Source organism: Orbicella franksi, chromosome 11 (assembly GCF_964199315.1).
Source record: "Orbicella franksi chromosome 11, jaOrbFran1.1, whole genome shotgun sequence".
Lineage (NCBI taxonomy): Eukaryota > Metazoa > Cnidaria > Anthozoa > Scleractinia > Merulinidae > Orbicella > Orbicella franksi.
The window spans coordinates 10,425,504-10,569,682 of NC_138155.1; the positions used below are offsets into that span (position 1 = coordinate 10,425,504).

At 38.6% G+C, this 144,179-nt stretch overlaps 6 protein-coding genes, 3 long non-coding RNA genes and 1 pseudogene across 10 annotated transcripts in view; 8 read left to right on the forward strand and 2 right to left on the reverse strand.

The window, feature by feature from the left end:
* The first annotated feature begins 20,247 nt into the window (after positions 1-20,247).
* On the forward strand, positions 20,248-21,744 carry LOC145503391 (uncharacterized). Its single transcript, XM_081482850.1, has one exon. The coding sequence runs from the start codon at positions 20,722-20,724 to the stop codon at positions 21,673-21,675; it is 954 nt and encodes a 317-aa protein (XP_081338976.1). The 5' UTR covers positions 20,248-20,721; the 3' UTR covers positions 21,676-21,744.
* Positions 21,745-21,780: 36 nt separating this feature from the next.
* LOC145502085 (N-lysine methyltransferase KMT5A-like) lies at positions 21,781-23,989 on the reverse strand. Its single transcript, XM_081481367.1, has 3 exons — positions 23,853-23,989; positions 23,556-23,758; positions 21,781-22,015 (listed from the first exon to the last, which is right to left on the reverse strand). Exons 1-3 carry the CDS (start codon positions 23,910-23,912, stop codon positions 21,781-21,783), a joined length of 498 nt encoding a protein of 165 aa, XP_081337493.1. The 5' UTR covers positions 23,913-23,989.
* A 16,436-nt stretch (positions 23,990-40,425) lies between these two features.
* LOC145502731 (uncharacterized) lies at positions 40,426-42,665 on the forward strand. Its single transcript, XM_081482089.1, has one exon. The coding sequence runs from the start codon at positions 41,889-41,891 to the stop codon at positions 42,618-42,620; it is 732 nt and encodes a 243-aa protein (XP_081338215.1). The 5' UTR covers positions 40,426-41,888; the 3' UTR covers positions 42,621-42,665.
* A 12,847-nt stretch (positions 42,666-55,512) lies between these two features.
* On the forward strand, positions 55,513-62,175 carry LOC145502086 (uncharacterized). Its single transcript, XM_081481369.1, has 2 exons — positions 55,513-56,429; positions 61,180-62,175. The coding sequence occupies exons 1-2, from the start codon at positions 56,148-56,150 to the stop codon at positions 62,173-62,175; spliced, it is 1,278 nt and encodes a 425-aa protein (XP_081337495.1). The 5' UTR covers positions 55,513-56,147.
* Positions 62,176-70,148: 7,973 nt separating this feature from the next.
* Positions 70,149-71,802, forward strand: LOC145460473 (uncharacterized). The gene is made up of 3 exons (XR_014039854.1): positions 70,149-70,261; positions 70,444-70,801; positions 71,489-71,802. It is a non-coding gene; the product is annotated as an uncharacterized LOC145460473 (long non-coding RNA).
* A 13,596-nt stretch (positions 71,803-85,398) lies between these two features.
* On the reverse strand, positions 85,399-89,793 carry LOC145460376 (uncharacterized). The gene is made up of 3 exons (XR_014039838.1): positions 89,285-89,793; positions 88,783-88,905; positions 85,399-85,625 (listed from the first exon to the last, which is right to left on the reverse strand). It is a non-coding gene; the product is annotated as an uncharacterized LOC145460376 (long non-coding RNA).
* An 8,453-nt stretch (positions 89,794-98,246) lies between these two features.
* Positions 98,247-104,953, forward strand: LOC145502471 (uncharacterized). 2 transcript variants are annotated; one of them, XR_014051329.1, is made up of 3 exons: positions 98,247-99,776; positions 100,043-100,124; positions 102,641-104,953. It is a non-coding gene; the product is annotated as an uncharacterized LOC145502471 (long non-coding RNA). The 2 variants fall into 2 exon arrangements; XR_014051328.1 differs by lacking the exon at positions 100,043-100,124.
* Positions 104,954-115,421: 10,468 nt separating this feature from the next.
* On the forward strand, positions 115,422-134,302 carry LOC145502087 (uncharacterized). The gene is made up of 12 exons (XM_081481370.1): positions 115,422-115,500; positions 116,421-116,546; positions 117,148-117,255; positions 118,084-118,194; positions 118,914-119,051; positions 120,132-120,239; positions 122,205-122,336; positions 123,364-123,471; positions 125,123-125,254; positions 126,361-126,468; positions 131,427-131,537; positions 132,830-134,302. The coding sequence occupies exons 1-12, from the start codon at positions 115,422-115,424 to the stop codon at positions 132,976-132,978; spliced, it is 1,410 nt and encodes a 469-aa protein (XP_081337496.1). The 3' UTR covers positions 132,979-134,302.
* Positions 134,303-136,449: 2,147 nt separating this feature from the next.
* LOC145502384 (uncharacterized) lies at positions 136,450-139,986 on the forward strand (annotated as a pseudogene).
* Positions 139,987-140,599: 613 nt separating this feature from the next.
* LOC145502371 (zonadhesin-like) overlaps positions 140,600-144,179 on the forward strand; it is a 31,786-nt gene continuing 28,206 nt past the window's right edge. The window contains exons 1-3 of the mRNA XM_081481685.1: positions 140,600-140,899; positions 142,685-142,792; positions 143,617-143,727. Of these exons, the coding sequence (XP_081337811.1) occupies positions 142,765-142,792; positions 143,617-143,727 (139 nt within the window). The 5' untranslated portion in view covers positions 140,600-140,899; positions 142,685-142,764. The remainder of the gene's footprint in view (positions 140,900-142,684; positions 142,793-143,616; positions 143,728-144,179) is intronic.

Here is a 144,179-nt window from a genome sequence, read left to right on the forward strand (position 1 = left end):
GGATGAAAGCGAAGGGTTACAAGCAAAAAATCAAATCAAAATTAGGCATTGGTATGCACCGTGAAATAAATGCAATTCTACAGTCGTGTGGATGACGGTAATGTTTTTACTAGAAAAAGAATACTGAGGCCTCCTCCACATTACGCCGGAGGAATTTGGAAACGCGGCTTTTTTTTTTCTATCGTTAGGCCTACCGTCCACACCTATCCGTCACGAGAACGGAGCTTTTCGAAACGCTCTGCGAACCGGAGGAATTTGAGAACGGCTTTGGGTTGTGTTTTAGTGTAAACGGGAAACATTTTGAAAACAGAGCTTCTCGAAAACGATGACGTCACGATAACCATGTGATTTCCCTGAAGGAGATTTTTCAAACACAAAGCCAAAATGACTAGTGATTGTTGCGTTTTTATATTCCTCCGGCTTAGCGTGGACGGAAAACATTTGAAGCATTTTCAGAGAGAAAACATCGTTTTCAAATTTTTCAGCCAAGGGTGAACGGGGCCTCGGACACTGCAATTTGTAAATGTATGCACTGTTGAATAAATACGATTATTAAAAATAGGTCCGCAAAGCGTACTTGTTTGGGTTTAGATTTACTTCAGTTGGAGTGCTAGTTTTAAACGTCAGTATTCGGGAGTTAAAGTATCACAAGTGAATGCGCCATCACTAGAAAGATACAGGTATAAATTTAAATAAATAAGGCAATATAGATTATTAGGTATTAACATAGGTGAGTCGTTATTAATTTTATTGAAGACTGTTTACAGATATTAAATTAACTTGTGCGTGTACTGTCAAGAGGGTTTGCTGGAATATCTAAGCCAGTTACACAACAAAGTCAGCGACTGAGAATTCAACAGTTGGTCACAAATAGACACCTTGTCAATAGTGTCGATTCCACTGAAGTTCTGTGTAGGTTCTTTTGTTGATTGTCAACAATGCAAAACAAGGTAAAATGGTACTGTAAATGCAGTAAAAATAATATATATATATATATATATATATATATAACATATTTTTCATACAGTTTGCAGGCTTCTTATGATACATGTAGATCCTTGTAATGTTCAAAGTATACGTTGATGATTGATTAGTAGTTTCCATAATAGTTTCTGGATAGAAGAGTGCATCCATGTCTGTTTCTGGATTCAATATTAATCTTCAAGTGGCTGTTAGCATACAGTTGTATAAAGAGTTGTTTGATAGAGTTTCCAACTACTCACATGAGAAGTATACAGTACAGGTTTGTCAGCTGGAACTTGATAAAAAGTCAAATGCTACCTGACAAACATCAAAATTATGTCTAACGGAGTGTTCCACATTGCTCAGTGTGCTTCACTCTGGTTTATTACATGTAGGTTATTATGCTCAGATGACCTGGTACTGATGTCTCTCGTTGTAGGTGCTCTAATTTTTTATTTTGTCAAATACAATACTACTTTGATCAGTTGGAACTATTTTAAAATACAAAAGATAATAACATATTTTTTATCATGCTATTCACAGTGGGAAGTTAATTAATTACATGTTATTTGAAGAACACAATGCAACTGTTGTCAGCTTTTTCAGGATAATTTCTTGTACACACATTCATTCACTGTAATCACATTCCTGTTCGTTTTGAACTTTTTGCATATTAGCTCGACAATCACAAATCAAGACATGTGCAGTACACCTTTCATTTTGAAGGACCAGTCCATGTTTATGAGCAAGACAATAATAGGTTTTAAGTCCTTCAATACTGACCAAAGTGTATCTCCCAAATGAAAGGGGTATCCCATGCAAATCCTCGAAGTTGAATTAAAAATATGTCAAAGCTTTGCTCTGACTCCTTTAAAACTGTAACAAACAGCAATTGTAGTATCAATGATGTAATACATCAAGCACGAAAGACTGTGTTTAACCACATTTCCAAATATGAAGAAAAGTGTTTAAAATTAAACACACAGCGGAGAATTTTTTACAAAATTTGAGGTGTTGAAATGTGACGCATATGGAATGTGGTCTTCTGTGTTTGATACACTATACATACAAGTACACCTATCTTCTCAATTAAAATTGAAACTATGGAGAAAAAGGCGAATTAAAATGACAACATCTATGCCAATTACGATCAGATATCCAAACACTATCACAGTTATGATTTACATTGTTTAAACTTGATGAGTTATTGATGAGTTTGAGAAAATTATTTGAAAATACTTCTGCAAGTGAATTTTTAGGAGACATATATTTGGCATTGCTTGATGTCAAGAGAAAAAATAATGAACATTATATTGCATTACGTTGCATTGAATGTACATTCTGGCAAAAACCGAGACTATTCCTGGAATATTAGTTAACAAAATGTAACAGTTAACGGCAAATACTTATTTTTTTTTGTACAGAATTGATATCTCGTAGAACTGTATGGGTTAAATCCAATATGCATATTCTGAGTGTTTTCTATTTGATTGTAAGTTTTAACAATAATCAAATGAAAATAATTTTCAACACACTGCTTACCAAAGTTCACCAAAGTGTGCTTCTGTCAGTTCCTTGACTTGCGGCCAGCAGACACAGTAGTTGTTGGATTAGTGTTATTAAATACTGCACGGCCTGGAGAGTTCTCCTTATCATTAACTTCGGTAGGTATATTTTGCAGGTTGTAGGTTGCAGGTTGCAGGTTGAAATGTAATTATAACTGGAAAACCGCTGGCACCAAAAATAATTAATAACCTATTTACTCGTCAGGGGTTCTTACATAAAGTAATTGGCGTCTTTCACATAGTGAGATACGAAGAACTTCACCCTTCGGTAAGTATATTCCGTCTTTTGTCATCGTTTTCATTGTTTAGCTCCATAAATGTGACCCTATGTAATTATTTTTAAGAGTGTCTGCTTGTAAAAATCAGACAAATTGCTAATTTCGCGGCAAGGGTCGAAAATTCGATTTCGCTCATATTTCTATGGTAGACAGGCTAGGGCATGACAAAAACTACTGGATAGTTGTTTTTGGCAAAATAAATTTTGATTTCAAAGAAATATGCAAATTACCAAATTCCGTCAAAATCGTCATTTGACGCACCATTTTATTAAACAAGTTTTAGAGCCTCGCATGCAAAACCACATCATTCCTCCGTCTTTAAAACACTCAAATATTTTTGTGTAATGTTTAATTGTGTACTGGGTTGATTTTCGGGAATGTCGCGGTTTTTGTTGGGTTCAAAATAATTAAATTTCGAAGACATGTATTTCATTCACTTAAAAGTATTTCGTAAAAATAATTGATTTTCACCATGTGCGGAAGCTTCAAATGGATTGAGCTTCTGGTGGTTGAATCGCAGAAGGATGATCTACAGATTCCTGTAAAAGTTTCTTTGGGCAAATGATTGTGAGCGACGCGAGAACTTTTCAAAGTACATTAAAAATGCAGACATTTGACCATCCGTCGTCAAATTTCAATTTTGCGGGTTAGACATATATTTTAGCACGCGCCACATGTCTTGAGCTATATTAAGTTGAAATAGACACATAGCTGATAATTTCGAAATGTTCTAACCTTATTTGCTGTAAAAGGCAGGTCCAAACGCCGATTTGACGTGTTTCTGTCACCATTCGTCGCACATAAAACAGAAGTTTGCTTTTGTTTACACAACGTCCGATGTACATCACCAACTGTCAACTTATTTAATGGTGGAATAGCATGAATCGATGACCCTCTTTCGACACATATGCGTCTAAGTCAAAAACGGCTAAGTGATTTGTAGATAGTTGCTTGCTTTGCACTACACCAAAATATTACATTTCATCATCCTTTGATCTACTGCTGCTTGAATTCTTGCTTGCAGCAATGCTTGCATCGATTTCTTGTTTGTTCGTCACGCAATGCTCTCATCCTATTTTAGGGGGGTTGGGGTAAGACAATTTCTATCCTCATACGTAAGGCTCCTTAAGGCTTGGCACCACAGGGAGCACACAATCTTGTTGAGTAGGAAGAGATTAAATTAAGCAATGAAAAGAATGAATAGTTAACCATTGCCCGTGTTGTCATCTTTTACCAGACAACCGCTACCTACACGCCCTGCGAAAATACTGTAACGCTAAACTCGTACCTAGGTCTTTTCGCGCTGTGCAATTATTTTTGGTTTACATATAATACAGTGGGCTACCCTCGGGGATGTGGAAGGTGGCCGCTTAATAGAGGTTGGTGTACCTTGAATATTTTAATTTGGTAATTTGCATATTTCTTTGAAATAAAAGGATATTTTGCCAAAAAAACTATCCAGTAGTTTTTGTCATGCCATGGCCTATCTACCATAGGAATATAAGTGAAATCGAATTTTCGACCCTTGCCGAGTTATTTTCCATATTTAGGGACAGGGACTCTTAATTGCTTTTCTCAGGAGCCATAATCGGGACGGAGACCGTAAGTCTTGGGATCCGCGCGCGCACCTATGACATGGGACAACTTTTCATTTTAGAACAAATTGCACCATCCTGACGTCATATATCCGCGCGGATCCACGCACATGTCGGGGGCTCTCGCGTGGATGTTGTCACGTCGCGTGATCAAATGGTGAGAGTTGCGAGATTCTCTTGCAGATTTTTTCACAGCGATGGCAGGGAATAAGGCAGGGAATAAGAACCAGGGCTCTTATATGTAGTTTCATGCTATGAGCTGATGGAAAATGTGAGTTTTTCAGGGTCGAAAACATGACTTCGATTTCGTGCTGTGAATGAATGCTCGCGCTAGTTGTACGCGTAAGCTTTTGCGCTTGTTCTATAAAGAAAAGTTATGTAAGAAACTCTTCACTCTCGAGTTAATTTGTGAGTTTCCCAAACAATGCTGAATCACAACCAAACCCTATTTTGATAGTTTCTTATTGTTTCTGTTTGTTTGGCGAGTTTGCAAAAGTTTTTGAAAGGAAAGTCTGACGGGTACAAGTAGCTCATTTGCATAGTGCAGCGCGTGCACTTTCAAGTCCGAGTCGTTATTTTCAATTGTTAACAAATCTTGACAAAGATTTTTTTCCTTGTCTTTTGTGCCGAGGTACTGCAAGATTTTTCACCGACGCTAAAAGACTACTAACATCATGTGTGTTTCTTTAACATAGTGAAATTTTACACTGCGAAAATGAAATAGACAAGTAGTTTCGACAACTCAACCAACAAAATCGAAATCTTTCTTCGAGTGCCGTGACTATTCGAGTTGATTAAAGAAAGCTGATTATTTCTGCTGTATTCACATATTTTCAGATAAGCTTTGAATATGTCCTTAAACATTTATCAACCTTAAACATATTTAAAAACTAGAGATACATGATTTCGATGTACGTTTTCACACGGAAGTGGGGAAGTCCAATTTGTCATGTCAGTTTTACTGACTGTGCAAAACACGCATGGGCGGGCGCTCTTATTCATCGACAACAGTCAATTTATTGGATTTTTACACAAGCAAAACTGAGAAGCACCTACAGACATAAACTTTATTGCCACTTATTAGGCCTTGATAAAACATCAAGCGTTGCCTACAATTCAGGCGAAACTGAAACTTGCAATTATTATTTTCTTTTACTGTTCGGTCGAGATAGACTCTGGTGAAATCCTCGCAAGCGTGTGGCAAGAGGAGGGAAACTGTGAAGTCCTGAAACGCTGCTATATCCAGATATATCCAACCAGCTGTTAATCTTCAACATATGTGAAACCTAGAGTGGAGTAATGTGGAGCTCTTGTAAAAGAAGCTGTGGAACACAGCTTAGTCAGTGATATATATCATAAAGCGGTACATAACTAAATTTGACACTGTCTTACTTCACTCAAACTGGAGCAGCTTATGACGAAAATACTGAAGCAAAATTCCAACAGACATGGAAGTATTGAGTTGTGGGCCAAAAGCATCAAACATTTCGGGAATTTCGGACGTCATTTCCCCGCGCTACATCCGCAAAAATCCTCGCAGCATGTACGCGCGTGTTCCGCACGGGATGGCGCAATTTGTTCTAAAAATAGAAAAGTCGTCCCATATCATAGGGCCAGCCCCAATACTAGAAATGGCGCGCGCTTACGGTCTCCGTCCCCGATTATGGCTCCTGCTTTTGTCTATTCAGCGATGGATGTTCAGGAAACAGAGGTTATCGATTCGATCCGCTATAAGTACTGGTCGATCGACAAGCTGAGACATGTGAAATCTCTTCAAAGCCATCTGGATGGCCGCTCCACAGATGTTTCCATCGATTCCAGATTTGGCATGTTCCCTCAACAACTGAAGATCGCCATCACAAATGAAGCAAATAAATAAAGAAATGAAATAATATAAGATTTTAACAGACGGAATATACTAGCACAAGCTCAGTGTCCTTTTATTTTGGCACTCACAGGGAGGAAACCAAATTCAGCAGATATTTCAGATGATATTTCACATGTTTCTTCAAAAACAATAATTCATTGCAGGCTTACAATTATAGGAATATACTCTCCTCCCATCGCTTCAGCCAGTTTGGCCTTTAGGTGGAAGCCATCTTACTGAGCGATTGTAAACAGTGTCATATAACAGTCACGGTAATTCTACTGCCTGTGCGTTTCTTTCAAGTGCCAGCGGTTTTTTAGTTATTACTAAATTTCGACCTGCAACCTGCAACCTGCAACCTGCAACCTACAACCTGCAAAATATACCTGCGGCATCACAAGCAATGGGATGTAGACAAATTGTAGCTCATCATATCTGTACTTGTCCCCGTTGAACATGTGATAAGGTATCCTTCGCTTCCTTGACCGGTATTGTTCAATTGATGTCCCCATGCTCCCAGTTAATAGTGTCATGTAGTTAACAAACAGCTCCAATACATGTAAGTTGAGCAGTTTGACTGCATTCACAGTTGCTCAATATGACTGCACAGTACAAGTATATGTATACGATTTACGTGATAACAGTAGAGTCCAATAACTGACACTCGTTTAGGTAAAGAGGGTGAATGCTTGCGAAAGCGAATAATTCTCCCATGCAATCCACACTGAAGACGAACCGAGCCTGGATAAGTTAATCGTTTGCGTGAGCAAAACAAATCTTGTATCGCCGAATAAATCTTCTGACGAAGATCTAAGTGAAATAACAAAAAGCACACAGTTTCCGAGAGCAGTGCGGAAAGAAAGATAATATATAACAAAACGAGGCAAAGCAATTAGAAATGGAAAACAACTTACACTGTACCTTGAAAACTGCAACCAACTCGCGACGGTAAGCTGTGCAAAAATATTACATGCACTCAAAACAGCTCAGCAATGGCCGCCGTATCGAACTCTCTCTTCATATAAGCCTACTCAATTCCTCCCAGAAGACTTCGCGATACGCGACAGTAGACAACTAAATGTAGCAAGGTGGAGGCTAAAGCTGCCACAAAAGCTGAATCATTGGATAATCCTTAGCCATCATGGGTTATGAGCCATTATACGATGCTCTCCAATATGGTAAACGTACGAGTGATTTCTTGGGGCGTTTTTACTTTTATTTTATTTTATTTTATTTTATTTTATTTCAGTCTTCTTTGTTTTTGGAGCGTTTTATTAAAACATTTATTCAACTCCCACTTGTTGGATGTAAGATAACCATAACTAACTCGGCGCTACGCGCCTTGTTGGCTATCTGCCATCTGATATCCAACGTGTGCTCGTGGAAATTCTACATCAACGTGACTGCATGTAATGTAGCTGCTGGAATTAAAATACCAAACGTCTTTCAGTCTTTCCTTCTTGAAGAAAAACCATACCTTAGATAGCCGCGGCATATTTATCATGTTTATTATCTGATTGCCATTCCTCGTTGGGTTGGTTCGCTAAATCCTCTATTTACAAACAATTTTAAGATGGCGTAGTTTATTAATTTACCTGCTTTCAGGCATGTAGGTTCACCAGCTCTTCCGAAATATCCAGGGTTACATTTGCAAGTTACCCGAGATGTTCCCGGTTGATTCAAACAATGTGAGTTCTTATACTTGCCCTTGTATTTCGCATGTCCACAAACGTCAGTTTTGCACCTTAACCACTCTGCCAAGAGATGAATCAGCACTTACTAAACTGTAAACCTAAGGCAATCAACATTTCATGATCTTAATAGAGAGCCCTTAAGCGATGACAACAGCGACCCCGAGGACAACAACTAGTAAAAACAATATTTTATACTTTATCTTAGAATTTCACAGTTGTCTAGATCTGTTCAGTCCGCCTATTGGTCCCAGAACTATTGGTCTCAGAACTCAGAAATATGTAACGCCAGCAATCAATTCCACATGAAAATACGACAAATTAGCCGCCGTCGTTCGTGTCCTCCAAAAGGCAGAGAACCAAATCATTTCAGGTTGTTGCTGTGAAAAGGACGACAAGAAATATTAAAAGATTTTTAACGCACGTGCCCAGCCATTGTTCTACTCATTAAGCTTTTTCCGACGATTGCTTTTTGTTCTACACTGAGAATTGGTCCATATTTATTTTACACGGAGAAATTTGTTACTCAATTCAAAACAACAGAAAAAAATGATAGGTCACCATACTCGTTTGCGAGAAAATGACGATTTACCGCTATGGCAAGGTCCAGCTGTAAAGAAAAAGTCACCATTTTTTTTAATGCGCGCGCTAATCACGCGTGAAATTATGCGCAGTAGGGATGCGCAATGCAATACTGGAGAATAACCTTAAGGTTTCTCCATAGTGTAATCATTTATGGCGTTGCGCGCGCATGTGTTACGTTTTGAATGATGTTTTTGCATTCGCTTTCACACCTAGCCCTATCAAACTTATTACATATAATAAGCAATGATTAAATAGTATTTTGCTATCATGTCTGTTAAAATTTTGGGATTTAGTCTTGAATTATAAATGCCCAAACAAATGTGTTTTTTACTGTTTTTATGGCTTTATTTGTGATTTTCATGAATTTCCTTCGGTGAAATTTTCCAAAATTTTTACATCACATCGCTTCCAGTGGGATACGAATTTTAAACACGAAAAAAGTAGGGTTTGTAGAGGCAGTTTTTTCGATATTTTCGAATTCATGTCTTTTACCGCTGCAAAAAATCTGGTCTTATAGATTTACCTGAGAAACGAGCTCCGACTAACATAAAATATTCACTACCAATCTGCCAAATTTAACGGAATTTCACCGAAGGAAACGCAAGAAAATTCGCTGTCAGTTTTGCCTTTTGTGCTCATGTTGACGTAATAAAATATCGAAAAACACTGACGTTTTCCTTTGAGCGCGCGCAGATTACTTCCTCAGCGCTCGTGCCATCGTAAAACTATAGGGAGCCGCCTTAAGGTCATCTGCAAACGCTAACACAGTCCATGTCACTCTTTCTCGGTTTCTGTCACTGTCGCTGTCGCTGTGATGGTTGTTGCCCTGTCGCTGTTGCCGTCACTGCCCGCTTTCAACGTCAATGTCACATGCATTCACTGTCTGTGACACTGTCTCTGTTGCTGTCACACTTGAAAGTCGAAAGCTATTCGCAATTTGCCTTTATTTTCTATGAAAACGCTTAGTAATTGGTCAATTTAAAAACTCTCGCTATCTTCTCTACCAATCAGAAATAAAACGAAACTCTCAGACTATAACCTCCCGCGTTTCGCCGGTCCCGGCTACAGGTAATTGATTGACTTTTGATTGGTTCGGCCCTCTAATGAAGACAACTTCAACTCGGTATTGTTGAGTTAAGATTTACAGAATAAAATGAATTGTCAAAAAGTTGAAAAGCATTGATTGGTCACGTTCTTCAAAACACAACACTGCTTATTACTTTGTTAGAGAAGTTTTTGTTCTTACTCTCACACTTAAGTTTCCCATCTCCATAATCCCAATAGTCTGCACAATGACACTCTCCCCGGAGGCACTTGGCCTTCCCTTTCATACACTCATTGTCACGGTAACATTCCCATGCCATAGCTGAAAAACAAGAATTAAAAAGTATGTTTAACGTAGACCAAGAAATAAAGAAAGGAGCTCGATGGAAGCCGTTCTAAGTATTTTGCATTTCTTACTCTTTTTATAGATAGAAAAATTTTACAGCCAGACTTTAATGTAATGAGGCAAAAATTTATATAAATCAAGTTATTAGTTTTACGAGGAAACGACCATTTAACTGTTTCTCAAGCTTACTCAGGTCACGAAGAAAACGTCACCACGTTTAAATGCACGTGCGCTTTGAACTCCGCGCGCTTTTAACTTTTTTAACGGTTTTAACGGTTTTAACGGTTTTAACGGTGGGCATGAAATTTCCTTAACTGTATCTGTTTCCTAAATTGAATATGTATTTACTCTAATCAAATGTACGTGCGTTTGCAGTTAAAGCGTTTTTCTTCTTTGCATAAGACTTAACGTATTGTAAAAATATTTAACTGAAGGATTTCACACTAAAAAAATGTCAACAATACTTACGATATGATATTAACGTGTACTTGCAGTGAAGACCGCAAATAAAGAAACCGATAACCAGGCAAATTAGGAGCTGTCTTTTGATAGTTCCCATTTTCAGCGAACCTTTTTCGTTCTTCAGCGAGATTTTTAAGCCTGCTTTTTTTAAAGCGTGCTAGCGCTCCGAATCAGCTGCGCAATTAACTTGCAAACTTCACAATGAATTACTTACGTCATGGTGATTAATTAACGCTTATTGGCCTACATCAAGCGCTTAATCTATAGTTTCCAAGCCTCCCCATCCAAACCATTGACAAAGAGGCATGGAGAGCGAGAGATCTAGGGAGGCGGAAAATTAAGTTAAAGCCCACTGGCATTGTTAAGAAATATTGTTAAAAGCCGCGCTTAGGAATTACATAAGGATATGTGAGACCGTAGAAAACATCCATGAAGTCATCGGTGATCCTTGTAAGAAAAAATACGACAAATAGAGTTCCTCTTCCTGTCCGATCATCAAAGCTAATACTGGACGCATGACCAAGTTATAAAATCTCGGTATTGCGGGGTCTCATTTTCTGTCCTTTTCTTGTACTTTTTCATTTTCCCTGCCAATATCAGTGATTTCCTCCCCTTACATATACTTTCTGACGGCTTCTACGTCCTCGGCTTAGCCTATTCATTGCTCCATGTGACAAGTTTGGACGCTCCATCGATATAGGGCTGCCGGTATAATAAAGAATTTGCTCATGCTTAGCGTGCTCTCCAAACTTACCAAGTGCGTCCATAACTCGATATACGCACAGCTAAAGGCATGAACCATTTTTTTTTTTTTATGACATGGCGACAAAAACTTGGGCGCTAAAACAAGTTTATTTGTGATTGACTAAAAAGTTCTCACAATACACAGTGAAGGAAAACAAGGTCATTAAGATCCTAAGACGCCACAATGAATTAGTTGGGAGACGGTTGAAGGAAACCGCTTAACCTGGTTTCTAAAATTGTCAATGAAAAATTTCGCTTCTTCGAATTAATTATAGTGAAAATGTAGGCGAACAAAGTCAAAAATGCTCAACGAAAATGTAGACAAACAAAGTCAAAATACTCAAGTCTAAGGACGCTTGCGCGAAAATTTTCCAGTCGATGGATTTTCTTTAAATTTTTACTGCAGTCAGATAATAACTTACTTGTGTCAGAAATGTAAAAAAAAAAATTGGAGGTCACCGACTTCGTTTCAGAGATAAACTATGTGGAAAAATACCCTGATTTTGAAAAATTGGCGCGGGTAAATCAGCATGGCCTACAGGGGTTTATTGTTAAAAATATCGAAGGATAATCGACGGAGGCAAACGATCTTAGTCATATTTTGTAGAAGTAGGTCTTTTGCGTAAATAATTCCAAATGTTATCAAGGTTTTCACAAAACTTAACCCTTCAAGAGGAATGTGCAACCGTCGCACAGATAAACGAAGAGCTCAAAAGAACAGAATTCGATGGTGCATTTTGCCAAAAATTCAAACTGCTAATCGATAGATTTTCGTCATTTTTTCGCTAAACGTAGAAAATCGGTAGACAAAATGATCTTTCAAAGGAAAAATAGGGATCACTGAACGTTCAAGATAGTTAAATCCAGGCAAAGCTATAGCAATGGCCATCTGCCCTATCGTTGTTCATTTTATTACTTAGCGCGCGCTCTCATGCATGACGTGGCGCGAAAATTTGCGTGCGCTTTAAGGATGCGCAGAAACAATTAGCGCGAACGTCCTTTAATAGACATCTAAGCTTGGCAAAAGTCAAAGGCTCTAAGTAAAGTTTGGATTGTTCAGATAAATATTCACATTGCCGAAACAAAAGGAACTTGCACTAAACTCAAAGGAAATTTTGCAGCTAAATTGAAACTGCACACGTCATCTTATGTACGCACGGTTTGTTCAGGATGGCTCCATAGGAATTAGATAGGAATAGCGCGCGCGATATGTTATAATGATTTTTCTTTCATGAGACCTAAAACTGATCTTCAGTAAGGTAATTACGATCGTAATTTTAGTGGGCTTCAAAATTTGTTTTTTCTTTATTTTTTTTATTTTTTTATTTTTTTAATCTTCTGAGAGATAGTAGAAATATAATACTGTGTTTAGCGTGGAATCATTACACCACAAAGACAGCACCGCGAATCGTCTGATACGTATAGTTAAGCCCTGTTCAGCGGGGTTTGCACTTGGTTGTGTTACCAAACACGAATACCCAGTGTTGGAATAATTCCTTTTCTTTTTTATTTTGGTTTTTTCATCCCCATCCAAGGTGATATTATTCACTACAGAACTCAGAACTCTGTCTAAAGTTTTTCTTCTTAATTTCATCTTTTAATTTTCATATTTATTTATTTTTTTATTTATTTGCATTTGTCCATATTTATTTACAGTATCGTATAAATTATAGGGAAACGGATTGTTCGAATTCTTCTCAATTCTCCTGTCTGTCTCTCGCCTAAAAAATTATAATCTAGGCTTTTATCATTAAAAAATTTCATACAACCTAACAACCTGACAACTTAACCAGAAAGGGACTAAAATAAAACATACCACTTCTAGCCTAGATATCAGTTTTAATTTTTTTCTTTGACGATGATTTTTCCTCAATTGTTTGGTGATCTTCGTTGTAGGTGGGTGACGAGGCAAAGATGCCAAGAAATCGACTCGCAGATGGTCACAGGCCAGAGGAGGGAAAAGTAATGGGAGACAAAAGGGAACTGGACAACATCGCAGCTCCTGAAGGCTCTTGGGAATAACGTGGCGACTGAAAATCAAAGAAAGGAGAACATAGTTTATAGATATCAAGTTAATGCATTTTAGCTCAAATAATTTTTCGTTATACACTTTCTTAGCGTTATTAAAAGTATGGACGTTACTACAAGCCTTAATTTAGGGCCATGTTGGTGAATAGAGATTCAAATATTTTAGATGTGAAGTGCATATCATCTCAGTTGGAAAGTAAATAAAAGTAATTACCAGTGTTGCTTTCACTTTGCCTTAGCGTGGTTTATTTAAATGGCTATGGCTTTTTTAACTAGCTCCCCGCCTGAGTGAAGGTGGGGAAACGAGAGAACGAGAGAGTCTGAATTCTCTCTCTCTCTCTCTCTCTCTCTCTCTCTCTCTTTCTCTCTCTCTCGCCTCTCTCGCCACGCCAAGAAATGTCTCGGTTATGCGAGCCAAATTGTTCATATGAAGAAAAGTTGTACCCCCTGCCAGGGTTACCCTACCTGCCGAGGTGAGAACAACTCGCCCACCCGAGTTGTCTTGCCCCCCGACGGGCTCGCGATCTTCTTGTAAACGGTTGGTTAAATTTTGCAAAGAAATAAGTAAAAAGTTACCTCGACCAGGCTAACTTGGGGGTGGGGGAGAGGGAGAATAGGAGGGTTGTCTCAGGTAACCGAGACCATATAAATGGCGCCTTTTAAAGGCGCGTAAAGTTAAAGTGTAACACCGCCGTTTAGCTCCGTAAACCTGCCGTGAAGCCCCCATTAAGGTGCCTTTTACGCTGAAGCATTTAAAGTTCTCTAAAGTCCAAGTGTGTGCAATAGCATGTTTTAAATTGAAGTTGGGTTGGAAGGTATGCAACAAACGACATCGCTGCATTGATCGACACTGCACTAAGCTGTCTTCTTGTAAACTTTCCGTACACCCGAACAACAACAAAACTAGAATTGTTACTGCACATGCAGGCGTTCCAAGCTCACGTCTCGGGAAAAGAGAAAAATTAATTATTGGACACGTACATATTTATTTATGAAGGTCCATGAAAGCGTCACGCGCTGTGTGAGTCTAAGGCGGAAAAAGCCCTGGTGACTGAGTTTGAATTGACGCGGTGTTAGGTTAGGCAAGGAACCGTCGAGAATGAACGAAAGATCTTCGATTCAGAGCGTTAATTATTCCGAAATATGAACAGTATATTTGTACGATTAGCACAACTAAGTCTGCCCTTGTACGTTCTCTCTGTGGGCGCGATCCATTCAACCAAAATTTCCGAGCTGATGTTTGAAAATTTCTCGGTGTCAAATGGATTGTGACGGGTTCGACCGGTCTCATTCCATTCCACTCACAAAACGAGTTTCGCGCCTGTTGGGTCACTGTTTGCTAAGGCAGTATGGCATAAACGCAATAATGTGTAAATTTTAATGTCTGTTTAATTAATTCATTTCAATTAATCAATTAGCCTTGTGGAAGGGAGGCTGGGTTGGGTAGCTATAGGCACCCATGTGCATTACGCAAAATGTGTTATATTTACGTTGGTTTCATTGACAACATGGCAAAAATATATATGTGGTTTTGCAAATCGTATGCTATCCTTGTGATGCTCTTCTCTGCAGAACAAAAGCAATTTGCTCCAAACGCAAGCGCAGATAAGTTAGCGTCAAAGTCGACTATATGTTAAGTGAAGGATACATTTCATACAGGACTACCCACGAACGTGGAGTGCTTTTCCTTGTGGTAGAACATAACATGTGAGACGCATGCGTTCTAGCATTGCTGGTGTGATAAACTCCGTTCTCGAGTTCAGATGCACGCTTCCTTTATTATTTTTTGTCATTAACAATTATTTGCCAAAGGCGAAGTGAACATTGGCGAATATTCACCAATGTTCAGTATAATTTTCAGAGGTGAATATCAGGGACTACAAAATAACAGACTGAAAAATAAAAAACACGGACGCAATTGTTCGTGTCCATACACGTATGCAGTTGTAGTTTTAATAATAATAAGCTTTTATGTACATCCATTGTCAATCAATTTACTCATTGAGTTCGGCAGTAAAACAAACGAGCGAAACACAACGAAAAATAAATTCATCCGGTACCTTTGTTTTACCGTTGCTGACTTCATTCACAGTTGTCATCATCGTCTAAAAATGAGTAGCTTTACTTTGAAGAAAACTAAATTTCGGTCAATCGATCTGACCTGCTGGCGATCAACGTAACCACTGCGTTTACGATTCTTAAAAGCCTTGAATACGAGTTCTTGAAAAGATTTTTGGTCCAAGGGCGACAGCAGTCGTTTTGAAAATTCTCCATCCTTTCAATTATCCTAGACTTAGCGTGATGTCTTTCGAAAAAATGAAAACTTCATTCAGCAACTGTCCGCCATATTTACGTGGGATATAATTTCGGTTTAGCAAAGTCTCTTCCTTCGATACTTCTTGTTGAAACGCTCCTCAGTTGTATTACTTGATAGAATTGTGCATTAGTTTGACGGGGTTTCATTGCTAACTCCAAAGCTGGCAACAGAATAAGAATGCACTATTCCGTGACTCGACGTGGCTAGTTGACAATTAGATTAGGTCTTGTTTATCGGTGAAATGAAAGTTTGCCTTTTGAATAAAACAAAATCGTAAGGTTCCTCTTCGACTTTTCAGCAGATATGTTCCGGCTTTTAAGTTAGAAGTTTGCTTCATGACGCCTCATCTTACACTTAACTAAAATTCACATTGAAGCACGGTATCTTTTGATCCTTCTACTGGAAGTCACCGTTTGGAAAACCATATTATTCTGCCTATATATATATATATATATATATATATATATATATATATATATATATATATATATATATATATGTCTGGATTTATGAAAACGGTGTTAAAGACTCAATCAGGTGTTTTTTGATTTTTTTTTTTTTTTTTTTTTCATTTCTTTGTTTTTGTTTTCTGCTTTCGCTATGACAGCAGCTTGTAAATCTTACCTAGCATGAAATGTAGGAACTCCTTGCCGCATGTTTCATTTATTTAGGTATTTTTTTCATTATTCATCGACCCTCCCCCCCCCCCCCCCCCTTTTTCAATTTGCGTTAAGTTTAGCCCAGGCTACACTCGTCTGAATTCAGTTCGCGCGGTGACTCTGACAAGGAGCGACCGATTAGCGTTCTGTATTTGCTGTCTAAAGGAAGTCTGCCCGAGGACATCATTAAGTCCAATGAAGGCCCAAGTCTAACGATTTGCTAGTAAGCGTCGTCCATTATCGTACCTGAGGCGGGCCTGAGGACATGTGTAAACTGTACGGGTCACATTTAGTCCCGTAACAGAAGGCCGTTTGCCCTGTGGCGATAATGTTGTGCTTGCTTTAGACAGCAAAAATCTTTCGCCACATCAATTTAGGGCTTAGACGTGCAATGGACTGGACATTTCTAGCTGCTGTTGGCGTCATTTGCTTTGAACTTTGATGTAGCTAAAGACTTAGAAAAAAAATCTGTTGAAATCTGGATGTGCCATTCCGCGCTCGACAAAATTGAAGTACATCCGGGACATTGCTATTTGCGAGCAAAACATGGCCACGAGGAGAGAGAAGAACATGAGTTCAAGCGCTGATCGTGAGTAGAATTTCCTTGTTTTATCAATTTTAGGCGTTCTCGGCTTAGCTAAGTATCAGAACTGTCTGTGATTCGCTAGCGCGGAAGAAATTTATTTGCGTGGCTTCCGGGCGATAATTGACGTAACGACAACATGTTGAGTGTTCGCTTACTGCTAACTATGGCCTAGTTTGTCTGAAGTTCAATCGATTCTCGATGTAGGAAGCTCTTGTTCACTCCATTTAGGACGATGCAGGCCTTTAGAAAGCGATAGATTAGCTCTCCGCCGCGGTTTTGATATCTGTACGTTCGTGTTGATTTAGACTCCAATTTCATGTTAAAAGCACTCTTAATTAAATTGGACAATTCATGATTCAACGAAAAGACGGTGAATTTAGTCTTCCTGGCTTCAAAAGGCATACAGGAGAGTTATTTGCTGTTATTTGAGCTACGATAAGCCTCGTGGAAAGCTAGCTCTAGGACAGAATTGTAGCAAGTTAGATTATCAGTGACAAGTCAAATTCTATGGCTATGTTTTTGCGAATCCGGTCAGATATTGAAATGAAATGTCACGTAACGGCTACTTTTTGGCTGAAATATAGAGGTAAATAACCGATTCCACTGCTTACCATGCTCTTGTTAGCGTGACTGGCTAATTTAACCCACAGTAAAGACATAGTGAGGTCATTTAGGTGAAATCGCAGAGGTTAAGCCTGTCTAAATTAGTGCCGCGACGAACCAAATGATCAATTTAAGCTCTAATTTAGTTTTGTTTGGCTCGTTCGACTCATTTTGCAGCGACTTTAAAGGCTTGTATAGGCATGGTATGGACTCTATTAAGAGTACACGAGGTAGATAGCACTCTCGGTGCGACATGGCCATATTTATGTACATTTTCTAACCGTTTTTTCAAAAACATGCCCGCTATTTTGGTGCAAAGTCTTTAACACGGTTTTCATAAATTCAGACATATATATATATATATATGTATGTATATATATGTATATATATATATGTCTGAATTTATGAAAACCGTGTCAAATTTGGGGCAAAACTTTCGCGCCTGCCTGCCGGCAATAGCCGGCAGGGAGGCCTTTGCGGTGCTTGAAAAGCCAGGGGGGCTTCCGTCAAGCAGGGTGGGGGAAGATAGCCCTGGGACCTGGCTACCCGCTGATACCAAGCGGGGCTGCCAGGAGCTAACCCCAGGAGGGTGGGGTGGGTCACAGAGAGAGGCACATTCCTCAGTTAAAACTGCTCATTTTCTTTGCAGGACAGCCTTGGCCGGCAATGCCCTGCAGTCTTAGGGGCTGGCAGCCTGCCAGTCAGGCACAAGCAAGTGGACTTTGATCGTAGACGTTGAAGTTCTATTTGTATTTTTTAAAAAATACTTATCACTAAAGACATGTTGTTGTGTGGAAGGCACTTTTTCCTGCAACAACTGAGGTTGTAGGTGTTGGATCTAGGTTTTAGAATACAATGGCCTTTCTTGTTCTCTTTAGTTCTATAGGAAATGTATTGCTTATTTATTGCTTACTCTTAGATGTCTTGAGTCTTAGGTAAAGAGGAAGATCTTGACATTTGCATTTTTCCGCGAATAATTTAATGTTGGATCCTACGTAATTAACTCGGTATACAATCATACAATGATCAACTAAGGCGGCTTATATTAAGGAATCTCTTATTCTGTGTTAAGCTTTCCTCAAATTCATTGGATTGACTTGTTCAATGTAATGTAATTTGGAATTTGTCTGAAAGATTAAAGATTAAAGATTAAATTCGCGCTTGACATTGCCTCTTTATGGATCAATCCTAAATATATACTAAAAAAAATTAGCATTACACGGTGTCTCGTACTACTCTTTATAACACCGAGGAATAGAAAAATATTTAATAGTTTGAAGCATTTTTCCACAACTTTGCACTGAAGCACATGTACATTCGCTGATCCGTACATAACCAGCCTCCTAACATATGTACATCTTATTTAGTGAGCCCTTTTATTGTGTAGCATCGCTTTATAAATTTAATTCTACCCTTAGAGCTCGAAATAAAAGGCATGAGTACGTTGCAGGTCAAAGGAGATAGAAATATTTCCAAAGAGCGAAAATCTGGAAAAAACCGTGTTCAAATTAACCGGTGCTAAACGCCTAAAAGATAATAGGCAAACCCAACGAAATTGATCAGAGTTCGAAATAACGGAGAGAAGTTTCTTTCTTCGAGTTAGCCTAGTAGGGATTAAGTTAAATTTGCAACTTACACTACCCGCGTTGATCAGAAGTTCCAGGTGCAATCTGCCTTGATACTTCACTGAGAGATGGATTTGAGAATGGATGTCACGATGTTTTTTTTTTTTCGCCTTTCGCGACTTCTTCGCGAAGAAATAGTTCAATTCCGCTAAAGTCGTTTGGATTGGTCACATTCCATTGCAGCTCTGCAGCATCTAACGGGGTGGGGGTTTTCCAGCTGCTCGTATATTTTCTTACGATAAAGCGGTGTTTTTAGCAAAGTTTTGAATTGGCGATTATCAGTATCTTTTAGTCACCGTTAGGAAAGGCAGGGAGTTTATCTTTTTTATATAACAAAGGGCTTGTAAGTGGTTTTACTTTATTTAGGTGGGGCAGTAAAAACTTAGAATTTCAAAAGGTACCACCGTGTGCATTTATATTACAAGCTAACATTTTCCGATAAAATCATTCCTTCATATGTCCCATCTAAATTTCGTTTTTCGGCCTTTTACCTGGTGCCGCGAGTTAACTTTTATGTAATGCGTTAACTTGTACCCGGCCAACAGCATTGTTTTGGCTAGCACGCCTTCAAAACGTTCCGCGACAGTATGTTCTTTTCATCCTTAGTTAGCACGTACAATCTTTTTTAAAAGAATATTGTTTTTAGGCCCAGGCTGAGTATTCTTATCAGTTTTCTGCTTATTCTAGGCTGAAAAAATTCTTGTGAATATTCCTAGATTAGATAAAGGAATACAAAGTCGACTTTGCCGATAAAACTTCAAATTTTAGCTGATCTAATCTTTTCCCCTCTTCCAAGAGAATTCAGCATTAGGTTGATATACTATTCCATTTAAAAATTATCAGTACTGAAGTAAGAAGATAGTATATTTCGGGATGGTATCTTTAACCCCCAGGAAACGTATTTGTGCTTGTAGTATTCACAACGAAATGGCAAGGTGCCTGCCGGTTACACTCTTTCTCTTTAGAATATTGAGGCTGAACTTTGCGAAATTTTAAGAATATTTTAAGCATGAACCCGAGGCTGCGATTTTGAAGCATGGCTCTGTTCTGTCATACACTATAATGTCTATATTCTAAGAATATTCACAATAATATTTTCAGCCTACAATCGGCAGAAAGACAAAAACATTCAGCCAGGAAAAAAAAAACAATATCCTTATAAAAAAGGAGTGTAATGTCCCGTGTTTAATGCCCGTTTTATCTATATCTCGGCCAACCTAAAGCCTTCATTTTCCTCCGAAAGGTTTGCTTGTTTATTTCCAACTTAACGTTTCTTACAACTGTGAAGTTCAAGAATGGCTTACAAAATCAGTATGCGTGTTTGCACAGGTCGAGCAATCTTTATTTGTTTTTGTTGAGGTTTGAATCCCTCGATACGGGGTTTCGCTGTATTTAAAATTGAAAGAGTTTTATATTAGTCAATTGTTTCTTTATCTCATGAGCTCACTTGTTTTGTTTATCTTACCAGCCAAGCTAAGTATCCACTCCGCACTATATAAATTGTAAGAAAGAATCGACGTCTCCGGAAAGAGATCATTCAATTGCATAAACGTGACCCATTGACCTTCCAAGTGTCAACACTCTGATAGGTCCTTATAGACGTCACCCAGAATCAGTACGTGTCTTAGTGAAGCAACTCCCAACAACTTCCAACGTAGATTAAGTAAAACGCTTTACGGCGAAGAATCGTGAACTTTCTCCGTTAAAAATGCAAATCACGTAGTCGAACGAATAAACAGATACATAAACGCACTCTAAAAGCAATGACAATTCACAAACTTAAAAATATGTTCCCAAAAGCACTCGTCTTGCAACTTGATTATCACAAGACTTTGCCCTGTCCAAAGATCTCAGCACAAGATAGCCACTATTCGAGGAAAATAAGAACCAATCTTCTCGGAATATACTGTGCAAATGAAGAAACTATTCACTGCTTCCTCTACGATGACAGTGTTGGTGGAGCAGGACCGAACGAGGTAATATCTTTGTTGAACAATCTACTCGAAAAAATGGAAACAAAATATGGCAGATTTGATCAGCTAACAATCTGGTGTGATAACTCTCCGGGCCAATTTAAAGAATGCTTCTTGTTTTTTTACCTCGATTACCTGGTGAAAAAGGGACAGTTTCTGAGAATAGACCTCAAGTTTCTTTTAGAGGGACATTCCTACTCGATATGCGACAGGCGTTTTGGCTGTATTCAGAAGTTTTTTGACACAGTAGAGAGGGTTGAGTTACCACAAGAATGGGCAACTTTGCTGAAGAACAGTCCTTTAAAAAATATCGAGGTACACTGGGCAACTTTAAACATGATCAAGGACTATAAATCCTGGCTTAGGATGCAGTATATATCCAGGTGTGAGGGTCTAGATAAGGAGAAATTTGAAGTCAGAAGGTTAGCGTGGCTAAATTTTGGTTATGGAGAAGTCGCAGATTTCGAGGGGAAATTGGAACTTGTACATCATCCTGAGACTGTGCTTATACGGTTTAATATTGACACTAAAGAGAAGCCAAGAATGGTTTCGTTCTACAAAAAAAAGCAAATGACAGAATTGAATTCCGATTTACTCGTACCTGCAAGACATGAACAGAGGCCTGTAAATAATCAAGTGAAAAAAGACTGTTTAAAGTTAGCGCGAAAATATTTATCTGAACGCGCACAAGCTTTTTATGCCTCACTAGCTTGTGAAGAAGACTCCTCAGATGATGAAAGTTAATAACTTTTATTATACTTTTTCTACCGAGGATGTTCACTTTATCCACAAACTTGAATAAATACACAATACTTTTTTATACATGTATTTGTGCCATTAGAACTGAAGTTACTGGCCATGGGGAAGGGTCTGGCTGTTGGAATACAACGCCCACTCTTTGTCATTGTAGTCCCATAGTAGCTCTACTGTTTCTGGGATGTCATGCAGGGCGACAAGAAAAACCCTTGGATTTCTTGAGTTTTTGTTGGCGATGAAGGGCCTTACATTAGCGTTGTTCCTCGAGTGATTCAATGTTGCACCCCACGGTAATTCGCCCCTCACATTGCCTCTATATGGATCAATCCTAAATATAAATACAAAAAAGAGAACATTACACAGTGTTTCGCACTACTCTTTATAAAATGAGGAACAGAAAAACATTTCATTGTTTGATGCAGGTTTCAACAACATAGCACTGAAGTACATGTACATACGTATATCCGTACCCAGCAAGCCTCCCAACAGATATGCATCTTATTCAGTGAGTCCTTTTTAGAGGGTAGTATCGCTTTATAAATTTATGTTTACGAGACTTGTGGCTCTTTTGGCGAACACTTAGCACGAAGGGCAAGCAAAGATGCAAATTGCGAGTTAAACGTACCAAGTGCTAGCGTTTTCAAGTGCCACTTGATTCATGGCACTCTAGAACAAGGAAATGTATCGCTTATGTCGGGAAGCGCTGTGAAATGTCACTCGTGCTTCATCAGTTAATGTTGCGTCGTGTTAAAACAAAATCCGCAGAATTTCATCAAGTAGCAGGAACGTACTATCGCAAACTTTGATTCAAATTAATTTCATTTTAAGCAGGAGCGTATAAGAAGGAAAGTTTCTTCAATTTTATATTGAAAATTCGACCATCGCACTGAGATATGATACTGCGAACTAACATAGCAGTGCGTGATGAAGTAGAAACAGTTTACGGTATCTGACTAGCTTTCCTGACGAATCACTGTAACACGGTCTACGCATGAAGAGCCCATATGGCAGCAACATAGATTTAAGCTAGAACGAAGAATTGTGTCTCATATTTTGAGTACTTTTTTAACGAATTTCCGTCTTTTATTTCGTAAAAAGATCTCATTCCTACCAACTTCTTATAACGCTTTTTTCTCCCGGAAAGTAACGATCCCTCGAAAGTAACCACAGCCCGAAAGTAAGAAGCTCCAAAGACTGCTAATTCCGAAAGTAACGTCGATCGTTACTTTCGGAAGTTTACGGTATCATACTAAATACTACAATGCTTCGTAAAAGATTTATGCAACGTTTTCTTTCCTTAAACGATGACTTCGCACCGTTTTACGCGCACGGTTAAGGGCTACAAAAATCCGTTTAATTGTTCTCCCACAATACAAATTGAACAATGTGAGATGTCTGAACTTCTTTTACGCGTTACTCGTACAACTGCTTCTAATGAGTACAGCTGGACAACAATAAGAACACCTAGAAATGAGGACGTGATTGGTGAGCAAAAACGGAAAAACAACTCCTTATTAGCTTGCATCTTGAGTCCTCATTTACAGTGTGTCATGTAAATGCTGTACGTAGACTTTGAAATTGCTTTTGTATCATAAGCTCTGTCACCAATCTTGTAGTTTTCTGTTCAAAGTGGTCTATTTAAGAGCTAACCTACTATATATCTTATTATCTTGATTATAAAAAAAGCGTCTCTGTTTATCCCACGGGCCACTGAATAAATTGATATGTTCAAATTTCATTTCATTTCATTTCTAAACCAAACTACGTTAATTTTCCAATTTACCCCTGAATTTTCAATATAGTATACATAGCAAATTATAAAACAAATCTCAAAACACGCTTATGTACACACTTATAATAGCACTCACGCAATCTGGCGACCCGCACTCTCGAAAACCATGAGGGCGCAAACTTTCCCTTCCTCTCGGTAGATCTCCTCACGCCTCTTAGCTTCTTCCAAAGTCAGCACTTCTCCTTCATATTCACATAGGACCTCGCACTTTTTAATGTCCCGCGAGGCGAAGGCGCATTTTCCCGCTTTTCTTACCGGGTCACTCGGCACATCGTGGAGCTTTAGAAATAAACATAATGTTCAGCATTCCGGCGACAAGTTAAATGTCCAGAAAGATAACACGAGATAGCTGATATTATGCATAACTGCTTACCTCAATTGGTGGAGCAGGTTTGGGGTTGAGGGACATATAATGCTGAACTCTCTCAGCCATTATACGCCCCCCAAATTCAACGGCTGGCTCTCTCTTTGGACGCTGTAGGGCTATCCCCGTATACCCTCGAATGTTTCCACCAGCTTGGGTAGTTCATGCTATTGGCCATAGCCTCTGTTGTCCATATACAAGAACCGCTTTCTTAAATTGTTGATAAACACAAGGTAAAAAACATACAATGTTTAAATGCTGATAATGGTTCGTTCAATTTACATACATTTTTTCTCGATTACTATCATTCTTAACGACTTAGGAAACTGAGTTAAAATCGGGCCTACAATTACACAGGGCGGACATATATCTTTAACTGTTGAACTACTTGTACAAAGAACGAAGTAGGTAATCCGTAAAGATCAGCTACAGTTGGACTCTGCTACTTCGAACTCTCTGATGAAAAGAAACCCTCATCGTTTAGCTTATCTCTAGTTTAAAAGTCATAGCTCCTAGTATCAATAATATGTAAATAATAACCAGTCAAAAATAGTTCGTAACGCTTGTAATAAACATTTTCGTAAATCTTTCTCTAAGTAGTTGGATAGTAAGCTTATTGTATATTAATGGTATAATTAACAATTAGACCCGGAGCCTGCAAGGGCTACGGGTCAATAGCCCATGAGGCGAAGCCGAATGGGCTATTAACCCGTGGCCCTTGAGGGCGAAGGGTCTAATTGTTTTAGTATCACCCAACTAGTCGGACAGAAAAGGCAACAATAAAGTTAGCAAATGCAGGTTGAAGAAATATTTGTTTGGGAATAAAACGAAAGAAAGCGTCATGCTCGATTGCGCCAATTTCGCTACTCGAGGACTATTACTAATAGTCCTCTACTAGCGTAGCCAATTAAAATGAAGGATTTGCATTAGTCCACTAGTTGGGTGATACTAATATAAAATAGATCGATGTGCGGGTTCATGCTGTTATTATATTTACGTTTCTAACTCAATTATTTTTAATTATAAAGTGTAGATGAAAGACAACTCATTTGACTTTTTGAAGCGCTTAATTGGCGTTAGCTAACCATCTGCAATAGCAGCTCGTTTTGTGTGCGATATCGCAGCGTGTTCAAATGGAGAGAGGATTATTATTGGAGCATGTACACACAACTTATAAACAAGAAAAGGTGATATCATGGTGAAATGAAGACCGAATCGTACCGAAAATAGTTACAACTTTAGGCTCGACAAAAATAAGGCCACCATAAATCGTCTGTGTAAACGGGCTTTAAATGAGCCTAAAGTTGAGGAGGTAATTGATAATTGGTAATTCTTTATTTATCGTGACAACTCCGCTTAGCTAAAAAGCTACTTTGCAGGAAGAACATTAAGGTAAAAGATTAAAGTACGATCACATTAGTTTCTCAACGGTGATCTGATATATGTCTCAATGTTGATATAGTTTTCAATTGTATCATTGTAGTTGGAAATAAAAGGGATTGGTACGTCGTAGGTCATGGGACACAAAAATCAATTCCAAAGAGCGGAAAGTTTGAAATAACCGAGTTCGAATTAACCGTTGCTAAATGCCTAAAATAACACCGGGGCACACCTAAGGGAAACAGATTAGAGTTCGAAAAAACGGGGAGTACAGTTTTTTTTTCGGGTTAGCCTAGTAGGGATTAAGTTAAATTTGTAGGGTCCAACGGTAGTCACAATAGTTTAATGTAATCGGGTTCCAAGAATTTTAATACTTACCCTGTAAAAACTTCCCTTTTTCATGAGATCCTGAGTTTGCCCGCGCGTACTGTCCTCTTCTGTCCACAATGAGACGACCCTGCAATATTCCTTAAAAATTTCTTCAGAAGAAACAAAACTTGTCTCTTCTGCCAAAGCAACAGATTTAAGGATAAACTCTTGTAAAAACGGACATTTTGCTGCTCGTTTGTGCTTAAGCATAACTCTTCTAACATTCGCAAATTTGGGCGGCATCTTTGCAGTGCTCCTACAGGTGTTTGTGAGCTGACGATCAAAGCGTTTTATTTATAGGTACTGAGATTTACCCATAAAAATCGTAGGAAACAACTGGTGCTGGCTGATTAGCCAATCAGAAACGCGAATCAGAAATTTCACTAGTGAAGAAAAATCAGCAACTGAACCGGAGCAATGAATTTTCACTAGTGATACTAGTAAAGATGCATACATGCCGTTGGTCTATCGTAGAGTGTTGTTTAGCCCAGAAAACAATAATTGCTATTTACAAAACTAAACAACAAATCAAATTGCTGGAAAGCTACTCGAGGAAAACGATTTAATGCTTCGAGGACGGTAGAAGATTTCTGTATGGGATGAGGCCGGGGTGGGGGTAGCGGAGGGGGGTTGTTTGCGCAACCTTGGCCAAAGTGGACGAAGCAATCAAAATGTACTTATTGATTGTCTGAGGCGTTTATTTAGGATAGTAGCAACTTTATGGACCTATGAAACATTCAGTGAAAACATTGACCTGTAAGCTTCCTTTTTTTTTTATTTATTTTCCTGTTCGGTGTTTACCATACAAAGTAACATCGGAACTCGTGCAAAAAAGAATTCAAAGGCGACGCGTCAGGAGACATATCTAGCAAAACCCGTGAGAGCGCTCTCCGCTATTGTCACCTTCTAAAAGCAACTCAATTGGATCATTTCTAATTTTGAATTTCTTGTTCAGCTTTGATGGAACCACCGACGTTTTCAAGTCGTTTTGTTTACTTTTTAATCTTGAAATATCCAAGTACCGATGAAATAAACAAATTACCAACGCAGCTGTTTCTAAATTGCTGTGAAGTTGCACACGGAAAGTCTCTATAAACATAAAAAGGAGAGCATTTATCATTGGAATGTTCGTTACAATTCTTAAGTTTGATTCCTGTAAACTGGAGGTATATTTCGTGACAAGGTCAATCAGTTGCCACCGCCTCGTATTTCGTTGACGGCCCGTCAGGATTTTTCAGCTGAATTAATCTTATCAGGCTTCATCATAATTCGAACTCCGTCAGCAAATAAACGTGTCTACACACTTAGCCTAGTAAGTGTATAACAGCGAGGGTACTTGTAAAACAGCGAAGTACATGCGTATAGATAATTTGTCTGTGTAAATATTCCGCGAGGTTGAAGATATTAAGACCCGGTAAAGGTACCGACTTAGTGATGTCAGTCGAATGAGGGTCCTGTTAAATTTCTCAACTTCAGAAAGATTGTATCTATATTTAACACATTTTGGGATTTGGGTTTGAAGTTGAATCCATCAGTCTCTAATGATCAAGCTACAATAAATCAAAAACAGGAACAAGAAGTCCATTTCAATATAATTTTTATTTATTAAATGGCCTGTTGAACTTTTGTAGCGAGAATAGTTACATCGTATTTTAAGGAAGCGAATCTAGCCTCGCTTTCTCTTAAGTGAGACTGGCGTTGAGTTCTCAGCCGACAAATTTCATCTTCGGACCTGTGCCGCCCAGTTTTCCTCAATTGTTCCTTCAATTTATTGGAATTATTGTCGCAAGTTTGACAGGTATCTTGTCTCGCTTTTCTAAAACTAAGCATTTCCTTCAATTCACTGTTAAATATGTTTCTAAATGACGAAAAACTTAAAACTGGACCTTTATTGTTTCTTCTTAAACTGGTTGTCTTTAAATCTGGGTTTTCCTTGAGGAACTCAGACCACATTTGACGCATGGACACTTTTGAGTCAAAATACTTCTTAGCATTAGTTCGTGACTTCCGGTAATGGGATTCGCTTGCCTCGTATGAGCAAATAAAGTTTATCACCATGTTTTTCACGAGGGGCAAAAATTTTCTTGGCGTTCTCTGGCCCCTCTGGTCGGGTTCTACGGAAGGATTATCCAGATGAATTTTTTTCAGCAACACTTGTATCTTGCTTGATGACAATCCATAGCATTTTCTAAATGCGGTCCGACATACCTTTCCCAGTGGTGGTATGGTATAATTTACCCTCCGTTTTCCTCCTACGGTTACTCTTATTTCCATGAGCTTGGAAAAGAGGTAATTCTGTTCATTGTATGACTTTCGATAAACCGTGTTTCTTTGACCTCGTATAATAATTCTTGTTTAGAATGGACCTCTCCTCAAAAGGCAACCACTGTGATAGCAGGTCAAAAGTAGCCGATTTATATCTCTGAAAGCAGCATTTTTTCGTCTCAATATCGTTCGCCTATCCTTTGCCACGTAAGTCTTCTGGAGCTTGTGGCTGGTAACCAATTTCCTCCTTCCCTTTTCGACTGAACTCGCGATTGGATCACCATGGACAAAATACTGCCACGGCCTTGCGGAATCGAATTTGTATACAAGGTTGTTTAGGTCTTTTCCATCGCCATGGAGAGCGCCTGTTAGAATCGAGGGATTGTTGGCAGTCGTCATATTGTGAACGCAGTTTTGGCGAGCTTTCTGAAACGTAAAAAGCCGGCGTTTTTATTCTATGGCCTGACGTGACCGAACGAATGTACGAGCATTGTCCAGTTTGTTTACAAGCCTGACACGTCGACTGGCTGTCAAAGATTGCGAAATAGAACAGTCTGGAATCAGCCGTCAGCGAACACGCCCACCTATTTAACTCAGGCGAACATGTCCCTTATTTTCATCGCAAATATTCTGGAAAATATTACTTCCTTAAATTAAACCAAAACCATGTTTTGAAAAACAAATCTCCAACGAACTCGAAGGCAGAGGTATAATAATTAAACATTATACGAGGCTTGAATTACTTTCGCAGCCTCTGGGGTGGACCACAGCCTGCTGTGAATATTTTTTTTCTTCTGTCGCCGATTTGCAGGAGATAAGTTTGAAATACACTACAAAGTGGTACACCGCATTAATTATTAAATACTTCCCTCAACGGACATTTAATAAAGTTCTTTATTATATGGATGAACATGAACTAGTCCGCAATGAAAAACAAAAACTTCGTGAGCAGTCGATCTGCAGTCCATATTTTGTAATGTGGACCGCTGAGAAGGACCGCCCACGAACCAATTACGGCAAATTGCGTTTTCAATTCATTCCGCAAAATAAAGAGTTTTTTTTTAAGAAGAAATCTTGTTACCTTCATACCACAAAAGCGACGCGAGAAACGTAAATAAATGTTTACCTTTCACGCGCTCGTTACCGGGAATGCCTATTCGGAGACGCATACTTGGAGAGGCGCATCAATTTATCAGTCCGATATTACATAGAAGCAAATCAGATAAGTAGACTGTTCAACAGCCTCTCTATTTACGCACGCGAAAGAAAACGCGAGCGCGAAATAAAAAGCGAGATCCCTTTGTTCAAGTCGATTTTATGCGCGAGTTCGACGATAGGCTCGATTACCAGCCGCTGTTCGGGAAAGGAGCCTAGTTCGACGATCGAATAAAAAAACGTGAAAATAGAGGGCCGTGAACAGTCTAAGATAAATAGAAAACTTTTATATAGCAGTCTTATACACCGAAATCCAAAGTGCTTAACACCCAAGAAATTTATCAAAACCATCTCCATAGAGATAAACTATTTTGAGTGTTGTTTCTGACTATAGTTTGCCTGTGACTTTTCGCTCATACGCGGGAAAGACCGCGCGCAGGACTGGAAATTGGCGAACATGATAACTTCTGATTGTAAGCTCGTGGCGGTCAAATTAAATCGTGCTATGAAATGATATTTTTCGATGGTTTCACAAAGGTAACCACCTGAACGACGGCCATAATTCCATTCTATAAAGCTACACGGAATAGACTGACTTCAGGCGTGGTTATAAGCTCCCGTTTTAGCTCTGCTGGGATACCTGGACTGAGCGGTAAGTTTGCTTGCAATCTGATAATCTTTAGCTTATCTGAGTTATCGGCTTATGTTTTAGCAAAGAACTGGGTAAAAGCCTGGCGAAATTTCCTCCACTACTGAGTAATATACATCCTGGGATATAATTTTCAGTCTAAATGTGTTAAATGCAAGGCGAACCGAAGTGGAAAAACCGCGAATCTTTACTACCGAAGCCCGAAGCCTGCAAAATTGTTGTCAAATCAGTCAGAGCTGTCGCCAATGAAATACTTCTTTAACCACGTTCTTTGTCTGAAGTTACAGAAAGCAGGAATGGCCATCATCCGATTGTAGCTGTTGTTGAGAATGACAAATGTCAAAAAGTGAGTTTGAGCGTTGAATAGTAGTGACACATGCTAAGTTGTTACCGTTGAAACCAATTATTCGTAAGGGTACAGTTGAACCTTTATTTTCGAATATAGTTTCCTGTATGTTCGCTATAAAGCTAAGTTGTGAAAAACGGCCTTCGTAGCTTTCCTCGGCATAATGCTCAGTTAGGCTGACATATTATTATGATTTTAAAAGATAAAATAAGTTGTCACTACAGCTGATTTATGTGAGTTTCAATCCTTCGTCAGCTAAGAATGAACAGAATGAAGTCGTGAAATATTGGCCAAGCTTATTTTGGCCCGTCTATTTTCTACACGTTTATCACTAGAAATAAATCGATAAATGTATACCCTCTTGATTTAAAAGACCCCTTAATTAAGCAATCTCCCGTTCGTTTTGCTATTGAGTGACCCGGCCTAGTAATTGGGCAACTATAATAAGCTAAGTTTAAATTTAAGCTTAAATACGGGTTATTCAACGATCACGGACGTTACATTTGCACGAATATGGCAAGAGAAAAAGCATTAAAAAAGATACAAAAAAAATCATTCCCTCTGACTTAAATTCTTTATGACAGATAGAGAAGAGTTGCATGTTTAGTTGAGAACCCGTCAAATTGACTCTTTTCCAAAAAAAAATATATTGAAGCTTAAATAAATGGAGCTTTCATGGACGTTTAACAGCTGAGTCAACCAAGTTCTCAAGTGCAAATCTTAAACCGTAATTTCCTGTGAATTGTGAAAACATAAAAACCATTGATATTGTTTGTTTAGGTACAAGGTAACACTTAAATTATGTACTGATAAATATTTCTTTCAATTGGTGCTTTTTATTTGATAATAAAACATTGTCATGGACGTCACATTCCAGATCATGGACTTAATACAGTGTTTCAAAAAGAAAATGAAATTAATGATGTTGAAAATATAATTTACCTGTTCCTTCTTGACTTTTCCCACATTTATTAGAAAACTGGCCAAATGAAGCAAATATCAATCGGTTCAAGCAGCTTGTAAAGACATACAATGTTATGTTTAGCTTTTTATTGATATCTGGTTAGCTATTTTATTTGAAATTGTACCATGTTTTGTACTTTTTAGCAATCATTGCATGGTACATCTACGTCTTTAAAGATTAATTTTAGTTTCATTTTTACGATGTAAACCATACTTAAAAATTTCATGGAAAGCTGCACTATTAAATTTTTTTAATATTAGGGCCTGTTTACAAGGAGAGAGGGTTACCTTAGAAGGCTTGTTACCCTAGCACTCACACATTTCCTTTTTTTTTCTTCATGTTTACAAGGCAGCTAGGGTAAACCCAGTAGGTGGGTTACCCTATCTACGTGCTAGGGTTACCCTGGCAGGCGGGTTAATTTTTTCCCTCTGTAAACACTCCAGGTAGGGTTAACCCGCCTACCCCGATTAACTTTCTAATTGTTTCCAGACCCTTTGAATATAACCGTGCATTAAGTTCTCCCCGGTTGTAGGGTTACCCAACCTGTAAAATTTTGCTTGTAAACCCGGGCTATCTTTTGCCTTGCAGTTAGGTTTAACCCGCTCGCTAGGGTAACTCTCCCTCCTTGTAAACAGGCCCTTATTATTATTATTATTATTATTATTGTTATTATTATTACTATTATTATTATTATTATTAGAAAAGGTTTTTCTAAAAAACTGCATTGTTTCAAGCTCTTTTTGAACATAGCTAATTTGATCTAGAATGGATAATAAGTTACTAGGTCTTTTGTTGAGAGTATGTTTGCATGGTTTCAGACTAATAACCTTTGTTCAGTTCCAAATTCTTAAACTTAAGAGACAAACACAAGTCTTATATTCAATGACATTAAATTTTAATCACAGAGCTATAATGACCATTTGTTGTGTTCACTTCAAAAGAGGAAAAAAACTTACGCTAATTACTGTGATGATCAATCATGTCTTCATACTTTGACATTTTGTTGACTATTACATGTATATTATTGTGTTGTTGCTATTATTATTATTATTATTATTATTAATTCAACGGTAATTGCTCGAGTTCTAAGTCCTAATTTTTTGTTGAACAAAAAACTAACTTTTAGAACCAAGCTTTTTGGGCAATTATTACGAAGCCTCTTGCATTTACTGTTGTTCATGATATATTACATCCATGAATGTAACATTCATGACAAATTTAACGGCAAGTTTTTTGAGTGACCTTTTGGAACTGATAAGTTTTGTTGCCACAGATGTATGTTACTTGGTCAAGTAATAAAAAAAAACATCTAGTATGTTATTTTTATATCGGACTTAGATACAAGCCATGAGAAAAAACAAATTGCTCTAAATTACAGGGAATACTTTACTTGACATCCATGACAAAATTTTTGGCAGTTACACATTTCTTTAAGAATAGGTAAGATGAAAATACTTTGGTTCTAACCTGGACATTTAATATTACATTTAATGTGTACTAAACTCAGTTGTTTGACTTATGGTTAAAAGATTATTGCATCCATAATGCCAAAATACAAGGAGTCTATTAGTAGTCCCTTAGTTTGGGGAGGCCCCCCCCCCCCCCCAACCCCTCAGTAATGCATGATGATTTTTAAAACAGCAGTCCTTGTGCATTTTGGCTATGGACTTAAAATCCTAGAATAAGGTATTTTTAAAATGGTCCTTTCCTTTATTCTCATGTGGAATGGGCCATACATACAAGAAACTTTAATAGAAGCAGCAAAAAGAAACAAAATAAAGTTGAGTGTAAAAGAAAACTGAGAAACACTCATCCTTTGTATTTCAAGTTCAAAACACACAAAATTTGTTAATTTTATAATGATAACATTAATTTCCAGCTAAGAAAATACATTGTGTTGCACTGTGCACCTGTTCATTAAAACTGCTCATTTTCTTTCCAGGACAGCCTTGGCCGGCAATGCCCTGCAGTCTTAGGGGCTGGCAGCCAGCCAGCCAGACACAAGCAAGGTGGGTGAGTAGGCTGTGTGTTGACAGAGTGCCTGTGGTTGATCGAGTGAAAAAGCCTGTGTATTTTCTTGGAAAAGTGTCAGGGTGGTTGTGTTGAAATTAGCACGGTTTTCATAAATCCAGACATATATATATATATATATATATATATATATATATATATATATATATATATATATATATTTCACGTTTATATTCCATTTACCTCCAGCAGTGAGTTAAAAAATACACATCTTTAGGCGAATAAAAAGCTCTGTAATTATAAGATGTGATATTTTACTATCTCTTTACGGATGCGAAAACGTTTTGGGACCTTCGAGAAACTGAACCCTGGTGCATTATACTGTAACATAGTGACCTTTAACACTTTAATATGCTCTGGCAGCTTTATGGCATAAACTCAACCACTTCAAACATTATTTTTAATGCTTCGAAATATCACCTACCTGTGTTAGTGAAATAGCGTTAAATTTAAATATCTTAGATTATTAGATTGACACTTATTGTTTGATACAGCAGCTCTAAGGTTTCATCATAGAAAGGAAAGGCTATGTTTACATACATGTAGTACCAGAACAATAATTTATTAACTTATGTTGCGTGATGGGAACTATGGTACTAGATAGGCCTTTCCATTTCAACAGACCCCTATAAATTGTGGGTTTTTTTTGGTTTTTTTTTACATTTTATCACAAAAACAGCAAGTAAAATTTTACATCTTCACCAGTCTGAATACTGTTTACAGTAAATGTTTGTACTGTTTGGATTCCATACATTTTTGGGAAAAAAGAGGAAACTGTGACTTTATAAACATAGCCTAAAAGATGTCTGAAGCCTTAGTTTATGTTATGCAATATAGTATGCCTTTGGCATCAAGGTTTTATGGTGAGTTTAAAATGTCAATCTCTATCTTGTGGTAAACGTTTTTTTTTTTTTTCTATTTTCTGTTATTTCAAAATAACAATTCACCCTATGAAAAACGTTGATCAATACTTCACACATACATTGTACTAATTTTTATAATCAAGTAAAGGTAAAGCCTGTATAGGAGCCACGTGGCCTAACAGCCTGGGGCTTATCCTGCTTTCTGTCGCATGAAGTGACTAGGAGTATTTCTACTCCCCCCTGGATGAGATGCTAGTCCATCGCAGGATTACCCCAACATTAAATTCGCCATTTATACACCTGGGTGGAGAGGCACTGTCAGAGTGTCATGCCCAGGAACACAAGAGAATGCTCTGGTTAATTTAATTTAGTAATACGCATAAATTGCAAAATTTTTACTAGCTGTAGCTGACATCAGTATAGTTCTTAATCATTTTATCATTTACAAATTGGATAGAGCTGAACTTGACATGGTTTCGCACAATCTAAAAAAGGTCTTAAACTTTAGTCTTCTTGAAAAGTGCTTGAATTCAGTCAAAGGAGCTCAGTCATGGTATTTTGAAATTTTTTGGCCATGCACAAAATTACATTTAAGTCATCTTGTTATGGATAGAAAGAAAAAGAAACATGTTTTATTTGTTACAATATACATTGTAAACCTTATTCATGACTTATAAAAACTATTTGAATTTTACCGAGTTTTTACTTATTGCAAGAAATTTCTTATTCTGTATTTGTATATTTTCTACTATTATCATTAAGATCCACAGATTTGATTACAGTATAACAGTACATTCCATGCATTTTTCTTCAAGTCATTTATCGATAAGGGTTTCTGCCTTCGTTTTTTGATGTACATGCTATTTACAGGCTCCTTTTTCAATTTCCATGTTATTTACAGGCTCCCTTTTTTGATTTCCATGTTATTCTCAGGCTCTCTTTTTCCATTTTCATATTATTTACAAGCTCCCTTTCTCAATTTACATGTTATTTGCAGGTTCCCTTTTTCAATTTACATGTTCTTTACAGGCTACCTTTTCCCATTTTCATATTATTTACAGGTTCCCTTTTTCAATTTACATGTTATTTACACGCTTCCTTTTTGGATTTCCATGTTATTTACAGGTTCCCTCTTTGATTTACATGCTATTTAAAGTATTTTGGCAACCTCTCTGTATTAAATTTACAAAAAAAAGTTATTTCACAAGAAATTTACAGGCTATTTAAAGCATTTGCAGGAACAGTTTACATGTCATTTACATGATCTTAGCCCTTTGCTTTAAAAAATTTACAGTGTTTTCTCCATCATTTACATGTTTGACTTGAAAATTTACATGTTGTTTGGAGCCTCAAAAACATGTAAAAGAGAAAAATCATGTAAATTATTCTTTACGGTCTCTTTTGGATTATTTACATGTTAATTACATGTTATTTACATACTCTGTAAATTTTCAACTTTTCCCGTGGATCTCTCTGTTTTTAGATACAGATTAATTAAAAATGGCTTTGCGGGCCCGAAAAAAGATTCCAGGACTTTCGAGAAACGGGACGTCTGCAAATTATGTGAAAATTTTTTTAGTTCTCCCAACTCAAATTTTTGTTGTAATACTCTATTCTGACACTGGATTACTAAGAACTAAGAAGAGTCACAAAATTTTTTCATGTCTGATTTTCTTTTTTTTTTTCTTTATTTAGGTAAAGGTCTCCGAGGAGGCTCCGCCCAGGTCAGCGGCTACCTAACCACCTTTTTTCTTGGTGTGCTTGGGAGCCTGGCCCTCACAGCATAAATGGGACTTCCTGGCTGCTTGCTTAGCTGTTGCTAACTGGAATCTTTTGAATTTTTATTAATTGAAATAATATCTGTAAACTTCCCACAAGTTAAAGTCTTTACACGCTTAATTCGATGATTTATGAGCTGGACTTCACTAATTCAATTAAAACCTGTTTTGATTTCATAAAAGACTTGTAAGGCCCACTAATTTCGGCAATACTGGTTAAGCTCAAAACAGGAAAAACACTATTTATTTTTAAGACAAAACATCTACATATCGAAGAGAAGACTTGTATATGACAAATTTCTCAAGTCTCTGTTTGGCTCATGAACGCTATGGAAATATTTTACATTGCTATGCTGTTTGTTTACAAATATTTTCATGGCTGTGTACAAATATTTTCATTGGATGAGTTTGGTTTCCGAGCTTCTAACCAAAGGAAACGTCTGTTTTAAACTAGCATTTCGTTTTTTAAAGTGTATTTATGCAATTAAAAGTCTCTCTTCGAAAGTTTGGGTCTGCAGATGTGTTTCGCACCAGTCCGCAAAACGAAAAGTTGTAAGACTGTAACGAGTTTCTAAAGCCAGTGTTGTGGTGCGTCGGCGTGCAAGTTAAACACTAAGCTGATTAAGCTTAAGTGGTAAAGATCGTAAAGTAACCACGGTAACGTGTTTCTGAAGCCGACTTTTCGAGAGTTAGCCATTTGTCACAGGAAATCAGCCACGTTTCCAGGCTCTCTCTCCTGTGCCTCACTTGTCGTTATAAGAGGTAGAGGAGAGAAAGCCTGGGAACTAGGATAACCCTTTCAAGCCAAAAGGTACACTAGGAAAATGTCGTTTTTAAGCCTTAAATCAGTTTTTTAGCTGCCATGACGCTAAATAGGCCTTAATTTTACTGAAAAAGCTATTTTTTCCCGAACGGAGAGATTTCCCAAGATTAGGGCCAAATATGTAGAATATTTCAATTTGGTGCATGCGCATCAGCCAAAATTTGGACTTTTTTGCGATTGCCTGTTCCGAAATTTTTTCTGACCTTTTTCCTTTCCTTTTTCTTGGCCCTTTCACTCTCGCTACCCTTTCCGTCTCACATTCTTTCGGGCTGTCCTAAAAAGTTGGGTGTTAATTATGGGCAAAGCCTGGAAATGGGACCTTGATCAATTATAGGTATAATTATAGGCACCAAAACCGATAACGTTGTTTTTCAATTTGCTACGTCAAAATGTCATCGATTTCAAAAAACGACTGTTGCGCCGGTAGATCTATCCTAGCTTTACCATTTGCTTATCAAGGATATCTGGTGACATTTAAATTGATGACGTCAATGGCAGTACAAGGAGCACGACCATTAAGTGGCAATATATGGCTACTTGGGCGTCAAAGGGTTAAAAGAAGCAGGATTACGTCACATGCTCAAGATTTTGAGCATGCGACGTATTCATTAAGATATGTACTCAACGTTTTGGTCGCGGTTAAAAGGTATGACTCGAAAGGACCTCACTAAATATTCAAAACAATGACGTCAGACGATGCGTCCCGAAGAGAGTGGTTTTTTTGAGGGAAGAAACCACCACTGATTTGACAACTAATTACCAATGATGGGTAAAGCTGATGAAGGTTGGTAGATAACAGAACGACAAATTTACAAATATTAGCCAGCTTTATCAAGATGAACCCGTGAGATAGCCCCTTTAAACTTAAGTGAACTTTAGTTCACCTCTCGTACGATGTAGGTCGGTAAACTTGTGTAACTGGTAACACACAATGAAAAAAGGCCTCAGTTATTTTTTGTCCCTGAAAAAGAGGCGTTTGTTAACATGAATAAATAACTTCACCGCAAAGATCAAGTCAAAAGGAATCGCTGTGTGGAGTTTTAAAGCTACATTCCTTTCCAGGTACTAGAGTAAATTACAGGGACATGTATTATCTAAAAATCGTAAAAATAAGGCTAGACAGGCCGTGGTGATTTTTTCCATACAAATCTTGTAAATTTAGATAACTCACAGCTTTACCATCTTTAAACACGTACCGAAATGTTTCAGTGTATATATGTTATTTGCCAGCTGGGAGGTCCGTATGGTGAAAAACTGTGACCGAGGCAGCATTTTGAAGCCCGAGGTCACAGTTTTTCACCATACGAACCGACCACAAGCCGGCAAATAACATGTTTATTTTTTTTTCCTGCAGTAAATTGGTTTTACAGATTACAAATGTGTTTGTTTACGCGACTCTTGTCATTGAATCGGGATGCGGGCGGTCTACTAACGATTTGTAAAAAATCTCGACAACAAGCGAGTAATTCAGATAGTAGACAAAGAAAGATTTATTAAAAAACAGATTTTTTTCGAACTACTTTGTATTAGTTGCATTTATTTCACCAGTTAAGTTCTCCAAAATTGCTTTTCCGGTGTGAAATTCCGTGCAAAGTTTGAAGTTTTACTACAGAAACAATTTCTGTCAGTCGTTGCTTTTGAAATCACTTCGTCACTTTTCTACCGTAAATAGAATAGCAGAAAGCGAGGAAATTCGTTAAGTGTTTTCCACAGCAATTCTTCTAATTACAGCAACGATCAGAGAGGTAAACTCGACTGAAATTGAGTCAAATTTTACGGCGAGAGAAACAAAGGATTACGCACCATTACAGCGCCAAGCTACAAACAATTAAGCAGACTCTCACAACTTCAAAACACTCAATTGAATTTACAGTGACTTTCCTTGCCATTTTAAAGTGAACAGAGATAAACTGGCGTTGACTAATCGTCTATGGATGTGCAAAAAAGGCAAAAGATTGACGATTACCGCTAACTTTTAGGAGCGAGATTTAGGCAGCGGGAAAAAATCCGGCCCCTGGGCCGTATCGTAAAAAGCTGGACCGGTCACGTGCGTATGGTTAGCCAATCAAATTCGAGGATTTAGGATTCCGGCCCGCTCAGATGCTTGAGAAAAAATAAAGTGTGTTATGCCACTTCCTTTTGATGTTACCCGGTGAGTGCTTGTAGAAACTTGACCAGATAACAGAAGTCAATGGCAGCCATTTTTGCATAAGGTTCGTAGGGATCCTTTATCACGTGAAGGCAATCACAATTTGTTTGTACTTTTTTTCTTTCTGTGTAAAGATCTCAGAAAACACGGAGAAAAGAAGAAAAAGGGCCTCTGAGCAACTCAGGGATGACATTACAAATGGAAAGGCAAGGGGAGAAAACCTCATTGAAAAAATCAAAGTTTGGCGAGCTGAAAACAAGGGTGATTTTCGAATTTCGTTCCTATGTTGACCCAGAATTCAAGGATGCCGCTGCGGACAGTGAAGACAGTGTTGAAGAGGGCGAACTTGAAGAGGACGATCTGGAGGAAATGATAGTGGACGATGGTACCTCGAATAAAGCCTGCTATTCGTCCACAAGACGAGCTGGCAACGACGTCTCCTTAACAGATATGGGAATGAGCTCTCCCTTTTACATGCCACCTATAGGACAACAAAATATTCTTTGCCCCTCTATTCCCCTGTTTTAAAGACGAATATGGAATACAAAGTCGTAGTTTCGTTTGTAACACAATCGGAGACCACTAATGCTGTTAAAGAGGATTTGTCTGTCATTAAGAAGTGGAATCCTGATTGGGCTCCAAAACACTTCATGGTTGATTATGCTGAAGAAGAGATTTCGGCAGTGGAAGATCTTTTCCCAGGTACCTTTGACATGAGAGGAAATTGGTAATATCGTGGGTTTTTTGTTTGATTGTTTTGTTCTTGTTGTTTGTCGAAATATACTTTAGGAACATTCCCGGTCATAAAATAGCTTAGGAACAGCACATACAGAAGAAAAACAGTTCAGCGCATGCCCGCAATTGCAATAATGTGTAGATCGACGTGTTGATCGAGACTGCCTTATATTTGACAATAAAACTAATTCTCTTTTATTAGAATGTCTAGTCTACATATGTGACTTTCATAGAAAGCAAGCGTAGGAGCGTTGGCTGTCAAAAATCAGCAACGGAATGAGCCATTTAAAGACGAAAGCCCTAGCTGCAATGAGAAGGATTGCCCGAGCAAGCACAGTTGAGGTGGTCGAGGAGAAGGTGCAGCTACGTAAAGACGACGAAGAACTTTGGGGACAGTCTCTCTTTAGAAAAAGGTTTGAAAAAACTAGGCTGAGACAATATTAGGCCCATTTAAGTCCATTTTCCGTTGTAAAATACAATTTTTCCCCACTGTTTGTTAGTGTAAGTTTACCTCTGGCGACTTGAATTCATTGTTTCATTTTTAAGGGTATATCTCTTGAACATTTTCCAGATTCAAGACAAGTCGGAAAACGGAATTTATTCAAAGTGATATGTATAACTACCGGGTAATGTTAGTTCTGAAAAGAACTGTCGTTGGTGACTTATGTCTCGACATACTAAGCGGAAGTCTTTTTCAGAGTCAAGCGACTCACTTGACTCTGAAGATGATAACAGTTCCTTTCCGGACAAACCATCGCCTGGATGATCACCCTAGATGAACTACTGATACTCCTGGGTTCAAACTGTTTCCTATGAAATGGACTACCTAGTAAGGCATGCGCTAAAATAAGAACTACATGCCTGTGGCGTTTTGTTTCTCATCACATTCTACGCGTAATCCGCTACAACAAAACTACAGCACGTTTATACTCATTCTTTTTGTTTCTGTTTTTCAGCGCATGGTTTGGGCATACCGCAAAGACAGAATACTTCTCAATGTCAACACCAACAATGGCTCCGAACGCCAAAACTTGGGTTTTAAATCAGACTGATTTGGTGGGAAGACAGAACTCTTCCTTGAGTACCATGTTAAGCATTCTGATATAGGAGTTTCTCCCAGAAAGCTGCGACAGGCAATACGCTAGTTAAAGGTCATAATATCAGTCTGTAATATCACGTCGTTTAAGTTGCTTGTGTCCATACGCCTGTAAGTAAGAATCCCGGCCCACAATTTTTTTTTTCGAAATTGCCTCTTCTGTTTTGTTCACTGGGTCATTCCAGAGATCAAACCACCTCTTATTTTCCCTCCCACGGTAACAAAAAAAAGTGATGGGAAATTAGCGTTTTAACCATTGACGGGCCGTACAAGAGCTTTGAAAAAGAAGTTCTGTTCAGCAACGGTCTGAGGGTAATCACCTCCAGCAGTTTTCAGCTTTTAGGCGCATATATCAAAAACATTAGTACAAGTGGCATCAGTAATAACTGATAGAAACGAATAATAAATTGATTAGCCAGTGACCTGTCATTGATTTATTGATTGATTGATTATCAATTAGTTAATGATTACTCATTTATGTGTCGGCTGGGTTAAATAAATTTACCTCGAGTTTCAGAAAAAAATTCGTTTCTGTAGTTTTACTCGCAACAGATATGTCGAAAACAATGTTAGACTTCCAGTCAGTACCGCCAGTAAAATACTGATGTGCCTCATTATCTCCACGACCGTCCTTCCTCGCTTATCAATAACTACTTGGATAGGCTGTCTTCAGCTGTCGAGATAGGGCAAGAATGCATTCAAGTGAGAGATGAAGAACGAGGCACATTTAAAGTTAGAAGCTTGGATCCCAACACCCAGGGTTGCTGGTATTGCTTGTCGTTTGGTGACGATGAAAGAATGCCACATTGTGAATGCGTTGATTGGGAGAAGCACCGCCTTCCTTGAAAGCTTTTCTCAGCTGTGTTTAGGTATTTCAAAGGTTGGGGATTTGACAAATTCCCTGCGCATTGCAGAGAATCTCCTTTGTTAACTTTGGAACATGTTGTCGTGTTTCGTAAAGAGCCAATTGCTAAAATTGATGAGGGAGAGGAAACGGAAGATGCGATACCGGAAAACAAGGTTCATGGCTCAAATGTGATTTTCGATGAAGAGCCTTCAAAACTTCCCGATAAACTGAAATCACGTAAAACGTGGAACACAAAGTGCAAAGAAGCCATAAAGGAAGTCATATCATTAACTCACATCAGTGTGGATGACACTGAAAGCTTGAAGGAATTGTGCAGCCTTGTACATGATTGTATTAATATCTTGAGCAATGCTGCCCAGAAGGAAGAAGGCCTGGTCTTAGAAAAGCCGCCAACTAAGGGTACTTCCAAGTCAAGTACATCCAAGTCAAGTACATCCGAGTCGAGTACATCGAAGTCGAGTACATCAAAGTCGAGTATACTTCCAAGTCAGGAAGTTCAAGTAGCTTTAAGGAGATCCCAACAGCGAAAAGCCGAAACCCGTTGTCTGGACGGCATGGTGAAAGGGCCGACATAATGAAAAGAAAGTTTAAAGTTAATGTTGATGCGACAGCAGGACAACCCGTCCCTAAGCGTGGCAAAAAGGGTGTGAGTGAATGTGTTATTGAAAGTGAAACTGTATCAATGGATTTAGATTACAAAGCTGATCCAGTTACATCTGATCCTAACCCTGTACCAAATTCAACTACTCCCACTGGGGTACTGGAAGCTGAATGCACTACATGTACTAAACCTAATGTTAACCCTGGCGTTCAAGCTGCTCCAAAACCGCAGAGCCAACCTACAGGAGACCCCGACACCCACTGCACTGCAGTATTACCAGCCACTCGCACTGCAGTACCACCAGCTACTCCCACTGTAGTACCACGAGCTGCTCCCACTGCAGTACCACCAGCTACTCCCACTTCAGTACCACCAGTTACTCCCACTGCAGTACCACCAGCTACTCCCACCGCAGCACCAACCGCTACTCCCACTTCAGCACCACCAGCTACTCCCACTGCAGTAGCACCAGCAACGCCCACTTCAGTACCACTAGCTGCTCCAAGCTCTGTCCCTTCCAGCACAGCCAGTCCTATTATTATAGACGATAATTCTCCTGATCCTCGTTCATGGGTCAAAATTGAAAACTGCAGTCCTGATGATCCTGATAATAAACTTCTTCTCTACCCTGAAAGCAAAGCAAGCATCGTAAAAGAGAACTACTGGCTTACTGATTCAGAAATCCATGTAGGGCACTGCTTCTAAAGAGAGATTGTCCTTACGTAGATGGCCGTCATGATCCAGCAATAAGAGGTTCAGTTGTTGTGCCTTAACATCAGAGTTCGTACAGATTCTGAACACAGTGTCTGACTTGGTGTGCCTTAGTACAATTGCAACAACACCTGGCACTGGAACAGTCAAAATCTTTGGTAGCATGTATCAAAAGTCCAATTCAATTCCAGTAGGACACGCTTGTCGTATGCTGATATATCCCGTTTCTACAGTCAATTTCGTTAAAGACAAGGTCCAGAGACAAGTGGGTGCCAATGACTGTGGCTCATTTTCACTGGCCTTTGCAACTGATCATGGTTTGGACCCTGTCCATCTAAGGTATGATCAAGGATCTATGCGCCAACACTATGTTAACTACCTAGAAAATGGAGCGATGGTGCCATTTCCCAGAACAACACGAAGGGTACCTTTTCATTTGAGCTGCAACAAATCTGCTGTTATTTGTTGTTATTTACTTCAAAATCCCTCCCAGACATCCCCCTCCCCTATGCATTTGACATTTAAATTTTCAGTTTATCAAATGCCCCTGCCCCGCACCTTGGACATACTTGGAATAAAAATGACTGTGAGCAGAAGCATATCACCTAGAAGCGTTTGACTTCCCTTATCTGTTTTAAACTATGCTGCCGATTATTCCCGACCAATGAAAATCACTCTTCTAATTTTTGCCCATATAAGGAAATTCTGCATAGCGCGCTCTTCGCGAACTCCTCGCGTGAATCTCTTGCAAAACAAACCTGTTCAAAATGGCGTCTAAAGCGAAGAAGCTCTCGGTTATGAACATAAGGAAGATTTGTGCCTCGGGAAAAGAATTGAGAGAGGAAGTTGTATTTGAAAGAGTTTCTGGCGAGTTGGCAGAAACCTTCAAGGTTTATCTGGACTCTCGTGCCAGCGAGTTTGAATCGATAAAACATTGTAGCAGTCTGGTTTTAGTAATAAAAAGGTCAAGTGAGAGGTTTTTTGATTTATTCAGTGAAAAGGTGAAGTTCTCCCGGGACAAATACGCGGTGCTTCAGGTTAGGTGGTACGAGTATGTTAGGGAGTTATTAAGCAGCGAGGAAGTTAGGAAGATAGTTGAAGACAGTGGCAAAGATGGTGATATTGTACGGTCGATTGTTTCGTGTTATCTGGAAAGTTTGTGGAATGTTAATTTGCAGTATGTCATGGGAGTTCAGGGAAATGGGAAAGCAAAAATGTCCGAGGTTAGGCAGTATCCATGTAGGTCAGAAGATAAGGTTTCGCTGTTAAAGCTTGGATCTGCTGCGGCTGTGAGTCTTCGAAAACGGCTTCGCAAAGTCCTCAGTACAATGAGTAGTCGAAAGTCCACCCAATCTGTCAGGAACATCCTTGTCAAGCAGATTGCAGCCATCGATGTTATGGAGGACAAGAAGAAAGAAAGTTTGCCCGGGTTCATTAAAAGTTTGGATGAAGGGAACTTGTTTGTTTTAAAGTTTGAATGTATTCCCTTTCTCGAGTCATTCTCGAAAGTTTTTTCAGACGTGGTAAACCATGAGGGCTACAACTTGCTTGGTAACAAGCTCTTCAAGGTCAGTATCAAACCTTTCGTTTATCAGATCTACATCATTTTCTAGCTTTGTAGTCGTACGGTTTACTTGATGCACTTACCTGTTCAGAGATGTTTCTTAATTATCAAATACTTCTGTTTCAAGTTTGCAATTGTACCCAGGGCTACAGCTGATCCATGGTTTTGGTTTTGTTTTGAAATAGTTATTCTGTTATCAACATCTAATAGGCTGGCAAAGAGACCATCAGGATTGTGTTGAGGAAAGTTATAACCAAATCATAATGAATGAATTGCGTTTTGGTCTGTGTGGGTAATTTACATTGTGTAAATTAGGTAAGGCAGAAACAAATGTCGCTGCAGTAGCAATTCAATGTCCTGAGAGTGAATTCTTTAATCTGAAAAGCAATTTGACCTTTGCTTTGTGACTTCAAAAATAAAAGTAGTCCTGGAAATGACTGAGGTTTTATTTCATTTGTAAGTATTTTTATAATCTATGCACTTTCTTGGGGGACTGGAAACTTCATCAGGGTTTTGCTCAAACACTGGGAGTGGAGTCGAGAACAGAAACCTCAAAAAGGGGAACCAAGAGAGAAGTGGTCACAAGAAAGCTTATTAAAGACCAGAATGTCAGAAGATGCAGATATATTTTGTACTTTTTAAATTTTATTCATCTTAATGTTAATGGTACTTGTCTATTGCAGGTTGCAGAGCAACATGTCAAAAATCACAATCACACTAAGAGAGCCTTTTTAACTGTCCTGAAGGAGCTCGACATTGAGTTAACACCCAGCACAAGATGTGATTTTTATAGCAGGTTCCTAAGAAAAATTTACAATATCAGGTGTAATGAATTCATTCGAGCACAGAAGTGCCTTGAAGAACACCATTGTCAACAAACACAAGATCGACAAGTAATGCTAAGGGAAAAACTCAAGGTCCAGTTAAAAAAATAAGACCTTATGTACAATATTATATGTTATTATTGCTGTTACTATTATTATCACCATCATCATCATTATCATTATTTTTATTAAATGCCCATCTGGCTTGGGACTCATCAGTGGCTCAAATTGTCCCACATGATAAAGAAGAACTTATTTAAACGGTGAATGCACATTATAATGCACAAAAACTTACATCAACTCCATCCTCAAGCACACTGATTGGGTTTCAAATTTCTCTTCTGCCTTAAAACTGTTAATGACAGGTATTTTTAGCTATAGCAAACTGATTCTCATGTTTGCAGAGTTGCCACAGGTCAGGAAATGGTCAGGGGAAAAAATGTTCAAGGTCAGGGAAAAGTCAGGAAATTTTATTTTGAGTCAGGGAAAATTGATATTTTGAAGAAAAGTCGGGAAAATTGAAATAATTTAACATGGCTGATGTACCATTGAAGGATGGAAGAAACATTTTGGGTCACTGTGTTCTGAACGATACTTTCACAACATGAGGAAGGACATCCACTGGTGTAGAACTATGCATCGTGGTGTTCCAAAATATTGAACTGCTGCAATCAGCCACTTGTAGAGACCAGACAGTTAATTTAAATTTGAATTTCTCAACGTCTGCATCTCTTGAGAGGGAGTTCTTTTACATAGAGGGGTGTCCTCCTGTAAACAAACTTTCCTCTCCAACCGTGAATTTGTCGTTTAAGCTTCAATGTTGCGAGAGCCGGGGCATAGTTAACTGAAGTTAGGTGACCATTCATGCTAAACTTTAGCTGGCTAAAGATGGTTTCCAGAGCACTGCCATTTAAGCGTAGAGGCCAAATGTAGTATCCTGGAAATGTTTGAAGGAAGGACTGACAAAATTCTGTAAACCCATAGTACATCAGTCTAGTGAGATCCCATGTCTAAAAGGCAAATAACTTTGATGAGCTATGATTAGATATTAGAAGATTGTACTTGCGATCTTCAATTATTGATGCTATGTTGATCACTAATTAAAAAACTGTGCATTGCTTGTGCTGGCAATGAAAACATATCAATAGTGACACTGATCACAGCTCTACATAATCCTTGCAGGTTACACACACACTTACGCTAAGAGTTAAATCTCTATTATTGATCATCAGAGAAAAATTGACTTGTTGACAACAACTGTAAGAAATATAAAAAAGTGAGAGGAATTTGCATGTTGAAACTGGGACTTAACAGGTTAACACTTACCTGCCAAGCAAGAAATCCCTTTTGGGTGGTAGAGGTCAAGTTAGGTTCTGAAATAAATAAAAACTAATTAACTGAGTAAAGGGAGTAAGTAAGCCTAGTGTTGACAGAAGGTTGATATTTTAATTTAGAAGCTTCTGGTTAATTTAATTGTAAGAAGTCAGAGTGCAGAAATTATGTAAACAATTTATTTTGAATTAAATTACGGCATGCCCTCAAAAAACACTTCACAGAATTAGGTGGAGGGACAAAAGTGGTGTCTTTCAGTCGCCTGCCCCCTCCCCCCTTCTTCAAAAACTTGATAGATAGATAAAAAACCACTTACCAGTTGCCTATTTTATTAACAGGTGAGGCATCTTCTAGTTCAGATTATTATTTTCGAAAAATCCTCACCTTGCTCCCAAGCATAATCAGCCCAGCCGACAAAGAAGGAAAAACCATTGAACATGTTGTGTAACACAGGGCTGTGTTCATCTGCAATCTTCTCATGGCTCAATATTCCTCTTTCAAACAGATCACGGCAACTGTCTAGATACTCTATAGTTTTACAGACATTCTCTTTATCTGGTGGGTTTCCCTCCACGTACTCAGACAGTTCAGCAATAACTTGGTTTTACTGCATAAAGAAATATCCAGTGGAAAAATCTGTGAATATAACAAAATTCCCTAAATGGGAGGGAATCAGTTTTGGTTTTTTTTTTTGCCTCATTAGTAAACATATGATTTAGCACACATGACAAAGGTAGCTACAAATATATCGGATGAAAGAGCTAAAAATTTAAGTGCTTGGTGGACTCAGACCATCTCACAACAATTGTATCACCGGGACCATAACCACACATATGGAACCCATTCTTGTTGTCCTTCACATGCAGAGTTAGCTTCCACATTGCAGATTAGTAGAAATGTAAGAAGATAGCAATTAATTTACAATTCAATGTTAATATCGAAATATATGTTTTCATATGTAATTTAATTTTCCCTTCCTGTAAGGAAAGTTGTGCATATAATTACAGGGAGGACTCGTTCATTTTAAAGTGTATGGTTTGTGTTTGTGGGGTGAAAATGCTACTACTTTTGTTTATATGAAGAGCCCTCATTGGAAAATCATGAAAATGCACAAAGCAATAAAGTCCAGTGTTTGTGGTTTGAGTGTCCCTAAAGCACTTAGTACCTGCATGATTTTAGCTGGTTTTACATTAAGCCTTGTCCAACAGTCTCTGAAGATATGCCGATAGCACAGTTGGGGTACCCTTCTCATTCTTCCACACCTGGCACGATTCATCTCTCTTTTCCACAAGTCCTTCAAAACTTGCCAACCAAAGTGATCTCCATATAGATCAAAATCTTTTGCCTGTTTACCATTGACTTGGCGAGAGGAATGGAGAGCAGCAATAAGGCTCTTCAACTTTAATAAAATTCAAATGATTCATACATATACATTAGTAATTTAGTCTTCACTTGAGAACCCTGTAATCATTAAAAAGAATCTATAAATATGATTTATTATGAACCAAGCAACATGAATGGTAGTCTGCCACTAATCCATTGATAACTTAAAACTTCCAAAAAATTAGACATGCATAATTTCCCGCACGTGCAGTGTATACAAATAGGCCCGAAAATTTCTTATTGACCTGCAATGCATACATGTATGTGAAGAAAAAGAGATTTCAAAAAAAAAGATTAGAACAAAAATTAAATATTTACTGTCTACAAGAGGTCAGAATTAAGAACATGCATATCTAAACTTAAACTGCATGCATGCATGCAAGATAAAATAAACATTTAGGACAATGGTGATTAACACATGAAACTAAACCTGATGTGAAGGGCATGGAATGAAAAACATTTTCGCATTGGTCCAGGGATTCATCATCCATGGCTTGACATGGTGTGGTTCATCAACATCAGGGTCATCATTGATGCCATATGCCCCACTTCGCAGGGTTGTGAGATACTTCACTGCCTTTAAATTGGCACTGGCACCATCACAGACTACTACCATGGTTTTAAACCCGTGGATATGGAAAGCATGGATGCTGGCCATCAGGCATGATATTATAAATTTGCTTTCCATTCCCTTCTGGCTGCTGTAGTAAGGTCCAATGACATCAAAGTCACTAGTGAGGTCACGCCACAGAAACTGCAACTGGTAAGATGCCTTGCATGCCTTGGGTGCTCTCAACTCCTCATAAACATCCTGTAATGATGCCATGTCCTCTGATGTCATTGCATGACCCACAAACCTTTACAGACAATTTACAACAACAACAGAAAAAAACAATATCAAAACAAGCATTGACATGCATACTAGGTATATGTACATTTATGCATGCAACCAAGGATTTGTTTACTCTCACCAAGTCACAAAGTCTTGCATTAACCACCAGTAGTAACCTACTGCTCTAAGTTTACATTATCTCACCCATTGTCTGCACTGTTCCAGTGAACCTTCATCACAACTTTGACCTCGTCAAAAATGGCCACACCTGTGTGCATTGGTTTTGGATGACCCTGTTCTACTCTTTCTTCAATGTATGCGGTATATGACTTTCGAGCTTCCTGTAGATGTTGAAAGTTAGTACCAGCAGGCTGATAGTTTGCAGAAGTGAACTGTTTGATCGCTGACAATGACGGGAGCTGTAAAATACCATAGCTCTTTAGGGCATCGTATGCTGCTGGACTCCTCGTGAAGACTGCAAGTGCAATACGATAGGTAATTGCACTCCAGCGGTTACCACTTTTTCCAGTTCCTGTTATGGAGGATAAGGCCTAAAATGAATGTACAGTGTAGGCCTCCCAGTTATTTTGGAGAACGAGGAAAAATTTTTTATAATATTCAGAGAACAATGGAATTCATTAACAGGTATCAATGCAAGTGCAATAGACCGTTTTCAATATATCAAAAATTTCAGCTTAGCAGTGAGGCTTAAAGGACACAAACGAAGGGGCTTGAATGACATGTTTATCCATTTCTATTGTTTGTGTCCTCTAGGCCTCAATACCAAGCTGAATTTTAATATGTTGAAAGTGACGTATTGAGGATTTACAACACGTGTGATATGTTTAAAAATTCTCTCAAAATTGCACGAGCGTTTAGGATTGCAATTTGAAAGGCTTTCCAAATATCACGAGTAGTGTAAATCGTTAATTGTTTGTCTTGAGCTCTCATACTATTACTCATTTATTTTAAGACTGAGAAAATTTCATTTAATTTGCAAATTAAAAATTAACGATAAATTTGCCTGCTCTCAGAGATGAAGTAATTTTCTCCGACATGTAATAATATCAACAATAAATATAACCGCGTTCAAACGTTTCCTTTAACTCAACTGGATCTGCATAGCTTTACGAAAAACCGGAAATTTCAATTTCAAAAATTTTACTTCAACAAAAAACATTGAAAGCACTTAACCATCCAATCTAATGAAATAGTGTGAAAGTTCCTTGAGAGAATCGCGCTTGATTACTTGAAAATAACTGTAATTAATAAAAACAAACAAAAAGTAACTGGACTTACTGTTGACATTCTGATCCTTCCAAAATGCCTGTCTATCCTTAACATCCCTCATCCAAATTGACCGTATGATCTTCCCTTTCCCTTGTGTCTCGGCTTCTTCGAAAATATCGTGTAGATCTTCTTGAAACTTGGATGAAATAGTACCGGTGATTTCCCGCATTTGATTGGAAAACTGGGGGGATAAAGGAACTTGAAGTTGTTTATTCAACCTCTTTATTTCTCGTTGAAGTCTTCTAACACCGGAAGTTACAGCTCGCCATCGTCGTTTCTGACTCTTAGGACTCAGAAATCTCCAATTACACTTTGAAGACTTCGAAATACGCCCTGCTGCATTTTGTTCTCGTTTCTTCGACATACCTTTCAACTCGTGATGAAGCTTTTTGCAGCTGCGACAGACATTATACTGATCTGAACCAGGCATTTGTTTCCTGTTTTGCGGCTTGTGTAGCATAAAACAATTTTTACTGTCTATGCGATCAAAAGGAAAACCCCAGGATCTTTTCAATGAAGAGTGTTCCTTCGTGGCTACCATAGTCAATCCCGGACAAATCACATTCTCGGTACTGACACGAAAAAGGTAAACAAGGTCTCGATCGTGTTTCAACGTTCCTTTTAAGACATCACGAAAGAGAACTTTTACCACGTAGTCCCCATTCGCAGAAACATGAATTAATATGGGGGAAACATGAATTGTTGATATCAAACTCTTGTCAAAACGGGAGAGATCCTTTTCCGACACGCAGCAATGTTTACCGTCTGAATAATCCCAGTAACTAACTTGCATTTCAGGGGCTTCCGAGCCGACAAACGCTTCCACGCGCTGAACCCAGTCAAATTTATTTGGTGTCAGAGATGCCGGCGTTGCAGAAGAGGTGTTTTCCGTTGCAGACTGGTCATTTTTGAAGCAAGTTTCAGGTGTTTCGGCAAACCGTTTCGGTGCAATTGGCGTCCAAACAACAATTTGCAGGGCACGGAAAGGACCCACGTTTGTCGAGGTGGCCGATCGTACATCACAATTGGACTCTTTTTTCACGCTGGGATGGTGTCTCGGTCTCTTAGCGGGTAGCAAGTTTCCCTCTTCGTCGAATTTAACCTCTGTGAAGGTCAGCTTTCTTTTAACCTTCGACATTTTCAACAATTATTTCTTAATTAGTGTTGCGGTTGTTGCAACTTTCCTCACGAAAGCCTGCGTGTAGTCCGCGCGTACACGACATGTCCACGGGCTCTCGCTCGCTCCATATTAGGAAGTTAAATTTCATTGGTTCGGAATAATCGGCAGCATTGAACTAGTGTTAAACGCTTCTAGGTGATATGCTTCTGCTGTGAGAAATAGGTACTTTTGTGATTATCACATAGAGATAAAATTTTAATATACTGTAATGAAATTGATATAGTGGTTGCACGAACTAAAGTGCGCGTGCTAAGATGTATAGCGGTTGTATTTGAATGTATGCCCGCACAAGTTCTAAGGCTAAGAGACGGTTATATGGCGAGTACAGAATGCGCAATGTACTCGTAATACAGGACATATAAGAGAATCACGTTATGTAGTAGCCGGTGTGTGTGAGTAGACTTGCCGTGTACAAGCAAGCTGAACGTGAGGATGTCGAGTAATTAAACCGTTGGCTGTTGGACTTTTTGATTGGAAGTTGTTGTCGCTCGCGCGCGTTGCAGTTGGTGTCAGAAGTGGGATCGAAGCACGACCAAAGTCAGCTGAAGGTCAGGTCAGATCGTTTTGTTTTGGTATAGATAGTTGTCCTGCGAACGGCTGTTGTGTGGTGCTGTAGTTAAGCTACACGACGAGATATTTTGACTTGTAGTGGCGTGCTGGTTACTACGAAACACTTTAATTTATGTGGTAACTGCCGTTGTTTGGTCGTTAAAAAACATATTTTAGGACATTGTTTATTGGTTGCCGTTGTTAGTTGGGGTTGCCGTTAGTTGCTGGCGTGATCCAGACGACCGTTAAAGTTTAGTTTAGAAGCGTTGATTGAACATTGAGCTCCTTTAGGATGGCCGCGGCTGATCGGAGTTATTGCGAAGTCCAGTTGGGTGCGGAAGAAAATTATTGTGGCGAGAAACGAACAGGGGAATTGAGAAGAATTCGAACGATCTGTTTCCCTATAATTTATAAGATACTTTGAATAAATATGGACAAATTCGAATAAATAAATATGAAAATTAAAAGATGAAAATAAGAAGAAAAGACTTAGTTCTGAGTTCTGCAGTGACTGATATCACCTTGGATGGGGAAGAAAAAACAAAAGATAAAAAAAAGAAAAGAAATCATTACAACACTGGGTATTGCGTACCTGTAACCCAACCAAGTGCAAACTCCGCTGAACATGGCTTAAGGTGGCTGAACACAGTTTTTGATACCTGTGTTTGATTCACCTTTTTCTATAAAAGTCTTGTTCCCACGGTCGCCAAAAATGGCAGCAACCAAGTAAACAACACAAGCTTTGGTTTTTTAATAGTTAAGCTGACGTATGTGTAGAAAATCTAGTCATTAGATTTTCTTTATATTTTGCATGCAACAAGCTTGTAACGATACTCACAAGTCAACAACATTTTGATAATAATTTAACAGAGGGATCTTTAATTATCCCTTGCTGAAGGTTTAGTGGAATATCTAGAATTTCCTTTCCTAAAGTTCAGTTTTCTTCAATACTCCAGTTACTTATTTCCTAAAGTACTTTCGTGCCAAATTTCGCGAAATTCTAATGAGTGGTTCTCGAGAAATAGGCATATTCCCGAGATAGCAATTTTCTATTCAATCGTAATTTCTTGACTTACTACTCATGCGCTGCATTTAACTAAGTTCTTTCGGTAACAACGAAAAAGCTGAGAACTGCTGGGTTCCTTGCATCGTTACCTTTTCTAACATATCTTTGTAATAAAAGATTAGAACTATCAATACACTGCGTTCTATTATAGAGAAAAATAACACAGAGAGCGGATGTTGAGTAAATAAAACGATCGCTCAATCGACGGCATGTTTGTTTTTTGCAGACATTGTGCGCGCGCTGAATCGTATTGGCAAAAGTGCGCGCAAAAACTGTGTTCGGCCACCTTAACTACACTTATCAGACGAGTCGCGGTGCTGTCTTTGTGGTGTAATGGTTCCACGTTAAACACAGTATTATATTTCTACGATCTCTCAGAAGATAAAAAAAAAATAAAGAAAAAAAGAAAAAAACAAATTTTGAAGCCCACTAAAATTACGATCGTAAATACCTCACTGAAGATCAGTTTTAGGTCTCATGAAAGATAAATAATTATAACATACCGTGCGGTAATCCTATCTAATTTCTATTGAGCCATCAGGAACAAAATCTCTACGTAAGCACGGCCGTGCGTCTGATAAGATGTCATGTGCAGTTTCAATTTACCTGCAAAATGTCCGTCGACTTTAGTGCAAGTTCCTTTTGTTTAAGTTTCCGCAATGTGAAGATTATTCAGAACAATCCAAATTCTACTTCGAGCCTTTAACTTTTGCCAAGCTAAGATGTTTACTTAAACGTGAGTATTTTGACTTTGTTTGTCTACATTTTCATCCAGTATTTTTGACTTTGTCTGCCTACATTTTCATTATAATTAATTCGAAGAAGCGAATTTTTCATCGACAATTTTAGAAACCAAGTTAAGCGTTTTCGCTCAACCGTTGCTCATCTGATTGTGGCGTGTTAGGATCCTAATGGCCTTTGTTTTTCTTCACCGTGCATTGTGAGAACTTTGCAGTCAATCACAAATAAACATGTATTACCGCCTAAGTTGTTGTCGCCATGTTATAAAAAAAATTGGTTCATGCTTTTAGCTGTGCGTATATCGAGTTATGGATGCACTTGGGAAGTTTGGAGAGCACTCAAGAAGCTAGAGTTGCTCTCGGCTGTCACCTCGAGCAACTCTTACGCTTCTTTTGTGCTCTCCAAACTTCCCACGTGCATCCATAACTCGATATACGTACACTTAGCATATACGTACATATACGTACATATATACGTAGATATACGTACTTACGTATACGTGCACATAGCGCTCGCTGCTCCTACCTAATTCCTATTGAGCCATCATGAACGATCTGTGCGTATATAAGCTGACGTGTGCAGTATTAATTTAGCTGCAATATTTTCTTTGAGTTCAGTGCAAGTTCCTTTTTTTTCGGCAAAGTGAAGATTATTGTGAACAATCAAAACTCTACTTAGAGCCTTTGACTTTTGCCAAGCTTAGATGTTTACTTTTAAACGGACGTTCACGCTAATTGTTTCTGTGCATCCTTACTGCGCACACAAATTCTCACGCCATATCATGCATGAGAGCGCGCGCTAAGTAATAAAATGAACAATGATAGGGCAGATGGCCATTGCTATAGCTTTGCCTGAATTTAACTATCTTGAAAGTTCGGTGATGCCTTTGTTTCTTTTGATGGATCATTTTTCCACCGATTTTCCATGTTTAGCGAAAAAATTAAGAAAATCTATTGACTAGAAGTTTGAATTTTTTGCAAAATGCACCATCAAATTCCGTTCTTTTTAGCTCTTCGTTTATCTGTGCGACGGTTCCAAATGCCTCTTGAACGGTTAAGTTTTGTGAAAACCTTGGTAACATTTCGAATTATTTACGCAACAGACCCACTTCTACAAAATATGACTAAGATCGTTTGCCTCCGTTGACTCACCTTCGAAATTTTTAACTATAAGCCCCTGTAGACCATGCTGAGTTACGTGCGCCAATTTTTCAAAATCAGGGTAGTTTTCCACACACTTTATCTCTGAAACGAAGTTGGTGACCCCCAACTTTTTTACATTTCTGACACAAGTATTTCATTATCTGACTGCAGTAAAAATTTAGCATAATGGCGGCAAGACGTTTGACATGTGCTCCGAAAGAAAGTTCATTTTCTTCCTCGAATACGTTGTGAAAGTCATCTTCTTTGCCGGATATTTCAATGTCATGTACTAATCCAACGAATGACGGCAGTTTTCTTGTGAAAGATACTCATCCCTGCGAATATCTTGTTGAATCTGGCAATGGTGGGACGAGTAACAACGAACAACTACTTCGAACGGCCCTAAAAGGAAAAGAACTTAAAAACCTTAGCCTTAAAGAACTCAAGTCTGAACTTGACATGCGAGGTTTAACTAAAGCAGGGAATAAAGCCGCTTTGTCTGAGAGACTGAAGTCAGCAATTTTGAACGAAGACTCTCGCCCGAGTGCTAGCAACAAGAGCGTTGCTAAAGACATCGAGGCTGTCAAGACTAGTGATGATCAACCCGAGGTTAGAAATTGTCCATGTTATCATCGTCTCAGTCCTCTTATTGAAGATCTAAAATCTGAGATACGTGACATCAAACAAAAAATGTCCTGCTCGGATGATCGTCCTGCTGAAGCAGGTTTGGAGTCGTCGATCAAAAGGTTTAAAGAAGAAAACGACTATTTACGTACACAGATGGCCGCCATGAGCGAACGTTACGACCGTATAAAAGAGGAGCGAGATTCCTTAAAACTCGTTGCTTCAATTATTTCCAAAGATCTGTACCGACAAAGCCGAGAGAACATTTGAGATAATACGCCATCATCGGCAAATTTGCTTAGTTCAAAGTCATTAATTCAAGATGAAATTAAGGATCAAGAGTCCCAAGAGAACACTAATGACTGGAAAACTGTTAAAGCTGGTGTTAACAAGAAACAAAGAAGATCCTAAACTCGAACGAAATCTAAATATACCTCCACGAACAACAAGCCTAACCCTACCGACAGTGAGGCTTCAGCACAGAATGACGAGCGGATAACAGTCGTTGTCGGAGACTCCCTCATAAAGAATGTTCATGGTATAAAAGTTGCTAAAGCCGTGGGTCACCGAGTAGTTGTCAAGCCATTCCCTGGAGCTAACATTCATGACATGAAATCACACATTATTCCTACGATTGAAAGATCCCCCGACCAAATTTGTTTGCATGTGGGCACCAATGATTTGAGATCTTCTCCGCCGAATGACGTCGCGGATGCTATTGTTAACTTAGCCAGAGAAATTGAGGGTGCGTGTGAGGCAGAGATAATCGTATCTGAACTAACAACAAGGAACGATGCCTACGGTGATGCAGTCAAAGCTGTTAACCGACGCCTGAAGCAATTTTGTAAGCAAAACGATTGGAAACACGTAAGCCACTCAAACATTACCTCAAAGGAACTTAACAAAGGCGGACTCCACTTAAATAAAGAAGGTAACGAACTGTTGCAAAGAAATTTTATAATTTTTTTTAAGGAATAATTGATCCCCGAGTTCCATGAATGTCGAGTCTAATGTTTCAACAAATTTGTTGGATCCTGTTTCAATTAATGAAAATAATCATACCTCTTCCCCAACGGCCACTTTTTCAAATATCTCTTATTCTCTACCGCCTGGACGCGGTTTTAAAATTGCCGGTTTAAATATCAATAGTCTTACAAAGCATATTGATGAACTTAGAATTCTTCTTGATGATTATTCTATTGATATTCTCTCACTTAACGAAACCAAACTTGATGAATCTATCAAAAGTTGTGAGCTCCATATTCCAGGCTATGAATTAAGAATGGCTGACTGTTAGGATCGAGAACCGCCGGTCAACGACCCATTTGGCAAATCGCTCATATTTTGCCCAAAGATACCCTTAGGTGACCTAATTCTAAAAATCATATTTCAAGGTTCCAGCGAATTTTCATTTTTCAGAAATTCGCGAAAATTTGAAAGCGCGGTCAAAGTGCGGTTTTTCGTGTAACAAAATGACCGAAATAAGGTGCGAGGACGAAGCGCTGGTAAAGTCTTAAAATAAATTCAATTGACTTCAAACTTCACACAAATGTGGAACAACCACTCTAATTTATTCCTGGTTTTAAACTAATCTCGGAGATGTTGATATAGTGGTTTTCCTAACCATTTTAAAAACACCTATGAAGCGTGTGAAAAATAACGGCAAAATATAGGTCATGTTTAACAGCATAAAAATGCATCTGGTACCTCACTTTCCGATTATTTTACTTTACAGCCTAGAAATATCATCATTAAACATATATCATGCCAAGTTTCATGCTCGAACTCGCAGTATTTCCCTTTGAGAAAAATGAAAATCTATGTCAATGTGTTGGGCGCAAATAACACAATAATTATACACGAACAAGAGACAAATCAGTTTCAACGGCGAAAGTAAAAGGCCATCATTCATTAAAATCCCGTCAATTCACTGCTATCAGTAGAAACATAATGTCCACTACATAGAAACTGTTTTTAGACGTTTTCGAAACATTGCGCATTAACTTTGTTTAATTTCCTGTCCGCCGTCATGTCCAGTCTGTCATCGCGTGTATTTCCTTAATGTAAACAACATTCTGAATGGTTTTCACAACAGACGCAAGAGATTTCCTGTAACCTTAATGTTTTCGGTTCACCAAAACGCTTTAAGTTCGTTAAGACACAATAATGGGTCAACTTGGAATGCTGTTTAGCATTAAGGACGTTAAAGGACTGTAAATTAATCGAGTTGAAATATCTTGAAGCAAATCAAAATCGCGCCCTTATTGTAATTTGGCAAACAGCCGACCTCCGTTCAAGTTCAAGAAGTCGAGAGGTTAATTCGGCAATGTATTACCGGTACAACAACAAAATCAAACCGCGCTCATCAAAAGTGTAAGTTTAAAAGTGTAGTGGCAAGTCCCAAATAAATTTCGCCTATATAAAATGGAAACAAGAAGTGAAATGCTCTGCCCCGAAACAAATAAACAAAATATTAATACGACTAATTTAATCCGAAAATGTTACAGAAAACATACCTAAAAGCCGTCGATTCCCCTCAATACCACTCCACATTGCCTTAAAGAGCCCAATCTTTCTGCTGTAAGAATCAGGGGCCTCAGGAATCTGTTTTTATCATAGCGGCAACCGTGCTGCGTGGCTGATATTCGAGACTCAGTAAAAGTTGTCACACAATCGTACGAGCAGCCCAGTCACGCTTTCACTGCTCTTGCGCAAATGTTCAACATTTCGCAATTTACATAAACCGATTACAAGTTTAAAGTAGTGACAGTAGATTGAAATGCGCTTCTTAAAGCTGACCTATCCAGGAGCAATTATTTCTTGTTCTTGAATGGCTCTTAGTTGTAGCTACAGTCGGGAAGGGGGGGGGGGGGGGAGGGGGTACTCCTGGAAATTTCGGATATCTCTATGCCGTGGAAGATTAAGTGGTCTCCAGCTCTTAACGCCAACACTGACACACCAGATGATTCTCAAAGTATCACAGGGATCACTAAGCTAAATAATTTTGAGTTTAGCTCCGCTGAGTCAATTACCTGTTGGCGCGCATATTACATTGACCGTGGACAGGTGGAAAAACAGTTAAACGGGAAAAGCCTGGTGCACATTGCAATTTAGTGTTGTTCAACACGCAATCGGTCACGTTGTAATGCTAATCGTATTTGATAGAATCTCAAGTTTTCTTTCGACCCATACTGGGGTGACATACTACTAGATGGGTGTGACCGGGAGCCATGAGTCAATTCAGTCAACTCGCAAAGCTTAACAGAAGAGTGATAGTGAACCACTGGTGGAAGGACTGCAGATTGTCCCTACGCTTTACCCTGATAGGCCTCTGTTTTATTCTAATGAACTGATGCTGTGACAATGATGCCAGTTAGCTTTATGAACATGCTAATGGTCAAGGGTTTCTTTTGCAGTATAAAAAAATCATAAATAAGTAGTTCTTTGTGAAAAACTATTTTCAGGAAAGTAAGCTGTTTGGGAGATCTATGTTTTCAGATGTTCTAGAGTGATTAGTTTGTTAAGGCACTGTTGCGCTGCGTCTACGCGCAGTGTCGGAAACAAAATGCATTAGATCATCTAATTTTAAGTCGATAAAGGTAAATTAATCGTTGCAGCGAATTTGGAAAGGGTGACTCAAATCAAAAAGGTGATTCAAACCTCGTTCCTAGAGTCTCTTATCTTACCGCCCGACTGGAGTACGCTCCAGGGTGCGGTAAGATGAGAGACCCTGGGAACGAGGTTGAGACGATTCGCCCATGAGTTTTTCCTCTAAAGGGTCTTCCTCCTCTACTCCCTCTCCCTCTCTACAAAAATTTAATGATCCTCCCCGCCCCGAAAAACTAGCACCTGAAAAAGACGAATATTATAAGGATCCTGGGCTCTGCGCATTTCCCGCGCCACCATTTCGGCGTCAAGCTTTCGGCCTGTCGTTTGACCAGTGCCGAATTTTGCCATAAGAGACGAGTGCTGCTTGTCACTGACTGCCCTGAGAGCCGAACCCTCTTTTGAAACAACAAGGGCTTCTTGGTGGCGTATTGTGGCTTTGAGTAACGCGCCAACGCTTGCTCCAAGCAGGGTTTGTAACACATTTTGGCTAAGTCCATAAGGGAATGTCTCTCCAGTGACTGAGTATATTTCTCCAGAGACAAGTGCCTCTCTAAAGTGGACAGGCTATGAAAGACACGAATGCAGCTGCCTTGAAGACATTAACACACCCCTGCCATGCATGGTTACTATCCATGGAAGCATCACCAGACGCTTTCTCGGTCACACCCGTTGATAATGGCACCGATGTTGGGGTCGCAGTGTTCGCGCCTTTTTAGAAAATGACCTGAAGTCTCCTTTAGAGAACGATGTTTCCAGCAGAAATAAAGAAAGAGCGATGTCTGACTAAATTGCAAAAGAAACCCTTGACAATTAGCATGTTCGTAAAGCTCAATAGTATTATTGTCACAGCATCAGTTCATTAGAATAAAACAGAGGCCTATCAGGGTAAAGCGTAGGGACAATCTGCAGTCCTTCCACCAGTGGTTCATTATCACTCTTCTGTTAAGCTTTGCGAGTTGACTGAATTGACTCATGGCTCCCGGTCACACCCATCTAGGAGTATGTCACCTCAGTATGTGTCGAAAGAAAACTTGAGATTCTATCAAATACGATTAGCATTACATCCTGACCGATTGCGTGTTGGACAACGCTAAATTACAATGTGCACCAGGCTTTTCCCGTTTAACTGTTTTTCCACCTGTCCACGGTCAATGTAATATGCGCGCCAACAGGTAATTGACTCAGCGGAGCTAAACTCAAAATTATTTAGCTTAGTGATCCCTGTGATACTTTGAGAATCATCTGGTGTGTCAGTGTTGGCGTTAAGAGCTGGAGACCACTTAATCTTCCACGGCATAGAGATATCCGAAATTTCCAGGAGTACACTTTTGATGAGCGCGGTTTGATTTTGTTGTTGTACCGGTAATACATTGCCGAATTAACCTCTCGACTTCTTGAACTTGAACGGAGGTCGGCTGTTTGCCAAATTACAATAAGGGCGCGATTTTGATTTGCTTCAAGATATTTCAACTCGATTAATTTACAGTCCTTTAACGTCCTTAATGCTAAACAGCATTCCAAGTTGACCCATTATTGTGTCTAAACGAACTTAAAGCGTTTTGGTGAACCGAAAACATTAAGGTTACAGGAAATCTCTTGCGTTTGTCGTGAAAACAATTCAGAGTGTTGTTTACATTAGTGAAATACACGCGATGACAGACTGGACACGACGGCGGACAGGAAATTAAACAAAGTTAACGCGCAATGTTTCGAAAACGTCTAAAAACAGTTTCTATGTAGTGGACATTATGTTTCTACTGATAGCAGTGAATTGACGGGATTTTAATGAATGATGGCCTTTTACTTTCGCCGTTGAAACTGATTTGTCTCTTGTTCGTGTATAATTATTGTGTTATTTGCGCCCAACACATTGACATAGATTTTCATTTTTCTCAAAGGGAAATACTGCGAGTTCGAGCATGAAACTTGGCATGATATATGTCTAATGATGATATTTCTAGGCTGTAAAGTAAAATAATCGGAAAGTGAGGTACCAGATGCATTTTTATGCTGTTAAACATGACCTATATTTTGCCGTTATTTTTCACACGCTTCATAGGTGTTTTTAAAATGGTTAGGAAAACCACTATATCAACATCTCTGAGATTAGTTTAAAACCAGGAATAAATTAGAGTGGTTGTTCCACATTTGTGTGAAGTTTGAAGTCAATTGAATTTATTTTAAGACTTTACCAGCGCTTCGTCCTCGCACCTTATTTCGGTCATTTTGTTACACGAAAAACCGCACTTTGACCGCGCTTTCAAATTTTCGCGAATTTGTGAAAAAGAAAAATTTGCTGGAACCTTGAAATATGATTTTTAGAATTAGGTCACCTAAGGGTATCTTTGGGCAAAATATGAGCGATTTGCCAAATGGGTCGTTGACCGGCGGTTCTCGATCCTAACAGTCAGCCGTTCTTAATTCGTCGTGATAGAGATAGAAATGGTGGAGGTGTGTGCTTCTACTTAGAAACTTCGATTAATTTTGTGGTTCGTTCTGATTTGAATGTAGTTAACCTTGAAAATTTATGTCTAGAAATTCGTAAACCCAAATCAAAGCCATTTTTTGTAATCACTTGGTACAGACCTCCTTGTTTCTCGATAGAGTCATTTTCGTATTATGAATCACTTGTCGGTAAATTAGATTCCCTTGGCTTTGAATATTACTTAGTGGACGATTTTAACTGCAATTTGGCCTCTCCCCATTATGATACGAATACTCGTCGTTTATGTGAAATATCTGATTTATATGGGCTCCAACAACTCATCACTGAACCGACCCGTATAACTGAATCCTCATCAACATTAATTGACTTAATCTATACGAACTATGTTGACAGGGTAGTCTGCTCCGGTGTCTCTCATATTGGCATCAGCGATCATAGCCTTATTTATGTTTATCGTAAACTATCTCCCGATTTCCCATCAAAGGGGCATTCTACCATATCTTACAGAAATTTTCAAAACTTTAATCGTGGAAAATTTCGCAACGATATCTTTCAACAAGACTGGAGCTGTAATTCTGATGATCCAAATATTTCGTGGGCTGACTGGAAAGCAAAATTTCTGAGCATTGTCAACATTCATGCTCCATTTAGAACTAAACGTATAAGATCACATAAGGCACCCTGGATCAACTCAGACTTGAAGAAAGGTATGCGCGATCGTGACGCTGCCAAGAGAAAAGCTGTTAAGTCAAATGATCCATGCGATTGGGCAAAGTATAAAAAGCTGCGAAACTCACTAAATAATAGGATCAAAACTGCTAAGGCATCTTATTTTTCGAAAGCTTTTATGCAATTTGAGAGCAACTCTAAGAAAACTTGGCAAACAATTAATGAACTTACATCTCGCCGTAAAAGCAATGAGACTGTGAAAGAACTAAAAGTAAATGACGTTGTAACTGATCAATAATTCTAGTGAAATTTCAGATACTTTTAATGACCATTTTTCGGCAATCGGGCCCAGACTTGCCAATGAAATACCTCCAATAGGTCAAAATGATGATTCGAATTACACTAATTTTATCACTTGTAACAATAAAACATTCCATTTCTGTCCAACTAGCAGTAATATTGTTTTTTCTCATCTAAACAAATTATCTAGATCTAAAGCAACAGGTCTTGATAACATTTCTGCTAGATTAATCCGTGAATGTGCTGATCTTATTTCGGTCTCTTTATCTGACCTCTTTAACAAGTCTTTGACTTCTGGTATATTTCCTGACGATTGGAAATGTGCTAGCGTTACTCCGTTGTTTAAGCAGGGTGAGCGATCTGATCTAAATAATTATCGGTCAATTTCAATCATTCCAGTAATTGCTAAGGCATTCGAAAGGATCGTGTATGACCAGCTATATAGCTTTCTAACTAAAGAGGACGTAATTTCTAAACAACAGTCGGGCTTTCGCTCATTGCATTCAACTATTACTGCTCTATTAGAAGCTATCGATAGTTGGGCGTCTAATATCGATCGCGGAAATGTTAATGCTGTAGTTTTTCTCGATTTAAAAAAAGCGTTCGACATTGTTGATCATGAAATTCTTTTAACTAAAATGAACCTTTACGGAGTTCAAGGAATAGCTCTTGACTGATTCAACTCATATTTAACTAACCGTACACAACGATGTCTTGTTAATGGTTCTCTTTCTCAAACCTGTTCGCTAAAATGTGGGGTACCTCAAGGAATAATCCTAGGTCCCCTATTATTTCTTATTTACATTAACGACTTGCCCAACTGCTTATCATCATGTCAGCCTAGGATGTATGCTGATGACACCCACATCACATGTGCGGGAGCTGATCTGAGCTCTATACAGTCTAATCTAAATCACGATCTACGTAATTTAAACAAATGGCTTACTTCTAACAAACTTACTTTAAACGCGACTAAAACTGAATTTATGTTAATTGGTTCCAGACAAAGATTGAGTACCCTTCCAGATACACTTGAGCTCTCAATTAATAATGTTCCAATAAATCGTGTCTCCTCAGTCAAATCGCTCGGTGTGTTGATCGACGAAAACCTAACTTGGCAAACCCATATTGATAAATTGTCTAAAAAGATTGCACCTGGGATTGGTGCCATAAAACGAGTTAGGCCTTTTGTTCCACCAGCTACACTGCTTTATATATTTAGTGCTCTAATTCAACCTCATTTTGACTACTGCAATCTTGTCTGGGGTAATTGCGGTAAAACGTTGTCGGACAGGCTACAAAAGTTTCAGAACCGCGCCGCTCGCGCGTTAACTTCCTCTAGTTATGATACTGATGCCAAAGGTCTAATACGACAACTGGGTTGGAAAGATTTGTGTACCCAGCGTCAAATTCAGAAAGCCTTAATGGTATATAAATCTTTAAATGGCTTGGTTCCTGAATACCTATCGTCTAAATTTCTAAAACGTAGTGGAATGCGCTATTCTTTAAGGGGTTCCGAAAACAAACTGGTTGTACCTCATCCACGAACTAACTATATGAAAAATAGCTTTAGTTACAGTGGTGCAACTCTCTGGAACAGCCTACCCTGCAATCTCAGGATGATAAAAACCTTTAATCAATTTAAAAGCAAAGTTAGACACGGCATTCAAGGAAAACAGGATTAGTTTAATATTTAAATTAGGATTTACTATTTCAATTTTTATTAATTATTATTTAGCATGGACTGTTTATTAGTAGTTTATTAGTATTAATTTTTAAATATTAGTATTACCTGATGATTTTTAACCGTGTATAAAGAAATGTTAAAGAAAGAAAGAAAGAAAGAAAGAAAGAAAGAAAGAGAGAGAGAGAGAGAAAGAAAGAAAGAAAATCTATCGACTGGAAAATTTTTGTGCGAACGTCCTTAAACTTGAGTATTTTGACTTCGTTTGTCTACATTTTTATTGAAAATGTTTGACTTTGTTCGCCTAAATTTTTCATTATAATTAACGACATCTTAAAAACCAGGTTAACCGTTTTCGTTCAACCGCCGCTCAACTGATTGTGGCGTGTTAGGATCTTAATGACCTTGTTTTCCTTCACCGTGTATTGTGAGAACTTTGTAGTCAATCACAAATAAACTTGTTTTAGCGCCCAAGTTGTTGTCGCCATGTTATAAAAAAAAAAATGGTCCATGCTTTTAGCTGTGCGTACATCGAGTTATGGATGCACTTGGGAAGTTTGGAGAGCACGCTAAGCATGAACAAATTCTTTATTATACCGGCAACCCTATATCGATGGAGCGTCCAAACTTGTCACATGGAGCAATGAATAGGCTAAGCCGAGGACGAAGAAGCCGTCAGAAAGTATATGTAAGGGGAGGAAATCACTGATATTGGCAGGGAAAATGAAAAAATACAAGAAAAGGACAGCGAATGAGACCCCGCAATGACAGAGATTTTATTACTTGGTCATGCGTCCAGTACTAGCTTTGATGATCGGACAGGAAGAGGTACTCTATTTATCGTATTTTTTCTTACAAGGATCACCGATGACTTCATGGATGTTTTTTACGGTCTCACATATCCTTATGTAATTCCTAAGAGCGGCTTTTAACAATATTTCTTAACAATGCCAGTGGGCTTTGACTTAATTTTCCGCCTCTCTAGATCTCTCCCTCTCCATGCCTCTTTGTCAACGGGTTAGATGGGGAGGCTTGGAATCTATAGATTAACCGCTTGATGCGCGCACATAAGCGTTAATTAATCGCCATGACGTAAGTAAATCATTGTGAAGTTTGCAAGTTAATTGCGCAGCTGATTCGGAGCGGTAGCATGCTTTTAAAAAAGCAGGCTTAAAAAATCTCGCTGAAGAACGAAAAAGGTTCGCTGAAAATGGCAATTATCACAAGACAGCTTCTAATTTGCCTGGTTATCGGTTTCTTTATTTGCGGTCTTCACTGCAAGTACACGTTAATATCATACCGTAAGTATTGTTAACATTTTTTTTAGTGTGAAATCCTTCAGTTAAATATTTTTACAATACGTTAAGTCTTATGCAAAGAAGAAAGACGCTTCAACTGCAAACGCACGTGCATTTGATCAGAATAAATACATATTACATTTAGGAAACAGATACAGTTAAGGAAATTTCATGCCTACCGTTAAAACCGTTAAAACCGTTAAAAAAGTTAAGAGCGCGCGGAGTTCAAAGTGCACGTGCATTTAAACGTGGTGACGTTTTCTTCGTAACCTGAGTAAGCTTGAGAAACAGTTAAATGGTCGTTTCCTCGTAAAACTAATAACTTGATTTATATAAATTTTTGCCTCATTAGCTTGAAGTCTGGCTGTAACATTTTTCTATCTATAAAAAGAGTAAGAAATGCAAAATACGTAGAACGGCTTCCATCGAGCTCCTTTCCTTATTTCTTGTTCTACGTTAAACATGCTTTTCAATTTTTGTTTTTCAGCTAAGGCAGCGGAATGTGAATCTAACATAGACTGTATGGAAGGGAAGGCCAAGTGCCTCCGGAGGGAGTGTCATTGTAACCACTATCTGGATTATGGAGATGGGAAAACTAAGTGTGAGAGTAAGAAGAAAAACTTTTCTAACAAAGTAATAAGCAATGGTTTGAAGAACGTGACCGATCAATACTTTTCAACTTTTTGACAATTCATTTTATTCTGTAAACTTTGTCTCAACAATACCGAGTTGAAGTCGTCTTCATTAGAGGGCCGGTCCAATCAAAAGTCAAGTAATTACCTGTAGCCGGAGCCGGCGAAACGCGGGAGGTTATAGCCTGAGAGTTTCGTTTTATTTCTGAGTGGTAGAGAAGATAGCGAGAGTTTTTAAATTGACCAATTACTAAGCGTTTTCATAGAAAATAAGGCAAATTGCGAATAGCTTTCGAAATTCAAGTGAGACAGCAAAAGAGACAGTGTCAAAGACAGTGAATGCATGTGACATTGACGTTGAAGGCGGGCAGTGACGGCAACAGCGACATGACAGCAACCATCACAGCAACGGGAACAGTGACAGAAACCGAGAGAGAGAGTGGTATGGACAGTGATAGCGCTTATGACCTTAAGCAAACCACAACGTCTACGGCAACGAGAACGCCACCAAGCAAAAGCTTTATGAGTAGAACAATGGCTAAGCACGTGCGTTATAAATCTTTGAATATTTCTTGTCGTCCTTTGCACAGCAACAACCTGAAATGATTTAGTTCTCTGCATTTTAGAGGACACGAACGACGGCGGCTAATTTGTCGTATTTTCATGTGGAATTGATCGCTGGCGTTACATATTTCCGAGTTCTGAGACCAATAGTTCTGGAACGAATGAGTGAACTGAACAGATCTAGACAACTGTGAAATTCTAAGATAAAATATAAACTATTGTTTCTACTAGTCGTTGTCCTCGGGGTCGCCGTTGTCATTGCTTAAGGGCTCTCTATTAAGATCATGAAATGTTGATTGCCTTAGGTTTATAGTTCAGTAAGTGCTGATTCATCTCTTGCCAGGGTGGTTAATGTGCAGACCTGACGTTTGTAGACTTGATATATACAAGGGCAATTACATGAACTCAAACTGTTTGAAAGAACCGGGAACATCTCGGGTAACTTGCAAATGTCACCCTGGATATTTCGGAAGAGCTGGTGAACCTCAATGCATGCAAGCAGGTAAATTAATAAACTACGCCATCTTAAAATTGTTTGTAAGTAGCGGATTTGGCAAATCCATCGCTCAGTAAGATGGCTTCCACCTAAAGGCCAAACCGGCTGAAGCGATTGGAGGAGAGTATATTCCTATGATTTTTTGCCTGTGTTGAATTATTTTCTTTGAAGAAACATCTGAAATTTCATCTGAAATATCTGCTGAATTTGGTTTCTTCCCTGTGAGTACCAAAATGAAAGAACACTGAGCTTGTGCTAGTATATTCCGTCTGTTCAAATCTTATATTATTTCATTTCTTTATTTATTTACTTCATTTGTGATGGCAATCTTCAGTTGTTGAAGGAACACCCGAGCCAAATCTGGAATCGATGGAAACATCTGGGAGCGGCCATCCAGATGGCTTTGAAGAGATTTCATTGGTCTCAGAGTGTCGATCGATATGTACTTATAGGGGATCGAATCGATAACCTCTGTTTCCTGAACATCCATCTCTAAATAGACAAAAGCAATTAACAATAATTACAAAGAGACACATTTATGGAACTAAATACTGAAAACGATGACAAAAGACGCAATATACTTACTGAAGGGTGAGGTTCCACGTATCTCACTATGTGAAAGACGCCAACTACTTTATGTAAGAACCCCTGACGAGTATATAGGCTATTAAGAGGCTGTCTCTGTAAAAACCGACCACTGATTTTACTTCGAAAATTCGATTTTTCTCATAAGCTGGGATTTCGAAGCCCTTACCTAGTCAATCACTAAAATGAGTTTTATTTGATTAAAAACTCTAATTGAACTTTTCTAAGATTGATTGAAGTTCGGTCCACTCGACACAAACCGCATGCCTGCCGAAACTGGAAAAATAGCACATATTGCCAGCGCTCTAAAAAAATTAATTTTCGCTTAAAAGTCCCAATTCTTTTTTTCAACTATAGATATATCATAGAAGTTTGTTTAGCCATGTTGCAATTATAATTCAATGCAGTACCTTCAACGGTTAAAAGAAGATTTTCTACCAGTTAAATCGAGGTTTGAACCAAACACGAAAACAGCTCTACTTTGGAAGGCACGTTTTTAAAATGTGGCATCTGTTTGAAACTGCTGAACTACATGAATAGAAAGTATAAATGGCCCTTAACTTAAAACAGTAACAAAATGTGTCTGCCCAGTAGGTTTTCAAAACTAACGACCGCTTAAAGTTTAGGAAATTTTGAAAATATTCCAGTGAGTAACTAACATACTCGCCTTCGTAAAGTGCTCCGAAAAATTCACGTAAATCTCTTACCTGGCTTCAAGATTAAAGTTTTGGTCCTTTGTAGCGATCCTTGAAACCTAGGTAGCATGAAAACTGCCAGCTTTTCCTTCCAGCAGTAGGTTTGTACACAAGGTACATTTATAGTTGGTTTTCACATGACGTCACTAAAATTCGAACTACAAAATTATTGATCTTCCTGAGATTTTACTTAAATGATGTATAAGAGCAGCTGAAAACTAATATTCATACAAATTTTCGCTCCGAATGAGTTTTTGGTTTTGTTTTAGTTCCCAATCTTCCCGTGAGTATCACTGGAATCATGATGATGTGATACTCACGGGAAGATTGGGAACTAAAACACCTGTTGTAAACACAAAATGGCCGTGGCATTTATCAATCCTTCCTTGGATCCCCGGATCACTGTTTCAGGACTGTTGATACATGTATGTGTGCCGAGAGACGTCCAAAAGAGTGCTTCTACAAACCTTATAAGAGGACTCTACATGATTAAACCGGCTTCGAGAAAAACAATGCTCAGTAATACAAAGAACATCGAAGCATGTGACCGTCACGCTCGACACAGATGAGGAACGTATAAATGTACCTTGCGTACAAACCTACCGCTATCCAGAAACTATTATGCAAACTACTAGTCAATCATCATCGTATACTTTTAACATTACAAGGATCTTCATGTGTCATAAGAAGCATAATACACAGATTTAGCCAAGCCTAAAAGCGGAGCTCGTCAGTTATTTGTTTGGAATGTTGTTACTAATGAAAATAATCCAACATGTACATGAATGTGAGGTAAACTGCGAGCGATTTTATAGTTTCAGCCCGAACTAGGATTAAATCAGCAGATTGAGGTGTAAGATGGTGTGATGATGAAAATAGAGCCATGATTTCAAGGATTTCAGGGGAGCCACCAAAAATATTGATCACATAACAGAACTGTCTTCTGTGCTTTTTGGTGGCATTTCTTGTTCTTTCTTATTGAGAAAAATAAGATATTATTATTAATCGTTATATTCTTTCTTAGTTAACATGGGGGCTCCCGCACAAAAGACGTTAACACATTTTTTTGTTGTTGTGGGGTATGACTGAAATGCAGTGGTTACAAAATATGCAGTCCCCAAATCTCTACCAAATGAAATCTCACAAAAATACCAAAATGGTATACACATGTAAAAAGTTAAAAAGTTTTGTTTTCTAACTTGATCCCCAAAGATAGTCAGCCATCTTCATTTTTGTATGGAGTCTCCTCCTGCTGAAAGGGTTTGCACCATATCTCAAAGTATAAGTATGAGCAAAATCACTCTGGCATGAACGATAAACGTGATATTTTGCTGCTGATCATGAACACAGGCTTCTGATAATGATTTTATTATTCAATTCAAAAGTGATTTGTTCTTTTTCTCCACTGAGATTGTGGACTACAGGAGCTGCTATTGGGTACCATTAATTAATTTTGCTATGAATAAATTATACCAAGTATTGTAAGTAAGCTATGAGTAAGTTATATTATGTACGTGTATTTTGTCCGCACTACACAACCAAACGCACTCAAAGATCATGAGGCATAGGTATATTTGTCAGAAAAAAGGCAGCTTATCCAAGATATGTTTTGATTGACACATCAATTAAAGATAATTTACAGCAAAATGGATAAACAATACATCAATATCCTACATGCACCAAAGCTGAACATGGGGTTATAAGACAATCATTTAAACAACAGATTGAAATAATTTATAAATTAGAGAACACTATTTGCACAACACTAGGGAAAAAATTAACCTTATTGGACGTTGCAAAATGGCAAGGCTGTCGGTAGAATGTCACAAATTTCTCAACTCTTTCTTTTTACAAAAATACTAATCCTGCAACTTTGCTTAAGACACAGTTCACGAGCGTTTCATTCTTGGGCTGCCAGATCCACTTGAAGCCCGCGTTATAACTTTGCAGCGGTAGATTTTGAGATGAGTCCGCTAGTCGTAATTGCGTTTTGCGTTCCATCACGTGAGAGCAAAGATTTTCGATCTGTGGTTTCATGCCCGCTGTTTTTTTCCCATTTGTGATAAATTTGGACGGTATGTGTGGCGAATATCCTATAAAGGTCATCGTTGGAAACAGGTCGATATACTGGTAAGTTCTGTTTTTCGTATTTTATTGGAAACTTTAATAGTTAGCAGTTTCTTCTCGTCGTTTTACCAGAAGCTTGATTTCGCGCCTGACAGTCTTTGTCTACGTGCTGTTTGCGATCGCTCAAAAATGATAGGGTTGCCTCAGTCCAATTTTACATTGAAAAGTCTTATTGTTTTCAACAGAATGCGTTTGTCGAGTGGAAATGTTTATATTGGACCTTATTCACCAGTGAAATGACTCAGAAGTGGATTTATTGGAAGGTGACAGAAAGGATCCGTCAGAACGACACCCGTTTCTCATTCTCCTAGATTGGCTCATCAAGGATTGCTGTCCATTAAGCCCTTACACTCAAAAGAAGATTACATGCCTGGTTTCAGTTTGCACCAATCTCGATTGTATGAGAGTGGAGTTTTTTTCAGTATCTGCAAGACGATTTCGAGGTTTTACCGCGTTACGGTTTTGTATAACACCCTAGATACGGCGGTACTGATTGTTGGCGCTTTCCACCAACCTAGCGGAGAACTTTGACAGTTGCCTCAGGTTAGTTTTTATTTTTTTGTGTGGTTTATTTGTTTCATTGATGAAATATTATGATGATTATTTAATAACGGCCTATGAGTATTAAACGGTTAACTCAAAGGTCATGGTACTAAACTCTTGACAACGTCAAGGGGTAGATTGTTCACTATATACTGCCATATTTAAATGTGTCGAACTTCACTGTAAATTCAGTTGATCAGCAGATTCTCGAGCTGTCAATTGCGAATATTTCGATCAAGTGTTCTCTTTTGTCAGACATTTTCTTGACCACAAATTTCCCACTCTTTGTTTGATGCTGAGTCGGCCGGTCGCGTCCTCAAAAAGCGCGGGAATTTTGCCGCGCGTGTTGCAATTTTCCGGCTCAATGGTTACGACTTGTTTGGTTTCTTGCGGAATGCCAAAACAAAGGTAGTGCATTTAATTTTCGGGTTTTGCTTTGTTTTGCTTTTAATAAATGTTATTTTCTAGGCAATTGGCTTCAGCTGCTAGCTAAATATATTCGTTTTTCTATGTTTGAAGAAGCACAGTTGTTCGTCGGTCAAAACCGAGAGGTGTTGTATGGCCAGAAGTAGATGAGGAGGAAAAAAGTAGCTTGCTTTCGCCAATTAGTTTTTCCTGATTTGGTTTCATCATGAAAAAAGGAGACACTTTAGGAATTTTTGGTCTTAAAAAATTAATACATTTGAGAAGCCCAGAAGAAAAAAGAGATCAAGAGGAAGAAGAATTGAGAAGAAGGGAAGAGTTAAAGGAAAGAGTGGAAAGAGAAAAACTAAAGAAATTAACCAAAAAAAAGAAAATAAATTTGTGAAATTAAATTTGTCAAATGACGATAAATTTGTAAACAACTGATCCATACAGCTGTAACTGTGGCTTATTGTGTTTTGCAAGCCTCTCCCAAAATAATCGGCTCCTTACAAGCCATTTGACCATTCATAACTCAAAGCAATTACACTTAGCCAATACAAAACTCTGAAAAACTGACACGAGCAAGTCATAACTGGTTTTGGTTTTATCTCTGATTTGTTGAGAAAGTGGTGCAAGTTTTTTTATGCCAATCTTTTTAGCTCGACGCACTTAGTGTAGCTACCCAACAAACTTTTTTAACAAGTTAGTTAGCTCTGTATCGTGCCGCAAACACCACAACTTTGTTTACAAATGAGATCAACAGTTTTGTGGTGATGTTTTTAACATTGAAAGGAGGCTGTGTTACTGATCAAAGAAATTCTCGCTCTCTGGTTGGCTATTAAACTTGTGACAAAAGTTTGTTGGCTGGCTACACTAAGACGCATCGCGCTGTAAGCAAATGAATGAAAAACTTAAGTAAATGCAAATTACTTTCCCCACTCAAGGGAACATTACTTCACTGGGAATTGTGCAACTTGTTAAGATTATTTGTGCAATATTGATTAAAATTAAAAGTGCAATTTTATTCCTAGAGAAAGATGTGCTATAAAGTCTCCAATGAAATCGTCTTTATACACATTTGCATGTCTGTAAATTTTTCCATATTTAGCAGTGTTTTGCACCATGATACAACTGCCCCTCAGGTTTTAATAAGACGACAACATGGAACTATTTATATGCTCATTTCAACGAACACTTTCATTTAATTGTCTATTTGTTGAGATCTCTTATTTAACGCCTTATATTAAATATAATTTTAAAATAGCAGTAGCAACTGCAGTAAACAAGGACACTAGCTTCATAGATGTACATGTAATGTAAAAATCCTATAATTAGGTTAAATAATACTGTGGTATTCTGTGGTAATTGTGGTAGTTAAAATGCTTATGTACATTCATCATTTAAAATATTTACATAATAACAATGATGAAGCACTGCATAACATTATTATACACCGGGGTGCTTCTATGGTCCTGTGTAGACAACTATATTTTCTTATGTCTGTACATTGCTTACTGGCCATCAAAATAATCATGCCTTACATGTAAATGCCAATTCTCCAAAAGAATAGTTAAATGCCAAACCAGTTAGTGGCAATTTCCCTAAATGAGAGAAATGGTTTTGATTGTGTGATACTATATCCCTAGGCCTTACATGGTGTAAGGGAAATTGGTTTTCTATACTACTGCAGTTTTCTGTTGTTACAAGATGTGTTAACATTAATGACATACAAAAATTAAGCAAATCCATAATGGCACATATTGATGTGAATTATGTAAAAGCACTGAATGATGTGGATGGAACTTTTTGTGGAGCAGGCTAAACTAGGCTTCTTGTATATGATTCGTGATGTACTAATTTGAAGATAAATCCTTGGTAAAAGGTTTTCAGAAAAGTATATTATAGAACCAATGTAATATTGGTAAATAGTATTGTATTGTATTCTTGTGTTTTTGCCATTTCATGTTATTGTATTGTGTGACTTACATTGCACTTGTTGATTTTCATGTATGATAAAGTTCTCCTCATGATCAGCTATAAATTAAGACTTAAAGTATATTGCTACTGCCTGCATCACTATAGTTACAGGAATAATAATATTATTACAGTTTGAAAAAAAAAAAACCAACATTTCTCCACATGTCAACTGGTTACAGTTTATCTGAATCGTAGAATATTTTAGTGCAATATGCCTTAAGTCCCCATTTATTATGGAAGCTTGACAACTTTTCGATTTTCAATATAGAAACTATTCTTCTGTTGTGATTACAATTGCATCTGATCTGTTTCTGTGTTTAGGTTTCCTGAAGTTTCTCAGAGTGGAGTTGCCTTTAAGCCACTGGCTCTTGACTACCAGTGCCAAGCGATCACATGTGTTAATATTCTTGTGTAGTTGCATAAGTCCTTTCAAGCCTGTTGACCCCTGGGTGTATGCTTTCTGAGCAGTGTTCAGCTTCCATGCCCATGGTGTTCTTGGAAATGGCTTTCTCAGGGACATGCACAGTTAACAGATGAAATTTTTGAAGCAAGTTGGTGTTTGGAAAGTTTATAGGAAACCAGTTACCAAAGCTAGCACACCGGACCGCAAGGAAGGCTACCTCATGGTGACAGAGAGGAGTACTGGGCATATGGGCTTTAAGCTATGCAACCTGAAAGAAGATTGTGTCAACTGTGATAATAATAAATTTCAGACAAACAGTGGGTTGAGCTTTTTTTCATTTTGATGTCAAGAATGTTACAGGCTGTTGTTTTTGTTATACTGTCTAGTACTGATACAGCATAGATTTTAGGATGGTAGGCAATCACTTAATGTGAAGTTATTTCTTTTCTATGTCTTTGGTAACCTGTATTAAATTAAAATATTTTGCAGAGCTGAGACAATGGCACACATTGGGCTAGCAGGGTGAATTAAGTTCTTTTTTATCCATGCAGGCTTTACACTAGTTCATTCTTTTGCTGCATTGTTGCAAAATGCACATGTGAAGAAGCTAGTCATAAAAGGGGATAAGTGACGATTTTGGTTGCTTTTCTTTTTTCTTGCTCCAAATTAGCTGAATTTTTGCATGTGGTCTTCAATGTAATAGAAAAACGTGTTCCTGTATTTTTGCCGCTGGTTTTTGCTTCGCTTTATAAAGACGCCGCTAGGAAAACCGAGTGGTTTTTTGCATACGCAATATCCTGAAAACGAAGCAAAGTTTAGCGGAAAAACTACGGGACATTGCTAAACATACCTAAACAAAACTCCATGCGAAATTTGGAGCGTTTTCGACAAAGTTCACTTTTGATTAAAAATACCTAACGCCCTTTTCCCGCCGAGGCTGCAAATAAACGAAGCCGGGCCTTTGTTATGATAAACAGAGCCGATCCTTTGTTATAATAACCAAGCCAAGCCTTTGTTATAAGTCGAAGTCTCGCCTCGGTTTATCATAACAAAGGATCGGCCCGCCGCGACCGTAGGGACTTTAATCTCACTTAGAAAGCAGCAAAATGTCAATTTCACGCAACGTATCAGCTCAAAAATGTTAATTTTAGGTCAAAAAAGGTTTAAATGTTGATTTCACGTTAACGCGTGACGACAAGGAGGTTGATTTCACTTAGAAACCAGCAAAATGTCAATTTCACGCAACGCATAAGCTTAATGATGTTGATTTCAGGTCTAAATAGGTTAAAATGTTGATTTCACGTTAACGCGTGACGGCAAGGAGGTTGATTTCTCTTAGAAACCAGCAAAATGTCAATTCCACGCAACGTATAAGCTCAAAAATGTTGATTTTAGGTCAAAAAAGGTTTAAATGTTGATTTCACGTTAACGCGTGACGGCAAGGATGTTGGTTTCACTTAGAAACCAGCAGAATGTCAATTTTACGCAGCGCATAAGCTCAATGATGTTGATTTCAAGGCTAAATAGGTTAAAATGTTGATTTGACGTTAACGCGTGTCGGCAAGGATGTTGGTTTCACTTAGAAACCAGCAAAATGTCAATTTCACGCAGCGCATAAGCTCAATGATGTTGATTTCAGGTCTAAATAGGTTAAAATGTTGATTTCGCGTTAACGCGTGACGGCAAGGATGTTGGTTTCACTTAGAAACCAGCAAAATGTCAATTTCACGCAGCGCATAAGCTCAATGATGTTGATTTCAGGTCTAAATAGGTTAAAATGTTGATTTCGCGTTAACGCGTGACGGCAAGGATGTTGGTTTCACTTAGAAACCAGCAAAATGTCAATTTCACGCAGCGCATAAGCTCAATGATGTTGATTTCAGGTCTAAATAGGTTAAAATGTTGATTTCGCGTTAACGCGTGACGGCAAGGATGTTGGTTTCACTTAGAAACCAGCAAAATGTCAATTTCACGCAGCGCATAAGCTTAATGATGTTGATTTCAGGTCTAAATAGGTTAAAATGTTGATTTCGCGTTAACGCGTGACGGCAAGGATGTTGGTTTCACTTAGGAACCAGCAAAATGTCAATTTCACGCAACGCATAAGCTCAATGATGTTGATTTCAGGTCTAAATAGGTTAAAATGTTGATTTCGCGTTAACGCGTGACGGCAAGGATGTTGGTTTCACTTAGAAACCAGCAAAATGTCAATTTCACGCAGCGCATAAGCTCAATGATGCTGATTTCAGGTCTAAATAGGTTAAAATGTTGATTTCGCGTTAACGCGTGACGGCAAGGATGTTGGTTTCACTTAGAAACCAGCAAAATGTCAATTTCACGCAGCGCATAGGCTCAATGATGTTGATTTCAGGTCTAAATAGGTTAAAATGTTGATTTCGCGTTAACGCGTGACGGCAAGGATGTTGGTTTCACTTAGAAACCAGCAAAATGTCAATTTCACGCAGCGCATAAGCGCGATGCTGATTTCAGGTCTAAATAGGTTAAAATTTTGATTTCGCGTTAACGCGTGACGGCAAGGATGTTGGTTTCACTTAGGAACCAGCAAAATGTCAATTTCACGCAGCGCATAAGCTCAATGATGTTGATTTCAGGTCTAAATAGGTTAAAATGTTGATTTCGCGTTAACGCGTGACGGCAAGGATGTTGGTTTCACTTAGAAACCAGCAAAATGTCAAAGCACGCAGCGCATAAGCTCAATGATGTTGATTTCAGGTCTAAATAGGTTAAAATGTTGATTTCGCGTTAACGCGTGACGGCAAGGATGTTGGTTTCACTTAGAAACCAGCAAAATGTCAATTTCACGCAGCGCATAAGCGCGATGCTGATTTCAGGTCTAAATAGGTTAAAATTTTGATTTCGCGTTAACGCGTGACGGCAAGGATGTTGGTTTCACTTAGGAACCAGCAAAATGTCAATTTCACGCAGCGCATAAGCTCAATGATGTTGATTTCAGGTCTAAATAGGTTAAAATGTTGATTTCGCGTTAACGCGTGACGGCAAGGATGTTGGTTTCACTTAGAAACCAGCAAAATGTCAAAGCACGCAGCGCATAAGCTCAATGATGTTGATTTCAGGTCTAAATAGGTTAAAATGTTGATTTCGCGTTAACGCGTGACGGCAAGGATGTTGGTTTCACTTAGAAACCAGCAAAATGTCAAAGCACGCAGCGCATAAGCTCAATGATGTTGATTTCAGGTCTAAATAGGTTAAAATGTTGATTTCGCGTTAACGCGTGACGGCAAGGATGTTGGTTTTACTTAGAAACCAGCAAAATGTCAATTTCACGCAGCGCATAAGCTCAATGATGTTGATTTCAGGTCTAAATAGGTTAAAATGTTGATTTCGCGTTAACGCGTGACGGCAAGGATGTTGGTTTCACTTAGAAACCAGCAAAATGTCAATTTCACGCAGCGCATAAGCTCAATGATGCTGATTTCAGGTCTAAATAGGTTAAAATGTTGATTTCGCGTTAACGCGTGACGGCAAGGATGTTGGTTTCACTTAGAAACCAGCAAAATGTCAATTTCACGCAGCGCATAGGCTCAATGATGTTGATTTCAGGTCTAAATAGGTTAAAATGTTGATTTCGCGTTAACGCGTGACGGCAAGGATGTTGGTTTCACTTAGAAACCAGCAAAATGTCAATTTCACGCAGCGCATAAGCGCGATGCTGATTTCAGGTCTAAATAGGTTAAAATTTTGATTTCGCGTTAACGCGTGACGGCAAGGATGTTGGTTTCACTTAGGAACCAGCAAAATGTCAATTTCACGCAGCGCATAAGCTCAATGATGTTGATTTCAGGTCTAAATAGGTTAAAATGTTGATTTCGCGTTAACGCGTGACGGCAAGGATGTTGGTTTCACTTAGAAACCAGCAAAATGTCAAAGCACGCAGCGCATAAGCTCAATGATGTTGATTTCAGGTCTAAATAGGTTAAAATGTTGATTTCGCGTTAACGCGTGACGGCAAGGATGTTGGTTTCACTTAGAAACCAGCAAAATGTCAAAGCACGCAGCGCATAAGCTCAATGATGTTGATTTCAGGTCTAAATAGGTTAAAATGTTGATTTCGCGTTAACGCGTGACGGCAAGGATGTTGGTTTTACTTAGAAACCAGCAAAATGTCAATTTCACGCAGCGCATAAGCTCAATGATGTTGATTTCAGGTCTAAATAGGTTAAAATGTTGATTTCGCGTTAACGCGTGACGGCAAGGATGTTGGTTTCACTTAGAAACCAGCAAAATGTCAAATCACGCAGCGCATAAGCTCAATGATGTTGATTTCAAGTCTAAATAGGTTAAAATGTTGATTTGACGTTAACGCGTGACGGCAAGGATGTTGGTTTCACTTAGAAAAAAGCAAAATGGTAGGAGCCCATGATGGGCTCCTGAAAATGGTAATTTCACGCAACCTATAAGCTCAAAAATGCTGATTTCAGGTCAAAAAAAGGTGTAAATAAAAATAAAATGAAACAAATAAACATTTCAATAAGCACTTTGCCAAATACGGCAACGTCTTCAATGGCTACAAAAACCCCAAGATAAAACATAGTTTTCGACAAACGCGATCGTAGCTTTATGTCACGCACCGCCATAACTTCCAAGTTGAAAATGCGCTGGTACCTCTTATGCCTGATGAGGATAACAACTTTGGTGGCTGTTTAGTTTTGGATTTAAGAATTTGATGACTCCACGTGAAAACGCTCTATAAATAGGGCTGACAGATTAACAGATTAACCCTTCTGCGCAACGTACGAGTCTCCATACATCTGCATGTCTCCTGATCCCAGAAGCTCAAAACACTACAAATCATACCGATTTGAAATAAAATCAACGCAAACTGGATCACAGATCTGTTACAATCGATCGCCACTTGCTGGCCATTATTATGTTTAAATCTAGTTACCAGTTCGAGAAACGTCCGCAGAACGTAATCGCAATGCATGCCGGGAAGGGTCTTTACACCTCGTGCGCAGGAAAACATGGCGGTCGATACAAGACAAATTTTATAAGTCTAAAACCAGTTCTCGCTTTCCAAACTTTGACGCTAGCAACGCTTGGCAAATGGGCCACAACTCACCAGAGGGTATTTTTCTTGGGCAAGAACTGCTCTTGGACTTTGCTACCTGGCTCGACCTGACTTCGAACGCCGATAACACGATTGCGGTATATCAGCTGCCTTCGAAGTTTCAGAACACATTTTGATTCTTTAAAACGTGCTGATGACTTACGGGTTTATCGAGGCTTTATGATGCCTCTCAACCACCAGGTAGGCATACAAGGTACTTTAAAACAATGCTTAAGATATTAGTTGACAGAGCTCTAATGCGGCACATCTCTTTTTTGTTTGATGGCATTTCGTTTGACGCTCGATCGATTCACGTGTTGTGTTCACGTCACAATAACCGGTGTAAACAATCCGTTCCCAGATTTCCGCTCTATATGCTGTGGGATTTGGTTTTGACTTCATACACTATAAACAGTCTGCCTGTTTGCTGTTCAACAAATAAACTCCTAAAGACATGGCTAGGAAAAGCCAAGTTTTTTGCCTACGTTTTAACTCGAAAACAAAGCAAAAACAAGCGACAAAAATGCAGAACCACGTTTTTCTATTACATTGAAGACCACATGCAAAAATTCAGCTAATTTGGAGCAAGAAAAACGAAAAGCAACCAAAATCGTCACTTATCCCCTTTTATGACTAGCTTCTTCATGTAACAACTGAAAATTTTCAATTTTGTTTTCCAAATGAAACATCTTTGTAGTTGTTACTCGTCTGCTTAAGTGTAAAAGACTTTATGATGTTCAGACCTCCCTCTGAAAATGACTTCAGAAACTGATCCTTGTTTCTGTTAATCGATTTTGCAGTCTGATATATGACATCATCTGCCATCTTTGTTGCTGACACTACACTCTCTACAAATTTCTTAATGACTTGACTCCTTTTTTTAATGTGCTAGAAGATGCAGATGAACTTCCAGTTTGTGGCTGGGAAACTGGCATTAACTTGATAGGCTTTCCTTTTGATTGGTTTGCATAGATGAAGCCTGAATTACTCTGCCCAGTCTTCTTTTTGATGAGATTCATAAATACCTGCAGGTAACATAAACCTTAGGTTACTTACAGATATTTTCAGGGAGGTACTATTATCAAGTTTTGCTAACAGAAGAATGAACTAAGTAACAGGATTATACCTGTTTATCAAAGTATTCCAAGATATCACAATTGGAATGCAGATCAACAAGGCAAAAACCTAATATACCTCTCCCATCCTTGGAAGAGGTAAATGTTTTAGGAACTCCAGAACTCATAACTAAACCAGCAATGGTCAGACATTGAAAATTCTGAGTGGGAGGGGGTTTCAAAGTAGAAAGGTAAACTTAATTTGCAGGCGCGGATTTAGGATAAATGGTGACCGATTTCCGCCGGAAACAAGGAGCGCTGAAGGTGCAAACTAGAGGGGTCTAAGGCCATGCTTCCCCAGGAAATGTTCTGGATTTGCAGTAACTCTCTTAAGTCCCCTTTCCTGGGTTTCTGAGTCATTCTGAAAACTCTGACCGATTTCCGTAAAACGGTGGAAACTGGTTTAAATCCGCGCCTGATTTGAATGTAAATGGTTACCAGTCACCTCACCACCAGGTAGTTTCTCCACCAACAAACATGCTGTTACTTTGTCTGACTGTGTACATAGAATGGTTAATATATGGTATGGCTAGTGTCTTGGCCAGTTTGGTTTGTGGTTGCGAGACTCCCTGATGGCGAAGTGATCAGTTGCCATGTTGATAATCCATCCAAGGCAAGGATAAGAATATTAAAGAGATTTTAAAAGATGGGTTTTAGGTGGTTTTTGTTTTGTTTTGTTTTTTTCAAATCATGTCAAGATATTGGTCAGAAAAAAAATATATTTCTCACTATCATTCCCTCTCAACCAACTAAAAGCTGAAAAAAAAAAAAAATCAAATTTCATGAACCATGCATTGTACTGGTTTAGTTATTTCTGTATTACTTCTTAGTTCTGTGCAAGTGTGGCCAAATAGTCATAAGCCTAGCTTATTTGCAAACAGTTCACATTTTCATTGTCACTTGAAAGGAAAATAATTTGTGTACTTCATAGACTGGTGAGTGGTGAAGTATTAAATTAACGAATTGAATAAAACGCTCAGGACATTTTTGTCACGGTTTGGTGAGTTTTAAAAATGTGTTTATGGAGAGAAGGTTAATATGCGGACGCCCGAGGGAACACCCAACAAAACCAAAAAACCGGCTAGGGTGACAAGTTCTTACTTCAGTGCAACGAAGTACGTAAGGCAGTACATAATACATAAGACTGTGGGATTTTAACTGTTATTTCATAAACATTAGGTTTCTTTTATGGAACTAAAGAGCATCCAGTGATTCATAGTATGCGATTTTCTGCAACAGGGGAATCCGGTCGTTTCGCCCGAAAACTCGTTCGCCCGTAGTAAAAGTCGGTTTCAAACACCAAATATATAAACCTGTTATCGCCCATGACATATATTTTTCGTTCCATACATCCATACATCTATTACCGAGCCAAAGCGGCAGACGAGCCAATACGTACTTCTCGACATTTTTCACATCCACGGTTCCGAGCGAACGGGCTTTCGGGTGATTTAAATTAGTTCATTACGAGTTACGGGTTACCTTTTCTTGAAGTTTGCTCACTGCGGTGTTAGGATCTCGGTCAGTTTGCAGGGTAAATAGCTTTGATTGTAGACTGTCTGAGACTGTCTACGTGTTGTAAGTTGTAACTCCACGTTTTCCACCAAAAATTTGCACTCGCTTTCGCGAAACTGACGTTCCATTTCACCTATTTGCCTGTGGGTTATTTCGTCTTTTTTCGACGAGAGCGTAGCCGAGTACAAAAATCTGTATGCTACTGAAGACGCTGACAACACTGTATCGTCTAGAAGTAGAATTGCTTCCGGAAAGTCACGTTCCAACAGAAATTTCGACAAATATAGTTAGACGCGCAAATTATGTTTAGATACTGGCACGACAGTCTCGAGTTACAAATATCTGCGATGCCAGCATATCTGAAAATATCCAACAGCACGACCTCCGGTAAACATAGCAGCAACCATATTGGGGTTGTTTTGGTTTCGGTGATATTTTTTACGGCAAGCCTCCGGTCCTGTTGAGCCGGGGTTATTCTGTTGACAAATGCCTTTCATCGAGATTGGGCTTTTACAAAATATTTTTCTTTCTCTTTGTCGCAACTTCGTTGCCATCTAGTCAAATTTCTCCGACAAGAGGCACACAAACACGCATCATTGCACGATGTTTCCACATTAAAACAATTTTTCACTTCTTCCACAATATTCTCAACAATGCTATACCAGCGCGACGACGATTTGCAACAACAGACGTGACAATTTGAACTTCCCGCCACGAGCTGGAATGCGCACGCATATTTTTTTTAAATTTAGCTCTGACAGGTGAAAGCAGTGATCGTCGTCATTAAGTTGCCCTCCTGAAACGCTCGTGAGTTCTCCATTTCACGTTGGCAAAATATTGATTTAGGCCATGCCCAATGCAGGTTATCACAAAATTGATTTAAGAGCAACATAAACCAAGCACAATAAATATCATTTTTAAGCCAAAAAAGCAATTATTTAACGAAACCATGACATGATGAGTAAATTATCTCTAAGAAAAACTGATTAACTTAACAGATACTTTAAATAATTAGTTAATACATGTACTATAGGTGTTTCTTAATAATGTAATACAGTGTATCTGTCACAGTGTTGCAGCTATGATATTACTACACACAGTATGGGTTGCAGAACTCAACTTCCAAGTCAGTTTGTTCAATGAACTTAGTGCAGAAATTATTATGGCATCAATTTGTCTGTAAATATAGAGAAACCAAACAAAGCATTACAATCTTAAGTAATAAATTATTGAACTCCTTTACAGGTATGTACAATGTATGTTCCATTAATATTGGGGATCTCTCAGAAGCTGCATCTATGATGATTTAATTTGCTCCCAGTGCATTTTTTTTTATGGAACTTTTCACACATTAATATCTCGTCATAATAGTGGTCTCTGTGTTCTACAACAATTAGTACACAAGAAAAATACACTCAGTAAGTGATTGTTTACAATAAAAATCAATCCTTGTATGCAATCTTAAAGACCTTGAATTTATATTTCTTTAGAAATATCTCACCTGGCCATGGTTGCTTTGAAAATCTTTGATGTTTTAATCCAAGCTGCCCATGTGTGCACTGTTCATATATTGACTGACAGGAACAGGGATGTAATCACACTGTATATAACTGCTACTTGAACACCACTGAACATACAAAGACATATCAATTATAATTTGTAACCAACAGATGACTTTCCTTTCATTGATATACAGTGTTCTTCATTGCTAGTTGTTTACTGAGTGTCTAGAGTAGTAAATCAAATGCTAGGGGGGTGGCACCAAAACTTTCACAGTGGCAGGCTCTGCCCTGAGATGCAAAGCAAACATATATAACTGTTATGAACTTGGCGACTTACTTTCGAGAGCACATGCAATTTGCTTTAAATAAGAAACTGGAATATTGCAGTACAACAATGTGAACAGTCCCAATCAAAGGGCCATCCAGGCTGAAAATCAGACTTTGTCAGGATAAATACTGATGTTCTTGTTGACTTAATCTGAATGTGCAGTTCCAGAAGATATCGACACCATTCATGGCCAGTCATTAGAAATTCCAAAGTAACAGGAGGAGGGAGCCCTTAAAGTGCCACTAACCCCAAAATGTTTTTTCCTTTAATAAAATTTACCAGTCTCCCTGATTACTTCAGCGAAAAAATTATCTCGATTGATAAAATCCCTGCGTTTCTACAGGCGTTTAAACATGTAATTTCTATGTTCACGACCGCGCAAAGTGGGATCTAGGTCGGGCTACTAGTGACGTCACTTTGGGAACCGGGCTAAAACACTCAAGAGATTTTTGACTGAGCTTCGAGGGCAGTCTAAACATTTTCGGGTTATTTGTGGTTCATATTTTATCAAAACTGGACAAGAAATTTAAGCGAAAGAACTGTATCATCTAGCATTGCAATTTGGAGTCTAGCTACGATTTGGACGGCTGCGAAGTACATATTTTTTTTCATTTCGAAGTGCGGGTCGCCAGTCGAGATCGCCGCGTTGTATAATTATATTTAGTCCGGGATCGACAATTTGCCGGTCCATTTGGGTTATAAAGGTACAAACAATGACTGAAGAGTTAGCTTACAGCTCTTAAATAGTTATAAAGATGTCAATGAACACAAAGAGTTGGTAATTTGACTTTACGGAAGGTGCAAATTTCGGAGTGACAAAACACTTTTACATTCAAATATTATTTTCCCCCGAAATACAAGTTAAAATGCGATGCAGTCGTACTCCACTCCTGCCTACTTCTCCAGATCAATGATTGAAAATAGTTTTAACATAAGAGATAGGCAGAGATGTCAGCAAACAATATTCGAAGGTGAGGTAACTTTTCGCTTCGTTATTGTCAACCAACCGTAGTATATGCATATTCAATTACTGTGTACGAACACAAGCTACGCAAATTTGCATATTCCGTACTAGTGAAATCATGGAAAATCCTTCAACAAGATCTTGAAAAGAGGTTCAGTATACTTTCAGTTAAATGAATAAATTTCTACTTCACTGTTATTTTGAATGAAATGTCCATTTTACGCACGCTAATAACCTGAAAATCCTCGACTTATTAGTTTGCGTTTCGGTTGACTGACAAGCGCACTCTTCTTTCAGCACAACAATCTCCGTCGGTGGCCATAGGGTCGAATCTTAATCGTTTGTTTCACTTTCCTCATATATTTATAAATGCTTGATCCATGCTAAGTTTGTAATTTAGATGTATTTCGTTCCTCAAATATGAAACTCAAAGAGCAAAACAATTTTGTATTCGGAAAGGCCATTGAGAAACACGGCCAGATTACAGGCGACCTCCGGCGTGCGTGTGTTTTTATAAAATCCACAAATACATAGCTAGTTAACCAGGTCGAAGCCTCAACAATCTTCTTCGCGTCGTTGTAGAACGTAGGTTTCGTTTACTATTCGTTTAGACAAGTCTCTATTTCAAAACGCGATGTGTTTAATTTACCGTGTAATTTCGTCACCTATAGTTTCGTCTGGACTCGCGTCGGAGGATCGTTTGTGCTCGAAATAGTCAGATGGCTTCCAGCTTATCCCAAATTCGTGTCTTATGCAGTACAGTGTACCTTGACAATTTCAAGCTTTCCACTAGAGATAGAGAAGAATATACAGGCCATGAAAATCTCTAGGTTTTAACAGCAGCGGCGAACCCGAGGTCGAAGAAATCCTCAATGGCTCCCCAGCTTTAGCTTCGCACAGATCAGCCCACTTCTTTGGTGTTTTTCTCTGGTACAGTTTCATCGAGATAGAGGTATTGAATAAAGAGGGATACTCTATTCTACGCATCCTGTATTGCTACAGCCTCCAACAACATATCTTCCTTGCATTCTGCAACGATTTTGACACACTATCGCATGTTCACTTACATTCTCCTCAGAAACAAAATATTGTTATTCCCGAAGTGACGTCAAAAGCCAACTCTTACCATTCTCCACTATTCCTCGGTCGTAAACATGGAAAAGGGCAAATTTACAAAATTTAAAAATTCATAGAAAATTAACGAAAATAGCTACAACAGTAATTTTTTCGCAGTTTTGATCAGGAGAAAAAGGAAATTTATATTAGCGAAAAAAAATTTGGGGTTACTGGCACTTTAAAGAAAAAACCTCTATGTGGGGTATGAATCTTTTCTTGAAGAGAACAATGTCTGAGAAATCATTAATTACAAAATACTGTTTAAGAAATATCTTAACAGGTAATTCCAACTTTCAGAAATTTTGTAATCTAGACTGTCTGGCCAGTTCGTAGGTTTGACAGTTGACACTGGATATGTTTGTAAATTTGTGCGCCTCAACATCACATTACTATGTAGTAGCATTGGTCAACTAAAAACAGCTTAATTTGGTTAATTAATATACGCTGTATATTATTAGGTTGAAATATTGGTGTAGATCGTTGCACACCAACAGATACAGAAACTATTGGCAGCTGAATCATAACAAGTGAAAAACCATGAAGAACCATCACAGATATGATATGATATTTTTAAACTCTATGAAATTTCAGATTATTCAAGATTAACATGCACGTACATCATTAAGGGCAACCTTAAAACACTGAAACCGGAAACCGTAATCCGGAACCGGAAACCAGAATCCGGAATCCAGATATTATGAATGATGGTAGAAATAATTCACTTCAGCAATGTCTAATAAATAAATATGGGGAAAAATTATTTTGCTGTAATTTATTTTCTTGGCTTTACTTCAGCCACAAACTGTAATTGCTAAAAAAATTTTGACAAGTTCTGAACAACCCTTAGCTATACATCTGGCCCGATTGTTCTAAAGCTGGATAAAGCCACATGTATCCATTGGGTAAATCACTATCCAGTCAGGGGTAGTGATTTTTCGGGTGGATAGAGTTACTCATAGCCTGCGATCAGGCTCTAGTGTCTGTCTCTAGTGCCTGAACAGGCTAAATAAGTGTCTAGTGTCTTTCTGCACTGGCATGTGAGCGAGTGCCTTCATGCGGCTTTGCCGTTCACGCCCCCGGCTCAAACACGAGAGCCTGCCCATAGGCTAAGTTACCCATCTTTTGTTCAACCTGGCCCTGGTGAGAGCCCGGTTCTTGTCTAGATCAAATTGCTCTGAGAAGACTGGTGAGTAGCACAATAACAACAAGCTATTGTGATGCGTTTCTGGCAGTCTTTTAGCATCTTTTAACAACATGTGGTTCAATATGTTAGCAAGCGAGAAGCAGACGGAAGCAAGTGTGCAACATTTCTATAAATTGTTTTAATATGATGGCTGCCAAGAATATGAAATGCTGATTTGTCACAGTATCAGTGTGGAAATAGTGTTGATCTGGAATTAGTCTTGTATCTGTTGGAAAAATCAAATTTTATATTAAGATGAGCCAGGTTAGCCTTTCGACTTCGAAAGTGGGCAGCGTGACCGTCAATATACAGGGGGCTGCCACTGACGAACATCCTCTCCTCTATGACATTTGCTATCTTGTTCAGTATCTACTACACATAAAGGATAAATTTATACCTCCGGTAAATTGCAGATCACTTATTAAACAAAATGTCAACAAAGAAGATCTTTTAAATCTTATAACCGTGCTTTTAAAAAGTTTACCTGTTTTGTTAATACTACAGGCACAATGCAGTGCACATTCCAAAGCAGATGATTCATTGATTACTGTAAACACATCATTTGATCAACACAAACTGTGTTATAATTTATTGCACCATCACTCTTAGCCTTTGTGGAATCTACAGTGTATGATGACATAATGGTCTTAATCTGGAAGTTCGCTCGGGATATGCCCATGAAGGATACAAAAGGAAACGAGTGTCACGCTATTAATAACCCTTTTAATAAACAGCTTTCTCCCTGAAAAGTCAAAATCTAATTTGTTTGTGCTTTGAAGTAGTCACGCAAGTCACACAATCAGAGGGTATCCATGGCTAATTTTAGAACGGTTGTGTTTTTTCCCCTCCCACTGACTTAAACGTTGCAAGTTCTGGCAAGCTCTTGTTTACCTCCGCAAATATTTAATTTGTCTTCAAATCTCTTAACTCGCTGCGATGAAACAGCCAAAGAATTCGCTCTATTTGCCGAAACCCACAAGAAATACTCGCAAAATTGCAAATAAAGTAACGACCCTCGCTTTTGGCGAAATAAACTTGCAAAGTAAACACGATCTTGTTTGTCACGTAGCAAGAATTAACGCTGCAATGTCAGCGCATTTCATGGCTGATATAATACCTTTTTTTAGTGTTTTTAGGGTATTTATTACTTCCCTTCAAATCCAACGCTTCCATAAAACCAACAGAAAATAAATATTATACACAATTATTATATGGCTGTGTCTCACGAGGACTGGGAACTACCGAATTCATGAATTTAATTGGCTGAAATCGCTATTGACCGCGGTTGAGATTTTCCCATCTAGAACGGCAACTAGACCGACAACTAGACCGGTTTCATTTTGCGTTGAAAAAGTAGCAAACTAAATACAAAAATGTTCACTATTTCCTTTTATTTTCTTCTCAATCATTTATGGTAGTGCCAAAAAGCCTGATGACAAAAAATAAAGTAAAGAGGACGAGCAAATTTCAGCAGGTTTAAGTTAAGCTCATCACCGTTGGCAAGCAAAATGTCAGCAAACTAATTACAATAAACGAATAAAAGTTCTCTTCTTTGTCATATAATAAACATCTTATTAACCGAGGTAAGCCGGTCCGTATGGGAGAATCTTGACCTCGGTCGTGTGTACAGACCTCACTGCGTTCGGTCTGTACTCACGACCTCGGTCAAGATTCTCCCATATAAACCTCCAGCTCGGTTAATAACAGCTAAATAAAGAAAACAATATCCATAACATTGTCCTTGTATTAATGTTTCAACTGACAGCTTTGGCGAATAAACATCACAGGTTGCGTGATTCAAAATTTGGCCGAGAGGAAGTTTGGGTCTGGTCACTGACAAAAAAAAAAAAAAAAATGGGTAGAACATGAACTGCGCTCGGCCCATGGCTGCGCGGTTAATTACCAGCAAGCTTATTTTAGACGCTCTCAGGGTGCTTGGAAGAAAATTACGATGGACTTTACTAAGATTCTCATAATCATAGCCCTCACTAGAAACAATGGTTGCATGAATTTTAACAGACAGGAAATTTTTGTTTCAAAAAAGGTTAAGTTTGAGGTCCTTTTTACTCGGCCGCTTATTTTTTTACAGGCAAAAACCTAAGCAAAACAATTTTTGAGTATTTGAAGAACTTGTTTTCTTTGATTTGTGGATTCCGGTTTCCGGTTTTTGGTTCTGGATTCCGGATTCGGCTTTCCGGTTGTTAGGGCTGCCCCAGTGTGTTTGCTTTACATTCAGTTTACAGATGGCTGTTATCCAGCATAGGCAGACTTATAAGTTTGCCTTCAAAAATAAATTGCAACAACTATTGCATCTTTCATCACCTATTCTTGTAATGAAATGACACAAAATAGTACAAGAAGTCAAAAGCATAAAACAAACTTACCCGGTAATGCTTACAGTTCCTCTCACTGTCTGCGTAGGCCGTCCATAAACTGGTACTGCCTGGACAATGTACTCATTATTTTTCTGATCACACCTTTTAAACGTCACTGTTATATAATTTGTCCTGAAAAAGCAATACACGAAATTTTATACCTTTGGCACTGACCAAATACCTTTACACGATGTACCGTGTACACCATATCAACATTCGCAATTCTCTTTACTTTCATTGTAACTTTTTTTGCGTCATTTTCCCTAACTTGAAGACAGGACTTCCACATTAGGTGATAATTTGGCTCTGGAATCTCTATGTACAGGGAGTGATGACAATTAAATCGTGACTAATTTTAGCAAACGAGGCGCTCAAATGTCATATTTTAATGTTAAGTTTATAACCTTACAGTACTCTTCGTATATATATAACCTCTCAATAATTGCACCTGTAGACAGAAGGTGTGCTGGGGGAAGAGATGTTCTAAACTTTCCGAGCTTTTCCTTCTTACCTGTGATAGGATGACTATTATGAACTACGGTTCGCAACCAACACCAACATCAGGTTATGTATACACATGTACATTTTGTTGTCTCCTGTAATCATAAAAAAATTAAAATTTAAAACCCTCAATAAAGTTCATACTCAATAACACTGCTACATGTAGCGCTGTTACTGGAAATTAATTTAAGTGAAACTGTTGAAACAGCTCTGTCAAAATTGTTTCTGGCAGTCAAGGCAGGATAACAGAATATACACGTAGTACACAGCAAAGGCCAGAGATACACACATGTTGGTTATTAGTTAGGATTTGGTGAGCTTCTGTGCTAGGTATTGTGGAAAATAATGGACTATCAAAAATGAAGGTTCCTGAGACATTTTGACAGCGCTAAGAGGAATGAATATATATATTTACAGAAGAAGGAGAAGTTCTTGCCTTGTCCAGTTCTCTGTCATAAAAATATCATTTACGTACATTTATTACATATGGTTTGTGTTTAAAGCTGATATCATGCACACTCTGATTGGCTAATTCTAGTGCATTATTTACATCATTCACGTGCGACTAAAATAAAAAATACAAAGAAATGCCGAATTCATAATAATTTAAAAATACTTAACAGGATGAAAAAATGCAAATTATGCGAAATTTGCAGGGCAGATAATGTGATTAGAAAGGCCAATTATGCGATAAATAATGTAAATTATGCGATTTTTTTCTGAGCAATCTTAAGCTGGTTTTATAAGGTTTCAGGATAAGAGAAACACTTTTTCGCTGCCCTAAAGACATTTTGAACACAAAGGAACAGTAATTATGCATCTTGATCGACATTAGTTGGGATAAATAAAAAAAAATTAAGGTCTTCTGCACTATCGGTGCACCACGTTAAAAGTTGAAAGGACACAGCTAACATGCCAAATGAATGATCAATAATTATTGATATTCTTGCATGCTACGATTAGCTTCTTACGCTTTGTTTTTATGTGCAGTATTATATTTCTGAATACAACAAACCAACTTTTTTAAATTTATTTTGCAGGGATCATCAATAAAACCACCATTGAATTTTCAGTTTTAAACAGTACATGTAGGTTAATTTATAACATAAGCCAATCTGTCAAACTCAGATCTGATCTCATAACAGTATTGTATAACAAAACTAGCTTGAACATAACAAAACAGTCTTTCTCCCTGTAGACAGTAGTTGATAATCAAAGGGGACTCTTCGAGTCACGACTGAAGTTTTCTGGTCAAGTCCAGGGGAAATTGGAGTAAACCGACTCGAGTTAGCGGGGCTCTACTGTTGACTGCGGGAAATTTGTCACGAGCAAAATTTTCTTCAACACGTTTCAAAAATCTCACTGGTTAAAGTTTGCTAGGTGACGAAAACTTACCACGACCAAACGTCTACACAGATGAATGTAGCCAGTAAAACAAGCCATTTGGTTAAAAATGTCGAACATTTCCAGCTAAACATCAACAGTCCGGAATATCCCGATAAATTAGGACATCTGTGATGACACGAAACTCACGTTTCAACCAATGAGAATGCGGGTTTTGGTTGGAGTGTTGTGTTTCACAACAAACCAAGAGATTCAAGATGGCGGACAAAGAGAGTCGCGAATACTTTCCAATGCCATAAATGCGGGCCTTCAGAAGGTATATATTTATCTCGAATTGCGTTGAATACTGTACAAATTATAAAATAAAAGGAAAGTTTGTGTTCGTGTTCCATGTCACAGACAATTCTGCCCAGATAACGATTATCCTCGGACCGAAGGAAGCACCACAGAACGCAATGCGGGCCACGTTTCATTCTTTGGAAAGAGACCGTAAAATCGGTAAGCACCTTTACTCTGCATTTTTCTAAGCATAGAAATGATCGACATGAGAATTGAGGCTTTCCTCTTATTTAGGGGTAATCGGGCCGAAATCGACAGCACGCGCGTGTTCTCATATGCCAGCAAAGATAAATTGTAGATGTCCAAAATGTTATACGTTTTGGCTAAATCGAGGAAATGAAATCATCATTAAAACAGAATTTTCAATAACGCATACGAGTGAGAAATTCTTGTTCTTTTATACAAAATAAACTAAGCTAGAAAAAATGTATCCAAAATTTTAGTGTTGTCAGATGCAGGGATAGTAAAGAATTCTGTTAATATATTCTTTGCAAATCTGAAATTTCTCCATTTTGGAATTTATTTCAAATATTTCTTGTATCTATTTGTTACTGTGCTAAAAGATATCATGTCTGATTTCCACGTTTAAATTATGAAAACTTACATATGATTGCTGACTTTCACAAGTTATTTACTCAAAAATATCAAAATATAATTCCTCGACAGGTTGACAAGGGAGCATTCACAATCCATCCACATGTCCCAAGGTTTTATTATATATTTATTTGAAGTATACAAAACAAATTCAGTCTTGAAAGTGAAAGCCATTTTATTTTATTCACTCTTTAGGTACTCTCGACCTTGAATTTGCCTCTTAGCAGAATGCAGGACCTGAAGCAAATCTCAAGCACTTAGAAGATTATTACATTGCTTACAGATGTCAATATTATTACAAATGTATTTTTCGTTTTAACATACGAGTTTATTTTGAATGCAGTTACCACATTAGTCTAACTAAATAAGTGATTGCCCTTAAGTGGTCTGATAACTCTTATGTTTTCTAATTTTTATTACATATTCTTAACCAAACTGATATGTTTCCTGTTCACAACCAATTAAAGTTTTGCATTAGTTTCACAATTAGTAATGTTCAACACCCGACACTACATTCTAAACTCTCGTACCTTTTCAGTCTTTGCATTCATAAAAATTACTTTACAAAAACATTACTTTCTGGTACACTCAGGCTTCATAGGGAGGTGAAAAGAAAAATCATCTACTAAGAACAGCTGTAGTGTGTATAGTTTTTAAAAAATGCCCCCCCCCCCAAAAAAAAGAGTACAATGCCCCCGACAAACCTTAACTTACATGTTTGCATAGCCCTCAACGTCTGGTAAATGAGCACAAACAATCTCTCTACCCTTTGTGCCATTCCTTGGGACACTGATAGCATCCACTTACAGAGAATCACTGCACTACCCCTGGCCTGTCTGTTTCGCTGCCACTTCTGTGCTGTAGGTGGTTTTCAACAGGCTGCTGGCTCTCCAGTGATAAAACGGGGGTGCACATTCGGTGAATCCACCAAACCAGAGACCTTCCAAATTTGTTTAATTTCGTCCGCGTACTTAGCGACGTCTTATTTCCTCTCTTTTCCCTTTGTTTTTTCCCCAAAAAGTCGGCAAAGTGCCTCGAGCAGTCGAGTATGCTCTGCCATGTACTTAAGAGAGAGAAATTGAAAACAACTGTCATAAAAATGAAGGAACGATGCATTACTCAAGTCTTATAACAACAGCGGTTCAGGTACACTTATAACGCCTCAAATTCAAATCGACGTTGTTTACAACCGTGTAATTTGGCATGATGAAACTTTAACAACACTAGAACCAGTAAAAAACATACACAGCTTAATGAAAAATACGTGAATACTAGAAAATAACGCGTACACTTTACTAACCTTAATATTTGGCCACAAAATCGCGTCTACATCATCGCTTGACACCAAAAAAACTCATTGATTAGAAGACAGTCAACGTTCTCCCACTACCAAAATGGCTGCTTATTCTCCTTCTCAACGTTTGGTCGCAAAAAGTCCTGGATAATGCTGGCCAGACTCTATGTGAGACTGGAAACAACATATTTTCTTTGTCCGCATAAAAGGTCCGCCATTTTCCCTGCTAACAATAACTTCATGACGTCATGACTGTCCTAATTTACCGGGATATTCCGGACTGATCAAACCATATTTCCAATCGAACGTATAAACTCCATCCAGTCCGTATGTGTATATATCAGCCATTTACATTGGCTATTCCGAACAAAGGGCGCGTTTGTGTTTCACCAATGGGCAACTCTTTAAGAATAATACTCGTACCAGGCCCCCGACATGCAAAATAATGCCTTGGAGCTTCGAATGTTTACAAAATCGAAGGTGAAAAAGGTTTTTTAGGCTTTTTCCAAGGTAAATCATCTTAAAAATGGCATATTTATACAGGAATTCCTAAGAAACTTGTCGATTTATGTTTTATTTTATGAATGTTGTGTGTTCTTTTCTGAATTATGCGATTTTTCATGAATTGTGCGGTCGGATGCGATTTGAGGTCGATTGTGCGAAATCGCACCATCGCGTAATATCAGAAGGCCTGTAAAAGGTCCTAACACAAAGTAAAAGGAAATTAAGAACACTATTGCTTTTTTCCGAAAATTGTAGCGACTGAAAACGATGATTGAACACTCTAAGAGTGCATTCTATCATCCTGATGAGATGAAATTTGAGGGTAATAGAGAATTCACAAAGTTATATCACAAATGAACTGGTACCGGACAGGACAAAGGAAACAGCCAGCAAGAAACTGAAACTTTCTTCGACGAGCAAAAAAGTATGCATGCCCAACAAAGAAAACAGTCAGTGACATTCGGTTAATGAATTAGTTAATAAAAAAATTAGCGTGAAGAAAAGAGCAGAGAGAGAGAGAGAGAAAGAAAGTGGAGACAGGAGAGCACTCTCACCAACTAAATTGTGTATATTTGTATGTAAAAGTTATTTCTATTACCGAGAAGTGGTCAGGGCAAGAACTTCTACACCCTAAATTTTTTCTAAGTATGTAAATGTCATTTACACTGTTCAATTTACCGAGTAAAGCTCTTTGCATTTTTTTTTTCTTTTTTTTTTGTGCATTAGTACTATCTCACTTTTGAGGAACATTTCCATCTTAATTGTGAATACTGCATTGGGGAATAACCTCTGATTAAGAAAATAGGGCCCATGTACCCCCAACCAAAAGCAGTGGCACTAATAAAATGAAATAGTAAATCAAAATCAAAGTAGAGCTTTATTTGCAGACAGGATTTACATGCACAATCGTCTACTCGACATCTGGACTATATAAGCATTTCACCACACCGAACTAATTAGACAGACAACTAAATAAAACAAGCTAATCTACATTATAAACACAATATACATATCACTTCATCTGAGTATCAACAGTAAATCCCTTCTCAATGAAAGGTAACCGAATGAAAGAAAGTATAAAGAAAATTCGTTTAAGCTTGCAGTGTTAAAGTTTAATAATTATTCACGCTTAAATTTGAATATCACAGTGTGTATTTTTGCCGACGGCTTAATTTAGCTTTGCCAGTCTTCCACCAAATTAACCTGGGAATTCACCCAAGCATTTCGCCAAACCGAATAAATTGAACTAACAAAACGAGGAATCTGCATACTTTGTAATCACAATATGCAAATCTTCACATAGGAACGTCAAAAATCCTTTTCGCTTCGGCTTAAAATGGTTTGTACACCTTTCTTGGTTTTCAACAACAGAAGACGGAGAAATTTTTGCAGTCTACGAGATGGCTGTGCCAACTAACAGAGAGAAAACTTCAAAATTCGACCGGCCGTGTTTACAAATACGGTTTTGGTTAAGCTTATTCTCAGACGTGAGGTTATAAGCTCAAGTTGACGACAAAAATCGACAGAAAACTTAATTTGTTTACAACTTACAACAACCTCCACAAAGCGATTCACGTGTTATTGTTTAGAGATGAGCAAAATTAAAACGATGTAATTTAGAAAATGTCTCACAACAAGGCTTCAAATAAGGAAGACTTTAAGAAGGGTTCCAATTGAAAATAAGCTTTTATCGCCGAGGCAACTTGTTAATTTTCATAGCAAACGTTACAACAAAAGTAACTTACAGCAAGTTGGCAATTCAATTCGGCCAGTGTAAATCTTCCAGGCAGAAAGTTGCAGCAAAAGTTGTGAAGACTGAGCTGAACTAATCTTTTCGATAGATTAACAAATCAGCCACTTTTTCCCGCTGTGTTTACTGTTTTGTAATTTCTCTAAACACTCGGGCACGTTTCATTTCTCTTGTTCATCACCGGACCAAATCATGTGACTTTTCTTGCGCGGCTGCACAGCGTCACCTCACGCGAAATTTTGAAACTTGGACTGCAGTCTTCTGAGTCAATTTGTCGGGTACTTTCGCCTCTTTTTTATGGCCCTTGTTAGCTTTGGTTAACAGCATTTTTCGGTATTATTTCGCCTCCTTTCTCTAGCCCTTGACCCGCTATAATTCACGGCATTGTTCAGTACTGTTTCGCCTCCTTCCCCAGCGCTGGCCCGCTCTTTTTCGCGATCTTCTTGGCTACTTCTTTGCCTGCTAATTCTTGCTTTCTGTTTATTTGCTTCAGTGCAACCCTATCTTAAAAGCATTAGATCAACGTTCGCTATCGTTTGTCGACATAACAAATAGAAATGAGTTTTCTTTTCCTTAAAAATCTCGCCAAGAAAAATGGCATTCTTGCGCTACAAACCGAAGGTGCATGTCTCTGTCAACCTATTAGCTGGAGAATGGCCGCCATGTTGGGCAACTCCGCCGCCGTCGTTGTCGTCGTCGTCGTGCGTACGCGCCCACGAGCAATACCGCTGGCCATGAAAACCATGAAAAAATCCATTCACGGGTCTCCTTTTCTTTCCCATATGAGTATGGGGCTCCGCTTGGCGGCCCTTCGGGCCGCCGGAGCTCCGCTACAAACTGTATGAAAAATATGTTTTATGTATATTATTTTTACTGCATTTACAGTACCATTTTACCACATTTTGGATCATCTTAAAGCTGGCAATCAACAAAAGAACCTACATCCTGTATGTAAATTAATTATTTTTATTCCACATGACAACATTTCTTTGTAGTCACGACAAAACTTATTCAGAACTTCAGTGGAATCGACATCATTGACAAGGTGTCTATTTGGGACTAACTGTTGAATTCTCAGTTGCTGACTTTATTATGTAACTGGCTTAGATATTCCAGCAAACCCTCTTGACAGTACATACACAAGTTAATTTGATATCTGTAAGCAGTCTTCAATAAAATTAATAACGACTCACCTATGTTGATACATAATAATCGATATGACCTTATTTATTTAAATTTATGCCTGTATCTTTCTAGTGATGGCGCATTCACTTGTAGTACTTTAACTCCCGAATACTGACGTTTAAAACTAGCACTCCAACTGAATGGAATCACAGTAAATCTAAGCCCAAACAAGTACGCTTTGCGGACCTATTTTTAATAATTGTGTTTATTTAACGGTGCATGCATTTACAAATTGCAGTGCACGAGGCCCGGTTCACCCTTGGCTGGAAAAATTTGAAAACGATGTTTTCTCTCTGAAAATGCATCAAATGTTTTCCGTCCACGCTAAGCCGGAAGGATATAAAAACGCAACAATCACTAGTCTTTCTGGATTTGTGTTTGAAAAAACTCCACCAGGGAAATCATATGGTTATCGTGAAGTCATCGTTTTCGAAAAGCTCCGTCTTCAAAATGTTTCCCATCCACACTAAAACACAACCCAAAGCCGTTCTCAAATTCCCCCGGTTTGAAGAGCGTTTCGAAAAGCTCCGTTTTCGTGACGGATTAGTGTGGACGGTAGGCCTAACCGTAGGAAAAAAAAAAAAAAAAAGCGGCGTTTCCAATTCCTCCGGCGTAATGGGGAGGAAGCCTCAGTATTTTAGTTCTAGTAGCAACATTACCGTGACATGACTGTAGAATTGCATTTATTTCACGGTGCATACCAATGCCTAATTCTGATTGGATTTTTTGCTTGTAACCCTTTGCTTTCATCCACTATCAGTCATTAACCATCACACTGGCAATTACGTTTATTACATGACCATGCAGTTAGTTATTTCCCGCAGAGTACGCGAGCTCGTGATTTGTTGTTCATAGTGGCGTTAAAAAAAAAAAAATTATACTAAAACAGAAGAAAATATGCAAAATTTGTCTTGTAAAGGCAACAGACATTTCGGTGGGAGACAGTAACTGTCACTGCCGTAGTTGCCACGACAATGCATCTCGTCACTGAAATACGGAAACTGCGCCGCATTCCCGTATGAAACCACGCAAAAGAAATAAACTGCAGCCTAACATAGTCAAGAATTTAAAACTTACTTGGTAAATTTCTTTTTAATACCCGGCAGGAATCTCAGCGTGGACGGTGGCCTAAAAGAGATCAAAACCTTTGCGTTTTATTCTTTACGCGTTACGTATACGACGATGGCTGTGTGGATCACAATATTTTGCTAAGCACTCAATGGCTTGGGAAGCAAATTACTTTCGAACACGTTTCAGTATGAACTGAGAAATTGTAGCAGACTAAACGACCCTAGTAAACCACAACTTAACTGTTTTCATTTTGGTCTTTACAGCTGTACGGGGAAGCATTCATCCGTTTCCTTGTCTGGAAGAGAGAAACTGTCCTCTTTTTGGCCATTGTGAGAACAACCATTGTGAGTGCCGTGGTGGGCGGATTGGAAATAGAGAGGACTGCCATCACTGTAAGAAATATTTTCGTGCTCTCTACAGGACAATCTTTGCTGATGTCATTGTTTACAATTTTCCTCCACTGGAAAAGTTGAAAATTTACATGGACATGTCAATTTTAATTTACAGTATGTAAATCTTGGTTTACATTCTTTGTAAATTATAATTTACATGTTAGGGTTTTGTAACATAAATTTACAGGAAATTTACAGCTTTTAGTACAGCATGTAAATGTTCTGTAAATAGTGATTTACATTGTCTTTGTCGACAATGATCATTTGAAGAACATGTAAAAACCTGTAAAATATTTTACGCACTTTTACAGTATCTGCCTTTGTAAAAAACATGTAAATTGCTTTGCTAAACCATTTAAGAAACGTGTAAATAATTCAAGTGAATGCTGTAAAAAGTCTGGAAATGTTATGTTTGTAACCCTGTAAAAACCATGTAAACGAAAAAAGGGGGTCTGTAAGAAACATGTAAAAAGCATGTCAATGAAAAAAGGGGGCCTGTAAGAAACATGTAAAAACCATGTAAATGGAAAACCTAGAAGTTGCACGGGTGCGTTGGGGGGCTGTAAATAGCCTGTTAAAAGCATGTAAATTAAAAAGGGGGACCTTGCAAAGGCTGTGAAAACAATTTAAATGAGATAATGGGGGCTTTTCGAAAAACTGTAAAGACCACGTTAATGTAAAATGGAGGCTCTTAGAAAAAAAAGATCTAAATTTAAGAGAGGGCCTGCCTAAACCCTGCAAAAGCCATGTAATGGAAAAGTGGGCTTATTTAATATAACTCTGGTGTAACGGCTCAACCAACGGAGACTGTTCAAATGATGTAAATTCCAAGTTACCGACAGGTTCGCTATCCTCTTGTAAACGGTTGGTTGGATTTTGCAAAGAAATGAATGAAAAGTCACCCCGGCCAGGTTAAACTTGGGGAGACGGGGGGGGGAGAGGGAGGAAGGGTTGTCTCGGGTAACCGAGAACATATAAATGGGACCTTTTAAAGGCGCGTAAAGTTAAAATGTAACACCGCGCTAAAGCTCCGTAAACCTACCGTGAAGCCTCCATTAAGGTGCCTTTTACGTTGAAGCATTTGAACTTCTCTAAAGTCCAAGTATGTGCTATAGTGTGCTTTAAATTGAAGTTGGGTTAGAAGGTATGCACCAAACTAAATCGCTGCATTGATCGACACCGCACTAAGCTGTCTTCTTGTGAACTTTCCGCGCATCCACAACGTCAAAATAAAACTAGAATTGTTACTGCACATGCAGGCGTCCCAAGCTTACGTCTCTAGAAAAGAGAAAAATTAATTCTCGGACACGGTTGTATTTATTCATGAAGGACCATGAAAGCGTCACGTGTTGTGTGAGTTCAAGACGGAAAGAGCCCTGGTTACCGAGTTTGAACTGACGCGAGTTAGGTTAGGCAGGGAACCATAAGGGACACGGTCGGCCCAACGACCGTTTTCTCTCGAATGCTTTGAAACGCTGTTTTAGGCTATCTGGTCTACTTTGAAAGCTCTGTAGGTTAATTTTAGGTTGCGCAAAAAAAAAAATTTATCTGTTCGGTTATTCTAGAGGAGCTCGAGTATTCTCGTACTTATTAGGGCTTTTTTGTCCATTTCCCGAAAACGATAGGACTTATCGCCTTTCCGAAAATGATAGCTGACTTTTTTTCGGTACCAAAACGACATTTTGTTTTTTTTTTTTTTTGTTTTGTTTTGTTTTGTTTTTTGGTGATTTCTACCGTTCTGTGCTTTCATTGGCGTCACTGTTATCCCAGTCCCTTTGTAAGAGCATACCAGCCTTGTGAGTACCCGATCTCCAACAAACAGGAATCAGCGGTCTTCTTGTTAGGTACCAGGTCCTCTCGGTTCTCCCGCCATGTTTGGCAGTTCGTTGGAACTTCCATCGAACTCGAGCTCTGTTTTAGCGGGCCAAAATCCACTCTACCTTCGCTTCGTCATCGTGCACGGTTTCAAGGCAAAGTTTTCCGTTACCCACAAGCTGAAGATAGCGATTACAGGCAACAACAACAACAGGTAAGCAAGTTTTGCATAAACTGAACGAGTAGAGTAAAGTAACGTCAAGATACGTTTACATTTCGTTTTGCCTTTGGCTGTGAATGTGTCATTATCAAGGAGAAGTTACGTTGCTTGTGGAATCGACTTTGTTGATGTTTACCTGCCGTGCATAAAGAGCTTTATTATCTGTTATTATCTGTTCTCGATAACCGAGTAAGAGCATGCGACATTTGTTATTGGCTTATATGCACCTTATGATTCCTTTTGATGCATTCTCTTGTAAGGTTATGTTGCCCTCTGATGTGAATGCTAGTAAGCTAAAATGTAATGTGCCATCTTCAGCAGGGAAATTTCTCTTATGCTAGTGTAAGTATTCTGAAATTACTAAAGTGTCTACAGTTGTACCTACATGCAAGTTACAATATGCTACACAACTGTACATGGACATTGCACCCACTGGTGCTGATAGTAAGTTAAATGTTGTGAAATTTTCTTTCACAAAAAAAACACTACGATAATTTATAAAGAAGTGTACATGTACCTCAAACTGTCATGAAAACTACACAGGGCTTGAAAAAAAAAAAGGAAGAGTAACTTGCCCAGGCAGGAAAATCTACTTGTCTTGGACGACACAGTATAGTCAATCGATTATTTCATAACAATCAATAGAAAGTAGTCAATGATATCAGAAATCAATAAAAGGATTCGTCACGAGTAATTGATTGTGATCAAATTTTCAATAAGCATTATCAATTTTGCTGATACTAGCTTATCTTTTAAGCAACATTTAATAAGAAAGAAATGAACAAAAGATATAAAGTGAAATATGAAATCATGAATACAATTGCATAAAAACATAACACTGTATCTTGTAAACAGAATATTTTGCTGGCATACATGTATCAGGGACTATGTTGTTGGGGGTCTTTGGTGGTGCCTTTGAAATCTACATAAAAAAGTTACAATCAAACATTGTGTTGAGGGACACAATTTTTCTACAGTTTATGTGAACTAACAAAGAGAGGCCAACTTTCAATTGATTCTCTAATGACTGATAAATTTGGTAAAATCAAATCGATAACTTGAAACTTCTCTAGCATGTGAGTATGAATTTCTTTCAATTTATTGATAGCACTGATAACACTTACATTAATTTCAATTTATTGAGTTATATCAATTTACGGATCTATTTCAATTGATTGCCTTACCCTGGGATGACCAGACAGCACTTTAGAGCCCTGTCACAGCTGTACATTTTACTTGTACGAAATTGGGCTCTTACCAAATACATGTAGGTTTCATGTGTCATGCATCTGTTCATTCATCTGTAGCAGGGCAGGAAAAAAAATTGTAAGTCACTTGCCCAGTGGGGCAGTCAATTTCAGTTTTCACTTGCCCCCATTTAAATATTAGTTCCCAGTGTGGTGGCCAGTAAGGAAATCAGAGGACAAATGCGAATGAAGTACACTTGGATTCCTAACTAATTCTTGCTTTCAACCTAATAATTAACTAATCTTTCAGGTCTTAAGTTTTGAAATGGAATGACTGGAAATTATCATTTATCAAGCTGGCATTTTTAGTCAGACTCACAAGACTACTGAGGCTACATTGTAATTTCACTTGCCCACCAGGCCACTGAACTTCTATTTTCACTTCCCAAGAGCAAAATTTACTTGGCTGAGGAAATCAGATCTGGCTTTTTTCTGCCCAGAGTAGATCACAGATAACACCAAAATGTGGTAAAAACAAAAAATATTCACATAAGCCATTACCAGAGTTTGTCACAGAATCTGTGAATTTTTCAGGCATGTGTCACTGATGTTCTTACCACATTTTGATGTCTTCTGTGATCTATTACTGAACAGATGCACGACAACATAGAATCTATCTGCTTCGTAATACATAACAAAGAAACAAAAACAAACATTTATGACATCAGCTGTACCTTTGTCCACCAATAGAGCATAAGTGTACATAAGAAACAATCAAATTGTGCTTGCAAATAACTTGACTTATTATTTAAACATTGTTTGATAGGAGTTTGATTTATTGTGCATGAATATTACAATGTAGAAGATAGTGAACATTGAATATTTACTGCCACGCATTTTGAGTTTAGTTCTTCTACATCCTCTGACATCCAGTGCCTTCCAATCAGAGATGCAAAGTTTTTGTCACACAGTAGCTACAGATGTAGATGTAAGATCTGTTTGATTGATGAATATCCAGGGCTCAAAATAATGGCCGGTCAACGGGCAATGTCTGGCCAGAATGGTGACTTGACTGGCCAAAAGCTTCACTCACCGGTCATGTTGACCAGTCATGTCATGTTGAGACGGTCATGTTGTTCATTCTTGAATAAACAATCAAATCCCCAACTGTAAATCTGAGAGTTTTTAATCTCTTTTTTATTATGACCTCTAATGAAAACATACACCAGTGCATATATGTATCTGTTCGAACGGCTAAAGACCATTTGCTTGCTGTTTGTCATGCATTCAAGATCAATAGGAATGCCATTAGAGTGACTGGGGTTAAATCCGTTCGGAAAAATATTAAGCCAATTTTTAAACGGTCTAGCAGTGAGTGGAACAAACAAACTATATTTGTGGGTTTAATTTGGCTCACATTACATGTACTTGATTTTTGCGTAAATATCCTGACCGGTCAGAAACGAGACGTGACCGAGCTAAAATTACTTTGGCCAGTCAACATGACCGGCTACGGTCCGATTTCAAAGGTCACAGTATAAATTGGAATGATAAGAAACAAAATAATAACTCCCATGTAAAATTCGCTGATTGATATCATACACAGAATTTGCTGATTCATACTCAGACATAACTTATCTTATTTAACGAAATGTTTTATGTTCCTTGTAGAATGAACTAAAATTGAGAGTGGTCAATATATGCATACTCCTTGGCATTGATGTTTGATCAGGAAAAAATCAGCCACTGAGAAGTCTACAGTACTTATGACTCTATAAGGGGTCCAAGGCCCATTTCTTGAAGGTCCTGGAAACTTTTCGGGCCCACAAAGCCATCTTTAATTAAGCTGTGTCTAAAAACTAAGAGCTGTATATGCCTGGAACTTCTTGTGTGAAGGAAACCTCTGTTCATATTGAGAATAAGCAATTAAAACAGCTCTGTTAGCATAAGATTTCAGATTTCAGTATGGCTTTCTGGGTGCGAAAACTTTTTGGGACCTTTGAGAAATGGGCCCCTGGTGGATTACAGTCTAACGTGGTGACCTTCAACACTTTGATATGGTCTGGCAGCTTTCTGGCATAAATTCAACCACTAAACACTTTTTAATGCTTTGAAGTATCACCTACCTGTGTTAGTGAATTAGCATCAAATTTAAATATCTTAGATTGCTAGGTTGATACTTATTGTTCAATACAGCAGCTATAAGATTTCATCATAAAAAGAAAAGGCTATGTTTACATACATTTAGTACCAGAACAATACATGTAATTTATTAACTTATGATGTGTTGTGGGAACTATGGTACTAGATAGGCCTTTCAATTTCAGCAGGCCCCTATGCATTTTTTTTACAGTACAGCTTTTTGAAGTAAAATTTTGAATATTGTTTACAGTGAATGTTTTGTCAGGGGTCCAAAATGTTTGTATTGTTTGGATTCCGTACAGTTTTGGAAAAAGAAGGAAACTGTGACTTTGTAAACATAGCCTAAAAGATGTCAGAAGCCTTGTTTTATGTTATGCAATGTAGTATTCCTTTTGCATGAATGTTTTTATGATGAATTTAAAATGTCAATTTCTATCTTGTGGTAAATGTTTTTTCTCCCTGTTTTCTGTTATTTCAAAAGAACGATTCACTCTATGAAAAAAGTTGATCAATACTTCACACTTACATTGCAGTAATTTTCATAATCAGGTAAAGGTAAAGCCCGCATACGAGCCACGTGGCCCAACAGGCTAGAGCTTATCCCGCTTTCTGTAGCAGGAAGCGTCTAGGACTATTTGTACTCCCCCTGGATGAGATGCCAGTCCATTGCAGGGTTACCCCACCATTAAATTCGCTGGTACCCACTTATACACCTGGGTGGAGAGGCACTGAGAGTAAAGTGCGTTGCCCAACAACACAACAGAATATACCCACCTAGGGCTTGAACCTGGATCGCTCGATCAGGAGTTGAGTGCACTACATGTAACTACGAGGTCATTGTGCCTCCCCCATTTTTCATAATAATTAAGGCTAATTTAATCCTACATTAATTACTTAGTAAGAAAAAACAGTTTATTCATTCATTTTATGACAAAGGTATTATCATTATGTTACATTTGACTTTGTGGATTTAGTATATATTTAAGACAGGTATTTATTTGCAAACAATTTTAATTTAGTAATACACCTAAATTGCAAAATTTTTACTAGTTGTAGCTGACAACAGTATAGTTCTTAATCGTTTTATTATTCACGAATTAAATAGAGCTGAATATGACATGGTTTCGCACAATCTTGAAAAGGTCTTGAATTTTAGTAGTCTTCTTGAAAAGTGCTTGAATTCGGTTAAAGGAGCAGTCATGGTATTTTAAAGTACAGTATTTTGGCCATGCACAAAATTACATTTATTTAAGTCGTCTTGGTATGGATAGATAGAAAAGAAAACATGTTTTATTTGTTGCAATGTATACATTGTAAACCTTATTCATGGCATATAAAAACTATTTGAATTTTAATGAGTTTGTTCTGATTCTGTATAAATTTGCATATTTTCTACTATTATAATTAAGGTCAACAGATTTGATTACAATAAAACAGTACATTCCATGCATTTTTCTACAGGTTATTATTTACAAGTCATTTATCGTACAGGGTTTCTGCCTCCCTTTTTCGATTTCCATGTTATTTACAGGCTCCCTTTTTCCATTTCAGGTTATTTACAGGCTCCATTTTTCAATTTACAGGTTATTTGCATGCTCCCTTTTCCAATTTACAGGTTATTTACAGGCTCCCCTTTTCAATGTACATGTTATTTACAGGTTCCTTTTTTCGATTTCCATGTTATTTACAGGCTCCCTTTTTCCATTTCAGGTTATTTACAGGCTCCATTTTTCAATTTACAGGTTATTTGCATGCTCCCTTTTCCAATTTACAGGTTATTTACAGGCTCCCCTTTTCAATGTACATGTTATTTACAGGTTCCTTTTTTCGATTTCCATGTTATTTACAGGCTCCCTTTTTCGATTTACATGTTCTTTATGGGCTCCCTTTTTTGATTTCCATGTTATTTACAGGCTCCCTTTTTCGATTTACATGTTATTTACAGGCTCCCTTTTTCGATTTCCATATTATTTACAGGCTCTCTTTTTCCATTTACGTGTTATTTACAGGCTCCCTTTTTTGATTTCCATGTTATTTACAGGCTCCCTTCTTCGATTTACATGTTATTTACAGGCTCCCTTTTTCGATTTACATGTTATTTACAGGCTCCCTTTTTTTGATTTACATGTTATTTACAGGCTCCCTTTTTCGATTTACATGTTCTTTATGGGCTCCTTTTTTGATTTCCATGTTATTTACAGGCTCCCTTTTTCGATTTACATGTTATTTACAGGCTCCCTTTTTTGATTTACACATTATTTACAGGCTCCTGTTTTCATTTTCCATGTTATTTACAGCCTCCCTTTTTTTATTTACATGTTGTTTACAGCCTCCCCTTTTTTATTTACATGTTATTTACAGTATTATGGCAGCCTCCCTGTATTAAATTTACATGTTATTTACGGGTTTCCAGGTTGAATCACAAGAAATTTACAGGCTATTTACAGTGTTTGCAGGAACAGTTTACATGTTATTTACATGATCCTAGCCCTTTGCTTTGAAACATTTACAGTGTTTTCTTCATCATTTACATGTTTCACTTAAAATATTTACATGTTTTTTACATGAAACCTCCAAAACATGTAAAAGGGGAAAAATCATATAAATTATTCTTTACAGTCTCTTTTTGATTATTTACATGTTAATTACATGTTATTTACATACTCTGTAAATTTTCAACTTTTCCGGTGCTCATTAACCTACGACTTTGCGCAGAGAAGGCATCACGCTAGACACAAATTGACTACAAACATTTGAAGAGCTTGTGAAACTTAGTAACTGCCGGAATAGCAAGCTAAAGGCAATTGCATTAATTAAAGATAAAGAATGGTGAAAGGTCTGGCTCGTTAGATGTAATATTCGAGGACAAATTGGCTTTCAACAACTACAAAATATCAGAGTAGCAAAAGCGCTAATGAGCTCATACACTCTGTAAAATTTTGGGTTCTTAAACCCGCGCCACACAAAAAGTATTCAATACATCGGGCTCAAATTTCTCGGGACAGTTAATAGTGCTGTGCCATTTCAATATTCAGAACTAATGTTTTTATAGCTCCATTAGAAACTGTATCACTTATGCTAATGAGGCAAATATTGTGAACAAAGATTGTCCTTTACACACCTTTACACGCAGTGTGCATTTTGATACGGGACCTTAACAACAGCATGACGATTTGTCAATGCTACGAGACAAAGTTCATAAATATATTTTACTTTAAATGACAGCAGCTAAATTCTGACGCAACTTTTTCTTTTAGTCCATTGGCAAGTAAAACACTTAATTATCGACTTAAACCTGGTAGCGCTTTTGGAACTGAAGCTGACTTATCGAGCATTAAGCTCCTTGTCTGAGTACCCTACAAAATGTTCGGGGTGAGGAAGCACCCCCATATATATATAATACATACATACATACACACACATACATACACACATACATACACACATACATACAGATATACATATATATGCATATATAAAAAGTTAAGATGCTTCGAGCCAACAGGGATGCCACGCGCCAGAAGGATCCAAAAGGATTCGTAGTCCAAACCTCGAGTAATGAAATTTGTAGGCAATTGTGGAAAACGAGGACGGACAACTTCGAGCGAAAAAAATATATATATACAGTAAAAAATCTAAGAAATCTAAAAAAAGGTTTAAAAATTTAATAAAAATAAACGTTTCGGTCAAAGACCTTCATCAGTTGCAGTGCAAGTGAATAATAAATTACAATAACCTTAAATAAGTTTACAGTATAAAAAATGACATCATATTACAAAGATGATTACATAACAGGGCGTGGTAACACATGAAAACGAAAAAATTAACCAATGATAAACAATCGGTGATTACTAAGCGAGATACTATGACAATGCGGTACAAAACTCAAAAGACACAAACCAAATAAGAATAAATAATCGAATATAATACAAATAAGATTAATATCAAAAAAGTAACGCGATTCGTCGAGTCAGCCGAAAGTGTGAAGGGACCCGCGTGTAAAATATTCAATGTTCAAAAAAGGCGGTCCCAAAATCCCCAAACAAAGCCCTTGAAACTATGCCGCGGCAAGGCACAACAGGCGCCCTAAACAGGGCCCTTAAACAACAATAATGTAATAAATTCCCCGATGGGGGCCCCTGAGAAAACCTAGCGCTAACAAAGCTAACAAGATCCAAGGTCAGGGCCTTTGAACACCTGAACTAAGATAACCGCCAAATTTGCAAGTTATTTTTGCGCTAATTGTAGTTTATTCTTTTTTTCGAGTGGAATTCCTGACGTTTGTTCAAGCCAAAAGGTGCCAGAGAGAACAACTGTGCACTCCAATATGCCTCTTTAGTGATTAAAAGCTTTTCGATGTTACTTGTATTGTTTGCATTTATCTGCACTTGATCAATACACTGGAAAGAAAAGTCGTTTAAGTCATGCGGTGTTCTGTTGAAATGCACCGCTACCTCACAAGTCTTTTTCTTGGTCAGCATAGCAGACTTGTGGTTGCGAAATCTAACTCTAAAATCTGTTGTTGTAGAGCCAATGTATTGTAAGTTACATTTCTTACACGAAGCCAAATAAATGATATTTTTGGAATCACAGGAAAGTTTCAATCGTATCTTATAGCTCTTGCCTGTTTGAAAACTTTGGAAAGAATTTGATTCAACAAAGTAGTTGCGACAGAGATCACATCTTGTTCTTTTGCATTTAAAGCAACCCTTAACCTCAGCAACCTCTTCAACCTCAGTGTTAGAGCCATAACGAGATGGCGCTAACAACTCCTTAAGGTTTTTAGATCTTCGAAAAGAGGCTATGATGGAATTTGGCGGAAAAAATTCTTTTAATTTGGGGTTGGATTCCAAAATACCTAGGTGTTTTCTGATGATGCGACCAACTTCAGGTAAATTTGGATTAAATGTTGTTACAAATGGAAACAATTTCTTCTCAGCTTTGGCACGAGTTCTAAGTAAGTCAGTTCTAGATGTAGTTAAGGCTTTAGAAAATTGATCTTCCACTAGTTTTGTGGGATAACCCTGATTGACTAGATAACCCTTGTATTCAGTTGTTCTCTCGGCAAGAAATACTTGTTCAGAGCAGTTTCTCTGTAACCTAGTTGCTATGCCATAAGGGATAGCCTTGAAAACGTGTTTGGGGTGAGCACTTGATGGTGGAAGATACAAGTGGCTATCAGTTGGCTTTGAATAAACGTCTGTCTGGATGAAACCCCCGATGAGATGTAAAGTTAAATCTAGCACGTCAAGCTCGCGTTCAGAAAAAACTAATTCAAATTTAATGGTAGGATATAGGGAATTTATAAAATCAGTAAACTCATGCAGTGCAGGAAGGCCTTGTTGCCAGAGATCAAAAACATCGTCACGGTATCGCCACCATAAAGTCGGCTTTATGGGGCCAGAAAATTTAGCTTGATAATCTATTTCCCCAATGGCAAGATCCGCGTCCACGTAACTACTTTTTCCTACAAATTCATGGCACAGCCATGGGCCCAAAGAACGCCTGTAGTTACGCGGATCTTGCCATGGGGGAAATAGATTATCAAGTTAAATTTTCTGGCCCCATAAAGCCGACTTTATGGTGGCGATACCGTGACGATGTTTTTGATCTCTGGCAACAAGGCCTTCCTGCACTGCATGAGTTTACTGACTTTATAAATTCCCTATATCCTACCATTAAATTTGAATTAGTTTTTTCTGAACGCGAGCTTGACGTGCTAGATTTAACTTTACATCTCATCGGGGGTTTCATCCAGACAGACGTTTATTCAAAGCCAACTGATAGCCACTTGTATCTTCCACCATCAAGTGCTCACCCCAAACACGTTTTCAAGGCTATCCCTTATGGCATAGCAACTAGGTTACAGAGAAACTGCTCTGAACAAGTATTTCTTGCCGAGAGAACAACTGAATACAAGGGTTATCTAGTCAATCAGGGTTATCCCACAAAACTAGTGGAAGATCAATTTTCTAAAGCCTTAACTACATCTAGAACTGACTTACTTAGAACTCGTGCCAAAGCTGAGAAGAAATTGTTTCCATTTGTAACAACATTTAATCCAAATTTACCTGAAGTTGGTCGCATCATCAGAAAACACCTAGGTATTTTGGAATCCAACCCCAAATTAAAAGAATTTTTTCCGCCAAATTCCATCATAGCCTCTTTTCGAAGATTTAAAAACCTTAAGGAGTTGTTAGCGCCATCTCGTTATGGCTCTAACACTAAGATTGAAGAGGTTGTTGAGGTTAAGGGTTGCTTTAAATGCAAAAGAACAAGATGTGATCTCTGTCGCAACTACTTTGTTGAATCAAATTCTTTCCAAAGTTTTCGAACAGGCAAGAGCTATAAGATACGATTGAAACTTTCCTGTGATTCCAAAAATATCATTTATTTGGCTTCGTGTAAGAAATGTAACTTACAATACATTGGCTCTACAACAACAGATTTTAGAGTCAGATTTCGCAACCACAAGTCTGCTATGCTGACCAAGAAAAAGACTTGTGAGGTAGCGGTGCATTTCAACAGAACACCGCACGACTTAAACGACTTTTCTTTCCAGTGTATTGATCAAGTGCAGATAAATGCAAACAATACAAGTAACATCGAAAAGCTTTTAATCACTAAAGAGGCATATTGGAGTGCACAGTTGTTCTCTCTGGCACCTTTTGGCTTGAACAAACGTCAGGAATTCCACTCGAAAAAAAGAATAAACTACAATTAGCGCAAAAATAACTTGCAAATTTGGCGGTTATCTTAGTTCAGGTGTTCAAAGGCCCTGACTTTGGATCTTGTTAGCTTTGTTAGCGCTAGGTTTTCTCAGGGGCCCCCATCGGGGAATTTATTACATTATTGTTGTTTAAGGGCCCTGTTTAGGGCGCCTGTTGTGCCTTGCCGCGGCATAGTTTCAAGGGCTTTGTTTGGGGATTTTGGGACCGCCTTTTTTGAACATTGAATATTTTACACGCGGGTCCCTTTACACTTTCGGCTGACTCGACGAATCGCGTTACTTTTTTGATATTAATCTTATTTGTATTATATTCGATTATTTATTCTTATTTGGTTTGTGTCTTTTGAGTTTTGTACCGCATTGTCATAGTATCTCGCTTAGTAATCACCGATTGTTTATCATTGGTTAATTTTTTCGTTTTCATGTGTTACCACGCCCTGTTATGTAATCATCTTTGTAATATGATGTCATTTTTTATACTGTAAACTTATTTAAGGTTATTGTAATTTATTATTCACTTGCACTGCAACTGATGAAGGTCTTTGACCGAAACGTTTATTTTTATTAAATTTTTAAACCTTTTTTTAGATTTCTTAGATTTTTTACTGTATATATATATTTTTTTCGCTCGAAGTTGTCCGTCCTCGTTTTCCACAATTGCCTATATATATATATATATATATATATATATGTCTGAATTTATGAAAACCGTGTTAAAGACTTTACACCAAAATAGCGGGCATGTTTTTGAAAAAACAGTTAGAAAATGTACATAAATATGGCCATGTCGCACCGAGAGTGCTATCTACCTCGTGTACTCTTAATAGAGTCCATACCATGCCTATACAAGCCTTTAAAGTCGCTGCAAAATGAGTCGAACGAGCCAAACAAAACTAAATTAGAGCTTAAATTGATCATTTGGTTCGCCGCGGCACTAATTTAGACAGGCTTAACCTCTGCGATTTCACCTAAATGACCTCACTATGTCTTTACTGTGGGTTAAATTAGCCAGTCACGCTAACAAGAGCATGGTAAGCAGTGGAATCGGTTATTTACCTCTATATTTCAGCCAAAAAGTAGCCGTTACGTGACATTTCATTTCAATATCTGACCGGATTCGCAAAAACATAGCCATAGAATTTGACTTGTCACTGATAATCTAACTTGCTACAATTCTGTCCTAGAGCTAGCTTTCCACGAGGCTTATCGTAGCTCAAATAACAGCAAATAACTCTCCTGTATGCCTTTTGAAGCCAGGAAGACTAAATTCACCGTCTTTTCGTTGAATCATGAATTGTACAATTTAATTAAGAGTGCTTTTAACATGAAATTGGAGTCTAAATCAACGCGAACGTACAGATATCAAAACCGCGGCGGAGAGCTAATCTATCGCTTTCTAAAGGCCTGCATCGTCCTAAATGGAGTGAACAAGAGCTTCCTACATCGAGAATCGATTGAACTTCAGACAAACTAGGCCATAGTTAGCAGTAAGCGAACACTCAACATGTTGTCGTTACGTCAATTATCGCCCGGAAGCCACGCAAATAAATTTCTTCCGCGCTAGCGAATCACAGACAGTTCTGATACTTAGCTAAGCCGAGAACGCCTAAAATTGATAAAACAAGGAAATTCTACTCACGATCAGCGCTTGAACTCATGTTCTTCTCTCTCCTCGTGGCCATGTTTTGCTCGCAAATAGCAATGTCCCGGATGTACCTCAATTTTGTCGAGCGCGGAATGGCACATCCAGATTTCAACAGATTTTTTTCTAAGTCTTTAGCTACATCAAAGTTCAAAGCAAATGACGCCAACAGCAGCTGGAAATGTCGAGTCCATTGCACGTCTAAGCCCTAAATTGATGTGGCGGAAGATTTTTGCTGTCTAAAGCAAGCACAACATTATCGCCACAGGGCAAACGGCCTTCTGTTACGGGACTAAATGTGACCCGTACAGTTTACACATGTCCTCAGGCCCGCCTCAGGTACGATAATGGACGACGCTTACTAGCAAATCGTTAGACTTGGGCCTTCATTGGACTTAATGATGTCCTCGGGCAGACTTCCTTTAGACAGCAAATACAGAACGCTAATCGGTCGCTCCTTGTCAGAGTCACCGCGCGAACTGAAATTCAGATGAGTGTAGCCTGGGCTAAACTTAACGCAAATTGAAAAAGGGGGGGGGGGGAGGGTCGATGAATAATGAAAAAAATACCTAAATAAATGAAACATGCGGCAAGGAGTTCCTACATTTCATGCTAGGTAAGATTTACAAGCTGCTGTCATAGCGAAAGCAGAAAACAAAAACAAAGAAATGAAAAAAAAAAAAATCAAAAAACACCTGATTCAGTCTTTAACACCGTTTTCATAAATCCAGACATATATATATATATATATATATATATATATATATATATATATATATAATGAGTTTAATATATATACGAGTTTAATGTAGAACGTTTCGGCCGTTCGACCTTCTGGGGTTAAAAATTAAGAAATAAAAAGTTATTTACAATGGTTGCGATTTACAGGAACACCGACTTATATACAAAGCAGAAATATTGAGGTTACGTAATACAACAAAGGTCTAAATTACAAAGTGAAAAGGATTAGACAATCAAAGACAAATACAATACTATGGGTGAGATGTGAATACAAATAAGGTGAATACAAATGAGTGACAAAAACTAGAGAGAAAAAATCTAACTTATTTAGTAGTGTTTACTCCGAAGTAACAAGCTCCCCATTGAAGGCCTCCTAATAAATGTAACGCTCGAAGACATACAAAGCTCTGCTTTCATGTCCAGTTTGAGCACTCTACTGAGATGAGTCGTTACTGTTGCAATTGCGCATGCTCACTAGCTCGCTAGTTTGAGCACTCTGGTAATGGCTTAGATACTACCACATATGTAGTATTTGGGACGTAACTTTGTAAGATATTGGCTTAGTTAGCTTATGTTGGACTACAATAGTGATTACGTTTCTGCATGCAAAATATCTATTCTGGGATAGGGCAGAGGTTTTTGGTGCCTAGTTTAGGGTAGGACTGCGAAATCAAGCTGATCATGGTCTAGGATAGGGTAAGGGTCCCAAGGTCCTAGCGTCACACCCTTTCCCGATTATTTAAAGAGTAACCCAAAAGGAAACGTTATGCTCAGACGAAGAGTTACCTAACTCAGAACGTTAGGTTTCCAAATTCACAAAGATGGATTAGTTAGCGTTATCAGTTTAAGTTTAAGTTTATGGCATCCATAAACTGATGTTAATGAGACCTGAGAGACAATATCTCAAAGACAGGCACATACATTCTGCATTGTAACACTTTATTTCAGAGACATGTAACACTATGAACCTCGTGTCACGCTCATAAGTAAATCCCAGTAACATGAGTAACATGCCACCAATTCCTGATCTCAAAGTCCATCAAGGATTCCCAGTTGAAAACAATCACCCCCTTTAGATATCACAACAAACCTTTCATGTCCTAAGTAAGGCCACTGTTATCTACATCTGTAAAAGACAGTATATCAATGGTTCCAGTCATGTCTCTCACGTGTCCACCTCATGCCCCTGACCTCTAGTCAAGCACACGCTCCTCGTTGTATTCAGTCTTCTTGTTTGTGCCGATCCTTCGCCACTGATTTTTCTTTTTCCCTCCCACCCTCCCATGACTGGGACCCTTGCCCTACACATCTGAACCCCTGATACTACGCTTCAGGACCATCTTCAAGCAAATAAACAAAATCATTTAGATCTATAGAAATGTTCGCCATGAATAAGGCTAATAATCTGTCTTTCCCAAAAAAAGTGGGGGCAAGCTTTGACACTACAATTCAGAATGTCGTGTATAGATACTGAACATTACTATTCCGCTACTTTTAGAAAAACATTTATCCGTATATACTTATGATATCATTTGCTTCTTATAAAATAATAATAATAATAATAATAATAATAATAATAATACTAATACTAATAATACTAATACCTTTAATGGCTATAGGCTACGGCTGTCTGTCTCTTAGCAAGCCTTAGACCTTGTCATTAAGGGTGCAATGAACAGGGACTGTATTTTGGTGACTTTCTGTTGTTTGTTATTAAAGGACGGTGGCAGGGAAGTGCACCCATTAACTGCACTTTACCCCACAGTAAGGCTATAACGCACTGGAGACAGGTCCGGAGAAATTACCTCTTCCAAGGTGGCTACCCCCGGTACCACCTGATCTATACTCCCCCCAGGAGGGGCTCCCCCTCCTGGTTCCCTCAGTCCCCCGGGGACTGTGGGATATGGGCCTCACCCCTGGAGGCAGGTCTGGAACTTTTATTCCAGGGGGGCTACCCCCGGTACCACCGGATCAGTACTTCCCCAGGAGGGCCCCCTTCCTGGGCCCCTACTCCCCAGTCGTCCTTCCCTGCCACCCAAATTTTACCCACAGCCAGTGTGTTATTTCCTAAATGTGGTATCGTTAGTGGAAGCTCAGACCAGGCCTCGAAAGAGGATCATTAACCTTTGTTAAGGCTCTAATGTATTTTCCATTAACGGTCCAAAGCAGAAATTACTAGCAAATCTATGGAACGTGAAGTGAGGCAGACTAACGAATAACAGAAATGGAAAAGGTCGTCTTTACAGGAGCCCAGTGGAGATATTTTGAGTTATTTTGACCACGTACATAACGACAAAACGATCGGGTCAAAGTCAAACGAAGCGATTTTTCCGAGATTTTCACTCGAGATAATTAGATGTTATAAGATTCATTTAAGACCAGAATGCCATTTAGTCAAGTCTTGTGGACATAGTTCGCAATAACATTTAAAACAGCTTTGTTTTTGTTGTATTTTGACGCCTTGAAACTTCACTCGTAATTTTCTCGAAAACGCTCTTATAGACTTTTTTTTAAATTTTGCCATCGTTAAGACAGCTATGTCAAGTCCCAGATCCCGACGTCGTATTTCCAAACTTATCCCTGGTATCAAGTTATTCGGTCTTATGTAAAATGGGGTATGGCATCATTTCGTTGATTTGGTAACTCAGATCTTGGTGAAATGTACCCTATTTGAAACTTTCATCTTTCTGTAGAACACTAGTGACGTTCGATTTTCCGTACGAATGATAATGGTAGTGCTCTAGTCGCTCAAAGTTGAACGGTATCGTTACTCAAAAATCCGATCGAGCCACTTTAAATTGGAGGACATCTGAAATCGTTAACTAGGGTAGGAAAACACCAAAGAGCTAATAATAAACCATGAAGGAACAAGGATCGTAAAGGATGGAGAAGATTAACACATATTACAAACGACGAACTTGAAAAATTTAGGCTAAAGCGGCTTTAAGATGCGCAAACCGTAACCTGGCTCCTTTAAGAATCGGTAATCGTTCGATTTTTGAGATGAACATGTAGTATTATAAGTAATTTTATGACTTGCTGACTCAATGTGTTACAATGTCCTATTGCAAATTTATAAGTGTTGCTGTGTGGTGGAGCTCTATGTCCATCGTTTCAATAAAATAGTTTAATTTTCCTGTAGTTATTATTTTTCATCAAATAGCTCCACCACGAAAAATATTATCAATGTTCTGGTGATGGGGTTTGTTGGTCTAGATATGCAAAGTGTATCGATGGATTCTGCCGTTGTGTTGGAATGTACCCCGGCAAGGGATGGTACTGCAGAAGTAAGAAAACAAACATTTGCGGAAATGGCGGGACTGGACGCGTGAACAAAAAATTAGCCGCATTTTTGGCTGTTAGTCGTTAGCAAGTTTATTTTTTCCTACCCTTTCCTATTCTGCTAGAGCTTGAAACCGACTACTAGACAATAACAATAAATTAGTGTTTTAAGAGGAGGCCTCCAATCACCTACTGGTGGTTTTCAGGACGATTCTCTGAAAATAAAGGTCTAAATTAAAATACATTAAAAGTCTAAAAACGTAAGACTACAACTAAGGTGTAAAACCAGAACTAAGGTTAAAAAGCTACTATGGTTAAAAAAAAAAAAAAAAAAAAACTACCAAGGTTAAAAATGGTTTAGTAAGTTAGCGTTTAAAAATCCTTTTTGTTATATGTTTCTTGAGCTCACTCGGCAGTGTGATTCCCATACCGTTCTTGGCCTGCTAACTCTGTGTTTTGTCTCAATGGTAATAGCCCTTTTCACGGTTAATTTTTCTCATTTGCATTACAATGTAATCCAACCTGGATGCGAGGCTATTTCGGGCTAAAACTACAACATAGCCCATAATTGCCCCACATACATGCTAGATTTTATTGTAATGCAAATGACCAAAGTTAACCTTGAAAAGGGCTGTTGAAGACAAATCTTCAAATGCATGTGATCGTCAAGTTCTTCGTCGCGATCGTTGATAAGCCAGAATTCGCTTTTAACTTGCACCTGAGGTACTTATATTCTCGGCTGGTGCCGAGAAAATAGAAATTATCAAAAATTGATGCGCCTACCAGTGAGTGTAAATACAGCGTCAATCAGGATAATTTTTAAAATCCAGTTTTGCTTTCAACCCGTGGCACTAGCGGGCCTTTCTAATGATATGAAACAACTACATACATTTTTATGTCCTTTGCCTTATCAGCAGATCGTTGCCTGAAGCTGAACTTAAAATGCGGAAGAAATGCTATGTGCCTAGTCCTTCCTCGGTTAGATCCATATTGCACATGCATTCCTCTCTGGAAGAAAACCAAAGATGGAAACTGTGTAGGTGAGTGATGTCCGTACAGTGGAAAACTGCAGTGATAAAATGTATATATGTTGCTGTTGATGGCTCGGACATTGGCGCTATTCGAAGCGATTTCCCTAGAAGAGTACAAGGCCTGTGACAACATTTGACAAGAGTGCAGTGCAGCAACGTTACACACTGAATTTTTTCGATCTGTTTTTTCAAATTGGATAGATAATGGCGATGTTGGGTGGAAGATGATGCTGAAGCAAAGAAGGTTAAGGGATTTGGTGGACTGTAACACCCAGGTCGTTTGAGAGACAGCTTGGTTAGAGTCCTTGCCGGCATCAACGGGCTGTGTTTCTGACCAAGCTAAGAATTTACTATCACAGTGCCTTTAGCTTTCCGTCTGAGTAACAAGTAGCTATGATTGAAATTAATGCTGGAAGCTCTTCCAGGTTGGGGTATGTGGGGAAGTGAAGGAGTAAAAATATTCATGGTCATTAAGATAGCTTAATACTTCAAAAACCAAGATAAGCTTCACCGTATATATAAGGAACACTAGTTCCCGTGCAGAGTCATAACTTAGTGTTCTCCTTACACCCTGGAATAATCGTTCAATATTCCCTTTTTTTTCCTGTAGAATGCTTTAAGGATGCAGACTGCAGGCAGGCAGGTAAAAGATGCATCGTAGGAGAATGCAAGTGCACGGACGGACTTGTAATGGGCGCTGACAAATCATGCGAGACTGGTAAGAACGTCAAAAAATGAACGCAATGCAATGAATAGAAGCGTTATGACATCAATAGTAATGATGCTAGTGTTTTATGGTATGTGAAACCCTCCACAAATAATTTAACATGGCTCAAAACAATTTCCAGCAGTTAGATTTTGATGGGTCATTATAACCACTCTTTATCACTTGATGCTACAATTATGGTGTCAAAACACTGCCCAATTATTACTGAACGCGTTTTTATCATTTCCGTGGCACAGTAGGTTAGCAAAGCAACAGTATGACCAGCTAAAACACCGTTAATTACAGCTTTAGGGGCTTATAATTCAAACACAGCGAGCGTAATTTTTTTTAAATTATCAAATTTCAACAAGAATGATAACACGCAAGTTTAAGTTTCGTTAAAAAAAGAATCGGTACATAGAGTTCAGAGCTACTTTAAAGTTTTGAAAATTTAAGGTAGCTCTAAACACTATGTACCGTGTTGGTGATATATCTCCAGCCACGTCCGTCCCTGGCGTGTTGTTGACATGGGGTCGCACATTATATGGAAGCAGACAGGCCAAAGCGAGCTGGTCCAGATATTTAAGCTCTCCAGCACCACAGATGTTACCAAGTCATTGAGCACCCACAATTTACAAAACGTCACAAAGTCCTAATAATTCATAACTTTTAAAAAAAAGTACGCTTTGATAACGAGGATGGAATTTGCCAGAAGCAGTTTTGCTTTGGGATATTTTTTGCACAGTTCTTGAACAGCGCTTGGGTTCTAGCAAAATAATTTCTTGCTCGGTTTACGCACTCAGCCACTAAACTCATGATATTCGCATTTGATTCTGCTAGGGCCTCTACACCCATGCCAAGCTCCGAGTGATTGCCATTCTCGGGCACAGTGTTATCACGGAAAGTGCTATTGTCGAGGAAGCAGCGCCGGAAACGGGAAATTCTGCAGAGGTAATTATTATGTATCATTTAAATCTAAGGCCCGGTCTACACTATACTGAAGGAATTTGCAAACAGAGATTTCACTCTGAAAAAGTGTCAAATGTTTTCCATCTACACTACACCGGACGAGTTTTTAAACGCAACAATCTCCGGTCATTTGGATTTCTGTTTGAGGAAAACTCGGGCAGGGAAATCACATAAAATCACTCATCGGGATGCCGTCGTTCTTGACAAGTTCCTTTTACATTTTTTTTTTTTTTTTTATGTTCACGCGAAAACGAAAAGCCGGCGTTTTGAGATTCCTCCGGCTGGAAGAGCGTTTTCGAAAAGCTTAGTTTCGTCACGGATTAGTGTGGACCAGGCCTGACAGCCCCTAGTCCTTTCCCCTTCAACTCTAGTATCCCCGGACGTTTGAATTTTTTAACAAGCTTTCAAAGTCAAATGTCTCACTCGCTATGGCTTCACATACCGTCAAATGGCCAAATCCCTCTATGAGACTCGCTTGCAGGGAATCATGGTAGTTGATTTCATCAAAACAAATATCCAGTCTAAGATGATGAATACAACTACTATGATTCCCTCCAGGCGTCCCCCAACAGGATTGTTTATTAAACAAGAATCACCTACAAGAAACAGAGAAAATCCAAAAAGTACTTTTTTATGTGTTGCCGTATTCAATATATCTCCTAGTAATCTTATCTTGCCTCCTTTTCTTTGTCATTGCATAGACTCACTACCATGCCCCTTCTACTGGGATGCTCGGTGTTATGGGAGTAAAAAATGCGTTGTTGATCCCCTGATACCAAACAAACCACATTGCGTATGTCGCGAGGGTTTTAGAGAGAATGGCCACGGATATTGCGTTGGTAAGTTGCCTTACTGAAACAATACCCGATAATACTTTGTTTGTTCGTAAGATAAGAAGGAAGCAACTGAAAAGTCAATGTACTGAGAAACTCGTACTCACACTCAATTTTGGGGCTAGAATCGAATTTGTAACTCCTCTTACAAATTGCCAAAAATATTCTGAGGAGGAATTCTGAGAAATTGTTTTAGCTCCTGCAAATGACTAAAAGTGCAAAGAAACACATACCGACAGCTTGCTGCGAGGAAAACCACTTGAAAAATTAATTGAAGGTAACTTTCCCCTATTTTCTAGAGGATAGAGTGTCTGGGGAGAAATAAAAATTAACAAATAGAGTGTGGTTTAGCGTTGTCTGTACTCTTATCGACAACAATATGCGTCATCAAAGTGGTCAAAATGTTGTGCGCCGAGTGAGTCCACAACAAATTTTTACCACAGCGATGCATTTGGGCATGCATTCCTGGCTCGAAGAAAACCAAGGATGGAAAGTGTTTAGGTGAGTGATGTCCGTGCAGTGGGAAACTGCAGTAATAAGATGTATATATGTTGGTGTTGATGGCTCGGAAATAGGCGCTATTCGAAGCGATTTCCTTAGAAGAGTACAAGGCCTGTGACTGCATTTGACGAGAGTGCAGTACAGCAACGTTCCACACTAAATTTTTTCGTATATATATATATTTTTAAAATTGGATAGATAATGGGGATGTTGGGTGAAAGACGATGCTGAAGCAAAGAACGTTATTGGTTTTGGTGGACTGTAACAACCTGGACGTTTGAGAGACACAGCCCGGTTGGAGTCCGTGCCGGCATCAACGGGCTGTGTTTCTGACCAAGCTAATAATTTACAATCAAAGTGCCTTTAGCTTTCCATCTGAGTAACAAGTAGCTACGGTTGAAATTAACGCTGGAAGCTTTTCCAGGTCGGGGTATGTAAGGAAGTAAGAGAGTAGAAATATTCATGGTCACTGAAATCGCTTAATTCTTCAAAAACCAAGTTAAGCTCCCGCGTTTGTACATGGAACACTAGTTTTAATGCAAAGTCGTCACTTGATTTTCTCCTTGCACCCTGGAATAATCGTAGAATGCATAAAGCATGCGGACTGCAAGGAAGCAGCTCAAAGATGCATCGCAGGAGAATGCAAGTGCACCGACGGACTTGTAATGGGCGACGACAAATCATGCGAGCCTGGTAAGAACGTCAAACAATAAACGCAATGAATAGAAGCGTTATGACATCAAAAGTAATGATACTAGTGTTTTATGGTATTTGAAACCCTTCACAAATAATTTAACATGGCTCAAAACAATTTCCAGCAGTTTGATTTTAATGGGTCAATGTAACCACTCTTTATCACTTGATGCTAGAATCACGGTGTCAAAACACTGCCCAATTTTTATTGAACACGTTTTTATTATTTTCGTGACACAATAGGTTAGCAAAGCAACAGTATGACCAGCTAAAACACCCTTAATTATAGCTTTAGGGGCTTATAATTCAAAAACGCCACGCGTAATTTTTTTTTAAATTATCAAATTTTAATAAGAATGGCAACACGCAACTTTTGGCAAAGTTTGAAAAAAAAAATATCGCTACACAGACTTCGGAGCTACTTTAAAGTTTTAAAAATTTAAGGTAGCTCTGAACCCTATGTACAGTGTTGGGGATATATCTCCAGCCAGGTCTGTCGCTGGCCTGTTGTTGACATTGGTTCGTACAGTATATGGAAGCAGACAGACCAAAGCGAGCTGGTCCAAATATTTAAGCTCTCCAGCTCAAGAGACATTAACAATTCATTAAGCGCCCACAATTTACAACACGTCACAAAATCCTAATAATTCACAACTTTTGAAAAAAAGCACGCTTTGATAATGAGGATGGAATTTGCCAGAAGAAGTTTTGCTTTGGGATATTTTGCGCAGTTCTTGAACAGCGCTTGAGTTCTAGCAAAATAATTTCTCGTTAGGTTCACGTACTCAGCCACTAAACTCATGATATTCGCATTTGATTCTGTTAGGGCCTCTACACCCATGCCAAGCTCCGAGTGATTGCAATTTTTGGGCACAGTGTTATCACGGAAAGTGCTATTGTCGAGGAAGCAGCACCGGAAACGGGAAATTCTGCAGATGTAATTATTATGTATCATTTAAATCTAAGGCCCGGTCTACACTAGACTGGAGGAATTTAAAAACGGAGGCTTCACTCTGAAAAAGTATCAAATGTTTTCCATCTACACTACGCCGGACGAGTTTTAAAACGAAACAATCTCCGGTCATTTGGATTTCTGTTTGAGGAAAACTCGGACAGGGAAATCACATAAAATCACTCATCGTGACACCGTCCTTTTCAAAAAGCTCCTTTTTCAATATTTATGTCCACGCGAAAACGAAAAGCTGGCGTTTTGAAATTCCTCCGGCTGGAAGAGCGTTTTCTAAAAGCTTAGTTTCGTCACGGATTAGTGCGGACCAGGCCTGAGAGCCCTTATTCCTTTCCCCTTCAACTCTAGTATCCCCGGAAGTTTGAATTTTTAAACAAGCTTTCATAGTCAAATGTCTCACTCGCTATGGCTTCACATACCGTCAAATGGCCAAATCCCTCCATGATACTCGCCTGCAGGGAATCGTGGTAGTTGTATTCATCAAAACAAATATCCAGTCCAAGATGATAAATACAACTACTATGGTTCCCTCCAGGCGTCCCCCCACAGGATATATGGGTTATTGATCAAGTGTCAGGTCAAGATGGCTGGATATTGGCCAAGTTCTTTTTTTGCGTGTTTATGGACCGAGACGGAGTCGAGGTCCATAAACACCCAAAAAAAGAACGAGTTAGGCCAATATGCAGCCATCTTGGCCGAACAAGCTTGGTCAATAAAGGATTTATTATAGGGCTTTCGGGCAAATTTTCCTTGCGGGACACGGCGTTTAGTCCCGAGCGGGCAAGATAGCTCCATCTTGCCCGCTCGGGTAGCCAATCACAGCGCAGGATTTGATTCATCTTGCCCGCTCACGGAGCTAGCCATATAATAATGTTAATTAAACGGGAATCACCTACAAGAAACATAGAAAATCCAAAAAATACTTTTTTCATGTGTTGCGGTAGTCTATATATCTCCTGGTAATCTTCTGATGCCTCCTTTTCTTTGTCATTACATAGACTCACGGCCATGCCCCGCGGAGCACAAGTGCCATAAGAATTCTAAATGCGTTGTTGATCCCCTGATACCAGACAAACCACATTGCGTATGTCTCGAGGGTTTTAGAGAGACTGGCAACGGAAAGTGTGTCGGTAAGTTGCCTTACTGAAACAATACTCAATAATACTTTCTTTGTTTGTAAGATAAGAAGGAAGCAACTGAAAGGTCAATTTACTAAGAAACTCATACTCACACTCAATTTTGAGTCTAGGATCGAATTTGTAACTCCTCTTACAAATTGCCAAATATATTCTGAGGAGGAATTCTGAGAAATTGTTTTAGCTCCTGCAAATTACTAAAAGTACAAAGAAACACTTACCGACAGTTTGCTGCGAGGAAAAACATTTGGGATATTAAACGAAGGTAAGTTGGCCCTATTGTCTAGAGGATAGAGTATTTGGGGAGAAATAAAAATTAACAAATAAAGTGTGGTTTAGCGTTGTCTGTACTCTTATCGACAACGATATGCGTTATCACAGTGGTCAAAATGTTGTGCGCCGAGTGAGTCCACAACAAATTTTGACCACAGTGATGCTTTTTGCGCTTGTATTCCTGGCTCGAAGAAAACCAAGGATGGATGGTGATGATGGCTCGGAAAAAGGCCTGTGACTGCATTTGACGAGAATGCAGTACAGCAACGTTCCACACTAAATTTTTTTGTATATATATATATATATTTTTTTTTTTTTTTTTTTTTTTCAAATAGGATAGATAATGGCGATATTGGGTAGAAGATGATGCTGAAGTAGAGAACGTTAAGGGTTTTTATGGACTATAACACCCTTGACGTTTGAGAGACACAGCCCGGTTGGAGTCCGTGCCGGCATCAATGGGCTGTGTTTCTGACCAAGCTAATAATTCACAATCAAAGTGCCTTTAGCTTTCCATCTGAGTAACAAGTAGCTACGGTTGAAATTAATGCTGGAAGCTCTTCCAGGTTGGGATATGTCAGGAAGTGAGAGAGTAGAAATATTCATGGTCACTGAGATCGCTTAATACTTCAAAAACCAAGATAATCTACCGCGTTTGTACATGGAACACTAGTTTTAGTGCAGAGTTGTCACTTGATTTTCTCCTTGCTCCCTGGAATAATCGTTCAATATTCCTGTTTTGCTGTAGAATGCCTTAAGCATGCGGACTGCAAGCAAGCAGGCAACAGATGCATCGTAGGAGAATGCAAGTGCACGGACGGACTTGTAATGGGCGATGACAAATCATGCGAGCCTGGTAAGAACGTCAAAAAATGAACGCAATGAATAGAAGCGTTATGAGATCAATAATAATGATACTAGTGTTTTATGGTATATGAAACCCTCCACAAATAATTTAACATGGCTCAAAACAATTTCCAGCAGTTAAATTTTGATGGGTCAATATAACCACTCTTTATCACTTGATGCTACAACCACGGTGTCAAAACACTGCCCAGTTATTAATGAACACGTTTTTATCATTTTCGTGACACAATAGGTTAGCAAAGCAACAGTATGACCAGCTAAAACAACCTTAATTACAGCTTTGGGGACTTATAATTCAAACATGGCACGCGTAATTTTTTTAAATTATCAAACTTTAATAAGAATGATAACACGCACCTTTTGGCAAAGTTAAAAAAAAAAAGTCCGTACATAGACTTCAGGGCTACTTTAAAGTTTTGAAAATTTAAGGTAGCTCTGAACCCTATGCATAGTGTTGGTGATATATATCCGGCCAGGTCTGTCGCTGGCCTGTTGTTGACATGGGGTCGTACGGTATATGGAAGGAGACAGGCCAAAGCGAGCTGGTCCAAATATTTAAGCTCTCCAGCTCCAGAAACGTTAACAATTCATGAAGCGTCCACAATTTACAAAACTTCACTAAGTCCAAATAATTCACAACTTTCAAAAAAAGGTACGCTTTGATAATGAGGATGGAATTTGCCAGAAGAAGTTTTGCTTTGGGATATTTTGCACAGTTCTTGAACAGCGCTTGAGTTCTAGCAAAATAATTTCTCGTTAGGTTCACGTACTCAGCTACTAAACTCATGATATTCGCATTTGATTCTGTTAGGGCCTCTACACCCATGCCAAGCTGATAGTGATTGCCATTCTCGGGCACAGTGTCATTTCGGAAATTGCTATTGTCAAGAACACAGCACCGGAAACGGGAAATTCTGCAGATGTAATTATTATGTATCATTTAAATCTAAGGCCCGGTCTACACTAGACTGGAGGAATTTGAAAACGGAAGTTTCACTCTGAAAAAGTATCAAATGTTTTCCATCTACACTACGCCGGACGAGTTTTCAAACGCAACAATCACCGGTCATTTGGATTTCTGTTTGAGGAAAACTCGGGCAGGGAAATCACATAAAATCACTCATCGTGACACCGTCCTTTTCGACAAGCTCCTTTTTCAATATATATAATTTTTTTATGTCCACGCGAAAACGAGAAGGCGGCGTTTTGAAATTCCTCCGGCTGGAAGAGCGCTTTCGAAAAGCTTAGTTTCGTCACAGATTAGTGTGGACCAGGCCTGAGAGCATTTATTCCTTTCCCCTTCAACTCTGTTATCCCCGGAAGTTTGAGTTTTTAAACGAGCTTTTTTCAAATGTCTCACTCGCTATGGCTTCACATACCGTCAAATGGCCAAATCCCTCTATGAGACTCGCCTGCAAGGAATCATGGTAGTTGTATTCATCAAAACAAATATCTAGTCTAAGATGATGAATACAACTACTATGATTCCCTCCAGTCGTCCCCCCACAGGATTGTTTATTAGAGAAGAATCACCTACAAGAAAGATAGAAAATCCAAAAAAATGCTTTTTTCATGTGTTGCTTTAGCGTATATATCTCTTAGTTATCCTCTTTTGCCTCCTTTTCTTTGTCATTACATAGACTCACTCTCATGCCCAGCGGGGCACAGGTGTCATAAGAATTCTAAATGCGTTGTCGATCCCTGGATACCAGACAAACCACATTGCGTATGTCGCGAGGGTTTAAGAGAGACTGCCAACGGAACGTGCGTTGGTAAGTTGCCTTACTGAAACAATACTCAATAATACTTTGTTTGTTCGTAAGATAAGAAGGAAGCAACTAAAGGGTCAATTTACTGAGAAATTCATACTCACACTCAGTTTTGGAGCTAGAATCGAATTTGTAACTCCTCTTACAAATTGCCAAAAATTTTCTGAGGAGGAATTCTGAGAAATTGTTTTAGCTCTTGCAAATTATTAAAAGTACAAAGAATCACTTACCAACAGTTTGCTGCGAGGAAAAACATTTGGGAAATTAAACGGAGGTAAGTTGGCCTTATTGTCTAGAGAGTAGAGTGTCTGGGGAGAAATAAAAATTAACAAATCGAGTTGGTTTAGCGTTGTCTGTACTCTTATCGACAACGATGTGCGTCATCACAGTGCTCAAAATGTTGTGCGCCGAGTGAGTCCACAACAAATGTTGACCACGGTGATGCTTTTCGCGCATGCATTCCTGGCTCGAAGAAAACCATGGATGGAAAGTGTTTAGGAGAGTGATGTCCGTTCAGTGGGAAACTGCAGTGATAACATGTATATATGTTGGTAATGATGGCTCGGAAATTGGCGCTATTCGAAGCGATTTCCCTAGAAGAGCACAAGGCCTGTGACTGCATTTTACGATAATGCAGTACGGCAACTTTCCACACTAAATTTTTTTGATTATATATATATATATTTTTTAAATAGCATAGATAATGGCGATGTTCGGTGAAATATGATGCTGAAGCAAAGAACGTTAAGGGTTTTGGTGGACTGTAACACCCTGGACGTTTGAGAGACACAACCCGGTTGGAGTCCTTGCCGGCATCAACGGGCTGTATTTCTGGCCAAGCTAAGAATTTACAATCACAGTGCCTTTAGTTTTCCATCTGAGTAACAAGTAGCTACGGTTGAAATTAATGCTGGAAGCTTTTCCAGGTTGGGGTATGTAAGGAAGTAAGAGAGTAGAAATAGTCATGGTCACTGAGATCGCTTAATACTTCAAAAACCAAGATAAGCTCCCGCATTTGTACGTGGAACAGTACCTTCAGTGCAGAGTCTTCACTTGACTTTCTCCTTGCACCCTGGAATAATCGTTCAATATTCCTCTTTTTGCTGTAGAATGCTTTAAGGATGCGGACTGCAAGCAGGCAGCTCAAAGATGCATCGTAGGAGAATGCAAGTGCACGGACGGACTTGTAATGGGTGACGACAAATCATGCGAGCCTGGTAAGAACGTCAAACAATGAACGCAATGAGTAGAAGCGTTATGACATCAATAGTAATGATACGAGTATTTTATGGAGACCGTAAGTCTCGGAATTCGCGCGCACCTATGATATGGGACAATTTTTCTATTTTTAGAACAAATTGGGCCATCCTGACGTCATATATCCGCGCGGATTCACGCACATGTCGGGGGCTCTCGCGTGGATGTTGTCACGTTGCGTGATCAAATGGTGAGAGTTGAGAGATTCTCTTGCGTATTTTTCACAGCGATGGCAGGGAATAAGGCAGGGAATACGAACCAGGGCGCTTATATGTAGCTTTATGCTCTGAGCTAACGGAAAAGGAGGGTTTTTCAGGGTCGAAAACAAGACTTCAATCTCGCGCTGGGAATGAATAATAAGATCTGCTCACGCTAGTTGTAAGTTTACGCCTATGTTTTTGCGTTTGTTCTGACTTAAGAAGTAGCAAGAAAACTCTCTACTCTGGTATCGAGTTAATTTGTGCCTTTCTCAGACAATGGTTAATCATAACCAAAACCTGTTTTGGTGGTTTCTTATTGTTTCTGCTTGTTTGGTGAGTTTGCAAAAGTTTTTGAAAGGAAAGTCTGACGCGTACAATTAGCTCATTTGCATAGTGCCGCTCGTGCACCTTCAAGTCCGAGTTGGTGTTTTCAATTCTCAACAAATCTTAACAAAGATTTTTTTCGTTATCTTTTGTGCTGAGATGCTGCAACAAATTTTACGAACGCAAAAAAGACTACTAACATCATGTGTGTTTCTTCAACATAAGCATAGTGAAGTTTTACACTGCGAAAATGAAAATAGACAAGGAGTTTTGATAACTCGATCAACAAAGTCGAAATCGTTATTCCAAGTTGATTAAAGAATGCGTCATCGTAACTTTGCTGATTACTTCTGCTTTATTCACATATTTCCAGCTTAGCTTTTAATATGTTCTCAAACATTTATCAATCTTAAACATATTTAAAAACTATAGAGTTGTTTGAGTTCGATGGATGGGTTTACATATATTCACATATTATGTGAATGTTTAAATATATATATTGAAACTATTTTATGTAAATGTTGGAATATGTAATAATTTAATTTCTCTTATATACCGAACGAAAATCTCGCCGATGATCAGCGGCGAAGTATTTCTGTCTGTATAATAAAGGAACCAAAATCTCGCCGATGTTCAGCGGCGAGGTAATTCTGTCTGTATAATAAAGCAACCAAAATCTCGCCGATGATCAGCGGCGAGGTAATTCTGTCTGTATAATAAAGCAACCAAAATCTCGCCGACGATCAGCGGCACGGTCATGGTACTGAGATCGCTTAATACTTCAAAAACCAAGATAAGCTCCCGCATTTGTACATGGAACAGTACTTTCAGTGCAGAGTCTTCACTTGACTTTCTCCTTGCACCCTCGCCGATGTTCAGCGGCGAAGTATTTCTGTCTGTATAATAAAGGAACCAAAATCTCGCCGATGTTCAGCGACGAGGTAATTCTGTCTGTATAATAAAGCAACCAAAATCTCGCCGATGATCAGCGGCGAGGTAATTCTGTCTGTATAATAAAGCAACCAAAATCTCGCCGACGATCAGCGGCACGGTCATGGTACTGAGATCGCTTAATACTTCAAAAACCAAGATAAGCTCCCGCATTTGTACATGGAACAGTACTTTCAGTGCAGAGTCTTCACTTGACTTTCTCCTTGCACCCTCGCCGATGTTCAGCGGCGAAGTATTTCTGTCTGTATAATAAAGGAACCAAAATCTCGCCGATGTTCAGCGACGAGGTAATTCTGTCTGTATAATAAAGCAACCAAAATCTCGCCGATGATCAGCGGCGAGGTAATTCTGTCTGTATAATAAATGAACCAAAATCTAGCCGATGATCAGCGGCGAGATGATCTTGTCTGTTATCAAGGGGACGGAAATCTCGCCGAAGATCAGTGGCGAGGTATTTATAATTGTGATTGCACAAGGGACACAGGCAGCCCAGACCTTGAATATGCTTAATAAGTGACGTTATGCGGTTGGCGATTGCGTTAAAATTTTAGCCGTTTTTAGCCGTTTCGAATATTGCTCTAAATACGACGTGTAGAAAATAATTTAAGTTGAAATGGCTGACCTTATGTATGCATTGCGTTATTTTGATGTCTCTGTGTTCCTGGAGGCGGTTTTGAGCCATTTAGGCGAGTTAAACTACGAGGTAAGACACTTTATTTAAATTATTTTTTATACATAGGTACCTTTTCCCGTCTATTTAGAGCGATTTCCTAAACATTTTCATACACTGTCTAAAATTGTAACGCAATCGCCAACAGCATAATGCCACGTATTAATCGTATTCAACATCTGCGCCGCCTGTGCAGTCAACATTTTGGAAAAAGTTGAAAATGCCATTCTACCATAGAAAAGGACCGATTTCTTTTACTACAGTGCTTTCATGAAGCTTTTAGCTGTCCTGTGTACTTGACATAAATAGGCATGTTTTGTATCAATTTGAGATTGAGGTGACAGCTTTGTAAAATGAGAACTCGCAAGTCTCTCATTCATTTGCATTTCGCGTGTTGATCGAACACAAGCTCATTACTTGTCGGACTACGTTTGGACTTTTTGGAGTTGCTTTTTTCCTTTAAAATGAGTCGTAAATGGCGCACCTATGCTGACTGTGTTCGAAGTTATGCCAGTGACAAGGACGCTTAGCTACGGATGTACCAAATTCAAAACGAGGAGGATGCCATCGAAATAGCATCAGCTTTGTCGGTCCAGGTAATTACCAGTAAGCTTCGAAGACTTTATACTCTACCATACCATCTACGAGATTTTGGTCGCTTTCTTATACAGACAGAACTACCTCGCCGCTGATCATCGGCGAGATTTTGGTTCCTTTATTATACAGACAGAACTACCCCCCGCTGAACATCGGCGAGATTTTGGTTCCTTTACTATACAGACAGAGTTACCTGGCCGCTGAACATCGGCGAGATTTTGGTTGCTTTATTATACAGACAGAATTACCTCGCCGCTGATCATCGGCGAGATTTTGGTTGCTTTCTTATACAGACAGAATTACCTCGCCGCTGAACATCGGCGAGATTTTGGTTGCTTTCTTATACAGACAGAATTACCTCGCCGCTGAACATCGGCGAGATTTTGGTTGCTTTCTTATACAGACAGAATTACCTCGCCGCTGAACATCGGCGAGATTTTGGTTGCTTTCTTATACAGACAGAGTTACCTCGCCGCTGAACATCGGCGAGATTTTGGTTCCTTTATTATACACACAGAATTACCTCGCCGCTGAACATCGGCGAGAAAGAGCGTCTATATGTGTTAATGTTATTTTGCATATGAAAGTAGTATTCATATATTGAGAACATGGCGTAATTTTTGCCGTTCTGTATATTGAAAGAATCACATAATATGTGTTTGTCTGAACGCCGTCGATGTACGCTTTCACACGAAAGTGCGGCGGAAGTGCAATTTGTCATGTTTACTGACTGTACAAAACACGCATCGGCGGGCGCCCTCATTCATCGACAACAGAGAATTTACTGGATTTTTACACGAATAAAACTGAGCAGTATCTACGGACGTAAAGTTATTGGGCCTTGATGAAACATCTAGCATTGCTTACAATTCAAGCGAAACTCAAACTAGCAATTATTTTGTTTTACTTTTCTGTCGCGATAGATTGACAAATTCCTCGCAAGCGTGTGGCAAGAGGAGCTAGGAAACTATGACGTCCTGAAGCTCTGCTATATCTAAATATATCCAGCTAGTTTTTTGCTATGTAATGGAAAAGCTGTTAATCTTCAACATAAGTGAAATTTAAAGTGGGGTAATGTACAGCTCATGTAAAGGAAGCATCCGTCGGAACACAACATGGTCAGCGATATATATAAGCTTACAGCGGAACATACCTAAAATCAACATTGTCTTACTTCACTCAAACTGGAGCAGCTTACGACGAAAATACTTAAGCAAAATTCCAACAGACGTAAACGCGTTGAGTTGTGGGCCAAAATCATGAAAAATTTCGGGAATTTGGGAAGCTATTTCCCCAGCGCGACATCCGAAAAAATCCTCGCAGCAGGTACGCGCGTGTGCGGTGGGCGATGGCGCAATTTTTTCTAAAAATAGAATTATTGTCGCATATCATGGGGACAACCCCGTCCCCGATTATGGCTCCTGATGGTATATGAAACCCTCCACAAATAATTTAACATGGCTCAAAACAATTTCCAGCAGTTAGATTTTGATGGGTCATTATAACCACTCTTTATCACTTGATGCTACAATTAAGGTGTCAAAACACTGCCCAGTTATTACTGAACGCGTTTTTATCATTTTCGTGACACAATAGGTTAGCAAAGCAACAGTCTGACCTGCTAAAACACCCTCAATTAAAGTTTTAGGGCCTTATAATTCAAACATGGCACGCGTTATGTTTTTTAAATTATCAAACTTTAATAAGAATGATAACACGCAAGTTTTGGCAAAGTTAAAAAAAAAAAATCCGTTCATAGAGTTCAGAGCTACTTTCAAGTTTTGAAAATTTAAGGTAGCTCTGAACCCTATGCATAGTGTTGGTGATATATCTCCAGCCAGGTCTGTCGCTGGCCTGTTGTTGACATGGGGTCGCACGGTATATGGAAGGAGACAGTCCAAAGCGAGCTGGTCCAAATATTTAAGCTCTCCAGCTCCAGAAACGTTAACAATTCATGAAGCGCCCACAATTTACGAAACTTCACAAAGTCCTAATAATTCACAACTTTTAAAAAAAAGTACGCTTTGATAATGAGGATGGAATTTGCCAGAAGAAGTTTTGCTTTGGGATATTTTGCACAGATCTTGAACAGCGCTTGGGTTCTAGCTAAATGATTTCTCGTTCGGTTCACGTACTCAGCCACTAAACTCATGATATTCGCATTTGATTCTGTTAGGGCCTCTACACCAATGCCAAGCTGACAGTGATTGCCATTCTCGGGCAAAGTGTTATATCGGAAAGTGCGGTTGTGAAGGATTCAGCACCGGAAACGGGAAATTCTGCAGAGGTAATTATTATGTATCATTCAAATCTGCGGCAGGGTCTACTCTAGACTACAGGAATTTGCAAACGGAGGCTTCACTCTGAAAAAGTATGAAATGTTTTCCATCTACACTACGCCGGACGAGTTTTCAAACGCAACAATCACCGGTCATTTTGATTTCTGTTTGAGGAAAACTCGGGCAAGGAAATCACATAAAATCACTCATCGTGACACCGTCGTTTTCGAAGAGCTCCTTTTTAAATAAATTTTTCTTTTATGTCCACGCGAAAACGAAAAGCCGGCGTTTTCAAATTCCTCCGGCTAGAAGAGCGTTTTCGAAAAGCTTAGTTTCGTCACGGATTAGTGTGGACCAGGCCTGAGAGCCCTTATTCCTTTCCTCTTTAAGTCTAGTATCTGCGGACGTTTGAATTTTTAAACAAGCTTTCATACTCAAATGTAACTGAAGAATGATCATCGCAGTAAATTTTCCAATTGAAGCAATTGGAAAGAACAAGCCTGAAAAAAAAAAAAAAAAAAAAAAAAAAAAATCAGGGCTTCAAGGCGATTCGAACCCGTGACCTCCACGATACCAGTGCAATGCTCTACCTACTGAGCTATGAAGCCGCCCCTCGAGAGCGAGGTCAGTTAATTGATTTCATATCTTCCCGTGAGGAGTGAAGTGATGTAAAGTATGTATGAAAAATTTCATATTTGAACTGCAGTTGTAGATGAAAGTGAAAAATGATCATCGCAGTAAATTTTCTAGCTATGAAGCCGGTATCGTACTGGTATCCGCGATACCGGTGCAATGCTCTACCAACTGAGCTATGAAGCCGGCATCGCACCGGTATCGCGGAGGTCACGGGTTCGAATCCCGTTGAAGCCCTGATTTTTTTTTTTTTTTTTTTTTTCAGGCTTCTTCTTTCCAATAGCTTAAATTGGAAAATTTACTGCGATGATCATTCTTCACTTTCATCTGCAACCGCAGTTCAAATATGAATTATATTATATGTACTTCACATAGTCAAATGTCTCACTCTCTATGGCATCACATAGCGTCAAATGGCCCAATTCCTCTGTGAGACTCGCCTGCAGGGAATCATGGTAGTTGTATTCATCAAAACAAATATCCAGTCCAAGATGATGAATACAACTACTATGATTCCCTCCAGGCGTACCCCCACGGGATTGTTTATTAAACAAGAATCACCTACAAGAAACATAGAAAATCCATAAAATACTTTTTTCATATGTTGCCGTAGTCTATATATCTCCTAGTTATCTTCTCATCCCTCCTTTTCTTTGTCATTACATAGACTCACTGCCATGCCCTGCGGAGCATTATTGTGATTGGAAGTACAAATGCGTTGTTGATCCCCTGATACCAGACAAACCACATTGCGTATGTCGCGAGGGTTATAGAGCGACTGCCAACGGAACGTGCGTTTGTAAGTTGGCTTACTGAAACAATACTCAATAACACTTTGTTTGTTCGTAAGATATGAAGGAAGCAACTGAAAGGTCAATTTACTGAGAAACTCATACTCACAATTAATTTTGGGTCTAGGATCGAATTTGTAACTCCTCTTACAAATTGCCAAGAATATTCTGAGGAGGAATTCTGAGAGATTGTTTTAGCCCCTACAAATTACTAAAAGTGAAAAGAAACACTTACCGACGGTGTGCTGCGAGGAAAAACATTTGGAAAATTAAAGGAAAGTAGGTTGGCTCTATTATCTAGAAGATAGAGTATCTGGGGAGAAATAAAAATTAAAAAATCGAGTGTGGTTTAGCGTTGTCTGTACTCTTATCGACAATGATATGCGTCATCACAGTGGTTAAAATGTTGTGTGCCGAGTGAGTCCACAACACATTTTGACCACAGTGATGCTTTTTGCGCATGCATTCCTGGCTCGAAGAAACCCAAGGATGGAAAGTGTTTAGGTGAGTGATGTCCGTACAGTGGGAAACTGCAGTGATAAGATGTATATATGTTGGTGTTGATGGCTCGGAAATTGGCGCTATTCGAAGCGATTTCCCTAGAAGAGTACAAGGCCTGTGCCAACATTGGGCGAGAGTGCAGTACAGCAACGTTCCACACTAATTGTATTTTTTTTATTCAATGAGATAGATAATGCGATGTTGGGTGAAAGATGATGCTGAAGCAAAGAACGTTAAGGGTTTTGGTGGACTGTAACACCCTGGACGTTTCAGACGCAAAGCCCGGTTGGTGTCCTTGCCAGCATCAAGGGGCTGTGTTTCTCACCAAGCTAAGAATTTACAATCACTGTGCCTTTAGCTTTCCATCTGAGTAACAAGTAGCTACGGTTGAAATTAATGCTGGAAGCTCTTCCAGGCTGGGGTATGTGGGAAAGTGAGGAAGTAGAAATATTCATGGTCACTGAGATCGCTTAATACTTCAAAAGCCAAGATAAGCTCCAGCGTATATATATACGGAACACTTGTTCCAGTGCAGAGTCCTCACTTGGTGTTCTTTTTGCAACCTGGAATAATTGTTCAATATTCCTTTTTTGCTGTAGTATGCTTTAAGGATGCGGACTGCGGGGAGAACTATTATGCATGCACCAAAGGAGTATGCAGGTGCAAGGACGGACTTGTATATAACGGCTACTTTTCATGCGATCCTGGTAAGAGCGTCAAACAATAAACGCAATGAACAGAAGTCCTATGACATCAATAGTAATGATACTAGTGTTTTGTGGTATATGAAACCCTCCACAACTAAGTTAACATGGCTCAAAACAACTTCCAGCAGTTAGATTTTGATGGGCCATTATAACCACTCTTTATCACTTGATGCTACAATCATGGTGTAAAAACACTGCCCACTTATTACTGAACACGTTTTTATCATTTTCGTGACACAATAGGTTAGCAAAGCAACAGTATGATCTGCTAAAACACCCTTAATTACAGCTTTAGCGGCTTATAATTCAAAAACGGCAGTCGTAATTTTTTTTTAAATTATCAAATTTAATAAGAATGATAACACGCAACTTTGAGGAAAGTTTTTTTCAAAAAAAAGAATCCGTACATAGAATTCAGAGTTACTTTAAAGTTTTGAAAATTTAAGGTAGCTCTAAACCCTATGCACAGTGTTGGTGATATATCTCCAACCAGGTCTGTCGCTGGCCTGTTCTTGACAAGGGGTCGAACAGTATATGGAAGCAGACACGCCAAAGCCAGCTGGCCCAAATATTTAAGCTCTCCAGCTCCAGAGACGTTAACAATTTATTAAGCACTCACAATTTACAAAACAACACAAAGTCGTAATAATTCCCAACTTTCAAAAAAAAGTACGCTTTGATAATGAGGATGGAATTTGCCAGAAGAAGTTTTGCTTTGGGATATATTGCACAGATCTTAAACAACGCTTGGGTTTTAGCTAAATAATTTCTCGTTCCGTTCGCGCACGCAGCCACAAAACTCATGATATTCGCATTTGATTCTGTTAGGGCCTCTACACCAATGCCAAGCTGACAGTGATTGCCATTCTCGGGCAAAATGTGATATCGGAAAGTGTTATTGTCGAGGAAACAGCACCGGAAACGGGAAATTCTGCAGAGGTAATTATTATGTATCATTCAAATCTAAGGCAGGGTCTACTTTAGACTGGAGGAATTTGCAAACGGAGGCGTCACTCTGAAAAAGTATCAACTGTTTTCCTTCTATTCTACCTCGGACGAGTTTTCAAACGTAACAATCACCGGTCATTTGGATTTCTATTTGAGGAAAACTCGGACATGGAAATCATATAAAATCACTCATCGTGACACCGTCGTTTTCGAAAAGCTCCTTTTTCAATATATATTTTTTTATGTCCACGCGAAAACGAAAAGCCGGCGTTTTCAAATTTCTCCTGCTGGAAGAGCGTTTTCGGAAAGCTTAGTTTCGTCACGGATTAGTGTGGACCAGGCCTGAGGGCCCTTATTCCTTTCCTCTTCAACTCTAGTATCCCCGTACGTTTGAAATTTTAAGATGGCTCTATATAGTTTTTTTGGCGCGCGAGGCATGGGTGCGAATGGCGCGAGCGCGCGAGTATTTAAAAGAAAAGTAAAAAACAAAAATAAACATAACGGCGAGACTTTTATCGCGAGTCGCGTTCCACTTACCGCTATCCTTTTTGACCAGAACAAGTGTTCATCGAAAAACGCCTAGAAATGTGTTTAAAAATGCACTTCTTTCGTGTTCTCCTGACGTGGTTAAACTGAGAAGCCAATTCGCAGCACTTATCGCGCCGACATCAGAGAGAGAAGACGGTCGTGATCGTACGCGAAGGAAGTCACAGAGTGGTCACGGTGTACTTTTTATGGTCGGAGGCTTCGCTTTGAGTTCCCTGGACGATGAAACACCGAAAACAGCTGAAGAGTCTGCAAAGGCGCAACTGACACCGGAAACAAAACCACCATTGCGTGACGAGAAGGGTCGGTTCCCAAGAAAGAAACCCGCTCAAAGTGGAAACACGGACAACAGGACTCGTGGGATAAAGGAGTAGAGTTTCAAGGAATGGTCGAAGATTGGTCCCCACCGAAGAAAAGAGAAACTCGTTTAAGTCAGGTGTGGTTTAAATCTTGTTTTCGCTATACGTGGCACCAAGCAATTCTCTAAAAGTTTTAAGACAAGTGCTTCATCAAGACTTTCTTTGCTCTGAAATAGTTCTCAATTTGAACTTTTGTATTATACCACAGGTAGCTCATAGCAAATTGTCAACATAATTATACCTGAACATTCTGACATTTCATTTTAAAATTCCAACATTTTTAGTTACAGTTACAACCTAATAATTACCATTAAAATGTATAAGCTTTAAATTTTTATCAGAAAGAAACAAAGAAGGAAAATTGCATTCCACATGGAAGTAGAATTATGGACTTGGATGTTTTGAGTTCATTGAAATGTAAGGCAGGTGAGAAGAAACATTTTTCTGCCTAAAGAAAATCAACACTAAAGAAAAGTCAAAATGAATTCTCAGTTTTACGGCAAGTACACACAGCTTCAAGGCTATAAAATTAACAGGTTTCCAAAAAAGAATTATGAGGTTGATTATACATGTATATCTTCAATACATTGTGGGAGGCGCGGTGGCCTCATGGTTAGTGCGCTCGTCTCCTGATCGAGCGGTCCGGGTTCGAGCCCTGGCCGGGGACATTGTGTTGTGTTCTTGGGCAAGACACTTTACTCTCACAGTGCCTCTCTCCACCCAGGTGTATAAATGGGTACCGGCGAACTTAATGCTGGGGGTAACCCTGCGATGGACTAGCATCCCTTCCAGGGGTGAGTAGAAATACTCCTAGTCGCTTCATGCTACAGAAACCGGGATAAGCTCCGGCCTGATGGGCCACTGGGCTCGTATGCAGACTTTACCTTATCTTCAATACATTACAAAACGTCTCATATACAATCAGCCATAAAAAGCCTCAGGTTGGTCCTTAAATTTTTGGGCAAGTTCCCAATAACAAGCGTGACACAATTGTTTGTCTATTGCGAGCAACAAAAATGTTTTTGATAAATTTGGAACAAACAAGCAGTTGTAAATTTGCCACAGACCACAAATTGCATTCACTGCATTTTGAAATGTTGTTAGTTTTTGCAAAAATTTACTTGTGCTCATTTGTTCCAAATTAAAGGAGAAAACACACTGCCAGAATAAAGTATCAGATCTTCCTGAGTATCAATATATTCACTTTATTTTCAGCCAATTTGTCATTGTGGAACATAACAGCAGAAAAAAAATGTGGGTTGGCCTCAGTGTTCTCAGTTACCTCTGCAGTGTGTGGTACAGAGAATGTTGTCAAGACCTCCAATGAACACAGGAGCGGTCAAAGAGGTCCACTCAGTCAGGATGTTAATTCAAGAGCTGTTCTTGGGTGTCCACATACAGGAATCGGTGAAACCCACCTAAATAATTTACTGTGTACATTAAATATTCCCTCTATGAATCCAGTAACTTTCAAGAGTAGAGAAAATGAGATTGGGCATGCAGTAGAGCAAGTAACAAAGAAAAGTTGCAAAACTGCAATGTCAGAAGAAAGAAATGCTGCCATCAAAAAGGGTCTAAAAGCAGATGACCAAGGCTGCATCAATATCCCCTGCTCATATGACATGGGTTGGCAAAAACGGGGAAAGGGGCATAACTCTTCAACCGGTCATGCTGCAGTCGTGGGTTTAACTTATGGGAAGGTTATGGACTACACTACAAGAACAAAATCCTGCAGGGTTTGCACAAATGCTAAAAAAACTGGAAAACAAGCCAAGCAACACAATTGCCGACTCAATCATACAGCATCATCAAAAGCAATGGAGCCTATGGCAGCAGTCCATTTGTTCACTGAAAGCCTAAATTCTAATGTCAAACTATCTGTTTATGTCGGGGATGAAGACTCCACAACAGCTGCACATATAAAAGAGAAGGTCCCTTATCCTGTAGAAAAGTGGACAGACATTGTGCATGCCAAAAGATCCCTTACTACAAGGCTGTATAACCTAAGCCAACGTGGAAAATTTGTAAATTCATCAACTCTCTCACAGAAAGTTATCAACTACTTGGTCAAATGTTTTCTTATAGCGTGTCTCAAAATAAGGGAAATCCATCAGCACTTCAAAAATCGTTAAAAAGCATTCTACCACATTCGTTTGGAGACCACAAAAATTGCAATGAATCATGGTGTGGTGCCAAGAAAGACCCTATTAACTATAAACACTCTGACTTACCCTATGGCAAAGATCTCTATGGCGATGACTTAAGGAAAGCTTTGGAAAGAAGTTTTGATGAATGTTGTACTGACATAGTAGTTGCAAAGTTATCACCTGGGTCAAATTCCCAGAGAAATGAGGCCCTAAACAGTGTTATAGGCTCAAAAAATCCCAAAATCAGATACTATGGTGGAAGTGAAAGTAATGACTTCCGAGTGGCCTGTGGCATCTCGCAAGTAAACCTTGGATATCAGTACATTAGCCAAACACTTGAGAGCCTCAACATTGAACCTGGTATACACTGTATCAGCTACATTGAAAGGATGGATCACAAGGCTACCCAAGACAAACTAAGAAAAAACAGCATTAATTTCAAATGCCGAAGAGCTCAACTACATAAGCAGAAGTTAAATCTTGATGGTAAAAAACAAGCTAAGGAAGGAAACACATACCAAAGTGGAATAGGACTTAACCTGGATCCAAACAATTCTACCAAACTGATCCAAGAATTTGACATTATCAATTTGAAAATTTCAAGTGAGGAGCTGAAAAACTTTGAAACATGCATTCCTGAATTAACGATCAGACCAATGGCGGAGAAATTTCCCTATGACAGAAACACTGTTTACAATTTCGTCATTTACGATATTGAAACAAACACGTCTGGAAAAACCGCAGAAATATGCCAGCTTTCAGCAGTTGATCAATCAGGTTTGCACTGTTTCAACGACTATATATTACCTTTGAGGGATGTAGATATTCATGCTACAAGGGTAAATGGTTTAAGTGTCCGAAAAGTCAGAGGCGTCAGGACCCTGTTCAAAAACAATCAACCAGTCGAAACTGTGTCACTTGGAAAGTCACTCGAAAATTTTCTAACCTACTTGGAGAAACTGTCAGGCGTGTGAAAGGCGATAATAATATTTATACTGTTTTAACCGGGCACAACTCTCAGGTTTTCGATAATCCAACTCTTCTTCGTCAAGGTGGACATCAACTTTGTGAAAAGCTTTCCTGTCTTAACGTTTTCTTTTCTGACACTCTCCCTGTGATGAAGAACTTGGTCAAACGTAAACATCCCTCTCTGGTCTTACCGGATGGTTCCACAGTTAAATTAAATCAACAATCCATTTATCAGACACTTTTCCATGAGCCTTTCCCCGCACACGATGCAATGGAGGATGTTAGAGCTTTAAGAAGAATAGTTTGAACATTTCAGAGGACATGTTGACAGAGAACATGTCAACAACACAGTACGCAGAAAACGACATGAAATACCTTGATTGTCACTAGAACTCCTGCAGACGTTCCGAGGAACGCTTTATCATCCAACAAACGCGGAATTCCCCATCAAGCAACAGATTGCTGAAAAAATAGCCGGAAGTGGCATTTCATATCGAGATCTTAAGAATGTTTTCGAGAAGTTCGAAGCAAAAGGGCTTGATGGCGTATTGTCTCTGCCTCCATCTTCAGCAACTAGCAAGGCTCCACGAGTGACAAAAACAACCCGTATTCTAGCCAAGATCGTTGAGCACTTCAAAGCAGTGGAGGAAACCACAAGTTAAAACGCATTTCCATAAGTATTACAACTCTTATTAGGTATACTTTTCGCCGTCGTGGGGAAAAATAAGCTTCTACATCTCGACTAATTTTCAACTAGCACGTGCGAAGGAAGCGAAACGTGAGCATGCGCAGTGCCGTAACTTGAAGAATTTCTATTTTGATGACGTCACGAAAATACAGGGGTCTTTGGGTGGTCTAAAACGCATATCAAGCGCGTTCCAGACGGTGAATTTTTTTGAAAATTGGCACATGGATAGGATTTTTCTTTTTCTCGCTGTTAAGCAAAAATCATCAAATTTTATACTTACGTCAATGTAATATGCGAAAAAAACGAAAATTGCGAATTCCTCTGAAAATTATGTACAGATTTTCTTGTAGCTTTGTCAGTTGAAACTCCTTGTGTGTTAACTGTGTTTCCCCCAAAACAAAGAAAATTCACCGTGTAGAAACCTAGAAACACCGTCTAGACGTCAGGCAGGTTAAAAAAACAAGCCAAGCATTTCTATCAGTAGTTGCCATAGCAACAACATTTAGGTTCTGAAAGTGTCTTCCATACGTAGCCTAAGGCTGTAAGTTTTTTATTATTGACCGTCTACCGAGTGCTATGTTGTAAACATTTGCCAAGGGAGAAATTACTTATGCATATTTAATATCCAAAGCTTTGTGAAATACTATATAGAGCCACCTTAAACAAGCTTTCATAGTCAAATGTCTCAATTGCTATGGCTTTACATAGCGTCAAATGGTCAAATCCCTCTATGAGACTCGCCTGCAGGGAATCATGGTAACTGTATTTATCAATACAAATATCCAGTCTAAGATGATGAATACAACTACTATGATTCCCTACAGGATTGTTTATTAAAGAAGAATCACCTACAAGAAAGATAGAAAATCCAAAAAATACTTTTTTAATGTGTTGCCGTAGTCTATATATCTCTTAGTTATCTTCTCATGCCTCCTTTGTCATTACATAGACTCACTGCCATGCGCCGCGGAACATCAGTGTGATGAGAATTCTAAATGCGTCGTTGATCCCCTGATACCAGACAAACCACATTGCGTATGTCTTGAGGGTTTTAGAGAGACTGCCAACGGAACGTGCGTTGGTAAGTTGCCTTACTGAAACAATATTCAATAATACTTTGTTTTGTTCGTAAGATAAGAAGGAAGTAACTGACAGGTCAATTTACTGAGAAAGTCATACTCACACTCAATTTTGAGGCTAGGATCGAATTTGTAACTCTTCTTACAAATTTCAGAATAAAAACTAACGGTAAAAAACCACGTTTCGATCTCTCTGAGATCATTTTCAAGTTGAAGAAAAAACGAATGAAATATACATATATAAGTTTAAATTAGGGCGTGTCAAACGATAAAATATGTAAATACAAGCGCTAAAATGTAAGTGTTAAAATAATAAAATACTATAAAACAACCTATATAAATAACTTTGCACGGATTGAATCTGACTGTTTGTTTAAGGTTGGCTTAAGCTCCTTTATAAAGAGCATTTCGTAGATCAGGCAGTCGAATTTACTTTCACACTTTTTCAAGATCTTAAAATCACGATATATGTCACTTGGGACTGTTCCATGCTGCTCTTTGATGTGATTCCCGATTGAAGACGATCCTTTGTGTTCCTCAACGCATTTATATTATATAGGTTTATTATTCATATATTATTATTTATATAGGTTTTTTTTATAGTATTATACTATTTTAACACTTACATGTTAGCGCTTGTATTTACATATTTTATCGTTTGACATTCACACGCCCTAATTTGTACTTATATATGTATATTTCATTCGTTTTTTCTTCAACTTGAAAATGACCTCAGAGAGATCGAAACGTCGTTTTTTACCGCTAGTTTTCATTCTGAAATGTTTTTCAAAAAAAAACTATTTATAAGACTCTTACAAATTGCTAAAACTATTCTGAGGAGGAATTCTAAGAAATTGTTTTAGCTTCTGCAAATTATTAAAAGTGCAAAGAAACACTTACCGACAGTTTGCTGCGAGGAAAAACATTTGGGAAATTAAGCGAAGGTAAGTTGGCCCCATTTTCTAGAGGATAGAGTGTCTGGGGAGAAATAAAAATTAACAAATCGAGTGTGATTTAGCGTTGTCTGTACTCTTATCGACAACGATATGCGTCATCACAGTGCTCAAAAAATTGTGCACCGAGTGAGTCCACAACAAATTTTGACCACAGTGATGCTTTTTGCGCATGCATTCCGGGTTCGAAGAAAACCAAGCATGGCAAGTGTTTAGGTGGGTGATGTCCGTACAGTGGGAAACTGCAGTGATAACATGTTATATGTTGGTAATGATGGCTCGAAATTGGCGCTATTCGAAGCGATTTCCCTAGAAGAGTACAAGACCTGTGACTGCAATTGACGAGAGTGCAGTACAGCAACGTTCCACACTAAATTTTTTTGTATATATATATATATTTTTTTTTTTTTTTTCAAATTGGATGGATAATGGCGATGTTGGGTGAAAGATGACGCTGAAGCATAGAACGTTAAAGGGTTTTTATGGACTATAACACCCTAGACGTTTGAGACACACAGCCCGGTTGGAGTCCTTGCCGGCATCAACAGCCTGTGTTTCTGACCAAGCTATGAATTAACTATCACAGTGCCTTTAGCTTTCCATCTGAGTAACAAGTAACTACGGTTGAAATTAATGCTGGAAGCTCTTCCAGGTTGGGGTATGTGGGGAAGTGAGGGGGTAGAAATATTCATGGTCACTTAGATCGCTTAATACTTCAAAAACCAAGACATGCTCCAGCGTATATATATGGAACACTAGTTTCAGTGCAGATTCCTCGCTTGATGTTCTCTTTGCATCCTGGAATAATCGTTCAATATTCCTTTTTTGCTGTAGAATGTTTTAAGGATGCGGACTGCAAGCACAACTATCTCGCATGCACCGTAGGAGAATGCACGTGCAAGGACGGACTTGCAATGGGCGACGACAAATCATGCCGTCCTGGTAAGAACGTCAAACAATGAACGCAATGAATAGAAGCGTTATGACATCAATAGTAATGATACTAGTGTTTGGTGGTATATGAAACCCTCCACAAATAATTTAACATGGCTCAAAACAATTTCCAGCAGTTAGATTTTGATGGCTCATTATAACCACTCTTTATCACTTAATGCGACAAAGATGGTGTCAAAACACTGCCCATTTATTACTGAACACGTTTTTATTATTTTCGTGACACAATAGGTTAGCAAAGCAACAGTCTGACCTGCTAAAACACCCTTAATTACAGCTTTAGGAGCTTATAATTCAAAAAGGCACGCGTTATGTTTTTTAAATTATCAAACTTTAATAAGTATGATAACATGCAACTTTGGGCAAAGTTTTTAAAAAAAGAAACCCTACATAGAGTTCAGAACTACTTTAAAGCTTTGATAATTTAAGTTAGCTTTAAACCCTATGTACAGTGTTGGTGATATATCTCCAGCCAGGTCCGTCGCTGGCCTGTTGTTGACATGGGGTCGTACGGTATATGGAAGCAGACAGGCCAAAGCGAGCTGCTTCAAATGTTTAAACTCTCCAGCTCCAGAGACGTTAACAGTTCATTAAGCACTCACAATTTAGAAAACGTCACAAAGTCCTAATAATTCACAAGTTTTGAAAAAAAAGTACGCTTTGATAACGAGCATGGAATTGACATGAAGAAATTTTGCTTTGGGATATTTTGCACCGATCTTAAACAACGCTTGGGTTCTAGCCAAATAATTTCTTGTTCGGTAAACGCACGCACCCACTAAACTCATGATATTCGCATTTGATTCTGTTAGGGCCTCTACACCCATGCCAAGCTGACGGTGATTGCCATTCTCGGGCAAAATGTGATATCGGAAAGTGCTATTGTCGAGGAAACAGCACCGGAAACGGGAAATTCTGCAGAGGTAATTATTAAGTATCATTCAAATCTTAGGCCCGATCTACACTACACTTCAGGAATTTGCAGACGGAGGCCTCACTCTGAAAAAGAATCAAATGTTTTCCTTCTACACTACGTGGGACGAAATTTTAAAACGCAAAAATCACCTGTCATTTGGATTTCTTTTTTAAGAATACTCGGACAGGGAAATAACATAAAATCCCTCATCGTGATACCGTCGTTTTCGAAAAGCTCCTTTTTCAATAATTTTTTTTTTTTTATGTCCACGCGAAAACGAAAAGCCGGCGTTTTGAAATTCCTCCGGCTGGAAGAGCGTTTTCGGAAAGCTTAGTTTCGTCACGGATTAGTGTGGACCAGGCCTGAGAGCCCTTATTCCTTTCCTCTTCAAGTCTAGTATCTGCGGACGTTTGAAATTTTAAACAAGCTTTCATAGTCAACTGTCTCAATTGCTATGGC

Excerpts from the sequence above, each read along its gene's own strand:
- LOC145502087 (XM_081481370.1), top strand. The coding sequence starts at position 115,422 with ATGGGGTTTGTTGGTCTAGATATGCAAAGTGTATCGATGGATTCTGCC. Across the intron at positions 119,052-120,131 it reads TGGCCACGGATATTGCGTTG|AATGCATAAAGCATGCGGAC; the intron begins GTAAGTTGCCTT and ends GAATAATCGTAG. Across the intron at positions 122,337-123,363 it reads TGGCAACGGAAAGTGTGTCG|AATGCCTTAAGCATGCGGAC; the intron begins GTAAGTTGCCTT and ends GTTTTGCTGTAG.
- LOC145502731 (XM_081482089.1), top strand. The coding sequence starts at position 41,889 with ATGAAAAGAAAGTTTAAAGTTAATGTTGATGCGACAGCAGGACAACCC.
- LOC145502085 (XM_081481367.1), bottom strand. The coding sequence starts at position 23,912 with ATGGCTGAGAGAGTTCAGCATTATATGTCCCTCAACCCCAAACCTGCT. Across the intron at positions 23,759-23,852 it reads AACCTGCTCCACCAATTGAG|CTCCACGATGTGCCGAGTGA; the intron begins GTAAGCAGTTAT and ends TTATTTCTAAAG. Across the intron at positions 22,016-23,555 it reads AGTGCGGGTCGCCAGATTGC|GATTGATCCATATAGAGGCA; the intron begins GTGAGTGCTATT and ends ATTTATATTTAG.
- LOC145503391 (XM_081482850.1), top strand. The coding sequence starts at position 20,722 with ATGACAATTCACAAACTTAAAAATATGTTCCCAAAAGCACTCGTCTTG.
- LOC145502086 (XM_081481369.1), top strand. The coding sequence starts at position 56,148 with ATGAATGTCGAGTCTAATGTTTCAACAAATTTGTTGGATCCTGTTTCA. Across the intron at positions 56,430-61,179 it reads TCCATATTCCAGGCTATGAA|TTAATTCGTCGTGATAGAGA; the intron begins TTAAGAATGGCT and ends AGTCAGCCGTTC.